At 54.2% G+C, this 142133-nt stretch overlaps 1 protein-coding gene across 1 annotated transcript; it reads left to right on the top strand.

The window, feature by feature from the left end:
* The first annotated feature begins 57293 nt into the window (after nucleotides 1-57293).
* Nucleotides 57294-104195, top strand: HS6ST1 (heparan sulfate 6-O-sulfotransferase 1). The gene is made up of 2 exons (XM_012749994.3): nucleotides 57294-58114; nucleotides 101071-104195. Exons 1-2 carry the CDS (start codon nucleotides 57588-57590, stop codon nucleotides 101777-101779), a joined length of 1236 nt encoding a protein of 411 aa, XP_012605448.1. The 5' UTR covers nucleotides 57294-57587; the 3' UTR covers nucleotides 101780-104195.
* Nucleotides 104196-142133: the final 37938 nt, after the last annotated feature.

Genomic DNA, 142133 nt, shown 5'->3' on the forward strand with positions numbered 1-142133 from the left:
CTCTGTGGAAAAGAATTTGGAAATATCTCAAAGAGCTAAAAATAGAAACCATTCGACCCAGCAGTAGCACTGTTAGGCATCTACCCAAAACAGCATAAGACATTCTATTATAAAGACATCTCCACCCGAATGTTTATGGCAGCACAATTCACTATTGCAAGGACGTGGAAACAACCCAAGTGTCCGTCAACTCATGAGTGGATTATTAAAATCTGGTATATGTTTACAATGGAATATTACTCAATTCTAAGAAATGACAGCGAGCTAGCACCGCTTATACTATCCTGGATTGAGCTTAAGCCCATTATCCAAGGTGAGGCAACACAAGATCAGAATAATGGGCTCCACATGTACTCGCCGTCACATTGGTACTGACGGATTAACACTGTGGTGCTCAGAGGGTGGTGGTGCTCACCAGGGATTCGGGGGTTGGAGGGGTAGTCCCACATCTGAGGGATGTGGTGAGCATTGTGGAGGGAAAGGGCATACGTCTAACCCTTGCTAGGGAGAGGCAAAGATATAAAACGTAACAAAAATGTTAAGAAGAAAAGAAAAACAAACATTTGTCGGGTGTGGGGCGGGGTGGGGGGAGGAGGGGATGGGTGTATACACCCATCGAATGGTTTCTATTTTTAGCTCTTTGAGACGGGTGTGATGTGCACCGTCTGGGGGATGGACACGCTTGGAGCCCTGCCTCGAGGGGCGAGGGGAGACAAGGGCAATGTATGTAACCCTCACGATTGTACCCCCATAAGATTCTGAAATAAAAATAAAAGAAAAATAAATAATCAAAAAACAAAACAAAAAAGAAAATCATGAGGAAGAGAACACATATTTGCTATTCATTACACGGCAGGGGACCATCGCTAGGGCTGCGTCCCCCGCCCTCACGCTGACAGGCTGCGAGGAGGAGGAGGGCAGGCGGCCGTGCGGTCTCGGGTGCCAGGGGCAGAGGCAGCTCTGGGTGCGAGTGGGGACGCGCAGTTCAGACCTGTGTTGTTCAAGGGCCAACTGTTTATTTTAAACCAAATGTCTTCAACAATACAAAGCACCACTGGAGAGGATTCACAGTAGACTGTTCATTAGAGCACGCAGCACGCTTCAAGATACAGTCACGGGAAGAGGACGCTTCCTCGGGGCTGCCGGCCCGCCTGGCAGTGCCCCCACATGCTCCCGCCTCGGCCGCGGGGGGCACGCGCATTAGCTCGGTAATCCCAGCAACGCTGCGTCCCTCATGAAGAAACTGAGGCACAAAAAGATCAAGTAACGTGCCCAAGAGCACACGCTGCGAGGCAGAGCCCTGTCGGAGCCCCAGCCAGCCCAGGGCCGCGCTCAGAAGGAAGGTGGCCAGCCCTGGTCACATCACGGAACTGCAAATCAGCTCCACCTATAAGCAGCTGTGCGACCTAGGGCACGTTCCTAGCCTCTCTGGACTTTTCCCGCCTCTTCCATGAGGTGGGGACGACAACGAGCGCCTGGCGCGGCAGCTGTGCGAACAAAGCAGGGCGCTGCGAGCGGAGCTCCTGGCAGGTGTGAGGCCGGCGGCATGGTGTAGTGTCGTCACCGCTCTCCCTCGGCCTGTGATCTGTGTCCAAGGGGCTTCTCAGGAGGGGCCGACACCCTCAGAGCTTCGGGGACCCTCGGGCATGGCCGTCAGCCTCCCTGGGACAGGGCAGCAGCGGAGAGCCCTGGGCGGGTCCCAAGGGGGAAGAGAAACGGCGGGGCGGGGCTGCAGAGGACCCGAGGGCAGGCGTGGGCCAGGGAGGGCAGGCCCCTGCGGCCAGGCAGCTCCAGCCGGCCTGCAGTGGGGCTGGCGCTCCTCTCCCCTGGAGACCAGGCCCGCCCGCAGGGCTCCCGAGGCTGGCTGTGCCGCGGCCCTCCCCGCTCACAGGCTTGCGGGAGCTGCATCCCGAGCCCTGTGGTGGCACTGCACACCCTCCTCGGCCAGGCCCAGACCCTGGGGAGGGTAAGTAGGTCGCCTGCACAGGACGCTCTGACGGGCCCTGGGGAGGAGATTCTGTGGCTCGGGCTCCGCACTGGCCGGCATGAGTGCTCTCCGCCCGAGCTGCGCCAGGCTGCCCTCCCGCACCCGCGGCCCACTGTGCCTGCAGCTCCTCTCCACCCAGCTGAGCTCAGTCCTGTGAGGCTCACCGCTCTGGGCTCGTCAGGGACACCCCCCAGGCCACAGTTGGGTCATGTGTTGGGGTCCAGGGTCCACCACCCCCTCAGGGCGCTGGCCTGTCTGAACTGGCCCTGGACCCAGAGCCAGGTGCTTGGTCCCTCCCCCATACTGGGGACACCCGCAGGAGGTGGCACTGTATGGGCTGCACCTTGGGGGAGGGGCACAGGGCCACTAGCTCCCGCACTCGGTGCCCACAAGGGAGACTCGTTGCCTGCAGACCCACAGCAGCAGGGGTGGTCAGAGTGAGAGGCTGGACTGGACTCGAGGGCAGGTTGCACACACCCCAAGGAGGGTGCCCCCGTGCACACTCACCCTCAAGTGTCAGCATCAGCCAGCATCCCTGACACGGGCCAGACTCTGCAGATCTCAGAACCATGTCAGGGTGCAAAGGACCCCCTGAACTGTTCCGGAGGGAAAGCAGAAGCCCCAGGTGGGCTCCAGGGAGCCGATGGCAACCTGGTGGGTTCCCCACTGACAGGCGGTGTCTCTGGCGTCTGCAATGTCACCTTACCATGCATGACATCACCACCTCCCACCAAGGCTCTGGGGCTCACAGAGCTGCTCCCACAGGTGTCCTGCAGCACAGAGACACGTTGGGCTCTCCACCGTCACAGGACAGGCTCCGTGGGCAAGACTCCAAGTGGGGACTCTCGGCTGGCCATCCTCACTAAGAGGGGCACAACCCACAGCACAACCCGTTCTGGGAGCAGGGGTGCCGGGCAGAGTGGGAACGGAAGCTGCTCGCATCCAAAGGAGGCCAGAGGGACTCCCATGGGGCAGGAGGCTGAGGGCACTGAGGGTGGCTGTCCGCAGCCATGGCGGCGTGTGCAAGGCACAGGCACGAGAGGTGCACGGCAGACACTCTCACACCCACCCAGCGGGCCTGCACCGGGCCCTGGTCTAAGGCAGTGAGACGTTTGGGTTTCGAAGCCACTGGCAGCCCCATCATGAGACTGGTGAGTGCATCACAGCGCCATAAGGTGGACAGCACACAGCCTTGACAGCGTTGTGTGAATGAGCTTTTAATGACACGGACGGATGCTTTCTACAAAGCCTGCCCCTTCCGCTAGCTGCACTCCTTTCCCCCTACCAGCTCTCTGGGGGCAAGACCTGAGCAGATAGAGGAGACCAGAGAGGGTGGGAGAGCCCCCAGGGAGTCCCTGTCACCAGCACTCCTCTTCCTAGTCTTCCCCGGCCCCTCCCTGATGGCATCTACCTTCCCCAAGAATGTGAGCCTCAAGCCACCCTCTTGCGTGCAGAGATTGCGGCTATGAAAGGGAAGGTGTGCCTCCGCGCCATCCTTCCCTCCGTGCAGCCGCTGGAGGCAAACGTTCACCCAAGACGTGCTGTGGGCTCCAGCCCAGCCGGGCCTGGCCACAGGCCAGGGGACAAGGCTTCGGCCCAGTGGGCCGGGCACAGAGAGCAAGGCCTCCCCAGCCACCCAACCCCTCAAAGGCTGGTGGGACGTGTTCTCTGCTAATTCCAACCACAAGGCAAATTAAGTTCTATCTGGCCTATTTCAAAAGTATTTTCATCTCTTGATTTAATAAAAGCTGGAGCCACGCCATTGTTCATAGACAGGCTGGGTCCAGCCAAGAGAAGGGAGAGAGCCTCCTGCTCCCGGGCGGGGCCTAGGGCACTCAGCCTCCCCACGCCAGGGCGCCGTCCTCACTGGCTGCAAAGATGTCTGTATGGACAGATGGAGAAGTGAGTAGATGCCCAGGCAGATGGGGGTGGCGGCGGAAGGAGGGGTGGATAATCGGTGGCTAAATGGGAGGGTGGGGAGAGTGTAATCGGGCTTTGTTTATAGCTTCAAGTCCAACAGGATTATCTTTTTGAACATTTCAATTGAGACCACAATGTCCTTTGGCCCTGGTGGTCGTGTTTGGCCTTTCCTCCTCCCCTGCCTTCTTGGAGTGTGGGGGGAGAAAGAGGAGCTGCCCTGTCCACCGGAGTCCGAGCTCAGCCGAGGGTCCCACGTGATGCACAGAGAACACCTCTCGACCAGCCCTCGTGTCTGGGACAACTCTCTCCAAACGCTCTCCACGCAGGCACCTGCTCCACAGCTGCCCTGGGACAAGGGACGGTGCCCCGTCTGCATCTCACTCGCCCGGCGGCAGCAGCAGACAAGGAGACCCTTCCGCCTCTGGGAAGCACACCCGGCCCAGCGTCTGGGCAGCAGCCCTCCCGCAGCCCGCGCCCGCCAGCCTGCTGGAGGTGGGCTCCAGCCCCTCCCCCGAGCTTGCACCCCCTTCCAGAGCTGGTCCGCAGGCCACTGACTGCCTGGTGGGGGTCCCGAGGCCCAGCCCCTCGCATCCACACAGCCAGCTCTGAGCGCCACAGGATAAGCCAACACCCCAGTCCAGCCACACAGCGCTGCCTGCGCCCAGCCCCGCCGCCCGCTTCCCTGCAGGGGCACTTCCTGCGTCACTCCCACCCGACCCTCCCGCTCCGAGGCTGCTTCCGGGGAGCCCACCCTAGGACAGCAGACTCTGGGCAGACCTGGGAGGCAGAGTGTATGGCGGGATTTTGGAGCTGGTTCTCTCACCATCCTGAGGGTAGTGGGGCCAGCTGCCGGTGGGAGATGGAGGACGAAGAGCCCCGAGTGCTGCCACCACGTAAAGGGTGAATCGTGCCAATGGGAAGCAAGACCGGGAAACCTGCAGAGGAGGACCCAGGGCCAGGGCAGCATCCCTGGCCCTGAGAGACGGTGTCACCGAGGACAGGGAACCAAATGGCACTGGCTGAGGTCATGGATTCACTGAAGAATGAAAAGGACAGGTTCGGAGTGATCAATGACCCATTCAAAGGCAAAATTTGGACACTAAGGGGCCTCCCTGACAGCAGTGAGAGGAGACCTAATCTGCAACCAAGAACAGAGAGGGGGTGGGCTCAGAGAGGGGGTGCTCTACGAGCTGGGAGAAGAAGGAATTGCAACCCCCGCAGGTCCCCACACCAAGTTCAGGTCCCCAGGTGCAAAGAATGCGATGTGAGGCTCGGGTGTGGGGACCTGCTAAGAGAAGAAGGCAGAGCCCACCCCACGGAGGACCCTGCTGTGACTCCAGTAAGGTGGGTGCCAGAGGACACGAGGCCACTCACCTGAGAACATGCCCCGTCTCCCTCCCGCAACGAGCATCCCTCGACACAGCCCTGTGCAGGCGCTGGCCTGCAAGAGGAAGCACAAGATGCTGCCGGTGCCCCAGGGAGAGGCAGGCCCCGGGGAGGGCTGCGGGACTGTGTGTGGGCTGGGTCCTGGTGCTAGATGCATCAAGGGACAGAGACGTTGGACAAGGAAGGAGGTGCTCACTGGGGGCTGTAGCCCCCTGCAGGGACCCGGGGAGGGAGCCCTCGCCCATGGCTCCTGGAAGCGTGTAAGAAGCAGTGGCCTCTGGGAAGCAGAGATGCCAACGTGGCCGCACGACAGCAGAGGCAGAACAGAGGCTCCCAGAAGTGAGCCTGCTCGATCAGACGGACCCTGTAGGACGGAACCCCCCAGGTGCCCACGTTCCTGAGAGGGTGTGGGGACGCCCACCCCTCGCAAGATGGAGAAGTGGACAGTGAGCAGCCCGAGTGCTGGCCGTCCACAGGGGCGGGGCCCATGGCGGGAGATGCTGCCGCAGACCGAGGCTCCGAGTAGCAGGGCAGGGAACGGAGGCCAGGGGCAGCACCTAGGCGGTGCGCCTAAGGGCGTGCGTGGCAGAGAGCTGAGGAGATGGCCAACAACATGGCGTTCCCAAGGGCAAGAGAGGCAGGCTGAGATTGGGGGTTGCTGAATACATACAATCGGAATAAATCAAAGCTGGAAAATGCTGTGGTTTGCATGTGTCCCCTTCAAAATTCAGGTGTTGCCAAAGTGATAATGTCAAGAGGTGGGGCCTCAAGAGGCGATCAGGCCATGAGGACTCCTCCCTCGGAATGGGATCGGGCCCCTGTGAAAAGCTTGAGTCCCCTCTCACCCTTCCACCTTTCACCGTGTGAGGTCACAGCGGTGCTCCCCCAAGCATGCAGCAACAGGACGCTGTATGGGAGCAGAGAGCGGGCCTCGCAGGCGGCAGCCCGCCAGCCCCTCGCCCGACCGGCCTCCAGACTGGGAGAGAGGAAGCGTCTGCTCTTTCCGTTATAAACGACCTCATCGCAGGTATTGTGTTGCAGCAGCACAAACGACTAAGACAGATCTTAAGAGTCCCTGTACTGTCCTAACAAAGGCCAGCTGTCCACATGCCACACTGCCACCCCTCTGCCCTCCTCCCCTCAAGACCGCAGCCACGGGCACCTCTCGCTTCTGAGGACAGCATTTGGGCGGGGCCCTGACTTCCCCCTCGCATTGTAAAGGACACACAGAGTGCAGCTCTAGTCTCAGACGGGCTTTCTAGTGCTGAGGTTTCTGGCAGGGCCATGAGGCAGTCAAATGCTGTTGGGCAAAGAATTGCTTCCGTGTGGGAGGGGGGAGGGGTTGGGTATATACAAGCACAACGAGTAAGATGGCGACGTTTGGGGGATGGACACACTTGAAGCTCTGACTCGAGGGGGGAGGGGGACATGGGCAATATACAGAACCTTAACACTTGTACCCCCATGATATGCTAAAATAAAAAAAAAAAGAATTGCTTCTGTATTTCTCTCAAAACATTCAAATGGACACCAAATCAATATTTATTACAAGAAAGAGAAAAAAACCTTGTCCTTAGGTCCCCAACATACCCTGAGCATGTCCCTAGCAGCACATTAAAGTAACCTGCCTGCGAACTGTTACCTTCTCTGCTTCCCGCCTTAAACTATGCACTCACGGAGGCAAGTGTAGGGCCAGGTCTCCTCTGAATCTCTGAACAGGTGCTTGGGGACTGGGTGACAGGATGGATGTGGCAGGTGGAGTCCAGCCTCCGCCCTGTCCTGCAGAAGTGCTTGGCAGGTTCCCGACAGGGCACAGGGTGGGGCTCTGGGCCCCATGTCTGCCCCCTGTCAGGCTGTGAGCTCCTCGGCAGTCACCTAGGCCAGCCTGGCTGCCACCTGGCACCACCAGTCCTGGCCCCAGAAAGAGCCTGGTGGAGTCCGGCTGGGTAAGCTCCCAACCAAGGGGTCAGGCTTCACTTGAAAATATATTTAGTAACTTCTAAACAAATCATACAGACTCTCCCAGTTTTATTTGTTTAGTTAAATTAATTCTATTTTAATATTTCCATTAGCCATTTAATTTATTCTAAAATCTGGTACTGCAAAGTAATAAAACTTCTCAAATATTGACAGACAGCAAAGTAAATGTCGCCAGCTACAACTGTCTGGTTTTCCTCCAAATTCCTCAAGATGGAGAGCATGCAGCATCAGGGATGGGCGGGCCACGGCTGTGGGGTGCTGCGGGCTCAGCGGGGTGAGAGGGGAGGGAGGGAGAGGCTGGGGTGCAGATGAGAAAATCTACACAGCAAACAGAAATGGAGTCCGATTTTTAGAAATGGATCAGCTGTCTCGAAAGTTAAAAGCTTGCAGCTTTCCTGCCTCCTGCCCTGCGCTGGCCCTGCACAGTGGCCCAGCAGCCACACCGTGTCCCTCCCCAAACCAGCCAGCCCTGCCCCCAGCGAGAGGCAGCTCCCCCTTCCTTCCACAGAGGCAGGGTCTGGCGAGGCCAGCCACTCGAGGCTCCTCTGTGGCACCCCACTCCCAAGACTCTGCTTTGGCACGGGGGTGACAATGGAGCCAGGTGCCTGTGGCCTGAGGGAAAGTGCCCAGTGGCACAGGGCTAGGGCCGGGCGCAAACTTTGCTCCCACTGCTCCTGAGCTGGGGCAGCTTCGCACCTTCCCTTTCCCTGAGCCGTGAGCGCCAGGCCTTCTGTGGGGGCCCTCTGAGGGGACCCTGCGGGGTGCGGGTGTGTCTGCCCTGTACCCGGCCCAACTGGCCCATAACCAGCCCGAGAGGCCACAGCAAGTTGACCCTGCTCTCCAGACACCGGCTCCCCAGGAGGAAAGGCTGTCGCCTGAGCCTGTGCTCCCTGGTCAGACTTCCCCGAGCGGGGGCCAGGGAAGCCGCACGGTCCCGCCGGCACTCTCTACCCATCAGTGCGCCTGAGTGCAACTGTGTTTACTCAGCACACATACTTGCCATTCCTCTGCTACCACAGGCAAAGCCGAGGCAGCCACAAACATGCCAGGCCATGCAGCGCCCGCCTCAGCCGTCTCCTCCCTGGCTGCCCTTCTCTTCCTCCGCAGCCTGCCTGCCTTCCCAGGCAGAACTAGCCACCGTGGGGGGCAGACACTGCCCGGCGCTCCGCTGGAGCCGTGCAGTGGACACAGGCCACACGCTTGTCCAGACAAGCACGGGCAGCCCCACGACTTGCTCAGGGGGCACAGAGACGCCTCAAGGAGCTCAGAGCCCCGGGGGAAGCAGACTAGCAGGCGAGATTTGCCAACACACCCTGGTGCAGCCGTGGGGTCCGTGTGGACCCAGCAGGGCACAGCCTGCTGGGGGGAGGACCAGGGTCCTGCAGGGAGGACCAGAAGCGGGTTCGAGAGAAGGCAGCACAGGGATGAGCACTGCAGATGAGACGTGTTCCAGGAAGCAAGGGCAGCGTGAGCCCAAGGCAGGGCACAGAGCAGTCGCCCCAGCTCAGAGAGCCCCACCGCGTGCCAGGCTGCAGCAGAGGTGTGCAAGGAGAGGGTGGCGGGGAAGGCCAAGACCTGCATCTGGGAAGAAAGCACAGACTTTAGCCTGAGGAGCCACAAGGGGCTTTAGCCTGGGGGAGGAACCTGTCCAACTTGAACCTGAGACACATCCATGTGGCAGCCATGGGGGATTGGAGGACCCAGCCGGGAGGAAATGCTGACAGAGCCAGAAAGGGCTGGCTCAGGAAGGGCCTGGAAGACTTTCTCCAAACAAGCCCTACCCTACACTCGGTGCAGGGTCCCAAGGAGGCGAGTGGAACAGCCAACGCCATACAGATCGGCAGAGACTGGCACAGGAAGAGCCCCAGAGCCCTCAGGGCTGTTGCTGAGGGGGATTGGGCTCAGCTATGGGCGCTGAGCAAGTGCTGGGCGCAGGCACTCTGCGAGCACATCGGGACAAAGTCAAGAGCAGAAAAACTGCCATTGCCCCCTGCCTGCTTGGGGCTCCCTCTCCAGCTGGGAGACAAGACAGGAATCAAAGAGTTTCACACACAGTGCAAGTGACAACTCTGGTGGCTCAGCCAAGGGAGACACAGCCAGGTATGAGCGGCCCAGTGGCTTCCGTCCACCAGGACCCCGGACCCCTCCCGCTGCCCGGGCCCCAGCATCCCTACCAGACCCCAGAGGCATCTGGCGCACACATGGCTCTTCCCTCCCTGGTCCTCCCAACCCCGGCACCAGAGGGCAAGAACACGTGCCAGAACAGCAACGGTGACCACTGCCATGGCCATGGTTCCCACGGTCCCACCCACGCGCTCATTTCTCCCTTTAAGCCTCAAGACAACTATAGATGTGAAACCACACGACGACCCGCACAGGTGAGAAAGGAAGTGCGGAGAGGTGAAGTTTCTGTGCAGGAACACAGGGCTGGTGGGCGGCAGGCAGGGCCAGGCAGGTGGGCCAGGTAGTGCCACACTCTGCCCAGTGGCCTGCTCCCGCCATGCGGCCCCAGTGTGTGCGGCACACAGACTCACCTCTCCCTGGGCCTGCTCCAGTCCACCTCCCCACTCAGCGTGCCCCAGATGTCCCCACTCTTATCTTCATGAAGAGAAGTCTTCAGTTATCCCAGCAGGCTCTGACATCCAGGAAGTAATGGAGCCTGGGGCAGCCCATCCACCTCACAGCTTCAGAGGAGGAAAAGAGGAGTTGTGTTCACAGCCAAAAAAGGAGTTCACACATTTTCATGAGATTACTAGATGTGTGTAATTTATGGCCAAGGCCAGACACTCCAGCCCCCAAGGAACAGAACAACAGCTGCAAGGAAGTGTCCTGAAAGAATGGCCACCAACCCCCCACCACGCTCCAGAGGAGGGCGGGGAGCTGGGCAGCGATGGGCACAGGGCCCACAGAGTGGCATCGAGAAAGAACTGGCTGCGCAGCACTTCATTCTGCTCCTGTGCTCAGCTGTCTGGTCTGCAGACAGAGCGAGCACCTGAGCAGGGGCAGGGTCGGAACACCACGAGGGCCCAGGGCCACTGAGGGAGACACCCTCAAGGGCAGCCCCTGCAGACTGGGAGCCCATGCAGACTTTCAATGCAGTCCTCCTTGCTTCTAGCAGAACTCTAAGGTTCCTTGAGACAGGGACATCACCAAGGCTGGGCTGATGACCCTGCAGGGAGCTACAAACTCTTAGGTGACAAACACCACCCAGCCACCCAGCACCAGAGTCGGAACACACCTGAGGGAGTCTACACGAAGCACACACACAGGCCAAGAGTTCATTCTTTATACAAGACACCCTCCAAAAACAGAAAATCTCTGCAGGTGTCTCAGAACATACTCGTCAAGGATGCCCTGAACCTTTCATGAACCCATTTTTCAGCTGGACACCTGAGGTCTGAGCAGCTGTGACCTTCCCAAGGTCATGTGGGCAGTCAGTGGCAGAGGACAGTTTTAGATTCGGATCTGACACCCCCATACCCACCTTCTCCACCAGCTGCTACTCCTTATGCCCGTGACAACCAGAGGCAGCAGTGCCTGGCAGGGTGCAGATTTTCGTGTTCATGTCATTGTCATGCCTTGTAACTTACACATACATGCAGTTTCTTGCCAAATGTATTTTAAAAGATGATAAATTGATGTGCCTGACATTTGAAAAGAAAAAGAGTCAACAGGGAGCAAGGATTCCTCCCCTCCCATGCACATGCACGTGGCGCCGCCGGCCCGGAGAGGGTTCTCAGCAGGGCAAGGCGGGGACGTTTCCAGATAGCTGCCCCACCAGGCAATGGCCAAGCCCCAGCCCACTGGGCTTTGGGGGAGCTTCGCTGCACCAGCACCCTCGGCCAGTGCTGACGCCATCCCGGGAGGTGGCCGAGGCCATCTCAGGAAGAAACCCACAGCCAGAGAGCAGGTGCCACTGTGCCGGGCCTCTGGTGTGAGCCTCTGCCCAGAGGCTGTCACGTCCAGACAAACACGCCTCCTGGACCGCCGCGCTGTTGGGATGAAAGCCACCTCAGAGGGGAAGAAAAGACGCGCACAGAAGCAGCTCGGAGCTGAACAGACAGCCTGCCCACCCAGCCACCAGGAGCCCTGCCCTCCTGCCGGCTGTCCAAGAGCTCTGAGGACAGTGGAGCCACACAGTTTAGGGACAGTACAGCAGGGCAGAGGGACAGGGACAGGAGGACAATGAGCCTGACCCGGGGCAGCCACGCAGTGACGTGACTGTGTGGCCTGTCACGAGAGATGGGACAGGGGACATGGGACAGCCCTCTGTTGCCGGGCATCAGGCCAGGACGCAGCAAGCCCACCACCACAGGTGGCCGCTGTGGGGGCTCTCCAGGCCACTGACAGGTGCAGACAAGGCGAGTTAAGTCATGAGGAGGCCAGAGGTGAGGCCTGGGGTCACCAGACCTGGGTTCAGGCCTGACCCCGGAACCCAGGCCAGCTGCTCCTGTCTGGGAGGCTTGTTTGCTCATCCCTCCACTGGGACCGAGAATTCCTGCCGGGCAGAACTGCTGGTGGGGTGACGTGAGAGCACGCATCCGCAAAGGAGATGGGAAAGAGTGTCGTGATTCCCGGGCACTGAAGGCTGTGGGCATAGACGCGGGGCCTTCTCGCTGGACGCAGAGCCTCCAGCAGAAGGCGGCAGGGCAGCCAGTCCCGCCCCACAGGCCAGACAGGTAACTGCCCCAGGCCCACAGGGCCAGGACCAGGACACAGCCCTTCTCCAACTCCAGCCTCGCCCGAGGGGTAAGCCTATTGATTCAATCCCACCCACCCGGCAGAGACTAGAAGGGGGTAGTTTCAATGTTCAAATATTCATTCCCTGAAATTCTGGGAGATTCTTCCAAAAGTGCAGCAGCACAGACAGAGGCCAGGAGGCCAGGAGGCCAGGAGGCCAGGAGGCCAGGACCGGGGCGGCTGCTCTGGGAAGGGGCCGTCACCCTTCCGGTCTTATAGGGAGTCCCCTGTGCCCCTACCTTCCCGACAGGGCGTCTGCAGGGCTGTGGGAAGATAAGCGTTTCGTTATTCAGAGACACTTCCCGCCGGGCAGAGCAACCAGGCTGGCCTCTGGCCACCCCTGGCCTTCCGTATCACCAGGGAAGGCGACCCAAACTCCCAGAGGTCCTCCTTCTCAGGGTCAGGAACGACACTGTTTTTGTGAGGGACAGATTCAGAGGCTCCCCTAGGCTACCGGGGAATTAAATCCCAAGTGTCCCAGGGCAGGGACAGCCGACAGGCACAGTGTCCCCATCAATCTTCCCACAGAGCGTTTCGGGCTCGGCTGAGAAGGGTTTACGGGGGGAGGGACGTGGACAACAGCCACGCTCCCAGGCCCACCAGCAGCTGCTTCCCACGGCCGGTCGGTCATCGGCGAGGGGCCCTGCCTCGTGGGTCAGAGAGGTCAGCTCACGGGAGCTCACTCCTGCCTGCCAGAGCTTGCTCCCTGAGGTCCCTGCAGGCTGGTGGGCTTACTGATGGCGTCACTTGCTTTTGTTCCTTCTATATTCTTCCAAAGTCTCTGCAAAGAGTGTGCATTGCTTTTTAAATCAAGGAAGGAGAGAAAACAATAAGATGGTTTTGTTTTGTCTTGTTTTGTTTATAAGTGCATTTTTCTCAAGTGTTAAGGACAGCAAAGGCGTCTCCCACCAGCCTGCAGGGAGTGCGGACACACACCACTGGGAGCCTGGACATGTCTGATTTCCCAGGGAACCCACATAAAAAGCTTTCTGGTTGGGTAACAACGCTGTGCAGGCACAAATCTCCCAGAGACAAACCCAGCTGGCTGCCTCCCCCTTCCCCCCTCCTCCCTCCCCTTCCCCCTCCTCCCTCCCCTCCCCTCTCCTCCCTCCCCTCCCCTCTCCTCCTTCCTTTTTCCCTTCCTCTCCCCCTCCTCTTCTCTCCCCCCTCCCTCCCTTCCCCTCCTCCCTCCCCTTCCTCTCTCCCCCCTCTTCCTTTCCTCCTCCTCCCTCCCCCTTCCCTCCCCCCTTCCAGGCCAGACAACCCAGGCCAGGCCTAGGCAGAGGCCAGAGTCAGCACCACTTTGGTCAGAAAGGTCTGGGTGCTGGGACAAGGCCCAGGTGGCCTGGGAGCAGGTGCCCACGCACACCTCTCCACCAGCCCTCCTACCTTCTGCCAGACCTTGGCAAGTTACCTTACTTGTCTGTGCCTCAGTTTCCTGATCTCTGAGGAGAATTACTGCATCTAGTGAAGTCAACAGAGAAAGTAAAGAAGAAAAGTGCTTAGGCAGGAGCCTTGGTTCCACAGGGAGGGCTCCAGCCCCATCTGTCCGTCACCGTGCTCGCGGCAGCTGTGACAATGAGCAATCGCACCTTCATCACCCCTTAGTTTCCCCTGCAATTCAGTCGCAGCAAGACAGGAGTCATCCCCACTGCCGGAACCCCGAGAAACCTGACCGGCCCCTCCATGCTGCTCCCCAGGGAGGGAGCTAGGGCCTGAAGGACAGAGAGAGGGCACCCTGCCCAGCCTCCTGCTTCAACACAAGAAAAATGGCCTTGTAAGTTGCAGCCACCTGCACCTGGCTGCTGAGCGCCTGGAGCAGGCTGTCGAGGAGTCTGAAGCTGCCTGTCAGTCCAGACTGCAAGTGCTCTGTGGTGGATTAGCGATGCCTGTCGGGGTGCAGGAAGGAAGGCTCGGAGGCCTGAGGACCAGGCGCCTGCCAGCCCTGCCCTAGGCGCTCAGACTCGGAGGGGAAGCTAAGGTGGAGACACATCAGAGCCCAGGTCTCTTGACCCCAGTGTGGCGATCACCACCAAAGTGCCTGGAAATTACTTGTCAAGTTTTCATTCTCTGTTTTGGTGAAAACATCCCCACTTGTACGCAGCTGCTGAGCAACTGGCGCTGGGTGCGTTCCTCGGGCGCACAGCTCACCAGCCCCACCGAGGACGCTGCCCTCAAACTCGAGGAGTCACTTCTCCGGGAAGCTGACGGAGCTGCAGCTCCCACCCGTGCCCTCTCACCCCTGCCCCACCTTCCTCTGCAGGGGGCGCCCTCAGCAGCCTTCACCCCCAGAGCCTGGGAGGAGGACAGACACAGAGAGGGTTCTGAAGAGGCCCCCATTTCACCTCCGCACCCTCACAGCCAGACCAAGGGTCTCCCCACCTCCCTCGTCCCGAGTCTGGTCTTTCAGAGTAAGCAGCATCCTGAAGGCGCCACCCCTGCCCACCAGTGTCCCAGGCCTCCAGGACGGTGGGCAGATCTGCGGCACCAATGTTAGGCAGGACAAGGGTGTGCAGGTGGCAGGGTGGGTGGTTAGACCCGCAGGTGGCAGGACAGGCGGTGCGGGGATGTGGTCAAGGGCCGAGGGTCGGGACCCATAAAATCAGAGAAAAGAAACCCCAACGGCAAGAACTTGACTTTCCCTGACAGGGAGCCTGCGCAGAAGCTAGGCGCTTATGGCCAGAGGGAACTTTCCCTCAGCAGCATCGCAAAACCCACACCCCTCGCCGGACAGTTCCGGAGCCAGCCTCACAGGCACAGAAAATGGGAGGGTACATGATTCCGGGAATCTCCACCTACTTCCCTGAAAAGACGTGAATACCCCACCCCCAGGTTAACATATCATTAGGGATTAGCAGAAAGGACAGACCCTAACCCTGGGGTGACACTGTTCTTTATTGGATCTGTCCGTTCTCTGCTGACCTCGAGAGTGGACTATACTTTCTATATTGTGTGTTTAAACTCAGAGTCATCTCCACTCATGGGGACAGAACTGTTCCTCTCTCTGGGACTCGCTTTTGCTTTGCAATAAAACTGCTCATGTGGAAGTGCTTCATGTCTGTCATCTCTCCATTGCACCAGCCCTGCTTGTAATTCTTCCAAACAAGGAGCCAAAGAACCACGACAGCTCCCCCCAGCCACACGTGACACCACTGAGGGGCCCAGCCCAGTGCGTGCCCTGAGGGAGTGCTGACGGAGCCGCGCACAGACCGGCATGAGCGCCTTCCCCCGCAATGGCACCGTGTGCCCGGGACACCACTGTGCACCCGCAGCAGAGGCTGCCTCTCAGAGGCTGTTTTCCTGCCTGTGAAATGGGACTGCAGGTGGTGGGCCGGCTCAGGGGCAGGGAGGATGGACAGCACACCCGGCAGCCTGTGCGGGGTGGGCATCCTTGGTGCCGGTGCTGTTATTCCTGTTATTTTGTTCAGGCACCAGGCACCATGGGACCGTTCACCCGGGAAACGAGGAAGCTGGGGCTCCAGCAGGCCAAGGCCACACCAGTGACCCCAGAACCAGTACCAGAGCCCCATGTACCAGCCTGGGGCCAGTGCTCCTGGAAGGAGCAGGGGGCAGGAGGGGCAGCCACCAAGGCCCATCCTTACTGCCCCTGCACTGTCAGCCTTATCCTGGCATGTGCCACTTGGGGGCCTGGCAAAGGAAACTGTCACGGTGGGCCGAACAGGAGTGGAGGAGGGTTGCGCGCGGTGAGGAGGGAAGACACGGCCGGCTCAGTTACAGGGCAGGGCCCCGCCGGAGCGTCTGGACACCCAGGCAGCGTCCACAGAGGGAGTGAGATGGGAGGGGAGGGGCCTGCCACTCTGCCATTCCTGTGGCAACAGTATCTCCCCTCCCACATGCTCTTCTAGAACCTTATCACACATCCAGAGAGGTAGTCAGTGTCCTCACCCCTTGTACCTGGGCAAGCCATCGTGACTTTCCAATCATATCACGTGGAAGAAGTGACGCATGGTAACCTTTAAGGCTCCCCTTGTCCCTTGGAGATGCTCGGCCTGGGAGTCCAGCCCCCTCAAAGATGCCCGAGCGGCTCACAGAGGCCCACGTGGGCAGGAGCTCCCTGCTGACGGCCTGCACCCACGAGCCCTGTGAGTGTGTTCACTCAGAAAGGACCCTCCAGCCCCAGTCTAGCACTCCAAGTGACACTATGAGGCCCCATCTCTGCCACGCCCAGCCCAAACTGAAGATTCATAAGAAAAACAAATTCTTATCCTTTTAAACTACTAATTTTGGGGATGACTTGTTACCTGACACCAATACAATGCCCACATGCCCCCCTAAATGGAGGAGTGAACCTGAGGGACCCCAGCCCACCAGCCCCGAGGCCAGACTGTCAAGAAGAGCAGGCCATGTGCTGTCCCACAGGTGCCAGCTGGGCCCCAGCAAAGTCAAGAGAGCCCTCTGGTGCAGGGGTGCAGTGTCACCGAGAGTCCAGGAGCCCTGGGGGTGTGGGTGCCAAGCAGGGCAGAGCCGCTAAGTCTGAAGCCACCTGCAGGGGACTCATAACAGCTGCCCCAGGGGTGTGCCCAGCTGGCGAGGGAAGGGCCTGTCAGGGACGCATGGATTCCAGCTGCAGAAGCCCTCCCCAGACTCACCAGCAGGTGGAGGGACGTCAGAGTGCCCATGAGCTGTTGGGGACAGCTCCACGGACAGCATCCACGTCCAAGTAGAAACTGGGCCACGTGTGACTCCAGCTCCCCTGCTGGGCCCAGAGAGAGGAGGACAAGGAGGACTCCCAGAGCGGTGATCCAGCCAGCGCCAGCCTGGCCCAGGGAACAGAGGGGCAGAGAGAGTAGAGGCTCAGAACAGAAAAGAAGCCAAACTCTGTAAAATAATTTTGAAGAGGTTTATTCTGAGCCAAATTTGAGGGCTGTGGCCCAGAGCCACTGCCAAGAGGCCTTGAGCAAGTGGACTTGCTATGGCTGGGTCACAGTTTGGTTTTATACATTTCAGGTAGACAGGGGTTACAGGTGAAGTCATAAATCAATATGTGGGAGGCAGACATTGGTTTGGCCCAAAAAGGTGGGCTGTCTCCAAGGGGGGAAGCATTACAGGTTATAGGTGGGTTTAAAGATTCGTTGACTTGGCCGGGCGCAGTGTCTCACGCCTGTAACCCTAGCACTCTGGGAGGCCAAGGTGGGCAGATTGCTTGAGGTCAGGAGTTCGAGGTCAGGAGTTCGAAACCAGCCTGAGCGAGACCCCATCTCTACTATAAATAGAAAGAAATTAATTGGCCAACTAACATATATAGAAAAAATTAGCCAGGCATGGGGGTGCATGCTGTAGTGCCAGCTACTCGGGAGGCTGAGGCAGCAGGATTGCTTGAGCCCAGGAAAGATTCCTTGACTTGTAATTGGTTAAAGACATGAAGCTTTGTCTAAAGGCTTGGAATGTTTCAACATAAGGAGCTGTTCTCAGAGGCAAGCCACCAGACATATATTTGTTGTGTAAATTGAGGGCCTGCAGGTGTGTCTTTCATACCCTTAGGTCTGTTAAGCAGTTACAAAGGAAGTCCCCAAGAATGGAGAGGGCATGATGAGGCAAGTCTGACCTCCCTCCTCCCGGCAGGCAATTTAGTTTTAGGATATTCCTTTGACCTCGAGAGGGGTCCATTCTGTCAGCTGGTGGGGAGATGAGCCTTAAGAATTTATTTTAGTTCACAAGGCTTAGAGAAACAACAGGTCCCTGGCTCCAAGCCTCTGCCACCTGACCCCGGTGGCTGGGTGGGAAAGTCAAGGTCAAGTTTCAGGAAAAGCCCCTCTCATGAAGTGACCTTGGAGGAACTCCCCTGTGCAGTTGTCAGTCCTGCCGGAAGGGACCAGGCTGTGCAGGGAGCAGCATGGGGGGCTGGCCAGCTGGAGCAGAGACCTGTGGGGGCACCAGGAGAGCTCCAGAGCCCTGACGTCTGCAGGGGAGCAAATGAGACACCACACCAGCAGAGTTTTCTTCTCCAAAGTGACCCTTTCTAAGACCATATCATATCTAAGAGCCAGATGTCCAGTGAAATATTCATGCTTTACCACTTTGTTACTAACATCTTACACACGCATGCGTCACCTTTATAAATGCACAGGTGTAATCATGACCAAAATTTAAGGATAAGGTAAAATAGAGGTTTCTTTTTAAAAACTTCACTTTTATCAGAATCCATAGGAACATGTAAAAAAAAAAAAACAAAAAAAAAAAACTTCACTTTTAGTGTTTCAGTATGATGCCCCAAATTAATCTCTTTTAAAAGATTTTTCTGTGGCATTTTGGTTTCCAAATTAAGAGCTATCATTTTCAGTGGCTTTTTCCAGCCATTTTTTCGAGCCCTGGGGCATGTCTTCCTCCCCAGCCTGTGTTCTGGAGTCGCAGGGCCGAGCAGGTTTCTCCAGGCAACACAGAGGGAAGACCGGGACCAGAGTCTGGGGTGGGCCTAGCAGGGCCTGGGGCCAGCAGCTCTGCACCCTGCAGACTTCCTCCCAGGGCTTCCCGCAAAGCATGCAGACAGGCGGCGTGGAATCCCAAAAATGTGCTCCAGTCTCAGGGCTCTGCCTGCTCCCCCACCCTTCCTGGGAGTCAGAAAACTGGGAGGGGCTCCAGGGTGGTCTGGGAAAGAAAACCCAACCCCACCTCCGCAGAGACAGGCTGCAGCTCCTGCCCTACCCCCAATCTAGCCCACAGATTTCCTCTGCCCGCCCCCTAGAGCTGCCTGTGGGCCCTCGGCCCTGGTAATGCAGCCCGAGGGACAGCGCCTCAGGACGAGGTCTTCAGGAGGCCCAGACAACCGGGGCCACAGCAGACAGAGCCCGGAGAGAGGGGACCATCACACGGAGGACAGGAAACAGGGACTATCAGACAGGGGACAGCAGACAGGACAGCAGACAGGACAGCAGACATCGGTCCCGCAGCTCTCGCCTGGGCCAGGCCCTCTGGCACTCAGTCTCCACACTCGCCAGGCCTGGGGGAGGAGGGTGGGGGCATGCGCACTGAGCCTGCCTAAGAGCTTGCCTCAGTGGTCCCACACAAGCAGTTTTGTTCTTCCTCCAGTCGCTGCCTTCAGCCACGTGTGTCAAATCTCTTTTCGGGCACATCGAAGTGCAGAAATGCAAAGGTGCCCGCGTACTGGAGTCTGGCTACATCTCCCTCCTCCCTCCTCTGTCCTCGCTGCCCTCTCAGGCAGGGCAGGGGTGAGGGCTGCGGCGGTCCGGCTGCCCAGCGTTCCCGCCCAGCGTTCCCTGCGGCCTCTGACTCTGGTGCCCCACACGGCACCCAGCAGAGCCCCGCCCTCCTGGGGGCGTCCACACCGCAGTGCCAGCCAGCCACTTTCTGGGGTGCACTCTGGGCTCCAGAGGGCTCTGGTCCCACCATGCCAGCTGAGCTAGGCGCCCAGCTCTGCCCCGCCCCTCTTTCATCCCGCCCTGCTGAGGGAGGCTGGGGACAGAGCGCCACAGTCAGCGCCCCTGCAGGTGCTGTCGGTGGGCTCCCCGTAGGCCTCCATGGGCCCCTCAGCCCCATCTGGTGGATGAGGAAATTGACCTTAAGAGAAAACAAGTGACTTGTCCAAGGTCACACAGCCAGTGCGGGGTGAAGTGGACAGTCTAACCCACATCTCAGTGGACACCAGTGATGTTCAAAGTGCGGCCTGGGGGACCCCTGGCATCTCAGGACCTTTCCAGGGGATTTGAAAGGACCAAATTATTTTAATAATAATATTGAAACATGATTTGCCTTTTTCACGCTCATCTCTCACAAATGTATCTGGGAGTGTTCAGAGGCTCACAAATGACAGGTAGTGCATCCTCACTCTGATGGCTAATGAAACATGTGCTCACATATTCCTGAGTCTTACAGATTTCTCAGTTTTATATCCTAATACAGGGAATAGAAATAGTTATAACCATGCTGGTAAATGTTAAACAACAAGTTCTCCAAACAATAAAGCCCTGATATGTAGCAATTGCCAATTTCCATGGTACAAATATTTTTACCACCGTGACCAATTTTAAGCTAACAAAACAATGTCACTGAACACAAAGAGAGGTGAGAGACATGGCTGTGGCCTGGCGCCAGATAGAACACGCATGACAGGAGCTCTTTGGGGTCCTCAGTATTTTTAAGAGTGTAAAGGGGTCCCGAGATCAGAAAGTTTGAGAACTGCTACATCACACTTGACCAAGTAATGTACAAAGGACTGTGCCAGGCACCATGAGGACACCAGGGCAGAGGGCCTGGCCCCTCCCTCTGCAAGCTCCAGCCCAAGCAGGGGGTCCCTGATGGAAGACTCAATGAAGTGGAGGGTCAGCTGTAGGGTCAGGCCCGGCAGGAGAGCTGAGAGGAGGTAGCCCCTGTGGCCTAGAGAGGGCCGGAGGCACAGGCGCTCAGTGGGGTGCAGCGGGCAGAGCCTGAGCCAGCCCAGAGGCCCTGCACTGGCACGGCTGTCCTGGACACTCAGGCCCACTGCCGCTGCATGCTGAGCAGGGCCACATGGGGTGGCAGGAAGCCGAGGGGTGCAGACTGATTGATCCCCAGCGCCTGGAGGAGACAGCGGGACTAGCCTGGCAGGCTAGAGTCGACTTTACCCACTGACGCGAAGCCGCGCTGACCTCGCTGCCCACCATGGTTTTCCTGAGTGTCTACACCAGCTGCTCTGCTCCGGGGGCTGGGAGCCCACGAGGAAGAAGGCTGCCTGCCCCCGAGCTGGTGGGGCAACGGGCAGGGAACCCAGAGGACAAGAGGGGCCACCGAGTGCTCACATTAGTGGGGCCCAAAGGCAGCATGGGCAGGTCCGTTGGTCGGTGAGGGTCTGGGCGCCTTCTGGAGGAAGCAGCAGGTGCCAGGCTGTGAAGGGACAGCACGAATGCCCTCCTGCCCGCGAGGAGGGAAAGAGAGCCTGGGGGTAGGAAGCTATGGTGGCAGAGGTATGGAGCCGCCTTGGGGCTGCAAGGCAAGACCTCTGGGTGCCAGGGCATGGCACAGCAGGAAGGCAGGAGGAGGAAGCCCGGCCAGCACACCTGAGGGCCCCTGCACAGGAGCCCCCGCTGCTGAGAGTCCAGTCCTTCGCTGCCCAGCGAGAAACACCGAGCTGCCGGGGTTGCCTGTCCCAGCAGGTCCTCGTGGGTCCGGCATGCTCTGTGGTGGCTGGTGTTCTGGGTCCGCCCAGACAGCCCTCCCAGCCCTCACTTCTGGTCGCTCTGGGTGGGCATGACGCAGCCTGCTCGGAGTCCCTCCGCACTCCCCTGGGGCTTCCTGGATGGTCCCTTCTTTCAGGATGCCAGGCTGGGAGGAGATGAGCTTCCCCCACCACAGGCAGGGGCCTCAGGAGGAAGAAGTGAGACCTCTCAGAGGGGACACAGACTCCAGAGCCACCTTCAGAACCCCTCCCTTCTTGGCTGTCACAGGTGAATGCTAATAAGGGTCTTTTGCCCAGAGGGTGAAGGCAGGTTGGTTTCAGTGACTAAAAGTTTTAGTAATTAAAAGTTATGTTTTCATCTGCAGAGCATAGTCAGCAATGGGGAAATGAGAAAGGCTGACCAGGGGCAACTGTGGCTTCCAGGGCTGAGAGTGAGCAGGAAGACAGCAGACGTCTGGCACTGTGCCACCTTGGTCTTCGTCACCATCGCCCTGTCTTTTTTTTTTGAGACAGAGTCTCACTGTGTTGCCTGGGCTAGAGTGCCATGGCGACAGCCTAGCTCACAGCAACCTCAAACTCCTGGGCTCAAGCAATTCTTCTGCCTCAACCTCCCGAGTAGCTGGGACTACAGGCATGTGTCACCATGCCCGGCTAATTTTTTCTATATATATTTTTAGTTGCCCAATTAATTTCTTTCTATTTATAGTAGAGATGGGGGTCTCGCTCTTGCTCAGGCTGGCAAAGTAAGGCACTGCCATTTGTGCTTATCGCTCTCAGATTGAACTCTGGGAACAGTGAGACAGACAACCTGGCCTGGATGGCGGTGGGGTGAGGGGTCCACTAAGGCAAAAGCACTATGCCCACCAGGGTAGGCAGGGAAAAAGCATGGCTTCTAGCTATGCCCATATGCATGGTCAACCCAGGTTCTCTGTCCCAATGCCAGAAAGTAACAGGAGGGAGTGGACATCAGGGATCACATTGCAGTGTGCCCCAACTCCAGGATGTGAAACATGTGGCGCAACATGGCACATTCCATCTGCTAGGACTCAGCAACTGGTTCAAATGTGAGCATGTGGCCTAAGTTGGTCCCATCGGAGTGAATCTCAGAACACCCTGCAAGGAATTCTAGGACACAGGAGTTTTCTCTGGCTCCAGATCATGTCAGGAAGGTAAGACCTGGAACTGCAACAGCCATGCTGTTGCCATGATAAAAGTCAGCCTGAGATGGGACTGGCCACAGCATGTAGCACAGGCAGGAGATTCACAGAGAAATGAAGCCACGCTTCTTGAATTCACTTATAGGAGGCAATGCAGCAGAGAAAACTGGTCGCCTACAAAAATGCCCATTCTTTCCTCTATCGTCCTTAGTAACAGAAACTTGATCTTCATAGCAGTATGCATGTGACAATGTGCCAATGAGAAAAACTATTATACTAAGGCAAAAGTCTTTTAAAAATATATAAAATACTTAGGAACAAATTTAACAAAAGTATAAAACTTGTTTATTGAAAACTACAAAACATAGTTGAAAAGAATTAAAGAAGACTGAAGTATATAGAAAGATATCTTGTGCTCATGAATTGGAAGACTTAATATTGCTAAAATAGCAATACTCTAAATTAATCTGCAGATTCAACTCAATTCATTTCAAAATTCCAACAGACTTTTTCACAGAAATGGGCAAGCTGATTCAGAATCAGCTTCCCAATTTCAGAAGTTACTGCAAAGAGACAATAATCGAGACTGAGTGGTACTGGCACAGGACTATGCAAATAGATCAGTATAATTGAATTGGGAGTTCAGAAACAACTCATACATCTATGGTCAACTGAGTTTCAGCAAGAGTTCCAAAACAATTCAACAAATAGTGCTAAGACAACTAATATACACATGCAAAAGAATGAATTTGGACCCCTACCTCACACCATATATAAAAATTAACTCAAAATGAATGAAAGTCTAAATGTAAAAGTTAAAACTATAAAACTCTTAGAAGAAAACATAGGTGGATTAGGCAGTGGTTTCTTAGATGTGACACCTAAATCACAAGTCACCAAATAAAAAGTGGACAAATTGGATAGTATCAATAGTTAAAACTTCTATCCATCAAAGGACATTATTACTAAAGTGAAAAGACAACCCATAGAATAGAGAAAAAAAATTTTAACTCATAAAATTGCTAAGGGTCTATATCCAGAATATAAAAAGACAAATAACCTAATTTTAAACAGGAAAAGAATTTTAATAGCCATTTCTCCAAAGAGGATAGACAAATAGCCAAAGAACACCAGTCATTAGGGAAATACAACTCAATACCACAGTGAAATATCATTTTGTACTCACTAGGATAAAGTTACATTTGACCAAGCAATTCCATTCCTATGTATATACCCAGAAAAACGAAAATGCATCTGCACAAAAAGTGGTATACAAATGTTCACAGCACCATTGTTCATAATAGCCAAGAAGTGGAAACAACCCAAATGGCCATTAGTTGATGAATGAATAAACAAAATGTAGTATATCCACGCAATGGAATATTATTTGGCAATAAAAAGGAATGAAGTACTAATACATGCTGTGCCATGGATCAACCTTGAGAACCTATAATGCTAAGTGGAAGAAGCCTGACACAGAAGGCTTTCATTTTATGTGACGTGTGCAGAGCAGGTAAATCCAAAGAAACAGAAATTAGGTTCACAGTTGCCAGGGGCTGGGGGGAGAAGGAAATGGGGAGCGACTACTAATGGATATAGAGTTTCTTTGGGGGGAAATGAAATGTTCTGGAATTAGTGGTAATGGCTACACAACTCTATGAGTATACTAAAAATTACTAACGTACACTTTCAAATGGTGAATTTTATGGTATGTGAATATGTCAATTTTTTACAATGATCTTTGTAGTTTAAGCCAAATTGAGGCAGATTTGCTGTTTCTTGAAAGCAAAAGCTTACAGGTCTGTCTTCCTCTTCTTATAAAGCTCCTATCTGATACTTGCTGGGACTTCCTTCCCTGCTGGTTGACTTCTTTCCCCACCACTTCACCACCCCCAGGTAGTCAGTCTGTTTCTCTTAGAGCATGGATGAGGATGAGCTTTGGCTGAGACTGGGCTTCTAGGGCCAAGGTCACCCCGAGAGAGCTGTGTGCAGAACCGGAGTCCCCAGCTTCTGGGGGGGACACAGCCCCAAGGTCTTGCCCAGATTCCCTGGGTCTTGCTGAAAGTGGGGGCTGCCCCCTCTCTAGCCCTGGAGGAGCAGGGTAACAAAGGGACCCATCAGATTAGTTCAGAATCCACCACCACCCTTCCATCGGTCATGGGCAGGCTGCCTGGGAGCAGGTGCCTGTGTGGTATAAGCAGTGGTCTCTGCTGGGCAGGGCAGCTCAGGCTGCTTCTATGAGCAGAGGGACATGGGAAGTGGCACCTCGGCTCACCCCACAATCTTAGCATGAAAAGGGCTGATTATCCTGTTTGAAATTAAATATGTGATGATACGTGCATGCTAAGATATTTCTTTGGCCTTGGGGCAAGTGGTAACTTCAGCTTTGGAAATGTCCAGCCTAAATCCCCAAGCCATGTCCCACAACAGCCAGCTCTCAGATCTCCTTCATCCACAGTGGGGGGCACACAGCCCTGGGTGCATGTGGCCCCATAGGCAGACACAACTGGGACAGTTCCTGTCCAAGGTGGGATGTTGTTATACATTAAGGTGAGAATCAAACTGAGCCTCCCTGGCCCTCCTGAGAGGATGTGGACTTTACCATCACACCATTTCTTCTCTCAAATTCATGGATCAGTGTCTTAGTTCATTTTCTGTTGCTTATAGGAGAATATCTGAAACATGATTATCTATAAAGAAAAGAAGTTTATTTCTTACAGTTATGGAGGCTGGAAATTCCAAGGTCTAATGAGAGCTCTCTTGCTGTTGGAGACTCTCTGCAGAATCCCAAAGCAGCACAGGGCATCACAAACAAAATGTGATGTATCCCCACAACAGAATATTATTCAGCAATAAAAAAGAGTATATATGTGGCAAGGAGGCTGAGTGGGCTTGCTCAGATCTCTCTTCCTCTTCTTGTAAAGCCATCAATTCCCCTCCCATGGTAACCTGTTAATCCATTAATCCATGAGTGGACGAATCCATTCATGAGGGCAGAGCTTATGGTCATTCACTAATTTTCATAGCTTAAAAGTATTTCATTTTGTGAATGAACTATGAATGCAATTGTGGTCCATTTTCTTCTTGGGGCTATTACAAATAATGCTGTTAAGAATGTTCTATACATGTATCCTGATGTGTACATATATACACATACTTTTTGTTGGGTATAGTCCCATAAGTGGAATTGCTGGGTCATTGGAAATGTGTGCCTTCAATTATTTAGAAAATAATAGAATTAGAAATAATACCAGATTATTTTTCAAAATGGCTGTACCAGTTTACACTCCCACCAGCAGTATGTGAGTGTTCCAGTTGCTCCACAGTCTCAGCAACACTTGGTATTATCAGTCTTTTTAATGCTAACCATTATGGTAAGTAAAGGCATTATCTTAGTTATCTATTGCTTCATAACAAATTGCCCTAAAAACATAGTGGCTTAAAACAACATAAATGTATTATCTCAAGGTTCCTGTGGGTCAGGAAGCCAGGCGTGACTTGTCTGGGTGGCTTTGTTCTCTCACAAGGCTTCAGTCAAGATGTCATCCTGGGCTTCTGTCAGCCGAAGGCTTGGCTGGGTCTGTAGGGTCTGCTGTTCATGATCCTTGAACATGACATTGGACTCCCCCAGCATGTAGTCTGGGGGCCATATTGTCCCTTATGACCTAGTGTTGCAAGTGACACACCATTACTTTTGTCATACCCTATTCATTAAAAGTGAACCACTTAAGTCAACCTATACTCAAGGGGAGGGCAATTAAGAGGAGTATTAAAGAATTTGTGAATATAGTTTTAAACTACCACAGGTATCTCACTGTGGTTTTAACTTACATTTCTCTGACTAAATGAGGCTGAATACTTTTTCATGTGATTACTGGCTGTTAAGATTAACTCTTTCACAAAGTACCTGCTCAAGTCTCTTTCACAATTTTCTATTGTATTATTTGTGTTTTCCTCATCAATTTATAAAAGCTCTTTGTATATTCTGGTTATGAGCCCCTTGTCAGTGCTGCAAATACATTCTCCCACTCTTAGTTTGCTTTTATACATTATTAATGGTCTCTTTGATGAACAGACTTTCTTAACTTTAATGTAGCCTAACTTATCTTTTTCTTTTTTTTTTTTTTTGTTTTTTGTTTTTTGTTTTTTGATACAGAGGCTCGCTTTGTTGCCCAGGCTAGAGTGAGTACCATGGTGTCAGCCTAGCTCACAGCAACCTCAAACTCCTGGGCTCAAACAATCCTGCTGCCTCAGCCTCCCAAGTAGCTGGGACTACAGGCATGTGTCACCATGCCCAGCTGATTTTTTCTATATATATTAGTTGGCCATTTAATTTCTTTCTATTTATAGTAGAGACGGTGTCTGGCTCTTTCTCAGGCTGGTTTTGAACCCCTGACCTCGAACAATCCACCCACCTCGGCCTCCCAGAGTGCTAGGATTACAGGCGTGAGCCACCGCGCCCGGCCTAACTTATCTTTTTCTTTATGGTTTGTGCTTTCTTTAATCCAGTTTAAGAAGTCTCTCCCTACTCCAAAGTCATGAAGCCATTGTCTTATTGAGATATGTCCCCATGCCTAGGCTAACCTGCAGGCCCCACAGGCCCTTTGCCGTACACTCTCAGTTAGGGCTGCAGGGCCAGGGCGGGGGACAGGGGCATTCGCTCACGAGACCTGGAGGACAGAGGGAGGCTGCGGCCTTGGAGCACACACACGCCTTCCCCAGCTGCTCGAGCTCTGGCCCTTGTGCTGCTGCAAGACAATGTGACCATGTGATTAAAGTCCCAAGTCAGTTGACTTGAGATAATAAAAAGAGAGATTATCCTGTATGGGCCTGACTCACTTCGTTGTAGGCCTTTAAAAGAGGTCTAGGCATTCCCTGAGCCACACTCCACATATCCACTGACCGCCTGCCCACAGACTTCAGACTTGCTTAGCCCAAGCCACAACTGTGTGAGCCAACTCCAAGTGACAAGTCCATATGTACACACACACACAGGCACACACACGCATGTGCACACACAATCACTAACTGGCTCTGCTTCTCTGGCTGAACCCCCACTAATACTCCTACATTATCTTCTAAAGCTATATTGTTTTGTCTTGCTCATATAAATCTAAAACCACCTGGAGTTGATTTTTGTGAATGGTATGAGGCAGGGGTCAAGGTTTGGCCTGTTTTTGTTCTATTTAGATACTCGGTAAACCCAGCACCATTTATGAAAAAGCCCTTCCTGACTACTGCTCGGCCAGGTTTGTCATAAATCAACAGTGCATATTTTCACTGGTCTGACTGTTTTTAGTTGATCTGCTTTGGCCACCAAGAAATCCGTTTGTAAGTTTGCTGCCCACATTCATAATTGTGTCAGGCGTTATGATATGATCTCTGAGTGCCAGTCTACCACTGGCCTCACCATATAACTCAGCCTGATTTTCCCTTCACTCCGAGCACAGTAGGTACTCCTTAAATCTTGGTTTCCTCCCTTTCCCCTGCTTTGGAAAACAGAGAGAGCCCTAGAGTGAGCTACAGGACGTCTGGTTTGCCCCAAGGGAGACAGGAGGCATGCAATGGTCCCCATAGGCCCTGGTGACTTCGTGGAGAGGGATGGATAGTGGGGTTAATAATCTGAATGTGGCGTGGCGGAGGACAAGTCCAGAGTGGCCATGCGGACAGCCATGATGCTCACCTGAACTCTGCACTCCACACAGACCCCAGAGTGGTGGGGCGGGGCAGGGACAGTCCCCACCCCACACGGCAGACAGGTCATGAGGGAGGGCTTACACCTGTGCCTATGTTTAAATGTAGCTATAAACGTGCTATAAAAACACACCTTGAGCGTAAGTGTGACAGTTGCTCTTAAGAGAGTGGGAGGGAAACAATCCCCCAAGCTGACCCCCGATTTGCCAGTGAGGTAAATTAGGCTCCTCCACACCATGAACTACACTCCCGAAATTAATGAATCTCTTTGCATACTGACATAGTGCAGTCTCCACCATCGCATTGCCGGGTGGAAAAAAGCAAAAGGGAGAACAGCATGTAGCATGCGCTGCCTCTTCTGAAAACATGGAGAAGGAATTTATGCACATATTTGCTTGAACGTGCAGAAAATATCTCTGGAAGGACATGCAAGAAACATGTGATATTGGCTGCCATAGGGAGGAAGGCCGGGTGACAGGGCATGGCAAAAGGGACCCTTCCCTGGGAGCCTTTGGCAGCTTTTGGCATTTGAGCCGTGTGAATAGTTTGCCTGTTCACAAAACCAAACAATTATTTTAAGAAATAAAGAAAAGAAGGAAGAAGGCGTAGACAGCCTAAAGGAGCACATCTCCCCAGCTGGGCCAGGGCCTGAGAACCCAGGCGTGTGAAGAGGGGCTGTGCCCCTGCTGGGCAGGAAGCCAGTCGTGCCCACCCGCCAGCCCCGCCCTTCCAACGGGCTCTGGCAGGAAGGAGCCAGCTTCCCTGGGATTTCTCCTCCCCCTCAGCTGCTGGCAGAGGCGTCTCTTTTTCTTGGCAAGACACCATCTGTGAAAAATGTGGTGGCCATGGGGCTGCATATGTAGACAAGGGCTTGGACATGGTTCGAATTAGGAAAAACCTCTCTGTACCTCTGCACTGGGAATCCCCACTCCCTGCGCAGCCAAGCCGGGCACTGGGGGGCAGAGAAAGGCGCAGGCTCCTGGGAAGAGCACGCTGGCTTCCTGGCAAATCCCCGTGGCCAGGGCTGTGGCCGGGCCGTGGCCAGGGTGGGGCTACACTCTGGAAAACAGAGCCTGCAAGATGCAGGGTCCAGCAGGCGCGTGCACGGGTGCACACAGGAGGATGGGTGGCGCCCAGTGCGGTGCTCGTGTGCCCGTGCATGTGCCTGTGTGGGGCAGGCCCAGTGCCCGGTGGAGCGGCCTGGCCCTGCAGCGGGCAGGCATCTGGGGCTCCACGCCTGGTGGGGGCACTCAGGGCAGGAAGGGTCCAAGGCAGGCGCGTGCCAGTCTGTGCATCCCAACCCCTGCTTGGCCACTTGCTAGCTGGGTCTCTAGAAAATTCTGTTAGTCCTTTATCTTCAGCTGCTTTACCTGTAATGAGGGGTCATGGTGAGGAATCAGTGAGAATGCCAAAGGCAGAGGCGGCAATAGCAGCCACAGCGTGGTACCAGGATGCGGGCAGCAACCGCTGGGGTCTCCGGCTTCTTTTTGCCTTTGACTCTGGGCCTGGGGAGAGGGGCCACCAGCCCAGCCGGGACCCGCGTGGACGACCGCCCGTGTGTGCCGAGGCCACAGAAGGCCTGTCCCCCGAGAGGGTGCACCCCGCACAGCAACCCGGGACCTGCCACTCACCTGGCCAGCCCTTCCCACCTGGAGGACAGCCCGCCACAGCGCATCCTTGTGGCCCTCCCTGCCCCAGCCAGTTTCCACAGAGCAGCCAGACGGATCTTTTTAAAAGGGAAAGAAACAGCACGGTAGTATGGGACAGGCAGGATAGGTGTCACTCCTCTGCTTCAGCCCTCTGGCGACTGCCCCTCAGGCTTGGATGAAACCGAGCTACTCACCGAGAGGGCCCCACAGGGTCTGAGCCCTGCCCCTTCCCTGCCTCACTCCCTCCCCTGGCTGCGCCCGCACCAACACGCCATTCCCCGCCCAGGGCCTCTGCACGGGCAGCTCCCTGTGCCCGGCTCCCGCCCACGCCGCGGCTGCAGGGCTGCCAGGAGGGGAAGGCGCTGTGGGTTTCTACTTTTTTCTATTAATATCTTTTTGAGATGGGGTCTTGCTATGTTGCCCAGGCTGAATGGCCTCAAGCAACCCTTCTGCCTTGGTCTCCCAAAGTGTTGGGATTGCAGGAGTGAGCCACAGCGCCCGGCCCAGTGAGGGTTTTGTCTAGACCCCACCGACCCTGGGCACATGCTGACCCCACACCACAGGCCCCCTCAGGGAGCACAGCCTTCAGGCAGCCCTGCGCTGCACCCGGGAGTTTAAATAGTCAGCACTGAGATTCTCTCTCTCTCTCTCTCTCTCTCTCTCTTTTTGAGACAGACTCTCCCTCTATTGCCCGGGCTAGAGTGCCGTGGCATCGGCCTAGCTCACAGCAACCTCAGACTCCTAGGCTCAAGCGATCCTCCTGCCTCAGCCTCCCAGAGTCCTAGGATTACAGGTGAGAGTCACTGCACCCGGCCCATCTCTCTCACTTGAAGAACAGATGGATGGATGCCAAGCTGGGCAGCACCCTGGTCTCCCTGACACTCTAGGGGACTGGCTTCTCAAGGAGGAGTCCACCACACACAGAGCACATCGCGCAGGCTGGCCCCTGCTTGGGCCAGGGTCTCCCAGCCTCGTCAGAGGCAGGGACAGGCCAGGAGATGGGGCTGCCGCAGCCCTGGCACCCATCCACATAGCCTATCCTCACTGCGGTCCTACCAGGGCCTTACCCCCCACCCCTGCTGCTCTGCCACAGCTCTGTGCCCTCCAGCCCTGGCCAGGCCACTCATCCTCTCCTCTCTGCTGCAGGGCCTCCTTCCAGTGGCTCCCGTGGACCCTGCCGCAGCGCCCTGCACCCTGGGGCCTCCCAGGCTGTGCCCTGGAATGTGCTTCCTTTCCCAAGATACCCCCGCTAGCAGTTGTCCAGCCTCCTGCCCAGGCGTCCTGCCCCCACCTGGGCCAGGTCAGATCCTCCAGTCACATGTCACACCCTCCTGCCCAGCCTTGCAGCTCCTGCTATGAGCTGTTTAATGCTTCCCACCCTGGCACTGTCTCCCCCACCCGCGAGCTCAGTGCAGACAGGACCCACAGCTGTTCTGCTCACCGTTAAGTGCCCAGCACCCAAAGCACAGCAGGTGTTCTGAAAAGCTTTGTTGAATGAATGAATGAATGAACAAACAAGTGAACAAACCAGCCAAGACAGAACTTCAGGTGCTGGTCCCTGTTCTGCCACTGACCTGCATCTGGTCCCACAGCAACCTGGGACAGGTCAGGCAGGAGGGACCCAGGATGCTGGGGAGGGAATGGCCCCAGGCGGGGGGATGGGAGACCGGAATCTTCCTCCAGAAGATCCAGGTTATTGTTGGAAAGACATCCCCCTCCTGAGAAGTTCAGACCAGCCTCAACGTCCCTGGGGCTCTGGTCAGCACAGCAGGCCCGCGCTGCTGGTCCTGGCTATGGGAGGCCGAGGACTTGCGTGAAGAATGTGGTGCATCGGGCTGTGCTGCTGTGGCCTTAGGCAGCTGCCTCTCTGAGCCCAGCGTCCTCGCCTGTAGCGTGGAGGCCCTACCCTGCCACCTCTCAGGGCTGCCTCGTGCACAGGGCTTGGCTCGCAGGGACGGGGCAGCGCAGCCAGGAGAGCACTGCGCTAGCGTCAAGCCTGCCTTAGGGTCCTAGCCACCTGTTTGCTCTGGCTAGAGGTGCCTCCCTGGGCCCCGTGGGCCCTGAGGCCTGGGGCCAGCCTTCCGTGAGAGGTGCTGGGCATCAGGGGCCACCCTCCCCAGAGAGCTCCACCCCTCAGCCACAGCCCTCCCCGCCAGTGGGCCCTTCACCCACCTCACAGCCCAGATGGCAGTAACAGCAAAGGCGTTTGGACAACATGGGCACTCTCTTGAAGGCCCCAAACTTTCACTGTCCCAGCCAAAGGCGACCACCAAGCCAGTGTGCAGAGACCCCCACCAGAGCACAGAAGGGCCCTGGAGCAGGGTCCAGCTGGGCAGCCTCAGGCTTCCTCCCGGGGAATGTGCCCACGCACTTCGCCAGGTAAGAGAGACCACCTTGCCAAGGGCGAGGCCCACAGAGCAGCCGCAGGACAGGGGTGGGGACCCCACAGCCCCACAGGTTCCCTTCTAGGAAGAGGTAAGTAGGGTCAAGGGCTGCCACCCTAAAACCCACCCTCCCCACCCTGTTCTGCTCATCCTGCCCCCGCCCCAGTCCCTCCTGCTCAGGTGGCCCCGCTGTGCCTTCCTGCACCTCCCAGTCAGCACAGACAGCTGCTGCGGAGGGCGGGTTGGCCTGAAAGTGAGGGCTGGAGGAGCACTTCCCGGCAGGCGCAGGGCGCCCGGCCTGCACTGGGCGTGGCGCTGCCGCCAGCCCTGGTCTGTCCTGGTGGGGAACACAGCCAGCCCGGCTCCCGGTCTGCACGCAGCCTCACTGATGAAATGCACCTTCTAAAAGTTCAGCGTGTGTAGATTTATCAGGAGCACTTTTTATAAATTTGCATATTCTAAAGTGCTTTTAGCTTTGTGAAGCACACTCAACTGCTTTTCAGCAGTTCACGCAACTGGCTGCAGGGAAGAGCATGGCCGCTGTTCTATAACTCCATAGTGTGCACAAGAACACTGAGGGCACCTTGGTCAGCTGGCAAAGAAAAGAAACTGAAATTCCCTGAGTGATCACATGCTACGCACTTATTATCTCATTCTAATTTTATCTCACAAGAACACTTAGAAGTGGGAGCAGGAATAATGGCCCATTTTACAGGCAGGAAAGTGAGGCTCTGAGGGTTAGGCATTCGCCCAGCTATCACTGCTAGAGTATGGAGCTGTGTCATGGTTTGGTTTATCATGTCACCAAGCTTTTTCGTCCCCTCTGGGCTGTGAAACGTCACTGTGCCTCCACTAGGGGAAGTTTTGGCCCCTGGATAGGAACAATGAGGACCTCCTTCTTGGAATGAATAAAAGACAGTAACAGGAATGGAGGAACAAGAGGGAGGGCCTGTCTGCTGGTGGCTTGCACACTGGGACAGTCTAGAACTCTGTAGCCTAGGACCCCCAGGACTCGCACCACACTCCACCCTATTCTCTGGCTGGGCCCCTTCAGGAAGTCCCTAACCATGCTAACCTGAAATGAGATAAGAATATCAGAGTTTACAGGGCCAATTAGAAGTCTGTGGTCATCACCGTGATACTCCCTAAGTAGCCTGGTTCTCCATACCAGGCACGTGGTAGGAGGCCATGCCCTGGCTTCTTGGAGTCAGGTGTGCTCATGTGATACTTTGGCCAGTGAGCAAAAGTGACTTATGCCACTTCCAGGAGAAAGTCTTAAGAGCCAGTTCACAACAGTCCCATGGTCTCATTTGTCATTCCATAAAGACAAGAGATGGAGCCTGGGTTGTCCGTAAGTCAGGAAGAGCAGCCTCCAGCTGACCCACAATGGCCGTGTAGCATCAGGGAGAATGTGTTGCTTCTAGTTGCAGAGATTTGGGGGATGGTTGTTATAGCAGCAAACTCTAGCCTATCCTAACTTAAACAGTAACATTTCAAAACAGTATGTAAGACAAATGCTTTATTATAACACGTATTGGCCTCACTCTTGTCATCTGTGAAAAGAGGGTAACATGTCGGAGAATTAAGTGGATGACACGTACAAATGCGTCCACATGTGTCTGACACACAGCATGCTTCATATACGCCAACTATCTTTTTTCATCGTCTCCACCATAAGCCCCAGTTCCTGAGCAGGCCCAGCCCAGAGATGTGTGGAGGAAGATGTGGGACTTTCCCAACAAGACAAACTGTGTGGAGCGTAAAGGTGCGGCCAGATCTTCCCAGGGTCGGTCAGTTCTGGAGGTGACCCAGCCCCACACAGGCTCTTTCTAATGGCAGTTGCCCTAACTGCCTTCTTTAAAACAAGAACTATTATAACAGTCATGAATATACTCTATCAAAAAAAAACACCCTAGAAAACATATAAAAGTATAAAGAAAAAACCAAAAAGTATCTACAATACCACTCCAAAGATAATCTCTCTTTTTTTTTTTTTTTTTTTGAGACAGAGTCTCGCTTTGTTGTCCAGGCTAGAGTGAGTGCCATGGTGTCAGCCTAGCTCACAGCAACCTCAAACTCCTGGGCTCGAGCGATCCTTCTGCCTCAGCCTCCCGAGTAGCTGGGACTACAGGCATGCGCCACCATGCCCGGCTAATTTTTTTATATATATATCAGTTGGCCAATTAATTTCTTTCTATTTATAGTAGAGACGGGGTCTCGCTCTTGCTCAGGCTGGTTTTGAACTCCTGACCTTGAGCAATCCGCCCGCCTCGGCCTCCCAAGAGCTAGGATTACAGGCGTGAGCCACCGCGCCCGGCCTAATCTCTTTTAATATTTTTGTATATATCCTCATATATTTTCCTTGAACCATTTTATTTTTCTGAATATGACTTGTGTGTAGCTGTCCGGCAACCAATGTTGCCTTTTTTGTTGTTGTTTTTTTTTAACTAAAAATATGTTGAGAACATTTTCTCACTTTATTAAATATTTTTCTACAACATAATTTTAACACAGCTTGGTAAGGCACATATGAATGTGCAACAATTAAGTTACCAATTCCTAATTCAAAATTCAACCACAAAATTACCGGGCATTTCCTATACACCACGCATGAGCTGGTGCTAGTGGGAACTGGTGAAATGCCAGCCAGTCCACCCCAGGAGCCAGCCACTCACCGTCTCCCAGGGACACTCAGGTTCCCGCCCTTGGGGAGGGATGGGACTGTTTTAAATAGTGATGCAGAGAACATCTTCAGAGCTACCTCTTTGTGCCCGACCTGCCTGACTTGTGATTGTGCTAGAGGTTAGACAAAATATAACAAATGTCCACTTAAATGCATAGCTGAGTTCAAAAGGAGATGAGGGTAAATGTCAGGGCCCCAAGTGGAGAGACACACGAAACCGGTGGGCTTAGTGGGTGCCAGTATCTCAGATGCCTGGTGGAGGTGGGAGGGGATGGGCTTATGCGCCCTGGGGCTTGGGTTTACAGCCGTACCTGTCCAAGAGAGGAGGTCACGGGCCACACCAGGGCCGGGAGCTGTGACTGAGGTCCCTGCAGAAGGTGGCACATTCAAGGAGCTCCATATGTGAGGGAAGAGTCGATTGATTGCACCCTAACAAAGAGAGACAACAAGCAGGCTTGTCTGTTTTAACCTGAGCTCTGAAGGAAAAGAAAAACAATTCCTGCGAATGTGTAAACTCCATAAACAATATCACATCATTTAAGGTTTAGGGTTCAAATTCACAGCACAGGTGCCACACAGACCAAGGTACTAATACAAGAAATAGTCCTGGACTGGTAGCACCCCGTGGACACTGGCAGAAGTACATGTCATCGTGCCAACGCAGGCCACAGGGAAGTCCATAGATAAAACCCCAGCACAGATGAGCTCACTCATCAAAAGGACAACACAAACAAAAAAAATGAACAAACAAACAAATAAAACTACAAAACAGTCAAGGAAGGTGGGCCACCAGGAGCAACAGTCAAAGAAACAACAAACAGAGAAGTAGGCCCCCCAATGCTTCATTTAATAGGGCTATCTGGTCAGTATATAAAGTGTGTAAAATGATTAAACATATGAATAAAGAAATGGAAAGCATCAAAAAAGAATGGCATCACGTAAGAAGAGAGGGTGGTGACCAGACAAAGCATCGATAGCTATGTGTGATGCCCTCAGGCATTGCTCATCTCCCAGGGACCCCTGTCAGTATTGCATGTGACTACAAGTCACAGAAAACCCAGGTGACCAACAGTGGCTAAAACAAGCAGAGATTATTTTTCTTAAAAAACCACAAATTCAGAGGTAGACTTCTGTTGGCATGGGTTCAACCATTCATCTGTTGCATCTAGAGCCCAGGCTCTTGTCTCTCCACATAGCCTCCTTTAGTTAACCATTTTTTAATGTCATCCTAATTGCCACATGGCTTCAAGATGGCTGCTGCAACTCCAAATATCCACACATCCACAACAACTGATACAGGAAGCTGAAGTCCAGTTCTCCTGGCCACCCATACCATCCTCCATAAACTCCCTACACACTCACTCCCTCTCTGACTCATAGTTACCCTTCTTCCCTCAAGGACATTTCTTTCTGGAAGATTCCAGTGTGACAACAGAGTTTGGCAGGAAGTTTCTTAATTAAAAGTGAATGAAGGGGCTTGCTAAAGAAAGTAAAAGTGAAACAGTGGGAGGTAATGTTTAACCAACTCAAGAAAGCACACTCTTCAATCATGTTCACAATCACCACTAAAGCACCAACCATATGTAGTATTTATTAAATTATTATACAGAGGAAATCTTAATAAATTTTATCTGAATAAAATTTCTGATCAGAAGTCTACTGTCAGCTATCAGCTTATGAAGGTGTCTTTACTTGAAAGTAATAAGATTTCATTTTTTAAAAAACTTGTCACAAGTTCCACCAGAATGAGGTCAAAGTCAAAGTTTTGATCTGGGGATGATACTGAAAACCACCGTGAAAAAGTTCCAGAAGCTGGCCCACGGATGTCCCTGATGGTAAGCACAGCTGTCCATGCTGACCTGTGTCCAGGCCACAGCCCTTGGTGTAATTTGACTACAAAATCCAAGGTTATTCAAGGTACGTGGAAGCATGAATCCTGCCCGGAATTAAGCAGTGAACCCCTGGGTCGTTAAATAGCAGTTTGTTCTTTTTAAGTACAGAACAAACTCTATCAAAGGCAACTCAGAGCAAATGAAGTTCAAGGAGAAAAACTCACTTACTGAAAATGCTGAAAGTCTGTGTTAAGAAAGACATTACAGTTTCCAGACTTGTATGTTTAAAACAACTAACAGGCCGGGCGCAGTGGCTCACGCCTGTAATCCTAGCACTCTGGGAGGCCGAGGTGGGTGGATTGCTTGAGGTCAGGAGTTCAAAACCAGCCTGAGCAAGAGCGAGACCCGTCTCTACTATAAATAGAAAGAAATTCATTGGCCAACTAAATATAGAAAAAACTTAGCCAGGCATGGTGGCACATGCCTGTAGTCCCAGCTACTCGGGAGGCTGAGGCAGTAGGATCGTTTGAGCCCAGGAGTTTGAGGTTGCTGTGAGCTAGGCTGATGCCACGGCACTCACTCTAGCCTGGGCAACAAAGTGAGACTCTGTCTCAAAAACAAACAAACAAACAAACAAAAAATAACTAACATTCCAAATCCTTACTATTTCCATTTTTTAATGTAAAACTGTGTGATATTCCTGTTGGTGACGAGTTGGATTTACTTCCAACAACTAAGCACTATTAAAGCCAGTTGCGTATGCCCAGAGCACAAGTCTGGGGCCCGGACCGCCTCCCGCAGCGGCGGGGCTGAGGGCACAACAGGGCCCCGCCCCACGGGGGAAGGAGAGATGCAGAGGCAGCCTGGGCGGACGGCTGGTGAGGGCTGGCGGCGCCAGACGGGCGGGCAGAAGGAAACTGAGGCAGACAGGACAAAGGGATCCGGCGTGGGCAGAAACGGGATGCTGGTGTTCTCTGGGGGCAGTAGGCCTTCGGGTCGCCCTCAGGTGTGCATAAAAGGCCTGGCCTGGGAAAAGCTGCCTGCCGCAGCACCCCTGGCCGCCACGGGGAACACCTCCCCGTGCCCAGCCCTCTCCTGGGCAGCCTGGCCCTCTCGCCATGGAGGAGACTCACCGCCCACGCCCTGCAGGAGCGCCTCGGACAGCTGGCGCAGGACGGGAGCCAGACAGTCCTGGCGCAGTTTGGTTGGGGTGCCTCGCAGGGAGCCGGCTTCCTGAGCCTCAGTTTCCTTATCTGTAAGATAGGCCAAGTGACAGTCCTTGCCACACAGCGTGCCTGTAGGGCACACTTACAACAGTGCCTGGCGCAGGTGAAGCACAAAAAGTGTTAGCTGGTGCTATTATTGTTATCCCCAGCTGCCAAGGAGGAAATCGAGGCAGACAGAGGGTAAGTGATTCACCCAAGGCCACACAGCTAGGAAGGCGTGGAGCCAGCAGTCAAACCAGGTGGTGCCTTCCTCATGTGCACTTAAAAAGAGCAAGTGTTCTGCTATTGTTGGCTGTAGTGTACAGAAATGTCAATTAAAGTCAACTTATTTGATAATGTCATTCAAATACTCTGTAACCTTACTGGTTTTCTCTGTTCATTTTATCAGTTACTTTAAGAGTGCTGTTAAAATCTCTAACTACAATAAAGGATTTGTCTATTTTCCCCTTTGGTTCTGTCAGCTTTTGCTTCATGTATTTTGAGGGTCTGTTATTAAGTGCATACACATTTAGGATTATTATGTCTTATTGATGAATTGCCCTTATGTATATAATATACACATACATATATATATGAAATGTCTCTTTTGGCTTTTATATCTTTATCTAGAAAGCTGCGTCTTCTGATATTGATATAGCCACACTAGCTTTCTTATGCTTAGTGTTTTGCATGGTATATCCTTTTCCACTGTTTTACTTTTAACCTGTTTGTATTTATATTTAAAGTTGTTTTTTATAAATAACATGTAGTTAGATCTTGGTTCTTTTAGTCAGTCTGGCGATCTCTGCCTTTTAATTGGAGAGTTTACTCCACTTGTACTTAATGTAGCCACTGTTATGGTTTGGTTTGAGTCTGCCATTATAGCATGTTTTCTGTTTGTCACGTTTGTTTTGTTTTGTTCCTCTGGCTCTCTTTTCTTAACATTTGGAGAAGTTAATCAAGTATTTTTTAGTGTTTTAATGTCTTCTATTGAATTTTTAGATATAACTTCACATTTTCAGTATAGTAAGTTTTCAGTATCATAGATAGTTTCTTGGAAACTGTAACTTTAGCCAAAATTATGTACAGCAGGTCCTCAAATAATGTTGTTTTGTTCAACGTTTTATTACAACAGTGATGAGAATAAATGGTTTTGTTATACATCATTTCACTTAAAGCCAGTTTCCAAGAACCTATCAACAACATCAAGTGAGGACTTGCTGTAAACGCCCTAAAGATCACAACGTGCACTTTTATGAGACAAAGTGGTGTGTTTCATTTACTCCCCCCCGTCTTTTGTGCTCGTTTTCATATATTTTACTTCTATATGTTCTATAAATTCCACAATTCCTTGTCATTATTTTTGCTTCAGTCAATATTCATAGGTATAAATAGATAGAGAAGAGAGAGAAGGAGAGATAAATAACCCTGCCCTTCCCAACGCTCTTCGTCCTCCCTGCAGGTCTGGGTTTACCTGCCGTCATTTCTCTTCAGCATGAAGACCTTCTTCTAGCATTTCTTGAAGATCTGCTTGGGAAGAATTCTCTCAGTCTTTGTCTGAAATTTTTTATTTGCCTTCAATTTTAAAGGTACTTTTTCTAGATATAAGTTTACTGGCAGAAAATATTTTTGGTTTTAGTTTTCTTATTCAAAATTTAATATTAAATTTTGTCATCTGCCCTCCATTGATTCTAATGAAAAGTCGACCCCATTCTTATCATTGTTCCTCCATATATAATGTTTCTTTTTTCCTCCAGATGCTTTTAAGATTTTATCTTTATCCTTGGGTTTCAACAGTTTCAATATGATGTGCCTCGTATGGTTTTATTTCTGTTTATCCTATTTGAGGTTCACTAAGATTCTTGGATCTGGGGTTTTCTTTCATCAATCTTGTTAAATTCTCTGCTATTGTCTCTGCTAAATATTTCTTCTGCCTCATCCTCTCTCCTCTACCTCTAGTACTCCACTTACATACATATTAGAGCATTTGATATGATCCCAGAGACCTTGCATCCTCTATCCTGTTCTGTTATATCCTTTTGTCTGTGTATTTCAATTTGGATAATTTCTCTTAACCTGTTTTGAAGTTCACTGATTGTTCCCTCTATTGTTTCCATGCTGCTGATGAGCTCAGCAAATAAATTTTGCATTTCTGATAAAGTATTTTTCATTTCTAAAATTTGCATTTGATTCTTTGTTATAGTTTCCATATCTGTGTTGCAATACTCCCATATACTTACACATGTTGTCTGCTTTTTCCGGTGGATCCTTTCTTATATGTATCACATCTATATTACAGTCTCTGTCTGATAACCCAACGTCTTGGTCATCTCTGATCCTGTCTGTATTGATCACTCCCTCTCTTGACCATGGGTCACATTTTACTAGCTTTCTGTGTGCCTCACTGCTTTTTTCTTTGTATACCAGACCACCTGTAAAATAATGATTGAGACTGAAGGTGATGATACTCACACCTAATAAAGGACTTTCCCTTTCTTCTGTTAAGTCACTGCTGTGGAGAACTGAGTGGGTTCGGGCTTTAGTGCAGCTCTAGTCGGCAGGTGGGTGCAGACTCCCTTTGTGACTGGGCTCCTCAGGACACGCACCTGTCCTGCCAGCCCGCATGTGGCCACTGAATGTTCACTGAAATGTCGGTTGTTTCCCTCTTCCCCTACAGCAGATTTCTCCTTCCCTTCCCAATCTACCAGGGATAAAAGCAGTCACGGGCTTATTCTATTTTCTGGAATTTCGTTTTAATTTCTTTATAACCTAAGTTGTTTGATAAGTTCTTTAAAACTATGATTTGTGTAACTTATCCACTTGTTCTCATTGTTATGGTGAATTAATAAATATTACTGAGAAAAATAACTCATGATTTTTTAAAAAGTTATCTCTGTCTCATATAGAGACAGAGCAAAATAAATTTTATAGCAAAATAAATTCCAAATGGATTTAGATTTTAAATACTTAAAAAGATAAGGCCGAGTGTGGTGGCTCACGCTTGTAATCCTAGCACTCTGGGAGGCTGAAGGCAGGTGGGTCATTTGAGCTCAGGAGTTTGAAACAAGCCTGAAAAAAGAGCCTGCAGACCCCATTTACTAAAAAAAATAGAAAGAAATTAGCTGGACAACTAAAAATATATATACATAAAATTAGCCAGGCATGGTGGCACATGCCTCTAGTCCAGCTACTCAGGAGGCTGAGGCAGGAGGATTGCTTGAGCCCAGGAATTTGAGGTTGCTGTGAGCTAGGCTGATACCGCTGCACTCTAGCCCAGGCAACAGAGTGAGACTCTGTCTCAAAAAATAAATAAATACTTAAAAAAATACAATAAAGGAACTAAAAGAAGATAAAGATGGACTTCAAATAGTCTTGAGAAATAGCCTAAACATGACACTAAGAAAACATAAAGCAAATTGATGGATTTAACTATACAAAAAACTAGAATTTATATATGGCAAAAAAATATACATGAATTAAAAGGTAAATGAAAATCAGTGAGGAATTATCTCTAAACTTTATGACAGACAGGGGGTTAATGCCATTAATATTTAAAGAACTATTAAAAATAAAAAGATAGGCCGGGCGCTGTGGCTCACGCCTGTAATCCTAGCTCTTGGGAGGCCGAGGCGGGCGGATTGCTCAAGGTCAGGAGTTCAAAACCAGCCTGAGCAAGAGCGAGACCCCGTCTCTACTATAAATAGAAAGAAATTAATTGGCCAACTGATATATATATAAAAAAATTAGCCGGGCATGGTGGCGCATGCCTGTAGTCCCAGCTACTCGGGAGGCTGAGGCAGAAGGATCACTCAAGCCCAGGAGTTTGAGGTTGCTGTGAGCTAGGCTGACGCCACGGCACTCACTCTAGCCTGGACAACAAAGCGAGACTCTGTCTCAAAAAAAAAAAAATAAATAAATAAATAAAAAGATAAACATCTCAGTAGAAAGATGAATTAAGAAATAAATGAGGCCGGGCGTGGTGGCTCACGCCTGTAATCCTAGCACTCTGGGAGGCCGAGGCAGGAGGATTGCTCGAGGTCAGGAGTTCAAAACCAGCCTGAGCAAGAGCGAGACCCCGTCTCTACTATAAATAGAAACAAATTAATTGGCCAACTAATATATATAGAAAAAATTAGCCAGGCATGGTGCCACATGCCTGTAGTCCCAGCTACTCGGGAGGCTGAGGCAGGAGGATCGTTTGAGCCCAGGAGTTTGAGGTTGCTGTGAGCTAGGCTGATGCCACGGCACTCACTCTAGCTAGCCCGGGCAACAAAGTGAGACTCTGTCTCAAAAAAAAAAAAAAAAGAAAAGAAAAGAAATAAATGAGCCAGTCGCAGTGGCTCACACCTGTAATCCTAGCTCTCTGGGAGGCCGAGGCGGGTGGATTGCTCAAGGTCAGGATTTCGAAACCAGCCTGAGCAAGAGAGAGACCCTGTCTCTACTATAAATAGAAAGAAATTAATTGGCCAACTAAAAATATATAGAAAACATCAGCCGGGCATGGTGGCACATGCCTGTAGTCCCAGCTACTCGGGAGGCTGGGGCAGAAGGATCGTTTAAGCCCAGGTTTTTGAGGTTGCTGTGAGCTAGGCTGACACCACGGCACTCACTCTAGCCTGAGCAACAAAGTGAGACTCTGTCAAAAAAACAAAAAGAAGGGAAGGGAAGGGAAGGGAAGGGAAGGGAAGGGAAGGGAAGGGAAGGGAAGGGAAGGGAAGGGAAGGGAAGGGAAGGGAAGGGAAGGGAAGGGAAGGGAAGGGAAGGGAAGGGAAGGGAAGGGAAGGGAAGGGGAGAGGAGAAAGAAAGAAAGAAAGAAAGAAAGAAAGAAAGAAAGAAAGAAAGAAAGAAAGAAGGAAGGAAGGAAGGAAGGAAGGAAGGAAGGAAGGAAGGAAGGAAGGAAGGAAGGAAGGAAGAAAGAAAGAAAGAAAGAAAGAAAGAAAGAAAGAAAGAAAGAAAGAAAGAAAGAAAGAAAGAAATTTGCAAAAGGAGAAAAGTGGGCAAAAATAATGAACACAATTCATTTTAGTTAGTGATTAATGTGAATTGAAGCCACAGTGAGATACCATTTTCTGCTTACTGACCTAATAAAGTTTGAGAAGAAAAATAATGTTGTGTTTATTCAGTGAATATTTGTCAAGAGCCTTCCACCTGAAGGATCCACCTGAACAGGTAGGAGCTAGAATCGAAAAGTGAAGTGATAATGTCTGCCCTGAGGCGCTCACCTTCTACCCTGTTTCCCCGGAAATAAGACAGGGCCTTATATTTATTTTTCCTCAAGAAGACACCCTAGGGCTTATTTTCAGGGGGTGTGTTATTTTCCCCTCAAAGCCTCAGCTTGCAGCACGCACAGCATGGCCGGGACCTGACAGGGGGAGCCGACCTTGTTGGTGGGGCCGCCCGCACCTTTCCGGTCACCTCTGGGACAGTAGCTGTCACGATGGGGCAGATGAGAAGGGCTGCTCGTCTTCTTTCCTGCTCCGAGACGACATGCACGGGTTGTGCAGATGCGCTGCGTAGCCACGCCCGTCACTAGGTCTTATTTTGGGGGTGGGGCTTCTATTGCGCACATGCTTAGAAACCCTGCTAGGGCTTATTTTATGGGTAGGTCTTATTTTCAGGGAAACACGGTAGTGTGAGGAGAGACAAGGTGGTAGTAAATTAGGGAGAAAGATAAGGAAAAGTAAGGGAGGGGTGGAGAAAAGGTGTTTCTCTTTATATAAGTGGAAGGGGATGGCAATTCTAATAAAATGGTCTCTGGGCAGACACCCGAAGAAAGTGAGGGTGTGGCCATTTGGATGTCTGGGAAAAATCATTCAGGCAGAGAGATCAGCAAGTGGAACTGTCCCTGCAGTGAGAAAACTCTGGACACACCTGGGAAACAGCAGGGAAGCCATCCCAGCTGACCCTGAGCAAGGTACATGCGATGCAGAACACTGCAGGCAGACGTGTGCACTGGCAACCCTTTTTGAAGGACAATATGACAATATTTATCAAAAGCCTAAACCACGCATATCCTTTGACTCCAAAATTCAAATTTACTGAATTTATTCTGATGCAATAATCAGATGAGTATACAAAGATGTACATACAAGGATGTTCTTTACAACATTATTTATAATTGGAAACACCCAAATGTTCAATAGCTGTGACTATTTAAGTTCTGGTATATTCATAAAATGGAATTCTACATAGCCATTAAGAACGACATCCTTGTACAGATATTCATGTTATAAAATTTAAAAGTGGATTATAGAATATGTGTACTATGATTCCATTTTTGCTAAAACATTTATTCACATGCATTTGTATAGATGAAAAATATGGAAATAGAAATATCAAAATATTAATGGTAGTGTCTGTTGGATTGTGAGATTGTAATAATTTTTATCTTTTTAATGAATTATTAGGCTGATGCAAAAGTAATTGCAGTTGCAGACAGTGAATTTTAAATCATTATAACTAGGCTCAAACACTTCTTTATTAATCAAAATAGGAACCATTACAATCAGCACATTTTTGCCAACAAGAAATAAAGTTGCTTATTCCTATAACATAAAAATCCATGCTTCAGGATTCTACAAACTCCTGGCAAGCATTTTCTGCATCCTCCTGGTTGTGAAAGCATTTTCCCTGCAAAAAGTTGTCGAGATACTTTAAGAAGTGGTAGTCGGTTGGGGAGAGGTCAGGTGAATGTGGCAGATGAGGCAAAACTACTTAACCCAATTCGCTCAGCTTTTGAAGCGTTGGTTGTGCGCCATGCAGATAGCCATTGTCATGGAGAAGAATCAGGCCCTTTCAGGTGACCAGTGCCAGCTGCAGGTGTTGCAGTTTTCGATGCATCTCATCCATTTGCTGAGCAAACTTCTCAGATATGATAGTTTCACTGGGATTCAGAAAGCTACAGTGGATCAAACCGGCAGCGGACCACCAAACAGTGACCATGATCTTTTGGGGTGCAAGTCTGGCTTTGGGAAGAGCTTTGGAGCTTCTTCTCCATCCAACCACTGAACCGTTCATCACTGGTTGTTGTATAAAATCCACTTTTCATCACACATCATAATCTGATCTAGAAATGGTTTATTGTTGGTGAGTACAATAAAAGAACCAACGCTTCAAAATGATAATATTTTTTTTTTGGTCAGCGCATGAGGCACCCACTTAAAGAAGTTTTTCATCTTTCCAATTTGCTTCAAATGCCAAACGACTGTAGAATGGTCAACGTTGAGTTCTTCAGCAACTTCTCATATAGTTGTAAGATGATCAGCTTCCATGGTTGCTCTCAACTGGTCGTTGTCAACTTCCGACGGCCGACCACTGCGCTCCTCACCTTCAAGGCTCTCGTCTCCTTTGCAAAACTTCTTGACCCAGCACTGCCCTGTACGTTCGTTAGCAGTTCCTGGGCCAAGTGCGTTGTTGATGTGGCGAGTTGTCTCTGCTCCTTTATGACCCATTTTGAATAAGAATTTTCAATTTCAAATTCTTATTCAATTTCAAAATTGAATAAGAAAATTGCTCAAATTTTCTTTTTGTCTAACATCATTTTCATAGTCTAAAATAAATATAAAATAAACAGCAAGTAATAAGTCATTAGCAAAAAAATAAAGCAAGAAATGTACATTGAAATGATGTATAACATAACCACATTTCTTTAAGAATGTATTCCAATATCAAACATCAACAATGCTAAAGCCTCAATTACTTTTGCACCAACCTAAAATGTGCCTAATTTTCTTGCAATCACCATGTATTACTTATATAAACTAAAAATATTATTTTTGAAGTCCATTAGTCTACTGCTAATAACAAACATCCTTAAATGATAGGGGAAAATGTTTTTAACAGATGAGTCTTTAGGAAATGCAAAAAAACAGAAAAGAAAGCAAGAAGAAAAGCATATGATATGACAGAAAGGTACTTAACAAAACTTCTTGGTGCAACCAAAGTTGTGCTGAAAGGTAAATTCATAACCTTTAGTGTTTTTATCATTTAAAAAGAAATATTGGCCGGGCACAGTGGCTCACACCTGTAATCCTAGCACTCTCGGAGGCTGAGGCGGGAGGATCACTCAAGGTTAGGAGTTCAAAACCAGCCTGAGCAAGAGCGAAACTAAAAATAGAAAGAAATTAATTGGCCAACTAAAAATATATAGAAAAAATTAGCCAGACATGGTGGCGCATGCCTGTAGTCCCAGCTACTGGGGAGGCTGAGGCAGCAGGATTGCTTGAGTCCAGGAGTTTGAGGTTGCTGTGAGCGAGGCTGACACCATGGTACTCACTCTAGCCTGGGCAACAGAGTGAGATTCTGTCTCAAAATAAATAAATAAATAAATAAATAAATAAATAAATAAATAAATAAATAAATAAATAAAAAGAAAAAGAAATATTGAGCTATAGGAATATAATCTCCTAATCTGGTCATTAGCGGACATTAGCCAGTTGATCATTTTTTTTAGTCATAAGAAAAGATTTAGAATTATAATCCACTGCTTCTTGCCATTTCCATTTTTGCAGATCCCACGATGGGGGTCAAGGGAAGAAACAGCTTATTATAAGCCTCATGCTCTAGAATTCCTTTATTCTAGCACAAACATTAATGGTTGTAAATGCCATGACTAAGATTCTGAGGAAACAAATTCTACAATAGAATTCCTAAACCTTTTTAGAAATTTTGAAATCTTTTACTCAAATTCAAAAGGATTTTGAGAAATAATAATATCCAGTGCTGTAGGAGGGGTGAGCAGCAATCTCACGTGCTGTATGTGGGAGGCCAGACCAGCACCACTGCCCTGGAAAGAACCTGGCACTACGCACAAGACATAAAACAGTTCCTCCCCTCACCCCAGCTTGGTCCAGCAATGACCCTTTAATAAACTACCCTAAGAAAATAGCCTGAAATGCAGATAATAATTTTTGCATAGAAATGTTCATCACAGCATTATTTTATTATAAATGAGAAAAATGAGCAATCAGAAAAAAAAAGAAATACCAAAAAAGTCTGAAGTTCCAACACTAAGGAAACTATAAATTATGGCATTCATTGGAAATATTAGGTAGTCAAAATTATATTTAGGAAATTTTTCTTAATAATTTGTAAAAATGTTTGGGATAAAATAATAAAAGAATTAAAACAGGATTTAGCACAATACATATGGTCTGCTCTCAACTGCTACATTAACATCTAAAAGAAAAAAAGATCAAAAAGAAATAAAAATATGATTAGTAGTTAATTCTAGTTAATTGAATGAAGGTGATTGTCACTTTTTTCTTTACAACAGTTTTCTACTTTCCTATATTTTAAACTTTTTCCAGAGTTGACAAAATAATTACCAAATTTTTAAAAATACCCATTAAAAGTCTTAGAAGTTAAATATGCTCCATTCAGCTCACTACCCCGCCCTGCCCAGCCCAGGCCCAGGCTCTGCTGCTGGAAGCAGGTGCACCCGAGGGAGGTAAGTGCAGAGCTCGCAGGGCACGAGTAAGAAGGCCACTCTCCTCCCCTGAGCCCAGCCTCCGAGAAAAGGCTCCACTGCCGCGTCCTACAGATGGCACAGAATGAGCCCCAGCCCAGGGTGCACGCAACCCCAAACTGCCACACCTGTTCCACGGGCAGGTGGGCAAGTGCTCTCAACCCTAACTGCATGTCACAATCACCCAAAAAGCATTTCAGATCTGATGCCCAGGTCCCTGAAGAGACCTTGCTGTGGTTGCTGTGGGGCTGGGGCTCTGTAGCCATTATTTTGAAGTTCTGGATATGGTTCTGTTTGCCCAGGGCCAGGACCTGCTGGGACAGAGAAATCTGGTAAGAGAGGCTTGGTCTGAGGGTGCTTGGCCTGGGCCGTGCACCTGGCTGAGCCTGAAGGTGGACAGCCCAGCAGCACCAGCAGTCCCAGCCAAGGCAGCCAGCCAGAGTGGCTGCCCCAGGCAAAGGCCTGAAGGCACAGGCCCTCACTGTGGTCACAGGGAGTCTCGGGCACACAGAGAAGCTGCCAGGACGGAACCACTCATCCACTCACTCAGGTCCCTTCCACGAGCGCTGGCCAGACAGCGGGGTGCGCAGGACCCACATAGCAGCAGGGCTGAGCGCGGGCAGGACCTCGCAGGTCTGGGAGACGGGCACCATCATGCTCACGCACTCCATATGCAGAGGTGCTTGTCTCTAAAGTTAAACTTTGTATTTTGAGATAACTGTAGATTCACATGCAACCAAGTTCCTTCACCACTTTTCCCCAGTGGCAACGTGGGTCACACCTTCCCAAAAGACAGGGCAATGTCAGAAGCAGGACGGCGACATTGAGATAACCAACAGCCTTATTCAGATTTCCTCAGTTTGGTATTTAGCACTGTACTATTTCATCACGAGTAGGTTTGTGTACCCACCACCACTGCCCAGGCACCGACAGTCCCATCAGCACACGGACCTCCCGGTGACCTTTTATAACAACAAATCCACGAATGTCTTTTCCATTCTTGTAACTTTTCCATTTTAATAATGTTATATAAATGGAATGACACAGTATATAACCTTTGGGATGGCTTTTTTCCTTTGGCATAATTTCCTTAAGATTTTTCCAAGTTGCTGTATGTCAGCAGTTCCGTTCATTGCTGAGTGAGATTCCAGTGTTACGGGCGTACAGAGTTCACTTAGCCACGGCCCTGTCAAAGGACATCTAGGCTGTTTCCAGTTTGTGGCTATTCTGCGTATGTAAGTCTACCATTTTATTATTTGGGTTTTGTTTCTCATGCCCTTGTTTCTCTCTTCTTGCTTCCCTATGGGTTAATTGAACATATTTTAGGATTCAAATTTTCCCTATTTGTAGTGTTTTTAGCACATCTCCGTGTGGTTTTTGCAGTAGTTGCTCTGGGCGTTGCAGTACACATACAGGGCTCATCGCCATCTGCCGCTGCCAACGTGTAGCCACTTCCAGGTAGGCGAGGACACCTCACCTCCATTGAGATCTCTTTATCTTCCCCACTTTTAAATATGGTCTCAGGTATCAGATGGTGCTGTCACTGTTGTTTCGATCATCAATGATTTCTCAAACTTCTGGCCCCCAGGTTTCATTGAGAAACCCATGGTCACTGCATTGCTGTCCCCACGAGTCATTTGTTGTTGCTCTCTAATTGCTATCAAGATTTTTTTCTTTGTCTTTGGTTTTCAGAAGTTTAATTGTGATGTATCTTGACATGGATTTCTTTGGGTTTATCATATTTAGGTTTTGCTCAACTTCTTGAATCTGTACTTTTATGTCTTTTACCAAACATGGGATGTTTTCAGCCATTATTTTTCCAAATACTCTTTCAGGCCCATTCTCCTTCTCCACCTGGACTCCAATGATATAAATGTTTGATGTTTTGTTATTGTCCCGCCAGATCCTGAGGCTCTGGATCAGGATCCAGAGTCCATTTATTTAGTCCATTTTCTCTTTTATTCAGATCCAGGGAGTTCTATCATTTTGTCCTCAAGTTCACCTACTCTACCCTCTGCATCTCCACTGTACTATTGGCATTTCAAATTTTTGTTATTGTATATTTTCAGGTATAGTTTTTACAACTTTTATTTTGTGGCTGAGATTTTCTATTTTTTAAATTTGTTTCAAGAGCATTTGTAATTGCTTGTGGAAGCATATTTATGATGGCTACTTTAAAATCCTGGCCAGCAAATTTCACCATGTTTCATCTCTGTGCTGGCATCAATCAACTTTCTTTTCATATTCAAGTTGCAATTTTCCTGATTCTTGGTATGACGGGTGATTTTTTTATTCTCAATGTTAGGAGACTGTGTACACTATTAAATATTTTATTTCAGCAGTCACCTGTGTAGGTTGAACATGCAGATCTTGTCCACTTTTATGGTCTGTGATTCCAATAAGGATCTAATTTTTGGAGCCTTTATGGCACAACTTTGGTCTGCTTGGTTTATCTGGTTCTGCTGGGATGCCCACCAGGACCTGAGGAGACAGGGTTCCCTAAGGCCCAGCCATGTGGTGCCTCTAGGAAGGTAGAGGAGTTCTCCAGGCCATGGGGATGAAGAGGTTTCCAGACTGGGCCTTTTACTGCGGTGGGTCCCCCTCTCTGGAGCTGCCCTGCCAGCCCCAAGGTGCATGGCAGGAGTCTCAGGTTCTGTGGGAAAGGAGAGTGCTCTCCCCAGTCAAGGTCACTTATCATCAGAGCCCCCAGTGGATCCTTCTTAGCACTGCCGGGCTCGCCTGGGTTTTCAGCAGCACTGCTGGTCCACCTGGGCAAGGAACCAGCCCTTCTCCTGTGGGGTGGGGCTGTGAGATGTCCTGCAGCTGTGCTGTTCCTTGTCCCCTGTCAGCTCCTCTTTTGATCTCTGGTGCCATTTCCAGGGTTCACAGCTGCACTTAGGGAGGAGCAGGGAGAAATGGGCCTATGCCACCTTTTTGGGACCAGAACTCCACCACTGCTTCATATTTTTCCATCTGCTCCAATCTTCTCAAGAGCCCCAGCCCACCGCCAATAATCCCTGGCTGATCCAATAATTGTTAAGGCTTTGTTTTATTAATGTTTCTTAACTTTAGTTTATGAAAAGTTTCGTTCACACAAAAGTAGAGAAGGCACAGTGAGCCGGCACAGTGAGCCAGCGGCCAGCAGCCGGGGCCCATCAGCCTTCACCCCCGCCCACAGGGCACGGAAAGCCAGTCCCAGGCAGCACACCCCTGCCTCCTGTGGGCTTCACTGTCCCCAGCTGAAAGTGACCCTCACACCCTCTCTTTCGACAGTTTGGTCTTTACTTGCCCAACTTAGGCATCTGTAGTCTTTCAGAATTCTAAATTCTTTGGGGGTCCCAGAGGACCCAAGAGCAAGACGGAGGGACACAGTCACAGGAAGCAGCTGGCCTCTGGCTGTGAGCCGGCCACCACCCCCATGGGGAGGCTGGTGGAGCCAGCCTGCATGGGGTGCTACAGACACACACCAGGCCTGTGGTTGGGAGGACTCTGGGCTTTGCTGCAGCCCCCAGCCCTGGCTGTCCTGGTGCCGGTGGCCATGGGGAGCCACACTGCGCCTGTCCAGATCTCAGTCACATTCTGCATCCCTGTTTGGGGCTAAGGAGCCTCTGGACCCCCATCTCTACCACAAAGAACCCCAGGGCTGCCTGGCAGAACAAATTCATGTCTATCCTGCGGCCTCCCCTGCAGAGCAACTATGCACAGAGGCCCGAAGGGACTGGGGGCCTCACAGACACCCCTGCATTCAGGAATAGCTACTTCCATCTTGAAAAGTTGAGAGAAAAGATTTAGAAAATCCTCGTCTCTCAATGAAGTCTGCCTTTCAAGCCCGTTGACCAGGTGTAAACCCAGGAAGCCTGATCTGGGGATTCTGAGCTGAATGTCCCAGGTGAGACCCCAGACCACCCGAGGCAAGATGCCTGCATGGAAGAGGGAGCTGGCAGGCCTGGGAGAGGCAATGAGACCGGAATCAACATGCTTCAAAGTGTTATTCCCATAAAAAGGAGATGAGTCGCAAAAAGCAAGGGCCCTGGAGGCTGGAAAGCATGCCAGAAGGGTCCAGGGTGAGGACACGGAAGTCCCCAATGCTGCCAGGCAAGGAGAGTCGGGCCCACCCGGGGCCAGCAGGGCTGGGCTCCCTGGGGGACAGAAGCCAGGGAAGGTGGAAAAGACCCTCAACCAGGTTCTCTCCAGGCAGGGGACAGGTACCCCAAGCCAAGTAACTGCCCTTTGTTCAGCCTGAGCCCCCACCTTCGAATGGGGGGATCATGGCCACAGGGCAGCTGAAAGTTTGCTCCGGTGGCCTGCAGAAGCTGTTGGCAGCTACTCAGCATGCCAGTGCTCCTCTGCGTCCTGCAGATCGCTGGTGTCTGCAGCCCCGCACGCACGCTGGCTCACTTATTCCTTACCACGACCCTAGGAAGCAGGTCCTACTATTATCCTCACTTTACAGGTGAGGAAACAGGCCCAGAGAGGTTAAGTAACTTGCCGAGGCTCACACAGCTGGTTAGACGGAGAAGGGGTGCGAGTGAAGTGCCTTGCTCCTAACAGCACTGCTGACTTCGCTTTCACACAGCTGAGGTAAGACCCTCCTCCTTGGGCCTCCAGCCCAGGTGGGCCAGCAGGGACCAGCATGTGGGCAGGAGTGCTCCAGGCCCCAGTCACCCAAAGGCCAAAGTCAGGGGCCAAACGCCCACCGGGGAGGCCCTTGCCTGGCCCTGGGCTGAATGGGGACAGTGTCACAGTGCAGACATGGTGTCTCAGTGCGGGGCCTGTGTAGACCCTTTCCCAGCCCCCACCCGAAGGCAGCCTCTCCAGGCCACGCAGGCGCAGCTGAGCTCTGGAGCAGGGCTCCCGGCTAGCTGGCCTGTGGCCTTGGAGCGACCTCACCTCCTTGGGGTTCCCCTTCCCCACATGTAAAGGGGGTTGGCAGCCTAAACTGGCCGCACCACTGTTGTCTGGATCATAGAGACGTGGCCTGACAGGGCTCAGCACCGACTGGCACGTAACAGCGGAGATGAGCCCATTAAGAGCTGAGTTGCAGGGGCAGCTGCTGCCCAGGGGCAAAGGTGCCCAGTGATCGCCACCGACAGGGGCCGGCCAGCCCAGCTACACAGAGGCATGGGGTTGTCCCACGGTTGCAACCCCAGCGGGAGTGGAGGCTGCCAGGTGGGTGCCGACCACTGCCACCCTTCTCCAGTATGGGGACCCACGTGGACGGAGGCCCCTCCCCACCCGTGCCCTGGCCCAGGTGGCTCCAGGGAGACGGAGGCAGCAAGCGCCCCCACTGCCAGGGCGCTTGTCTCCGGCCGCCCCATTTCCCTCTCACAAGAGCCCCTATCAACTCCCCAGCACCCCTGGGAAGTATCCCCACCGTGGCACCCTTCCATGCCGCCCACCATGTCCCCGGTGGCTCCCCACAGCCTGGCTGCGTTGGGCCGTCTTCTAGGCAGAGGAAAGAACGACTCCGACCTGAGGGAGCCCCGCTGGCCCGGCACATCCCTCCCACGGCCCCGTGCACAGGCTCTGGGCGCCCGCCTCCGCCCCGCATTTCCGAAGAGTCACCTCGGGGCAGCGCCGCGTCCGCCTCCCCCGACAGAGCCGGCCCAGAACACCGCGCCACCCGCAGGGCGGCGGCCGTGAGAGCGGGAGGTCACCAGGCCCCGCAGGGAGGCCGCGGCAGGGCCACGCCAGCGCCCTACAGGCCACAGCGACCCGCACACCAGCCCCGCGGCCGCGGCAGGACCCGGCCTGCGGTCGCCCTGGCTGCTCCGCTTCCATCCCTCCCGCCGTATCCCAGGGGACTGAAGGCGCGCGGTCCCGCGGGAGGCGCAGAGGCGGCGGTGGACGCGGCCCTCCCCGCGCAGGCCCTCGCAGGCTTGTCGGCGGGGCACGCAGCGGCCCGGGGCCCTGGGGGCCTCTAGCCTGAGGCGTGTGACCCACGGACCGCCCAGCGTGTCCCCAGGGGGCGGCCGGAGCCAGTCCCTCCCTCGGCCCTCAGCCCCGCAGACCCCGGCGGCCTCCGTGCTGGGCGGGCAGCGCAGGACGGAGCTCTGCGCGGGCAGGCGCAGGACGGAAGGCTCCCTGGAGGCGACGGCTGCGGAGGTCGGGGTCGCGCTCCCGGGGCCGGCAGCAGCACGGGGCACCGTGGGCCAAGGCAGGCGGCCAGGGCGGGGCGCCCCGCAGAGCTGGGCAGCCACGGGGCACGCCCGGGCCCGCGTCCCCCCTCCCCGCGCCGGCTCACGCGCCCTCGGACGGGGCGGTCTGCGCGCGCCGCCGGTTCCGCCGCGACCCAGGGTCCCCTTTAATAGTTCGTCCCCCAGCAAAGCCCTCTGTGCGCCCCGCCGCAGGCCGAGCACGGACCGCCGCCCGCCGCCCGCCGCCCGCCGCCCTCCGGAAACGACCGCGGCCGGCCGGCGGCGAGCGCGGAAACCCGACCCCGCGCCGCGCTCCGGGCCGGCGCTGCCCCGCGCGGCCGCCCGCAGCACTGCAGGCCCGGGGCGGGGCGCCGCGGCCGATCTCCTGGTTCTCGGACTCCAGGGCGCGCGGTGGGGAGCGAGCCTCCCGAAGCCCGAGGCTTGCCGGCCCGCGCGCTCCCAGGGCGGCCGGCGGCCCGGTTCCGTCGGCTGTCGCGCCCGCCGCGTTCTTCGACCGCAGGCCAGAGGTCACGCCGGAGAGACCCGGCGAAGTGGAGCGTCAGGGCACAGACACGCGGAGCAGAAGAGCTGCGACTGCTTTACCCCAACTCCGAAAACGCGCGGGCCGGCCGCTGGGCCCCCAGCCTCCGCGTGCAGTCTTGGGGCGCAGGCGGCCGGGTGGCCTTTGACCCACAGGGCGGCCCTGCGGTCCCCCCAAGATGGCGGCTGGAGCCAGTCCCTGGTCCTTCGGCCCGGGAAGACCCCTGAGGGCCTCCGTGCTGGAGCGGAACTCTGCCGCAGGCAGGCGCAGGACGGAAGGCTCCCTGGAAGAGGTGGCTGCGGACCTGAAGTCGGGCTGCAGGGTAGCAGCACAGGGCACCGTGGGGTGCTGGAAACAGCATGCAGAGAGTACCCACTGCGGGCAGGGCGCTGGCTGTGCCAGGGGCCGCGCTGGAACCCACAACAGCCCTTTAGTGTGCGTTTCTGCCGGCTTTCAAGAGATGACCTGAAAGCTCAGGCCGCGGTGCGGGCAGCTGCAGGAAAGCCATCCGGCCCACCCTGCTCCCCAGGGCCCACTGGTTGGTGGCGCGTCTCACTGTCCTCTGAGATCCTAGAAACTCACCCACCGCCTTGGAGTCCCAGGTGTAGGTGCAGGTGCAGGGCTTAAATCCAGATGCAAGATTCAGTGAAGTCCCCTAGCAACCTAGGAAGATTTTCTTCCTCCTGAGAGAATTCTAGAAAGAGATAGATTCTGGCTAACTAAGGGGTTCCCTGTCAGCCATTCTGGCAGGCGGGAACTGTGACAAACAGCTTCTCTGGTCAGGTGTTGCTCCATGGGTCAGGCTGCCCCAGCACCTCTCAGGGGTGGCCACACACTGTGACACCTTCTTCTTCCCTGCCAGGCCTGGCTCCCTGCTGGGACAGTGGGGTCTCACAGGCCACGAACAGATGGTTTCGCTGGTTTTCAGAAATGCTCCAGCTTTCTCTTGAATGCTCTGGGCCCACACTCCCTCTTGGTGGCAGTGCCTGTTGTCAGGAGCTGAGGAGTGGCCGCCAGCCTGGCCTGGGGGCCACGAGATGAGTGCAGGGGTGGGGAAGGGCAGGACTCTGGAGCCAGGCAGCTGTGGATCGGGGTCCCAGCTCTGCTGACTCTCACAGAGAGGAGCTTGGTCAGCCCTGGAGCTGGGGTCTTAACCCCTTTGAACCTCAATTTTCTGTTAAATGGGTTCCATAGCATATACTGAGGCTCACTGAAGGTTTTGGACGGGACACAGCTACATTGGGTGGCACCCAGCAGTTCTCCAGAAAGAGCAGCCTCCATTGTGACTGACAAGTTGGTAGGGTGCTACCATCCCGGCAGGGACACCTGGTGGTAGTCCCTGGGCAGGTCTGCCCCCAGGTTGGCTGCTGCCTCCAGGCCCACGCAGGAAGAATCCACAGGCCTTAGTCACAAGCCAGGTCAAGCAGGTGCAGGGAGCAGCAGGCAGAGCCAGGCACACTGTTGTGCCGGCCACACCTGGTCCAGGGGACCTCGCCCCACTCCTCACTGGAAATGAAGCATTTGAGGGGAAGCCTGCCCAAGGTGGCCCCAGGCCTCCCTGGCGGGGGACAGTGTTAAGGCAGCCTATACGCTGAGTGGGGCCTTTGGGGCCCCAGGTCTCAGGGAGAACCACCACACGCCACCTCGCAGGCTCGAGGCTACTCTGAACTGTGTCCAGGGTGCTGCCTCTGTCTGTCCACAGAGAACAGTCCTTCTGTCCCTTTTGAAAATCACATGCTCCCTTCCTAGTTGGGTTCTGCCGTGTCGGTGGGTTTGCTTCCGGAGGGACGTCTGGTGTGACCTGACACGGTCCTTCCGGAGGGACGTCGGTGTGACCTGACACGGTCCTTCCGGAGGGACGTCGGTGTGACCTGACACGGTCCTTCCGGAGGGACGTCGGTGTGACCTGACACGGTCCTTCCGGAGGGACGTCCCTGTGACCTGACACGGTCCTTCCGGAGGGACGTCAGGTGTGACCTGACACGGTCCTTCCGGAGGGACGTCCCTGTGACCTGACACGGTCCTTCCCGAGGGACGTCGGTGTGACCTGACACGGTCCTTCCCGAGGGACGTCCCTGTGACCTGACACGGTCCTTCCGGAGGGACGTCGGTGTGACCTGACACGGTCCTTCCGGAGGACGTCCGGTGTGACCTGACACGGTCCTTCCGGAGGGACGTCCCTGTGACCTGACACGGTCCTTCCGGAGGGATGTCCCTGTGACCTGACACGGTCCTTCCGGAGGGACGTCCCTGCGACCTGACACGGTCCTTCTGGAGGGACGTCGGTGTGACCTGACACGGTCCTTCCGGAGGGACGTCCGGTGTGACTTGATACGGGCTTACCAGCTTTACTGAGGCCCGGCTGACACGCTGTCGCTGCTCTCAGGCCCCCAACAGAACAGAAGTCAGGCCACCCCAGGCAGGGCAGGTGTGGACACTCACACACAGGCCTTGCAGCTACCCTTCCTCCCAGAGGCCACCCCGCTGTCCTGCCCCTGGGAGATTCCGGACAGGCCGCGCCACATCCCAGCTATCTCCTGCTCCCCTGAGGGTCTGTGGCCTCCGAGTGCAGCCGGGACCCCAACGGGGCCGGGCTGGGGGACCCAGGCTGGAAACCACCGCAGGCAGGACAGACCCTCCCGTCGACTCACGAAAGCCAGAAGCTTTTGTGAGCTTTCCGTCACAAGTTTTAAATGTTCAATTTTTTATAACTTTTCAACTGGAATATGTAATAAACATGGAGGAAAAAAAGAAGGCACCTTAGCTGAAATTCCCTTCAAACAAGGAGGGACCGCACAAAGCTGGTTCCTAGGCCTCAGCAGACATTCCAGCACGTCTTCACCGCGGGGTGCGAGTTACTGTCCCAAAGCCAAAGCGGGTGGCGGAGTGGGAGGGCTCCGACCAGGCCGCGGCTGGCGCCCAGGCCTCCCTCTCCGCCCAGGCCTCCCTCTCCGCGCCCCCCACTGCCCGCTGGTCCCTACGAGTGCATCGCAGCCCGCGGTGGGCTGCGACTCCAGAGCGCCCAGCCTGCGAGGTCCCGGCCTTTCCTCCCGCGGGGCGCCGGCGAGCGGGCCCTGGGGAGGAGGGGACCCGGGCCCAGAGGCGCCGGCCGCAGCGCGCTCCGGGCCCCAGGAGTGCCGCCCACACCTCGGCTCCACGACCCCAGTCGGCCCCGCGCCTCTGAGGGCGACCATCGCTCCCAGCCCGCGGCTGCCCGCCTCCGAGCTGCCGCGCCTCCGCCCCCGCGCCCCGCGCCGGCCAGGCCCCAGGCGCTCCGGGGGTGGGGCCAAGGCTCGGCGCGGCCGGCGACGGCAAGAGGCGCCGCGGGGGCGGGCCGGGGGCGGGGCGGCCGGGGCGGGGCGCGGCGGACTGCGGAGACGCGGCGGCGCGCGGGGCGGCGCAGAGCGTTCTCGGCGCCGAGCGGAGCGGGCCGGTGCGGGGGGCGCGGGCGCGCGGTGCTGGCTGGGGCCCGAGCGGGCCGAGCGGGAGCCGAGCGGGAGCCGAGCCCGGGCAGCTGGGGCCGGGCGGGAGCAGCCATGGCGTCGCGGAGGGCCGCGGCCCGCGCCGCTGTGGGCGGCCTGGGCGCCGAGTAGCCGGGCCGGGCCGGAGCGCGGGCGGCGGCGGAGGCAGCTGCGCCCGCGCCCCCCGCCCTCCCAGGCCCCGTGCCCCGCGCCCGGGCCCCGGCGATGGTGACACATGCGGCGGCGGCGCGCCGGCGGCAGGACCATGGTTGAGCACGCCAGCAAGTTCGTGCTGGTGGTGGCGGGCTCGGTGTGCTTCATGCTCATCCTGTACCAGTACGCGGGCCCGGGGCTGAGCCTGGGCGCGCCCGGCGGCCGCGCGCCGCCCGACGACCTGGACCTGTTCCCCACGCCTGACCCGCACTACGAGAAAAAGTACTACTTCCCGGTGCGCGAGCTGGAGCGCTCGCTTCGCTTCGACATGAAGGGCGACGACGTGATCGTCTTCCTGCACATCCAGAAGACGGGCGGCACCACCTTCGGCCGCCACCTCGTGCAGAACGTGCGCCTCGAGGTGCCCTGCGACTGCCGGCCGGGCCAGAAGAAGTGCACCTGCTACCGGCCCAACCGCCGCGAGACATGGCTCTTCTCCCGCTTCTCCACGGGCTGGAGCTGCGGGCTGCACGCCGACTGGACCGAGCTCACCAACTGCGTGCCTGGCGTGCTGGACCGCCGCGACCCCGCCGCGCTGCGCACCCCGAGGTGAGCGCCCGCCGCGGGGGAGCGCCGTTGGGCCAGGGTGGTGGGGTCCTCGCGAGCTACTGGGCCCCCGAGCCACGTCCCCTCTGCTTCCCCCACCCCCACCCGCCCTCCTCTCCTGTCCTTTTGGGACCCCCTCTCACTACAGCCCCTACAGACTTGCCGTGTGCCAGAGGCTCCTGGGTCGTCTCTTCTGGCCGGCTGACACCTTTGCTCTCTGACCTCGCTTGCACCTCTTGCTTCTCTTGACCCACCACCGGCCTGGCTGCGCACTGCCCGGGTTTCCTCCTGGGTCACTGCCCACTGGGTGCCTCATCTGCTGTATCCCGTGAGATCTGGCCCACAGGCCTCAGGGGGCTGCCATCAGGGAAGCGAATCCCTGCGTGTGTGTAGCCCACCGGGAGTGTGTGCTTCCCCGAGGTGTTCCAATACTGAAAGTGGAAGTGAGAGTAGTGACATGTCTCTCTCCCTGCACCTGTGGTGCCCCAGCTCTGGGGTCCCAGCCTGCTAGCCTGCCTTGGGGGCAGGAGGAGCTGCTAGGGAAGGGGTTTGGCTCTGCCTGCCTGTGTGTGTGTGCAGGTAGAACAAAGGCCGAGTGACCTGGGGCTGGGGGCAGGGAGGAGGCAGTGCTGCCTGTCCTCCCCTGTGGGCCTAGCAGCGAACCCTTCCAGGTACAAGCTTGCCTTGAAAAAAGAACAAAAGCCAGACAATTGGGGCTGGCTTCTCCTGGAACCCACCAGCCAGGTGGGGGGAGCTGAGCTGGTAGAGGGGCACCTGTGCAGCCAAACACCTACCTGGGCGTTCCCCATGTCCCCCAAGTCTGTGGGGGTTGAGCAGCGCAGAGCTAACCTGCGTGTGGACGCTGGCATGGAGGAGGTGCCAGGGCAGGTCTCCTAGGAAGTAGTTTGTAGCAGAGCCTGGGGCGTTGCTGGGTTTCCAGCAGTTAAAGTTGAGATTATTCTCATCCTGTTCCTGTTGGTGTTCTCCAGTCCTGCAGCGGCCCCTTGCAGGGCCTTCTCCCTGGAAGGCTGGGTAGAGAGAGCAGGAGCAGGTCTTCTTGACTGCCTTTTGTTTTTCTTCCACGTTTGCCTGAGGACTGAATTTGCAGACAGGCTGGGGGTGGGCGAGTCTGGGCCACTGTGGGGGTGTTGGCCTGCACTCAGGTCAGCAGGCGCAGGCTCTGAGGTGTGTTGGGGTAGCCTCAGTGGCCCAGCCAGCCTGGAGCTGACCCGAGCCATGGCACGGCTCCTGCACAGCCGCAGATTCTTGTCCATGGTCTTTCTCAGGCTGTCAGGAAATCAGGGTCCTGGAGTTGGGGGGATCTTCCCACTTTCCTTTGCTGTGCCCTCCTGCCCCCCACACACACAGCAGCTCCCGGCCTGGGAAGTGATGTTCTCGGTCCCTTTTAGGCCACGCTCCACAGCTCCACACTTGGCAGTCACAGAGCTGCCTGTCTAGGGCCCTTGAAGCATTGCTTCCGGCCCAGCACTCGGTCTGCTCTGTACAGATGAGCCTTCCCGCTACAGAACACAGCCCCACCCGCCCCACCCGCCCCCACGGTCCAGCGGCCTGTGCTAGACTGACTTGGGCCTAGGGACCAAAGCCACACCCCCACCCACCCTTCTGCCAACCAGGGCTGTAGGCTCCCAGAGCTGGGCACTGACTGACCCCAAGAAACCCAAGAGGGTACCTCCCTGCCCACAGGAAGTGGGGGTGTCTGCCTGAGGGGATTAGTGTGGAAGCCCCAGAGGGGGAACATGCCAAAGAGGCCAGAGCCTTTGAAGCGGGCTTGCATGGTGGAGGCAACCTCAGTCCTGGACTATAGTTAAGATGCTCTTCGTGCAGCTGGGCCTCCCTGTGGGTCCCCAGTGTGAAAGGTCCCTGGCCTCCTTTCTCCAGAGTTTTGTCAACCAGAGCAAGAGCCCCAGCCACCCTCATAGCCAGGAATGGAAGGACCTGGCAAGGCAGACAGACTACAGGGGCTACACAAGGGAGGCCCTGGCACCCTCTGCCCAGGGAGCATGTGTGGGGCAAGAGTGGAAGACACAGATGCCTCATGCTGCAATGGGCCACCCCCCACTCAGCCTGGAAACTGCTGCCTCAGCAGCAAGCGGGCTGCCTGAGGGAGGGGCTTCCAGGACGCTCAGGAGGCCCCCTCTGTCACCAACCAGGCAGGTGACAGTACCCTGCCCTCCGCTCCCTTCATTTCTGTTCTAGGCACTAGATAGATTGCTTTTTTAATGAGCTTCCTTGGAGGCCAGGGTAATCTTGGCTTTGTGTGTTTAAAGCGGGGCTGCACCTTGCTCCACCTACTGAGGACTCCCCCACCCCCTGCCCACACCCAGGCTGGAGCTGGGCCCCAGTGGGATGCCTGGTGTCAAGTGGCTCCTGGTGTCAGGAGGTTCAGATGTCACCCTGTCTGCCTCTGTCCTGCCCTCCCCAGGGCTGTGTGGGTGTTGGAGTGACCACCTGGCTGCTGAGCTGAGGAGGGGGTGGGCCTGGCTCTGCAGGGGGCCCTGAAGCCCTCTGGGGACCAGAACCCTCTCCTCCTCCTCTTTCTGTCCTGCCTGCCTGTCCCTAGGCAGGCTAAACTCTCCACCAAGCCGCTTCTAGCCCCTGGCGGCAGTGTCTGCGGTTTTTGAGGGCCTAGGAAGGTGGGGGGCCTGTGCAGCGGGGAAGTGCTCGCCACTGCATGGCGCCAGCCGGGGCTGCTTCCAGCTGGACATACGTTCTGGTGACAAACAGAGATGGCTTTCAGCGTCTTCCCGGAACATGGTTTGGAACTTCTGGTGGCTGTTAATGCTTCCTGACTTGGTAGAGAGGAACAGGTGTATGAGCAAAGTATTGGCAGGTCCCCATTTGGTCCTGTGTCCGCTGAGGGACCTGCCTCATCTTCAGACATCAGCCGGGTTACTTGTAAGCCCGCCCAGGAAGGATGGCTCACTGGCGGGCCTTGGAGAGGTGTGACTGCCTGCAGGCAGCAGCCAGGTGGCCCACTGTTACCAAGGGTCGCTCTGATTGGAATGTCTCAGCACCACACAATCCAGTGTCATCTCCAAAGGTCCGGATGGTGCTCCTGGAGCCAGAACGTCCCTCCTTCCTCTCCCTGCCAGCAACACAAGAGGAGACACGGTGAAGATCCTGCCTGGGGGCCCTGAAATCATGGAGGCTTCATTTGGGGCCACAGAGGCCATTTAGGGCCCAAGTGTGGCTTCTAGGCCACCTTGCCTGAGGTCCTGGGCTCAGCCCTTGTCCTCCCCACAGCAGGGCCCCTCTGGTGGACTCCCGGCCTCTGGGATGTTGCCCTGCAAAGACTGTCTTTCCTGAACAAGGGAGGGAACCCAGGAGCTCTGGCGTGGCGGTGTGCCCTCTCTGTGCCTGCAGCATCGTCTTTGTGTGCCCTCCCCTCCCTCTGTGATCCTGAAGTCTTCTGAGGCTTCAAAACCTGCCTGGGGCTGAGCACAAGCTGCAGGCCTCCCCGTCCCCCACGGTCCTGCCGCCCTTCTTCTCACTTCAGTCTCCACTCAGAACCCCTCCTCCAGGAAGCCTTCCCTGGCCTGTGTTCCGGGGCTCCCCTGCTGCCTTAGGTGCCCTTAACTGTCCTCCCGTCTGCCACCCCGGCACCTGCAGGGAGCCTTGGCACTGGCCGCAGCCCAGTGCTGAGTGGGTGCTGCACTGTCATATTTTCCTCCTGGTCCCATGGCTTGTCCAGGATCTGGGCTCTGTGTGTCAGGTTCACGGCCTCGGCCTCCAGTGCCGACTGTTCCCCGAGAGCCTCAGCTCCTCCGCGGGCCGTGCCAGCGGTGGCAGGCTTGGAGCAGAGCATTTCTGAGACAGCGGTTTCTGTGGCACACGATTTCCAACTTTCCTTCATAATTACTTTCTTCTTTGAGATCAAGGGACAAAACCCATGTCCTTGAGGTAGGGACAGATGTGACCCAGAGCATGTGACTAGGCCGGCGAACAGGACTGGGGGACCTGGCAGGGGTGTACCACAGCCTGCATTGCCTGGAGAGGCCTTTGGTGGAGACAAGAAGGGAATCTGAGGTCAAAATGTTCCAAATTAGGTTTCCACCAAAACCAAAACCAAAAAGAAACTCTTCTTTTTAAGCAGATACACGAGAAGGCAAACTCATGAATGGTTTACTGACAGAGTCATTTTAGGTGGTTGTCTTGCCTGTGAGGTCACCTCTGCCATGTCACTTAAGTTGTCTCTAAGCACCAGAGGACCCGCCAGGCCACGGCCTCCTATCCTAGGCACTTTGCATGTAAAACCTGGTCGTGCGGAGCCGTGGTGTGGCAGGTGGCTCTGCCCTGGGGCCTTGTCGTCTTCTGGGTCAGAGAGCCCTTTCCCAGGGGCACAGTGTCCCCTGGCCCTGCAGCCGGTGAAGCCCTGCCATCCCTGGAGCCAGTCCTGGTGTCTTCCCCAGAGGGAGGCTCGGCTGCCATGCAGGGGGGGCGGGGGGGGGGGCCTGGCTGTGGTCAGCGGCCACATTGCAGCTGGAGTCCTCCAATGTCCAGTAGCAATGGGAAGAGAAGGGGCCTGGCTTTATCGTGGACACAGGGCAGCGTCTTTTCCTTTCACACCCCCCTCTTTTGTTGTTGTTTTAATAACTGTTGGGCAGATGAGTAGGAGGAAGGTATGAGACCCAGGGAAAAAAGAAAATTCCTTTCATTTCCCATGCATAGTTTTTCCATTATAATGAAAGCCGTAGTACAGATACACCATAAATGTTGCTTCATGTCATTAAAATCTTAATGTTTTAGTGGCTGCAGACGCTGCCCGCCCTGGGTGCACCCTAGCTGGCCCTGGTGGTGGGGCGTGCAGGCTTCGGTTTGTCTTCCGTAAGGAATGCTGCGGTGTACGTCCTTCTATGTAAATATTTTGCACGGCTCTCATTTCCTAGGAAATTCCTAGGAGTGGAATCTCTGAGTTGAATAGTCTGAACATTTTAATGCTCTCAATATAGATGTTAAATTACTTTTCAGAACGCCTACACCTTACATGTTCACACCGGTGGTGTTTGTGTGCCCATCTCAGCGGCACCCTCGCTGGTTTCGAATCTTATTGTGGGTTTAAAAGAAGTTGACCTTCTTAAATCAGAAAAAAGTGCCAATCTAGTGGCTTTCATTGCAAAGTCTTGCCTGACCAGTGTGCCCTTGGGAAGACCCATCATTTAGTGGGGTTGGGAGTGGCCATGTCCCTGTCACCCAGGTGCTTCCCACCTGCTCGCAGATGGCTCATGTCACTGCTGCTGAGTGCAGGGTGCACCTCCCAGGGGCCTGGGGTCCCAGCAAGAGAGGGGAGGGGCACTCAGTGGATCCCTGGCATGGGTTATCTCCATTGGCCCTCAGCACCCCACGGGGCAGGTGTGTGACGATTGGCCACATTTTCCACACAAGGAATTTGGAGACCTTGTCAGAGTCCCTCAGCCTGGGCAGCCAACAGCTGGCATTTGGACGTCCGTCTGTCCTGAGGGCTGCGTGCCTCCTGCCCCTGCCCAGTTGGGAAGACTGTCCATGGGCAAGAAGGATCGCCACCAGTCACACCAGCAGATTCAGAACACGCCGGCTTCCGACATCTGGGTAGACGCAGGCAGTTTCGCCCGTGGACCTGTGACACTGAGTTTGCTGGAAACATCTGGCAGCCTTGCCCAAGAGCAGCAGGACAGGAATCCGCATGCGTGCTCGTGGCTGTGGAAAGGTAGTGCGGCCAAGGTCTGCTGAGAGATACTCCTAGCACAGTGTGGCCAGCACCTTCTGCTCCCCCCACCCCTCCGCCGGGATTGGGTTGTCCTCGGTGGTCCTCAGGGCCTGGAGCCACCGATGTCAGCGCCGCCCGGGAGACGGTGTGTGAGTGTGTGCGGGCAAAGGCGGGTCCAGCCTCCGCCTCTCTGTTCTTGTATCCATTCTCTGCCTCAGGGAGTGATGGGGGCTGAGAGGTGGGGAGCCGGGGTGCCCCGCCCCCCTCTCCCTCTCTGAGTGCCCTCACTGTCCCATTGAACCCCGCCCTCTGTGAAAGAGTGCAGGGTGTTTCCAGACTTCAGCCACCACAAAGGCAGCTCTGAGGGCCGGGGCTTGGCTGCCCTCACCTGGTGCTGGCATGCAGCGGGTCAGTTGGGTTTAAAGAGGGAGAAGCCGTGCCTTGAGGGGCAGTTGTGGTTTGGGGGGCCAGTTACGGCAGAAACCGGGCAGGCAATGCAGGCCACCACCTGCCGAGGTGGTTTCAGGGCAAGCTGCTTTCCCTTGCCTTGAGGGCCACACGGCAGGTAGTAGGTGAGGTGGTGTGACCTGTGTCTGCAAAACAGTTTTTGTCTGTTAAGACTCTTGTTCTTGCCTTTTGGGGAACTTAGTTGGCTCTTTCTCTTCTTGTTATTATTCTGTTGTCTGCATTGGGGGTTTTTTTTTGGAGGGGGGGATGTTATGCTCAAGAAAAAGTCTGGAGCCCCAGGGACTGAGGTGCTACCCCAGCCATGGTGACAGGACCATGCAAGCATGGTGACAGCAAGAGGTGTGGCCTGCAACACCTGAGAGGGTGGAGAAGCCTCCTACACACATGGGTTTGCAGGATGAATAGGAGTATAAATAGGAAATAGTACTCTGGAACCACAGTTAGGTTTCAGACATGTCATCTGAGACCCACAGCCAGTCACAGGGACAAATGGCAGCAAGCGAGGGCAGTGGGGACAGACAGCGTGAGAGCAGAGGGGCAGACAGAGGCCGGGGTATTAATGTCCCAGCTGCCCCTGAATGTAGGCCTGTCACATTCTGGCTATGGGACTTGTGGTCTGAGCTCTGTTCCTCCCTAGGTAAAGTGTCCCCTTCCTGGTATGGCATTGTCCCAAGTCCCCAGCTTACAGGGGCTGTGATTTCGGGAAAACATGGCATGCCATGCACATACCCACATCCAGAATCCTGGACTGCCCGACCCGAGTGGACACTGTTGGAGGACATTCAGGGCCAGCTGCATGGGCCAAGGGAGGAGCAGCCACTGGAGACCACACGCATCCTCCTCAAGACTTGCTCTGGCTGGGGCGTATTTTCCTTGATGAGGGACAGCTCCTATCCCCCTGCTGCCCCTGTGGAGGACCCTCCAGGTCAGCTCTGGCGCTGCTGGGACCTTTGCTGAGGATGCACCCCCAGAGCCTATTCCCGCAGCACTGCCAGCTTGTACCTCTACCCGAGGCTCCCTCCAGGTGGCTGGACTGTTTGGAGGCCCCCCAGCCCTGGCTGTGAGTCCATTCCTCCATTCCCTTGGCCAGCACCCTGGGTCTGGGCCCCTGCTCTCCGAGGGATGCCTGCTGGAGCAACACACCCCAAGTTCCACAGGGCTCACTCAGGAGCTCTGGGGTCCTCTGTAGACAGGCCCCGAGGCTCCAGTGGAGGGTGTAGAACACACAGGGACTCACCTGCCTGCTCAGGCCTCAGGCGTGTCCTGGGATGGGTTTCTTCTGGAAAGCACAGCTGGGAATCCAAGGAGGAGAGAGGAATCCCCTAAGCAGCCTCTCCTACCTTGTGTCCCATGGGTCCAGGTGAACATCTGCCCGAGCCTCAGTTTCCCCATCTCTAAAATGGAGGTGTCAGTATGCCATTTGGTTCTGTACAGGAACTGGTGACCTATTACCCAGGACCTTTTCTGACCACCACCCCCCCACCGTGGTCCCTCTGGCCCCAGGTTGTGTCCATGTGTGTGGGAGCCATGGCCACTCGTCACCTGGTATAATCTCACAGTCCAGTGGGGCCCACTTCCTCACGTGCACACGGGCTGTCTGCGGCTGTCACCAGTGGCATGAGGCTGCTTCAGCGAGAGGTGGCTCCGATGGCCTGCACCTGGCCCGACTTTGTGGCATGCATGTGATCATCACAGATGCTTCCGATTGTTTACATGGGGCTCATTAAAAGGCCCGACGGGGCACATCAGAGCAAGTCAGTAATTGATGGGAAAGACAGTAACTGCAGAGATTAAAACTCTGGAGTTGATTGTTTACAGAGCTGTAGAGTCCACAGAGGTCGGTGGCCGTGGTGACCCGCCCTGTAGGTCATGGGCAGCAGCTAGGGCTGGTATCTCCCTGTAACGGGCCTCCTGGTGAGGGCCAGGCCTGGACCTTGTCCTTGAGCACCCAGGCTGGGCCTAGGAGGGCTCTGCGCAATCAGCCCAGGCAAACGTCTGAATGTCAGAGCCTTGGAGTCAGCCCAGCCTGGGTGCCACTCGGGCCCTGCTCCCGCCTGGAGAGGCTGGGAACACTTTGCGCCTCGCTGTCTTACCTGCTCGTGCACCAGTGGGAGGCCAGGGCCCAGTGGAGTCAGCTTGGTAAGGCCCACTCTGCACTCTGCAGCAGGTGGGGACAGAAGTCTCCATGGGCACCTGGCAGGGAGGAGGCGGCCAGGGGGAAAGTGGCCCAAGGCAGATGGGAGAGCAGGGCTGGGGCTGGGCGGTGGGGTGGGACATAGCCAGGGCCTGTCCTGGAGCAAGGGAAGGGGCCCAGGCCTGGAGCCGGAGCAGTTGGGTAGAATCCCTGCCAGGCCTCTCACAAGCTCTGCGACTTCTGTGCCTCACACTCCCCATCTGTAAAAAGGACTGACAGTGCTGCCCCAGAGTGGCACTTGGAGTTGTACCTGCAGTTGTACTTCGGGCTCTTTCCACAAGAGGCTGCAGTATATCCCTCTGCTCTCATTCCTACTATGAACTGGCCTGCCCAGTAGGACCCTCCCCCAAAGCAGCAGGAGTCTGGGCAGCCCAGGCCCTTATCTGGGGCCCCCACGGCACCTTGTGAGGTGATAGGGCACCTTGTGAGGTGATAGCCTGGGACGTGCTATGCTTTGGCTGCGGGGGTCACCTCCTCACGTGGGCTGTAGCCTTGGAGCCTCCCACTGCTTCCTGTCTGTGCCCACTTGATAGAAGGGTGTTGCCCCCAGGATCTCCACACAGCCCCTTTCTGGCCAGCAGCCGGATGGGGAGACAGTGCATGTCAGTGCTGGCCCGTCTGAGAGCCTCTGCGCCCAACCGAGAGGAGCTCCAGGTCGAGGGAGGAGGCATGAGTGCCACGTGACACTGGCCCTGCAGAGAGGCCCCACCTGGCCGTGCCCCAGGCTTTGTCCCTCCCTGACCCTGTCAGGGTGAGCCAGGCTAGTCAGCCCCACAGGGTGTCTTCAGGGGGCTGACCTGGCAGCCTCGTAGGGCTTTCACCTCCGTTCCCACTGTAGGCTCAGAGCGTGGTGCTGGGCGCAGGTGAAGCCCACATCCCTGCCACCCCCGTCGCCATGGGCCTACATTTCACGTGTTTCTATACTTTCTTTTATACTCGCTGCAGGCATGTGTATTCCTTAAAACATACCATTGCCTTTTTGATGTTACAAACTTTCTAGAACCTGTATCAAACTGTACTTAGCCTTCTGTGACTTGCTGTCTTCACTCAGCCTTGTTTTTGAGATTTATCCCTGTTGGTCCCTGACGTGCATATTTAATCTGTTGACTGCCGGACTTTGCATCAAAGTTGTCTAGACGTGTCTCTTCCTCCCCCGGCTTTGTTCTGCAGCTATGAGGGGTGTTTCGCTGTGGCTGTCCCAGTCTGGAGGTGACGATGCTGTTTGCACACAGTCCTTGTGTGTCCCTGGGAGAGGGTCAGAGGGTGGTCCAGCCTCCGTCCAGAGTGGCTGCCCACCCATGCCATGCCTGCGGTTCTCCATTGTTTAGCCTTGCCACTTTGTCACTTTTGCCAGGCGAGTAGGCAGGAAATGGGACCCCAGTGGTCCTAGTGCTCGTTTCTCTGACAGCGAGATGGCATCTTACTCTGTGTTTATTGGACACTGAAGTCTCCTCCGCCGGTTACCTTTTCATGTCTTCAGCCTGTGTTTTCCCCTACAGGGTTGTCTGTCCTTTTCATATGGTTTATGAGGCTTCTTTATGGGTCCTGGTGCCAAGTCCCGTGGGCGATGTGCTCTGCAGGTCTCTCGCACCGCAGGGCTTGCAGAGGCAAGACCCAGCTGCCAGGGGGACGTGTTTGGGGCAGCATCTCCCTCTGAGATGCAGCTGTAAAGGCTCACACGTAAATATTTACGTCTCTGGACGTTGGCATCTATGGGAAATCGGGACCTGCAAGCATCGAGGTTTTGAGTTTGCGTCACCATGGCAAGAGGAGGTGGGGGGGTCCTCCTGGAGCCGTGCGCTGGGGTGTGGGGCCTGGGCCTGCGCTTTCTCTGGAATCCTGGCTCTCGTTCCTCAGCTGGGAAGGCTTTGCAGCAGCGCGACCAAGTCCCCCAGCCAGACCACAGCCCGCAGGAAGACGCAGCAGCGTGGGGTGTCGCTGTCGCATAGGGGTGCTGCTGGGGTACAGAGGCAGCAGTCTGGGAGCAGAGGGGCTGTGACTGACTGCCATCCTCACTTCATGCCAGGTGCCCTCATTCAAACCTCACCAGCAGGGGCCTTGTTTTGCAGATGAGTAAACTGAGGCTCAGAGAGCCTAAATAACTTGCCACCTGAGGTCACCAGTGACAGAACTGGGATTCACATGCAGGCCTGTGGCTCCAGGGTTTCCTCTAACCCCTCCCCAGTGACAAGGGGCAGGCAGGTCTCTGCCTAGAAGGGGAGCCAGGAGCCAGCCAGGGCGTGGGACTCGTGTCCGCGGCACTGCCTGTGGCGGTGGAATGCAGTATGGCTGCTCTGTGGGGGACTTGCCAGGGAGCTCAGGACAGTGTGGGGGTCCTGGGGGAGGTCCCTAGTGACCACTGGCCCACACTCCTCAGAGCTCAGCCAAATGAATGGACGCACGGCCAGAACAGCCAAGTCTCTGAGTCTGACCCATCAGCTCCCCTGAGAGAGTAGGGGCTGGTGGTCAGGGGAGCCAGAACAGATCGTCTCCGGGGGGGTTGGAGGTGTCTGAGGTCACTTGTAAGGAGAGGCCTTGCCCAGGCACGAGCCAGGGAGAGGGTGGGCCGTAGAATGAGAGCAGTTTGGACCCTGCTTGGAGAACAAAGGCCTCAGCCAATTGGGCCCAAGCCCTTGCCACAGCCCTCTTCCCTTCCTTCCCACCCAGCCTGCGGCAGCCCCCAGGTTCCAGTTGGAGGGGCTCAGCCCCCGCTCCTGCCTCTGTCCCCTCCTGGCCCGCAGGAAGGCGTGCAAGCCTGTCTGGGCAGTTGGCTTTGCTCACACAAGTCCAAACAGGGCTGCTCCTGGGCTGCCTCCCGAGTCACGCTTCAGGCACCCGGCGCGGGCCTGTTGGGAGGCCAGTCCTGCAAGGAGAGGTTTTCCTTTGCTTTCCTGGAAGCAGGGCTGGCACCATGCCTAGTGGAGAAGATCGTTTGTGTAAAATAGAGGGTGTTCAGGTTTCAGCCAAGTGGGTAAAAGGCAGGTAGAGGGATCGGGGCGGGGGCTGTGCCAGGACAGGAGCAAACCCCATTTTTCAAGCAGTTGGGTTGAGGGGGACCCGGCAGGCAGCACACCAGCTCAGTCAGGCCGGCAGAGGATGGAGCGCCCCAGAACAGGAGAGCCAGCTGGGCCCCGCGACCTGTGGCGCCTTTCTTCAGGCTGGTCCTGCAGCACGGGGCCCTCCCAGTGGAGCCCTCATTTTCCCTGTGCACCGCGTGGAGTTGTGAGGGAGAGGCTGCGTAGCCTGCTCCGTGGGCTCCCCCACACCCGGCACCCGTCTGGGGGCCCGCGCTTCCCACGTGGCCCTATGCAAGTGGCCATGGGTCTCCCCTGGCAGTGGCGCCCACAACAGGGCACCCTGCACAGCTGGGAAGATGGGCCGGCACTAAACTGGCTGTCCAAATGGCCCCCACCAAGCCCAGCCATCACTGGTCACCGCCTCCCCCCACCAGGCCAGAAGTGGCCTGAGGAGAAGCTGGGCGTGAAGGGGCTCCGCACGGCCCTCGCGGCATGCACCTGGCCTCACGCACACCCCGGCACTGTCCCAGGTCATCAGGCGGCCCTGGAGCCTGGGTCCGTGGGTTGCCTCAGAGCCGGGGGCAATGATCTGTAGGTGCTTGGTCACCTGCCTACCCCAGCTCACCCCAACTCTGCGCCCACTGGAGCCACTTGGTCCTCTGGCACAGGGGCCTGAAGCCATCCCAGCTGCAGGAGACCGAGCAGGTGACCATTTCTGGGTGTCAGGAGATGCCAGGGTGCTACAGGGTGGTTCCTCTAACTGACCCAGTCCCACTCCAACTGTGGAGTGGCTGCCACTGCCACACGACGCTGGTGTGAGTGCCCTGTCAGGACGCAGCGTCCCTGTGGCGGTCTTCTGGCATGTAGGTGCCCCCGTGTCTTCCAGAGTGGGGTCCAGGCTGGCTGGCCCTGAGTCTAGCAGCAGCATGCATCACTGCTGCCCTTGTGGGGGCTGGCTGGGCGGGGTCACCAGCCATGTGGCAGGGCCGGGGTTTGCAATGGCCAGCCCAGGGGTCTTTCCAGAGCCCCTGCCGACGTCCATTGGCAAGGCAGCCCCCAGGCTTTGCAGACTGGTGGCACTTGTCTCCCCCTCCTGCCCTTAGCCAAGGTGCACACCTCAGCCCCATTCAGTGCTCAGCACACACTTGGAGCAGCAGTGGTCCCTGTCCAGAGGGCTCACGGCCCTCCTTCTCTGTCCCCAAAGGCAAGGACACACCTTTGAGAGGGTGATCGTGCCCAGCATTATTCCCCGGGGTGACTGCATTGGGGCAGTCCAGACAGATGAGAGGGGATTTATTAGAGGAATTGGCTCATGCGATTATGGATGCTAAGACTTCCACGACCTGCCATCTGAGAGGTGGAGGACCAGGGGAGCCTGTGACATAGCTCAGTCCAAGGCCAAAGGGAACTGCTGGTGTAAGTCCTGGAGTCCAAAGCTCAGGAATCTGGAGTTCTGATGTCCGGGCCAGGAGAAGGGTGTCCCAGCACCAGAAGAGAGCAGATTCGCCTTCCCTCTGCCTCTCCGCCTGTCCCTCCACCGACTGGACAGTGCCTGCTACATTGGTGAGGGTGGATCTCCGTCTCAGTCCGATTCGAACGCCAGTCTCTTCCAGAAACACCTCACAGCCACACCCAGAAATAGCGCACATGCGGAAGCACCCGGCGCCGTGGGAGCACGTACAGGGCGACTTGGTGGCCAGGGGAGTCTGTGTGGGTCACCAGGGTCTTCCTGCTTGCCCTGGGTAGCAAGGTGGCTAGAGTCGCACAGGGGCCAGCCACCCACTGGACCCGTCCGTGTCCCCCATAATCTCTTCCTCCCTGCCTCCCGCCTCATCTAGACTGGGCCCTGCCTCTGGGGGCTGGGACTGGGGAGTGTCTCGTTTAAGCTTCCAGAAGGCCGCCAAGGTCAGCCCCGCTCTTCACCCGCTTCACAGATGGGGGCGGTTCCCAGAGGAGCAGCCTTCGCAGCGAGATGGCCCACGTGAGCCCGCACAGCCTGGCCGCCCACCCTGCCTCACTTCTTGCATAGCCATGACAGGGCTCGGTGTCTGCTGTGCGCGGAGAAGCCCTCTCTGTGACATCCGATTGCTGCTGTAGGTGGGCGACGGCTCCCACCCACGGGTGGGGCACTGGCAGGTAGCTGTCCAGGCCACACAGAGGGGTGGAGATTAGCATGGTGTCCGCCCAGCTCCTTGGGCCCCATGGCAGGTGCTCACTGGGACCTTTCACCTGGGACCCCGACCCGATTGACAGGGCAGAGGGGCTCCCCCGGATTCCTGGATTCTGAGGGCCGGCTTTCCAGCCAGCTCTCCAGTGTCACGGAGGGCCCCTGCTCTGTCCCTCCAGCCACTCCCCCCAGCGGTCTCTGGTGGGCCCCGCAGATCGAGAGCAGGACTGAGCAATTTGAAAGCAAGCTGTGGGTGAGGTTGGGGTGCCGAGGAGGCCGAGGCGTGGTGGGTACAGAGGCCCTAGGAGGGAGGCTGTGGGTCGGCACCCCCAAGAGCCCCCAGAGCCATGTGTGCGGCCCTTGCCCTTGGCAAGCAGCCTCAGCCCACCTTTTCGCCCTGCAGGTAAGGCGGAGCTCAGGGCTGTGCACAGTTCAGTGCTAGACCTGGAAGCTGTTTGTCTCCTTCCATTCGCTTCTTACGGTGATAGTACTATGTGCTGATTTTAGAATTTGGTCTCAAGCACAGAAGCACCCCGCCTGCCTCCCCACCACCCCTACCCTCAGGGCAGCATGGCGGCATTTTGTGATTTTTTTTTCTTCTGCTGTTTTGGGGTCAGGGCGACCTCCCAGCTTGTCCTTGTGGCCCTGTGGCTCTGGCCACTTATTCAGGCCCCTTCCTGGGCCTGCCCAAAGAGGCCTTTGCTGTTCTCAGTAACATTTTGCAGCACCTTGGGCTGCGTTTGGCCCGAGTGTGGGGGCATCCCTTTGGAGAGCATCAGGAGTGTGGAGGTGTCCTGGCCACGCTGCCCGGGCTCCCTGTGGCTGTGTCCCGCCGTTGAGCATTGGGCAGGAGGCAGGCCCAGGCCCTGCGAGAGCCTGGCGGCTCCTCTCAGGGAGGTGGCAGGTTGGACGTGTGTGGGACAGGCTCCCAGGCTGCAGCACATTGGGAACCAGAGAACCGCGTGCTCAGTGCCAGCCATGAGTCCTCGGGCCTGGGACTGAGCATCCTCCCGTTGCTCCGTCTCTCTGAGGCCCCCCGGGGCAGCGCCAGCTCGGAGCGCAGGCCTGGCTGGCAGCCCTGCACACGGGCTCCACTCTATGGCTGTGTCCACGCCGCGCTTGGCGCCATCCCACCTCGGTGGTGTTCCTGAGGGGCAGACCTGGCTTCGTGGCTCAGGCAGGAGTGTCTTCTGCTTGGGAATTAACTTCATCCTGAGGGAGGACCAGGGGACACCGTGGAGGGCACGGCCCTCTGCCTCCCTCCCTCAGGCCGCACTGGGGCCTCTAGGAGCATGCAGGCCAGTGTGGCGTGTCTGCTCTGCTGCCGCATGGGCTGCTGGAAGAGCAGACCAAGGGAGCCCCAAGGACGCACGCAGACATGGTTTCCATGAGTGCCCCAGGGACCCCACGGGGGCAGGCCCTGGCAGGCAGGGTCAGCCACAGACCTCAAACCTACACACCCGTGCCCCTGAGGGTGGGAGGCTCTGGGCTGCCCAGGGGCTGCGCAGGGCACCGCCACGCTCACACACGCACTCACGGGCCCCTAGCAGCAGTGACTCAGAAACATTCTGGAACAAGAATTCCTTTTTTCCTTACAAGTGGTTGGCACTTTGGGACATTTCCTCCTGTTTGAAACTCCTTTGCACTAGTCCCCTTTAAGAGCTGAGCAATTTTCCATTCAATGGCTGGCCACTCCTCCACCCAAGCTCTCAGAAGCCCTCAGAATGGGCCCGGGATATGAGGAAATGTGTTTCCACAGAGGATCTGCTGTCATGCAGAAAAAGGAGGGCAGCCTAGAGCCACAGGGCCCCTGGGCACCCCGGCCCCACATACAGGCCAAGCAGGCTAGGACCTGTGGGTCATTCAGGAGGCTGTCACTGGGGTTGTTCAAGCACCCAGACTCCTCAGACAGCATGGTCACAGGGCTCCCGTTCCTCCCTCTGCCCTCCGGAGAGAAGGGGGCCCTGGGCAATGACAGCAACTTCCCATCCCCCTTCCTACTAAATGCAGTGTCATAGAGCTTTTCTCCTATGTCTTAAGAGTTTTACAGTTCTAGCTCTTAAAATTAGATCATTGATCCATTTCGAGTTAACTTTTGTATGTAATGTTAGTTAAGGGTCCAATTTCATTCTTTTACACTTGGACATCCATTTCCCCCGCACATTTGTTGAAAAGACTGTCCTTTGCCCATCTCGTGGTCTTGGCACCATTGACCGTACACGTGTGGGTTTATTTCTGGGCTCTCTGTTCCATTCCATTGGTCTGTATGTCTGTCTTTATGGCAGTACCACACTGTTTTGATTACTGTAGCTTTGTAGTAAGTTTTAAAATCAGAAAATGTGAGTCCTCCAACTTTGTTTTTCTTTATCAAGTATTTTGGCTATTTGAGATCCCTTGAAAATCCATATGAATTTTAGGATAAATGTTTCTATTTATGCAGAAAACGTTTTTGGGGTTGTGATAGAGATTATGTTGGATCTGTAGATTGCGTTGGGTAGTATTTACGTCTTAACAATGTTAGGTATTCTAGTCCATGAACATGGGATGATTTTCCATTTATTGGTGGTATCTTTACTTTCTTTCATCACCTCATTGTAGTTTTCAGTATACAAGTCTGTTACTTGGTTAAGTCTTCTCCTAAGTAGTTTATACTTTTTGATGCTATTGTAAATGGAATTGTTTTGTTGATTTCGTTTTTGGCTTGCTTATTGCTAATATACAGAAATACAACTGATTTTTTGTTTGTTTGAATTTTGTGTCCTACAACATTTTTAAGTTTATTAGTTCTAACAGTTTTGTAATAGATTCTTTAGTGTTTTCTATATATATATTCCTTTCCAATTTGGATACCTTTTCTTTCTTTCTCTTGCCTGATTGCTCAGAACTTCCTATACTGTGTTGAATAGCAGTAGCAAAAGTGGGCATCTGTGCCTTGTTGTTTATGTGATGAGGGAAAGCTTTCAGCGTTCACCATTGAGTATGATGTGAACTACGGGTTTTTCATACAGGGCTCTCTTAGCTCAGCTGCTGTGACATCTGGCATGGATTGGTGGATTAAACAACAAACACTCGTTTCTCACAGATCTCCAGACCAGGAAGTCCATTATAAAGGGCCAGCAGGTTGGTGTCTGGGGAATGTCGCTGTTTGCTGGCGGGTACCCTGCACACGGCCCCTGTGGCTGAGAGAGACCACGTCCCAGTGTGTGTCCCGAGGGCATTGGCGCCCTGCGTGGTGGTGCTCCCTCCTGACCCCGCTGCTTCCCAAGGCCCCACCTCCAGATTCTGCCGCCCTGGGGCCTAGCGCCTCGGCATGCCGGGCTCGGGACACACACATTCAGTCCACAGCAATGCCCTTTAGAGTTTTGTTTCGAATTTTGTCAAATGATTTTTCCGCATCAGTTGAGATGATCATACGGTTTTTCCCTTCGTTCTGTTAAAGTGGTTTATGACGTTGATTGATTTTCATAGGGTGAGCCGTCCTTGCGTCCCAGGGATGGATCCCACTTGGTCATGATTCATAGTTCTTCAACATGCTGTTAATCCCCTTTTAAAGTGCAGCGTTGAGCGTATGTGCATCAGTATTCATTGGGATGTTGGAGGGCAGGATAGTGTGGTGTCTGCGTCTGCTTTGGTAGCAGGTTAATGCTGGCCTCATAGAATGAGTTAGGGAGTGTTCTCTCTGCATCAGTGTCTGGAAGAGTTTGGGAAGGATTAGTGTTCGTTCTGGGAGAGCTTCTCTTGAGTCCCGGTCACATGCTGGGAGCTTGGCCGCAGGGCTTCACAATCAAGGCTATGGACACCCACGCAGCTACCGGGCTCTGTGGCCCTGGGAAGGCCTCCACCTGCACCTGCTCTACTGTAAATGGAAAGCAATGGTACCCTCTACCCTGGGGTGGGGGATACCAAAGAAGCCAGTAGGTATGAGTATGGTCAGCATAGGGGGACACCGGTTGCTGGCTGTGCTATCAGCTGGTGTCATCACGAGGTATTCTCAGCAGCCCCATCTGACCTCTCCCGCAGAGGAGGGCCCGGGGCTCAGAGGGCACTGGATTGGCCCATGGGGATTCAGGTCTCGTGCCTTGCTGGGCACACCCAGGCCCCTCTGACTTCAGACCCCTGCGTTCCTGCCTCACCACAGAGGAAGACCAAGATGGGGTCAGTGGGCTGGGTGGGTCACAGTCTACCGAGCTTTGGAGCCAGGTATCATGGCAACTGCCCTCTGTAATTTCCTTGTTCTTCCTGGAGCCCACTGGGGAAGCCAGGGCTACGTCTGTGGAGAACCAGTGCACGTGTCCCTGAAGAAAGAGGGCAGGGCCCTGCCCACAAGGAGGCAAGGAGCTCAAGCCCCTTGGCTTTGGGGCCCAGGGCTGGCACTGTCATAGTGTGCCTGATTCCCTATGATGGTCTCAGCATGGACCCCACCAGTGGCCAGGCAACAACCCTGGGAGGTCTAGCAGGGCTGGTTCAGCTTCTGCCCAGCTCAACACGGCCAGTCTGTGGGTGGAGGCTGACCATGGGACTGACAGGACCCCGTGTGGTCCTCCCCTCAGCATCCTGCCTACCAGGCTGGTGGTAACCCGCCCTTCCTCGGCCTGCAGGCGGCCCAGAAACCGGCGATCGGGTGTAAGCATGACTCGCCTTCCCTTCGCATCAGTCAGGCAGGGGCTGGAACATGTGCTGAGGGCACACACCGCCTCCAGCACACCTGCTCCCACACACCTCCCGCACGTTGGCGCACACCTCCTCCCACACACCTGCTCCCGCACGTTGGCGCACACCTCCTCCCACACACCTGCTCCCGCACGCTGGCACACACCGCCTCCCACACACCTCCTCCCACACACCTGCTCCCGCACGCTGGCACACACCGCCTCCCACACACCTCCTCCCACACACCTGCTCCCGCACGCTGGCACACACTGCCTCCCACACACCTCCTCCCACACACCTGCTCCCGCACGCTGGCGCACACCTCTTCCCACACACCTGCTCCCGCACACCTGCTCCCACACACCTGCTCCCGCACGCTGGCACACACCGCCTTCCACACACCTGCTCCCACACGCTGGCACACACCGCCTCCCACACACCTGCTCCCACACACCTGCTCCCGCACGCTGGCACACACCGCCTCCCACACACCTGCTCCCACACACCGCCTCCCACACACCTGCTCCCGCACGCTGGCACACACTGCCTCCCACACACCTGCTCCCACACACCACCTCCCACACACCTGCTCCCGCACGCTGGCACACACTGCCTCCCACACACCTCCTCCCACACACCTGCTCCCGCACGCTGGCACACACTGCCTCCCACACACCTCCTCCCACACACCTGCTCCCGCACGCTGGCGCACACCTCTTCCCACACACCTGCTCCCGCACACCTGCTCCCGCACACCTGCTCCCACACACCTGCTCCCGCACGCTGGCACACACCGCCTTCCACACACCTGCTCCCACACGCTGGCACACACCGCCTCCCACACACCTGCTCCCACACACCTGCTCCCGCACGCTGGCACACACCGCCTCCCACACACCTGCTCCCACACACCTGCTCCCACACACCTGCTCCCGCACGCTGGCACACACCGCCTCCCACACACCTGCTCCCACACACCTGCTCCCGCACGCTGGCACACACCGCCTCCCACACACCTGCTCCCACACACCTGCTCCCACACACCTGCTCCCGCACGCTGGCACACACCGCCTCCCACACACCTGCTCCCACACACCGCCTCCCACACACCTGCTCCCGCACACCTGCTCCCGCACGCTGGCACACACCGCCTTCCACACACCTGCTCCCACACGCTGGCACACACCGCCTCCCACACACCTGCTCCCACACACCTGCTCCCGCACGCTGGCACACACCGCCTCCCACACACCTGCTCCCACACACCTGCTCCCACACACCTGCTCCCGCACGCTGGCACACACCGCCTCCCACACACCTGCTCCCACACACCGCCTCCCACACACCTGCTCCCGCACGCTGGCACACACTGCCTCCCACACACCTGCTCCCGCACGCTGGCACACACCGCCTCCCACACACCTGCTCCCACACACCTGCTCCCACACACCTGCTCCCGCACGCTGGCACACACCGCCTCCCACACACCTGCTCCCGCATGCTAGCACACACCGCCTCCCACACACCTGCTCCCGCACGCTAGCACACACCGCCTCACACACACCTGCTCCTGCACGCTGGCACACACCGCCTCCCATACACCTACTCCCACACACCTGCTCCCGCACGCTAGCACACACCGCCTCCCACACACCTGCTCCCACATGCTAGCACACACCGCCTCCCACACACCTGCTCCCGCACGCTAGCACACACCGCCTCTGGCACACCTGCTCCCACCCACCTGCTCCCACACACCTGCTCCTGCACGCTGGCACACACCGCCTCCAGCACACCTGCTCCCACACACCTGCTCCCGCATGCCTGTCTCTGAGCAGGGAGGGTGGGCCGTTCCCTGTTCTCACATGTGCTGTTGTTTTCCCACAGGAGAGTAGGGCGGCACCCCGGTGGGCATGTCCCCATAACAGAGGAGGAGTGCGGGTGACCAGGGGCTCTGTGTGGACAGACAGAGGCTGGACGCAGTCCCCACCCTCCCTCGAGTCTCCTGATTCTGGCGTTGTCCTGTGTGAGTCAAGCGCCCTTCCCAGCAGGAGCTTGTCAGCTGATAGTACCCCACCGGCCCTTCCTCGCCCTTGCTCTTCTGCCCTCCCCTGCAGCCCAGTGAGTCACTGTCCCCCGCCCCGTGCCGCGTGCCCTGGCACTTGGGTCCCCTCCCCCCTTCGCCCGGTGGTCCCAGTGGCACTGATGGGCCTGGAGGAGAGCAGGGCCAGGAACCGCACGGGCACCCTGAGCGCTGGCACCCTCTCCCAGCCCCAGCCCCAGCCCCAGCACAGCCGCCCTGCTGGCTCCACCAGCCCTGGGAAAGCCTGGGCTCTTCTGCACGCATCCAGGGGCCTTCTCCTAGGCCAGACCCCCATGTAGCCACGCTGTGACGAAGGAGCTTGGTGGGGTTCAGAGGGGTGCACGTTCTGAGGGTGCTGTCTCCCTAAGCAAAAGGGAACTGGACAGAAGGAAAGGAGGGCGAGAGCCACTTATGGGGAAGCACCTGCGTGCGGGCGCCGGCAGGCTGCAGGCAGGGCCCCAGGCGGAACTGCTGACAGGTGTCTTCACTCGGTTGCCTCCCCGAGGTCTGTGCAGGGCCTCCCCACAGACGTAGGGGCCAGATGATGGAAGGCAGCAGAACTGGTGCCAGCAACAAGGAGCCGGAGGCCGGGGAGGCCCTGCCACACACACCCGCTTTGGGCATGCCCTTGGAATGCCCTGCCTGCTCCGGGCAGGTTGTCTGCCCCTGGAGCCCCCAGGGCGTGCAGCCAGGGGCTCTCCCTCAGGCCACTGAGCTCACTGGAAGCCCGTGCTCTGGCTGATGCACCTGCTGAGCTCACCAGTGCCCGGGGCCCTCCCTGCTAGGCCCTGGCCCCAGGAGGCACCCGCAGGATAGAGCCGAGGAGACAGCTGCTCCCTCCTGCTGCCCCAAACCTCCTACCTCTCTGGGAGCAAACCCACAGCCTTCATGCCCGCGTACTCTGGGACCCAGGTGAGGGCAGTGGCCAGGAGAAGTAGCTCTCCCCCCCCCCCCCGCCATGCACTGGCCATTGGCCAAGAGGTCATGCACAGCCCTCAGCCTAGTAATGCCTGCGCAGAGGTGCTCCATAAAGGTGAGGAGGACGGGCGGAGGGACTGTGCTGGACAGCGATGCCCCTGGTTCCTCCTTGTTCCCCCTCATCAGCTGAGGGCCCCAGCACGTGGAGTCACCGCAGAGGAGTGGGCACCCTTGTTCTGTTCCTGACCTTAGAGGAAAGGTGTCCCACTCCTTCCCACAAGGACCGTGCTGATCCCAGGTGTTCAGAATACTTTGTCAAATTAAGAAAGTTCTCTCTATTTGTACTTTCCTGAGAGCTTTTATTACAAATGGGTGTTTAATTTCAGCATTTGTACATCTATTGAGAGCTATAATCTGTTGATGAGATGAATCGTATGTGTGAGTTTTCATCTTAAACCATCCTTGCATGCCTGATGTAACCTGACTTGCTAATAGTGTAATTGATATCTTTTGTATGCTCTGTTGGATGTGATTTGCTAAGATTTTTGTTTGGGCCCTTTTCAGCCTATATTGTGAACTGGCTGCAAGCGGCAGGGGCAGTGGCCAGGCTGTGAGCGTCTCTCTTCTGCGTCTGTCTAATTCGGGGATAGGATGATCTGGGGAGGATTTGCTCTTTTACTGTGGTCTAGAAGGGTTTGCATAAAATTGGATAATCTGTTCTTTTAAAATTTGGTAGAAATAGCCTGGCATTTTCTTTATAGGAAATTTTCCCCTAACTTTTTATTTTGAAAAATGTCAAACTTAAAAAGTAGTTGAAATAGTAGTGACATGAACTTTACACCTTTAACCTGTATCTGCTGCTTGTGAACATTTTGCCACGTCTGTGCACATGCTCATGCCTGTGTGCTCTCACTTGCTCTTTCCACACGTGAATGCTTGTAGATACACACGTACTTGTGTGTACACATATATGTACTTACATACGTGTTTTTGCTTTTTAGCAAAAACATTTGAAAGTAAGCTGCAGGCATTCCTCAGTACTTATAGGAAGATTTTTAATTACCACTACAATTTTTTATTTTTGAGGTTATAGGGCTACTTGTAATTATTTTATTTTATTTTTTACATTTTATATAAATTATTTGACTGACTGCTTTTTTCTCTGTCTCTTGCATGTTCTCTTGGTGCCCCTGACCTTCGGTTGGTGAGAGCAGGTAAGTCTGTTCCAGCAGTTTCTCTCTTTCCCTTCTGGCCGGGCCGGGCCAGGCTGGGCTGGGCCCCTCCCCGTCTCGGGGCTGTGCTATGGACTCCAGGTGGCGTAGTGTCCATCTTGTGTGAGGAGGAAACACATGCCAGAGGCTTTCCTGGGGGAACTTGCCATGGCCGCACAGCTGCGTGGTGGCAGAGCCCTTGGCAACTTGGAGACCTGTTTCTTGGCACACTCAGTCCCTGTGGGTGCCCCGCCCTGGCTCTGGGGGCCCTGCACCTGCAGGCTCAGCCAGCACACACCCCCAGGCATGTGGCCCATGGAGTCAGACACCTCTGGTGTCTAGGAGGCTGTGGCTGCGGGTGACCGCCTGAGCCTCGGTTTGCCCATCTGCAGGGAGAATCTAACAGTGGTGACCATACGAGGGGTTGTAGGAATAAATCAAGCAAATGCCTGGCAGGCCCCAGCCCCCTTTGGAAGTTCCAGCCACACAAGCACTTGATGGGGGACCCTGGTTCTAGAAGAGTCGGCATTCCACAGTCCCCGGGACCAAAGGTCACTATTCAGGTGACACTCTCCTGCATCAGCGGAGACAGTCGCCCCCCCTGTGAGCAGAGCCAGGTCTGCAGGGCCACAGGGACGTAGGAAGTGGGGCGTTGCTCGAGTGTGCATTTATCTGTAGGCTCTGAGTTTCCCTGGGGAACCACTGTGTGTTCAAGAGCATGCAGGGCCGCCTCTCCTGTGCCTACATGGGCAGATGCGTGTGCTCGGCGGGCCAGGTGTCAGGGGGGAGGGCTCCACGGGCCACGCAGCGGACAACCGGGAGGATTTTGCCTGGGATCCTGGGAGAGCGGGTTACTGAGAGGCACAGAGCCACTACCAGCTGTAGGGTCTGCAGGTTGGGCCTGGAGGGGGTCCCAGGAGCACCGTGGGTGGCTCTCAGATCAGCCTTGGCCCTCCTGACCCCAAGGCAAGCTGATAACTGGTAGCTTTGTGGCTTCAGAGACATCTTAAAAGGCCACTGGGGAGGCCCTGAGCTCCCAAGCCTGCCTGGCTCTCACCCCTCCTGTGAGAAAATCAGATTAGATCATGTGCATTATCATTTTGTTTGTTTCTTTGTTTGTAATATATGCTTGGTTATATAAAAAATACAGAAGAAGTGAAAGAAAAAGAGTTGCCTCGGGCACTAGGCCCGGGGACAAGCTGTCTTCACACTTTATGCATTTCTGCTCCGTCTCTCCTGGTTCATGTTTTCCAGAATTGGCGTCAGGTTATATCCATGAGCTTTGATGTGGCAGTTTTGTTCATTGTGCACACGGGACAGGGCTCCCATGTCGTTGCCGAGGCCCCAGAAGGGCTGTGCTTCCCTATTGCCATGGAGTGTCCAGGCACAGGTAGCAGGCCGTGCACCTCAACCCCGTTAGACCCTGAGCACTTCCTCAGCTGACAGGCACCAGTTCTTGGCCAGGCGTGTGTACTGCACACCTGGCAGGGCCCAGCACTGCCTCGACCTCCCCACAGGCCTCCACGTCTCCCTCCATGGAGCTGTGCAGCCACCGAGGGGCTGCAGCTATAGGCTGTGGGGATACAGGGCGAGTGCAGTGCGAGGCCTTGGCAACAGCCTCAGCAAAGACCTGGGGCAGAAAGAGTGAGGCCAGAGCTCCTGGCCGGAGCAAGAGTGGACCGAGGCTCTGCAGGCAGGCCTCAGGCCGAGTCAGCCAGAACCGGCCCAGCCGCCCTGCACCCAGCCCCACACCCAGCACAGGAGCAGGGCACCGCCACCTTCCCTTGACCCCAAGGTGTGAGTGTGTGCATTCGGGTAGAAGTGGCATCTTGCCTGCCAGTGTCAGAAGCCAGAAAGTGCCAGGCAGGCAGGCATGAAATGTGAATGGGCAGCCCCGTGGGGCCCTCCGGGCCTGGCTGGAACACTGCCCGGGAGCAGCCGGCAGGAGCTCGGGAGGGTTGGGGCAGCCGGGGAGGCGAGCGTGCTCACCCCTGCTCTCGGAGCCCAGCACAGCTCCGCTTCTGCCGTCCAGCAGTGGAGTGCGAGCTCGGGGTGCCCACAGCCATGCTGGGTTTGGGGACAGCAGGCACACTGCCAGAAAGCCATCAGTGCATCCTCTCCTCGTTGAGGAGGGTTGGCGGGAGCTCCCCGAGCCCAGCCTCGGTGGCTGGCCCTGCTCAGCAGGCGTTGCCATACCTCCTGCTGTGGCCCCACCCTGGATGGGCTCGAGTCTCCAGCAGCCTCGGCCTTGACACGCACCTGCCAGGCGGGTGCAGCTGTGGGCCTGGCGTGCCAGCGCCGTGCCCAGTCCCTGCGCACAGCCCCATCAGGGCGTCAGAGGACAGCCCAGCGTGGGGCGGCCCGCTGTGGTCGCGCTCACCCTCGGCCACGTGCGGGCCATCGTCGTGGGGGCACCCAGGTCCTGGCGTGTTGCAGGTGTGCCCTCGCAGGGGGACCGCTGGTCAGGAGCGGAGGGTTGCCGGCACACAAGCTGGGGCCAGGAGGGCACCGCAGCCCAGGGTTGGGAGCGTTCCTCCTGAGCCTCAGTTTCCTCCACTGTGCCAGTGCAGGCATGTGGCGGGCGTGGCCTGCACAGTGCCCACGGTGCGTGTCCACCTGATGGTTGTCACCCCTTGCCCATGGCCCCCCGGGGCCTTGTGAGGGTCTGATCAGGTCATGCAGGTGGGGGGCTTCCCCCAAGTGTGGGGTGCCTTCTTCCTGGTCACTTGCCCCACCCCGTCCCTGGGGTGGGGGGCAGTGTGGAGTTTCAGGCTCCCAGGATGCATTTGGAGGGGCCGTCTGCCTTGGGGACCCCTGTGCCATCCTCAGGCTACTGGGCCACCATGCCCATTCAGGCAGTGCCTCAGTTTCTCCATCTGGGTTGGCACGGCTTTGCCAGGGGCATCTCGTGGGCGGTAGTCTGCTCTGTTCTCCTGAAACTTCGCTGACCTGCTGTAATCAGGCAGGGATTGCCACCGCCCGCAGAACCACGTGTCCTCAGGGAGGGAGGGCCGGTGGCCGTGTTTCCCAAGCTACACCGATGAGAGTTTTTATTTCTTGTATGTTTTTTAAAAAATCAGTATTTTGAAGCAGGTCAGATAGTTTCATTGTTCCCACCATCCAACAACAACGTCCTGTCCTTGAATCCATGAACTCACTTCCTCCTCTGACCCACGCGTGGGGGTCTGTCGTCTGACCGTGGCGTGTGAGGCTCTGGCCAGGCGCTGGCCTTCTCCTCGGCCCGCCCAGGCATTTGTCGGCTGTGGGCCACACCCTGACTGAGCCCCGAGGCCGAGGTGTGGTGCCCTCGAAGAGCAAGCTCCCGCCTCCGGGAGGCTCTGGCCATGGTGCCCTCAGCGTGCCGTCGCCAGAGCCTTTCAGCCGGGGTGCAGTGTGTTCTGCCAGCCTGTTCATGGAAGCAGCAGCTTCAGTTCAGAGGGACCGGGCGACTGTCCCCAGGCCTTACAGGAAACAAGTGGCAGAGGGGCAGTGCCACCCATCCGGCCGGCCAGCCGTCTGTCTCGCTGCAGCGAACCCTTTACGTCCTCAGCCTCCACGCCCAGACAGGGCTGCTTCGGGGCAGACAGCGCCCGCCTCAGCACTGGCCGGGGTGGGGGTAGAAGCTCTCGACTCCCAGCCCACTCTGTGGGAAAGGCTCAAGCCCGCTGGGCCGCATTTGCCTGAGCCGGCACCAGGCAGGCCCTGGCGGGCAGGCAGGGCAGGGGTGCCATGGGACAGGCCTTCTGCTGTCAGGAGCCTTGCTGGCCGGGCATCCGGTCAGACAGCCCACGCCCTAGCCTCGGCTGCCATCGCAGGGCCTGCTGGCGTGTTCTCTTGTCCTGAAAAGCCCTTCCCCACAAGGGTCCAGCCTCTGGCCATCAGAGAGACCACTCCTGGGGTGGGGCATGGGCATGCTGCGTTCTGAGGCCACACCGCCCCTTCCCTGCAAATTCTGCCCATCCCCCAAGACCTCCCCTCGTCCCAGAAGCCTTCCCCACATGGCTGTGGCACACAGGGATGTGGCACTGGGCCCTGGGCAGCAGCTGTCCAGGTGAGCAGCTTGGCCATGAGGTGGGCCAAGGCCTTGGGAGGGCTCTGGGCTAGGAGGGCCCCGGGTGCAGAGTGAGGCAGGCCCAGCACCCACTCCTCCACACCAGCCAAGCATTCTTGGGCCTCAGTGGGGTCTATGGACCCAGCGTCCAGGGTGGGCCAGAGAGGGCCATGTGTGGGTTGGGGGCTGGGAGGTGGCCTCCATACTGTGTTCAAGGACCTGGGACAGAGAGACAGACTTCCACCAAATACCCTGGCTGTCCAGGGGCTGCAGGGAGGAAGACAGAGCCCAGGGAGTTTGGGACACACATTGCCCTGGCTCTGAGAAACAAGACCATCCTTATCCCAGAATCTGGCCGAGTTCACAGCAGGCTCTCCACCAGGCTGGCTTCCCGCTAGCCCGGGAGAGAATGATGCGCTCGGGAAAGCGAGCGGTCCCAGACAGAAGGAGCCGCTGCACTCGGGCCCCGGCCCCACCTCCGCCCGCCTGTGCACCCCAGCTGTGGCCATTAAGGCCACCGCACCATGCCCTTCTGCAGCGCCCCCACGCCTGCCGCCGCATGCACATTGGTGGCTGTGGACCTGAGTTCATATCCCAGCTCCCCCGGGACAGCAGCCCCAGGCCCCAACGCAAGCGGGTAGATTAACTGGAGCACACAGTCGGCGTCCAGTCGATGCACATTTGGTCCGCTGCTCGTCGTGCTCCTAGAGACCAGCAGGGAGGAACCGGTTGGCCAGGGCACCGCTGAGGTCTAGGAAGGCTGTGATCACTTCAGGTGTAGACCAGGGGGCACGTCCGTTCTGGCCATGCAGCCCTGGGAAGGCGCAGCCTCAGAGGTGCGCCCAGCTCCGCTGTGCAGGCAGAGACAGTCACACCTCCTCCGTGTGGTAGGTGTGGCATGTTCACGGCACCCCGGGGCCTGGATGCATGGGGCATGGGCTGGCGTGTACCCGTGGGCGTGTACAAGACAGGGCAGTTGGCAAAGACCTGGGACAGATGGCAACAGATGAGAGGGCAGTGAGAGAAGGCCCTGGGGCTGGGAGGACCAGGGCCTGGGCTGGTGGCTCTAGGCACGGGCCAAGGGAGGGTCACTGGGAGATGCCCAGGCTCCCCACCACCACCCTCTCTGACCACCCAGCCACCAAAGCCTGAGAGCAGGGTCCAGCCAGGAACCTCCTCCCAGCAGGAAGCCCTGCTGAGGCCCAGGCCGGCTGACAGCGCACTGAGGTGGGGGAGGGGTGGAGCTGCTGCTTGTGCTGAGTCCCGGCCCATTTCCAGCTCAATCCAGGCCAGTGTCCCTCAGCAGGTGGGACCCAGAATGTGGGATTTATGCCTGTGGAGTCCATTTTTGCCATTTTGATAACCACATCTCCCATGGTCCCAGGAGTTGGTTGCATTTGAACTCGCACTCGGGCTGGCGGTGGGAGAGAGGTTTCTGCAGAAGCCGAAGATGCTCCTGAACCCGGAGCAGCTGAGAAATCCCTAGGCCTTCATCAAGAGGGGCTTGGGATCTTCCCGCCGACAGGCCGCACGCTTACGGGTCAGAGCGGCACTCCCGCAGCCCGGCCAGAACCCTCCGTGCTGCCCGCCGGCAGACAGGCGGAGGCTCGGGAGGGCTGCCGGCCAGGACACAGGGCCCAGTACCCTCAAGCTCTCACACAGTTCCAGCTGCTAGTGGGGCCACCGCCTCGCCCTGGAGACCTGGCCCAAGGGTCACCTTCTCCAGCAAGGACACGTAGAGCAGGGCCTTGCATGACATAGCAGCACAGGAACTCCGGGACTGCAGGCCCCTTGCCAGAGGGTCCCTGGGATTGCCTCCCTCATCAGCGGTGCCTGCTCCCCAGCCGGGGGGAGGCAGAGATGTGAGTGCTGCCGAACGCCGGGGGCCAAGGCCACCAGGGCCTCTCCTGCCCAGGCCTAGAGCTGTCAGAGGAAGTGGTGCCTGAGCACAGTCATGGAGAGGCACTCGCATTCTCCCCACCCCACTGCTGTGCAGGAGGGGGCTGGACAGCCCTGTCCCTCCCCATTTCACCGCAGGAAAGTGGGCTCAGAGGGGTGGCCTGTGCAGGACACACAGCTGCAGGACAGAGCCAGGAGCTCTTGGTCTGAGGACGGCTATTTTGATTTGCTGGGAAGGTGACTTTGGAGGTATTGCTGACTGAGTCACAGTGGACAGGGTACCTGGTCCTAGTGTAGGAACATGCATGTAGTATGATCAGCAGGCCCTGTGTCGAGGGCTGGGGCCCAGTGGGCTAGGCTGGGCTGGGCTGGGCATGCTCGGGCTTCCAGGCCAGCCCCTCCACTCCCCCGCAAGACTCGACCCCCCTCCAGGTGGGAGCTTCTGGGAAGCATGGGTATCTCTCCTGGATTCTGGCCCCCGGCCTGGAGGCTGGACTATGTGGGTGGGAGGCGCTGGGGCAGAGTTGCTGAGGCACCAAGGTGGGAGTCCAGGCAGCCCCGGCCTCCCCCTCCCTCCCTGCCTTTGCAGGGACACAGCCCCCATACACCCTCCTGCTTCGGGGTCTCCACCCATCTGGCTTCCCGTCAGGGGACAGGAGTTCTGTTAGGACTCTGGCCAAGCTGTCATCTCGGCTGCAGCTCGGAGGAGCCAGCCCAGCTCTGTGGCAGCATCATCGGCCATCTGCCATGGCTGGTGGGGGTGGGGCGGGGCAGCGTGGGACCCGAGGAGCCTGTCCAGGCCAGAGGGAGGCCACCCAGCATGCCATGGCGAGGTGCTGCCTGGATCAGACCAAAGTCCAGGACTCTGTCCCCGTGACACCCCTAGACAGCTGCAGTTTCTGTTTAAAGGAGTTCAGCCCACACTAATGGGTCTTCACTGCAGGTCTGCCTGTGACTTTTTCTTTATGCAGCCCACCTGAACTCTACGTAATTCACTGTGCTTTAAAGGAAATGGGTTCTGATTTTTATTCATAGTTAAGTTAGAAAACACCACAACCACTGACCATGGCATGGACCTGCCTGGCCGGCATTGCCACACCTGCACATTCACTGGCCCCTGGGCTGTCAGAGACAAGCAGTTCTCGTCAGTCACAGGCCGGGCCCGGTGGCCTGGCTCCAGCCGCAGCCTTGACGGGTTCTGTGGCCTGGGCTGGCTGTGGAATCTCTCTGGGCTTCAGTTTCCTCATCTACAAAATGGGGATGATTCATGCCTACGGGTGTCTGTGAGTGTCCGGGGTGACCAGGTAAAGCACCAAGGGCTCAGTAAATTAAGTAACTTGGTTATGTCTGAGCCCTTGATGCTGCCAGTCACCCCAGCTCCACCCCAGGAGCCCACCCTCTCATCATGCCCTTACTGTATTGCCCTAAATAGAGGGATTAGGTTCGGAGACCAAAACGGGGTGGCAGTTTATTTTCCTACCTTTAAAAAGGAGCCCAGCACAGGCAGGGCAGGCTGCTGGTGCAGCCACAAAAAACAGGGGAACTCAGGCTCTTTCTCTGTGCTCTTTTCTGAAAGTGGAGTTTGTTCCTCATGGTCCGCATCCAAATTCCAGCCAGCAGGAGGAAAACGGGAAAGAAGGGTGTCTCTAAGGACATCCTGATGGCCAGACTTAGTCACAGCCACACCTGGCTGTACATCATCTGGGCTGCTTCCTCTTGGGGGACATCCATGTGGTTTCCTAAGCCTGTCTTTTGGGGGCTCACATGAGCACAGCTTCTTGTACCACTTGGACTCTCTTCCTGCCCATCTGTAAGAACTCAGCTCACCTGGGTGATCCAGGGAGGCCCTCCCCACTTTGCTGGAGGTGGGTGGAGAAGCTGGGCACCTGCTGGCCAGTCCTGCCCAGAATCCAGGCACCTCCCAGCTGCTGCGGGCGGGGGGTGCTGTGGTTCCTTCCTGCTGGAGGGGTTGGTGTGCAGGGGGCTGGGCCTCAGCTGACCCGGCTCCAAGCCCAGGCCACCCTTCAGGGACCAGGTGGCCTTGGGCCACTCACCTCTCTGGGCGTTGGCTTCCCCATACTTACAGCTGTGGCGATCACCCAGGTCACCACGGCGAGGGGCTGCCCCGGGGCATCCGTTCTGGGCTTCTCCTGCGGCGTCTGTCCCTGTGGCAGGCACCCTGAGGTAGCCGGCGCTCTGGAGCAGAGGCGGGCAGGACAGCCTTCCGGGGCCACACCTGACCACTGATGTTGTGGGGCCTTTCTTCAGACCCAGGGATTATGTTTTTGGAAGCAGATTCAGTTCTTAAAAAAAATTACCACTATTGTTCTGTGGACATTACCAAGAAGGGACAGCCTTAGACCGGCATTTTCTACGCTGCGTTTGGAGAGGGGGCTCCCCAGCCTGCTGCTGCTGGCTCAGAACTCGAGGATCTGGGTTTTCTGCAGGCACCGGGCAGGGGCTGAGCTGAGCCGGCCTGCTCCCGCGGCATAGGGCCAGGTGCAGGGAGGCGAGCGGTGGTGTTGGGCCAGGGCCAGCGGGACGCTGGGCACTTGCTCAGGCGGTGGTTCGCTGTCTTGTGCCGCCTGAGATGCGGTTGTCTCTCCCCAGCCCCAGCCTGTAGCTTAGAATGGAGGTGGCCCCCAGCTGACAGCCAGCTGGCCGAGGCCCTGGAGAGCTGTGCCTACAGCCCCTTCCTGCCACAGAAAGGAGGCGGCAGCCAGCCCCATGGGGTGTTGAGCACTTCTGCCTCTCAGGGGCTGGGAGCCCAAGTCAGACTTCGTTTTTCTCAGGAGCTAAGCAAGAAGAGGGCGTTGGGTTCTGCTGGGGTGCGGTCATGGGGTACCAGGCTGTGTGAAGCAGCCAGCTGTGGGTCCTGGCTTGGGTGGACTCCTGGAGGTTGCGCTTTCTTCCTGTGATGAGGACCCAGGCCCTGGGGAGGCCCGGTCACTTCCCGCAGGGAACCATTCCCAAGCCCCTGGCAGGGGCAGAAACAGGACAGACGCCATCGAGCATTCCTTGGTGAGTGTGCCCAGGTCACCCCTCTGAATTTCTGATAGCCCTTGGAATACAGTTTTAAAACTAGTCATCTGGATGTAACCTTTATGGTGTGGCCTTTGTCCTCATGAAGGGTCCCTTGGGCCCTGCAAGGCCAAAATACACAATTGGAGTGGGAGGTTCTCACGAAGCCCCGCACAGGCCTCCCCACCACCACCACCGCGATCTCCGCAGGCCTGTCCTGGCCCTAGGGACAGACTGGCAGCGCAGCAGCGTGCTGCATTGAGGCCGGCTCCCCAAGGACTCCTTGTGAACCACAGAAGCCACTGGTTTTCTCCCAGCACCTGAGTTGAAGCAATGCAACAACAGTGTTTCTTAAAAATACCAAAAGGCTCTGTGGTTCTGACTCTAAATGGCACACACTCAGGGAGCTGCAACTCTGGTGGCACTGGCAGAAAAATCTGCCTTTGTTTCAGCTCTGGGGAGGGCAGCGCAGGAGCGGCCGGGGCACAGCGGCCCCGGGGAGGACAGACGGAGCAGGGGTGGCACCACACCCCATCCCAGGCAGCAAGGAGGCTTTCGTAATCTGCCTTGTGTGTTTCAGTTGGTTATATAACATGCGATTAAGGACAGTATAGAAATATATAAAGAAAATGTTATAGTCACCCATTTGGGCTTATGGGTTTTCACTGAACTTTCAACTGTTCTTTAAGCCTGACCATTTTTTTTTTTTTTTTTTTTTGAGACAGAGTCTCGCTTTGTTGCCCAGGCTAGAGTGAGTGCCGTGGCATCAGCCTAGCTCACAGCAACCTCAAACTCCTGGGCTCAAGCAGTCCTTCTGCCTCAGCCTCTCGAGTAGCTGTGACTACAGCATGCGCCACCATGCCCGGCTAATTTTATATATATATATTAGTTGGCCAATTAATTTGTTTCTATTTATAGTAGAGACGGGGTCTCGCTCTTGCTCAGGCTGGTTTCGAACTCCTGACCTCGAGCAATCCGCCCGCCTCGGCCTCCCAGAGTGCTAGGATTACAGGCGTGAGCCACCGCGCCCGGCCCCCTGACCATTTTTATAATAAAATGTTGGGGGAAACCCCATAATCTCCTTATGCCAAGACAGCCATTGAAAAATAGTCCATTTCCATCCTGGGCGATGTTCCTTGTAGGCATATGCACTGTTCGCAGCGTTGTGGCCGCAGCCTGCAGTGTTCCTGCACGGGCTGCCGCGGGCACTTCTCCCCGCCTGCAGTGGGCTGCCGGCTGTGTGCGTGCTGTCGCCTCTGCTTGTACGTCCCTGTGTGCTTGGTAGCTGACGCTGCAGCTTCATCCCCTGAGAGAATACACCTTCCCAGAGGTGGATTCCTGCACCGGCCCCTCAGCAAGCCCGGCATCCTGCGCCCCTGCTGCTCTGGTCTTCCCACGTGCTCTGAGCCAGGCTAAGCCTTCTAGTTGGAGTCTTGGGCTTCCAGAAGGAAGAGTCAGGAGTGGGCAGGTGTGGGCATGAGTTTGAGTCAGGACAAGACTCTCCGGCAGAAGAGGCAAAACGAAGCCACCTGCAGCCACAGGAGGGCCATGGGCAGCAGTGTCGGTTAAACAGTGCCGGTGCCGGCTGTGGTCTCGCAGCTGCCTGGCCTCTCCCAGCCCAGTTTCCCGATCGTTTATAAAGTGTAAGTGTACCCAAGCCTCCCAGGTCAGGACTACGGGCTGCAGCTTGCCTGACCCCCACAGGTAGGTGGCGCCTGAGGACAGAGTGAGGAGCCCTGGCCCCAGCCCCACCTGGCCCCAGCCCCACCTGGCCCCAGCCGCCCCACCCTTCTTGCCAGAAGGAGCTCTGAGCTCTTCCGCTTCACCTGCAGAATTTCCCCAGAGGCTCTCTGTGTTTGTCTCCAATGGAGTGGCCCTCCCAGGCCAGTTCTGAATTGGTCCCTTAAGAATCTAGACCCTTAAAACTTTGAAGCCAGCCACTCCCGACAGCACGCTTGGACCCAAGAAGGAAGCACCTTCTTTGCCTGCTAGGATCTATGTGATTGTGGGCCCCACTAAGCCAGTGCCCACAAAAGTGTCACAACAGCTTAGGGTCACAGAAGGCACTAAACCAGGCGTAATTAAATGCCAGAGTCCACGATCCAGGCGAAATCCTGTGGGCTGTCGAGAGCTGCAGTTCGTGCAGACTTACAGCACAGAAGTTTCATGCTTTATCTTTGGAACCTGCGCCTCGGGCCTCAACTGGCTGTGTCACCACCATTCTCTGAGGGGCCTCCCTGCCCCATTACCCCCACCCCCACTGGGATTGATCCCACTGCTTGTCATTTGGTTCCCTGTTCTTTTGGTCCCACCCCACCCAGTCCAGACGCCACCTCTAAAACGGGAGAAAAGGCTGAGCCTGGCTGGAGGAAGCCCACGTAACCATGGCCACGCGGCACTCGTGTCCTTTGCTGAGCATTGCTGAAGCAGTTTGGAGCCTCTCGGCACTTCCCCGTGCCCTCCTGCCTGAGTTCCGTCGTTCGCACGGTAGATCCGGCCGCAGACCCCACTGACCCCGCCCAGCTCCTGGGGACAACAGTGAGCTGCCTGGGTGTCCAAGTTTGTAGCCAGCTTTGGGGTTGGAGGCAGAGGGACTGAGAGCACAGTTCCCACCACCCACTGCTCCCGGCCACCCCCGGAGGGCGGCACAGGCCTCTCCTGCTCCGAGGCTGCAGTTAGCCACCCTCTGGCTGCACGTGGGTGCTGGGCGCTTCCCAGCGGCCCCGGGACGGCAGCTAGGGAAACAGAGGCACTGCCTCGGCAGTCTCTTCTGGCCCTGTGAGTCCCTGGGTGACGAGGGTCGTCCCAGCATCACCGAGGGACTGCACTGGCTGGAGCACGTAGACGGGGGAGGAATGCGGGCCAGGGACAGGCGTGGTGGCTGCACAGACACAGGTGCCCACAGCTGCCGAGGTGGAGCCTTGGGGAAGGCCACACATCACACCTGCTGCTGCCCACAGGTGACCCGGGCGCTGAGTGGGGATGGTGGTGGTGACAGCCAGTGGTTCAGCCACGGCCTCCCCATCACCCTCAGCGACCAGCGTGTGCCCCATTCAGGGGTGAGTGCTGTGAGCCCTGGGCCTGTCCCAGTGCACGGCATGTGGCAGATGCCCGCAGAGGCCTGCCCTGGAGTTCCGAGGGCTTCAGGCACCACTCGGGCCAGGGCCACAGCGTGAGGCCATGCTCGCAGAAGGTGCCAGAGGCTTGCCACCCTGAAAGAGCATAATTTGCCAGCCAAGTCACTGAGCAGAGTCCCTGGCCTTCGTCTGGACAGCAGCAGTGAAGGGGAGCCCCGGAGGTGGAGCCGGCCCTGTTTGCGGCACCCCCTAAGCCCTCCTGGATGGCAGAGCTAACCGCCAGCCGATGCTCGGCCCAGCAGGACCCGTGTTCCTTCCTGGAGGGACCACAGAGCAGTGGGACTCATTAGTGCAGTTAGTTAACAAGCCACAGGACAGCCCTGACTCACCTGGAAACTGGTCACCCTCAGTGTCTCCAAAAGTGTGTAGTCCCCCTGCCCCAAAGCCCATGGGGGGCATCCTCACCTTCCTTGAAGCCCACAGGAGACCTCCCTTCCTTCTCTGAAGCCTACAGGGGTCCTCACCCGCTTCCCTGATGGCCACTAGAGTCCTCTTCCCTTCCCTGAAACCGTGGGGGTCTCCCCACTCTTTCCGGGATCGGCTGGGGTCCTCCCCTCCTTGCTCACTGCAGAATCCTTAGCTCGTAGTGGGGGAGGGGAGAGGCCTGGGGTTGGCTGGGCCCCGGAGGGGGAGGGGAGTTGCAGCAGGGCGGGGGCAGTGGGAGCAAAGGCGCGGGGGCTGGGGGCTCTGGGGCTCCTGGATGGCCGAGAAGGCTGGCTCACCTGGGAGCCCAGCGGGCCTCTTGGGCTGCCGTCAAGGGTCTCCGCTTGCCTTTCTTCTTTCCCTTTAAACTATTTTCTTCACCACGGAGCATTTGGGACATACAGAAGAACTTGCATAATGTGCATAGGAAATAAATCGTGACCGTGAATGTGGTGCCCGACTGCCTGCTTGAGGGTGAGGACACGGTTGGGGGCTCGTAGGCCCCTGTGAGCACCCCGGTGCCACCCCAGCTGTGTGTCATCTCATCACTCTCTATCATTTCTACGCACTGCATATCACTGAAAGGTGTTTTCTCGGGCTTTGTTTCTTGTTGAGGACGACGTCATACACGTTGTCATCGTACTCGGTCAGGTCTTCCTGATTTGCTTTTTCCCAGCCACGTCTGAACTTGCCACATTGACCCGTGTTGTGAGGAGCTGTCACTTGTCCATTTTTATCGCCAAGTAAAACGCACCCCCGGCAGCGCTGCCTGCCGCCCTCGTCCGCTGCTGGCGCGGGGCGGGCGCGGGGCGGGCGCGGGGCGCGCCTGGCAGAGGAGCCTGCACTCGGGCCGCGGCCCCCAGCCTCACGGCGAAGACACCGCGCTGGCTGTCCCCACGCTCGTCCGCAGCAGGTGGCAGCAGTCGCCCTGCACCCGCGCCCACGCCTGCCGTGGCCCGGCCTGGCCTTCTGCCGCTCCGGGGTGCGGCGTCTGCCCAGATGCTTTCGGCCAGTTTCCTCCTTGTTTTCTTTTCCTTTAGTTTCTTGGTGGCTTTATATGCCTACTTTAAGACAGATAATTCCAGTCAGCTTGCGATGGAAGCAACAGACCTGCTTTTCTTCCAGCCTCCCCACGGGCCGTTGGAACCCTTTCAGTGCTCTGCAGGCCGTTGCCTCTGTCTCTAGGTAACGCACAGCACAATTTCCTGAGCTAGTGTGATCCCAGCGCTTTGGGAGGCCAGGGCGGGAGGATCACTTGAGGCCAGGCTCGGGCATCCCCAGTGCTGGGACAGCTGCAGAGCCCAGAGACCTAGACTACAACGCTCCGTTCCCTTCGAGTATCCCATGAGGACGGCCTCCTCAAGGACAGATTAAAACAAGCCCAGACTGTGAAGACTAAAACAAACACCTGACTTCTCACTGCCCAGACGTCAGCCCACGTCCTCAAGCATCACGGACACCCAGGAAGACGCGGCCTCACTGCCCAGACGTCAGCCAACGTCCACAAGCATCACGGACACCCAGGAAGACGTGGCCTCACTGCCCAGACGTCAGCCAACGTCCACAAGCATCACGGACACCCAGGAAGACGTGGCCTCACTGCCCAGACGTCAGCCAACGCCCACAAGCATCACGGACACCCAGGAAGACGTGGCCTCACTGCCCAGACGTCAGCCAACGTCCACAAGCATCACGGACACCCAGGAAGACGTGGCCTCACTGCCCAGACGTCAGCCAACGCCCACAAGCATCAGGAACACCCAGGAAGACGTGGCCTCACTGCCCAGACGTCAGCCCACGTCCACAAGCATCACGGACACCCAGGAAGACGTGGCCTCACTGCCCAGACGTCAGCCAACGCCCACAAGCATCAGGAACACCCAGGAAGACGTGGCCTCACTGCCCAGACGTCAGCCAACGCCCACAAGCATCACGGACACCCAGGAAGACGTGGCCTCACCAAAGGAACTAAATGAGGTGCCAGCGACCAGTCTTGGAGGGATGGAGATAAGTGACCTCAGACAAAGAGTTCAAAATAGCCAACTTGAAGATGCTCATTAAATCTAAGACAACACAGAGAAGGAATTCGGAAGCCTTGCAGGCCGGGCGCAGTGGCTCACACCTGTAATCCCAGCACTCTGGGAGGCCGAGCCGGGAGGACTGCTCGAGGTCAGGAGTTCGAAACCAGCCTAAGCAAGAGCAAGACCCCATCTCTGCTAGAAATAGAAAGAAATTAATTGGCCAACTAAAATATATATAGGAAAAATTAGCCGGGCATGGTGTTACATGTCTGTAGTCCCAGCTACTCGGGAGGCTGAGGCAGCAGGATTGCTTGAGCCCAGGAGTTTGAGGTTGCTGTGAGCCCGGCTGACGCCACGGCACTCACTCTAGCCTGGGCAACAAAGCGAGACTCTGTCTCAAAAAAAAGAAAGAAGCCTTGCAGAGAAATTTAACAAAGAGATTGAAATTAAAAAAAAAAAAAAAAAGAAGAAGAAATTCCAAAGCTTAAGAATTCAGTTGGCAAACTAAGAAATGTACCAGAGTCTCTCAACAGCAGAATTAACCAAACAGAAGAATGAATTGGTGGGCTTGAAGACAGGCTATTTGAAAATATACAATCAGAAGAGGCTGGAAGTTCCAGACCAGCCTGGGCAACATAGCAAGAACCCATCTCTACAAAAAAAAATTTTTTTTTAATTAGCCAGGTATGGTGGTGCACACCTGGAGTCGCAGCTACTCAGGATGCTAAGTCAGGAGGATCGCTTGAGCCCAGGTGCTAGATACTGTGATAGCACCACTGTACTCCAGCCTGGGTGACAGAGCAAGACCCTGTCTCTAGCAATAAATAAATAAATAAACATTCTCTGTTTACTTTGTTTTGGTAGATGAAGACTAAGCATTCCTATGCCCTCACATACTCCTCCTCACCCCAGCTATCCCCCAAGTACAGTTAAAGCTCGAGTTTTTATTATATCAGTAGTCACTCGTCACATCATGATGCTTCCAAACCATTGTTTACATCTGAGGTTAATAGTGTACTTCATTTTCTTTTTTTTACATAACTGTTTGTTTTCCTTGGAATTAACGATTGCCTTGTCTTTTTACTTGCTTTGTTTTCTATCTTCATAGACTAATTTTTTTTCTAAATGATTCTCAAATCTGCCACACACCTGCCATTCATTTTTTTCCCACCAAATGCTCAGTCTATCCATGCCCCACTTTTCCTAGAGCCCCTGTCCCTCTGCTCCTGACAGGCCCAGCCCAACGTACTGTTGACATCCTGGATCTGCCTGGGTTAGAGCTCCTGCTTCCCAAATGTCTTTTTTTCTTTTCTTTATTTAGTAAATGAGATACATAGTCCAGTGTCTTCCTAAAACAGGATTCACAGAAGAAAAATTTCCTAAGCCTTTGTATGTCTGAAGACATTGCTCCTCTCCCCAACACTTGGTTGATAGTTTGGTTGAGTCTGAGAGCAAGTTGATCATTGTCCCTCTGTCTTGTGAAGACATTGCTCTGTTGATGTTTAACGTCTAGCATTGCAATGTAAAAGTGTCTTTTTATTTGTGGTTCTCTCTGTCCAGATGCTTTTTAATCCTGGGTCCCACCCCCACACTCACTAGCTGGGTACTTGGTGAGCCACTTCAGTCTCAGTGACTTACGAACTCCAATTCTGGTCATTTCTGTCTCTTTTCTCTATTTCCTCTCTCCCCACTTCCTGGAAGCCTTGTTGGCTGGCGCGTGGGGCACTGGGCTGGAAGACCCTGCTGGACAGTGGTGGTCAGAAAGCCCCCTGCTTTGGGGGATCCCCAGACGTCAGGTACAGGGAGGACTTTGCTCTGGGGCGGAGACCCTCCAGCTTCCAGTGGGGGATGCGGGGACAGGGATTAGTTAACCCAGTGGCAAGTGTCTGGGCACTTTCGGGCAGGGGCTGGGGACCACCATGGTGTGTGCAGACTGTTCCTCGTACCCCTGAGCCATGAGCTTCCCATCACAGCACCTCCAGAGAACACATCAGAGAGGTGGCTGGCCCCTGTAATCCTAGCACTCTGGGAGGCCGAGGCAGGTGGATCGCTCGAGGTCTGGAGTTCGAAACCAGCCTGAACAAGACCCCTTCTTTACTAAGAAAATCGAAAGAAACTAATTGACCAACTAAAAATATATATACAAAAAATTAGCCGGGCATGGTGGTACGTGCCTGTAGTCCCAGCTACTTGGGAAGCTGAGGCAGGAGGATCACTTGAGCCCAGGAGACTGAGGTTGCTGTGAGCTAGGCTGACAGCACGGCACTCACCCTAGCCTGGGCAACAAAGTGGACTCTGTCTCAAAAAAAAAAGAGAGCTGCCTGGATGTGAGGGGTGGGTCACCTGGCCGTCTCCGTGCTACACCACAACCCCTTCTGCCCTCTTCTGTTTGATGCCCCGTCCCACCTTTCGGCAGACGATAAACCGGAGGGCAAACAGCTGCTGTGTCTGGCGATCTGTGTGACGGACAAGAGGACAAAGCAAGGGCCACGGCACATGGGGAGACAGAGCTGGGGCGTCTGGGCAGAGGCTGGCCGGAGGTGCCTGCCGTGTTTGGCAGAATGGGGTGGGGGACTAGGCAGTGGAGGTGGGGTTGGAGGAGGTCTCTAAGCAGCAGGAGTGTGGGCAGGTGCCCTGGCTCCTGAGCCCGCCAGCAGTGGTGTGTGCGTCAGGCAGGGTCTCCAGCGCCAGCTAGGCAGGAGCAGGTGGAACTGGGCGGTGTCCTGGGGCAGGTCGCCCTGTCTGTGGCTCAGCTGTCACACCTGCAGGAAGAGGTAAGGGTACGAACATTTGGCTGCTGGCCCCACAGGCAGGTTCCAGCGTCTGCCTGGCCCTTCCTGTCCACCACAGGCCTTGTCTGGGCACAGGATTGGGGCCCGAGGGCACGGCAGTGTTTTGAGCAGAGAAGGTGCAGCGCGCCCACCGCAGCACCCTCGTGGGCACTACGCAGCCCTGGCAAGGACTGCTCCCTCTGGCCTGGGCCAGCAGCCAGGGACATAGCCGGGAGCGAGGCCACCCTGCTGGGCACCAGGTGGTGTGCAGGGAGCTGTGGGGCCGGAGGGGCTCCGGGGCTTTGGTCAGCTCCTTGGGTGCCCTCAGAGAAGACCCTGTGCTGAGTCTGCGTGTCTGTGTGTGACAGACTCGTTTCATGTTACCATTTTGTTATATAGCACACTGGGACCAACACTGCTGACCAGAAAGCACCGTCTGCACACGACTGCCGTCCTGGGTACCCGGCAGCCATCCCTGAGCGGGAGGCCCTGTGTGGGCCGGGGCCGGGGAAGCTCAAGTGCAGACAGGGCAGGCGAGTCTGCAGGGCCATGCCGAGGCACTCGCGTGGGCGGCCTGGCTCCGACCCCGTGGGCAGAAGCTGCCCCGTGGGGACAGGCATCCCGCGCCTCACAGGTGGTGCCCGCTGGGTGTCCCGTGCAGAGAAGGCCTCTGCAGGGGGCAGCCAGGGCCTGGGGACGTGGAGGAGGGAACAACCTCCGATGCTCTGAGGGGCCGGGCTTAGGCAGGTCGTCTCCAGCAGCTCCCTGCACCCCCATTTTCTCACAAACCTGAGAGTAGGTCACTCATGGATTCTTAGAGTGATTCATGCCCATGAAGGAAAAAGTCAAGTCGTTCCAGCGTCTGTTCCCTGAAAATGGAGCCGTCTCCCCAAGATGCCGCCTCTGCAGACATGGGCAGAGGGGCCTTCGCTCCCCTCTACTGTCTGTGCTTGCCGGGACATGTGATCACTGAGCCAGCCTCCACCCGCTGCCACAGCCTGGAGCTCATGTGCCCTCTGTGGCCACCAGAGCCAGCCCCTGTGCACGTGCCCTCGGGCACTCCCACGTGTGCTCAGGCTGGCCCTGCCCTCCTGCGGGAGCCGGGCCTTGCAGGCGGGGAGGCCTGGCGGTGGGGGTCACCGTGCCGCATTCAGCCGAGGGCGCGCTCCGCCCGCAGGCCATGGTGGTGCTGTGAGAGGGCAGGGTGGGAAAGGGCCGGGCCAGGCCAAGTTCTGGAGGCAGCAGGTGCACCAGGGGCTCCACAGGGGTGAGGGGTGAGAGGCTGGTTCAGAAAGGTGAAGGGACTCTGGAAGGGAGCCTGTGGCTGCAGCCTGTGCTGCCCCCCGGCCAGGGTTAGGGACCCTCAGCCCCAGGGATCTGCCTCAACTGCCCTCGAGACAGTTGAGGACTGTCAGGGACAGTCAGGACCCCTTCGGTCCTGGGTGTAGGGTTGGTGTGAAGCATGTCCCAGCTCTTCACCCGTGGGTGCAGGTGCCAGGGCCCCTTCGGAGCATCTTCCTGGGAGAGGCAGGTGGGGTCCCCTCAGCCCCCGCCTCAGTCCTGCCTGCTGACCCCCAACCCGGCCCTGGACACTTGGTGCCGCTTTGGCGGCCGAGACCCGATGGAAGAAGAAAGCTGCTTGGGAGCCCTCTGGGCCCTCGTCCGGCCCCTGGCAGGGCCCAGGCCTGCCGCAGGTGGTGTCACAGCCTCTTCACTGTGACAGGAGGGGGGCGGCAGCGTCCGTCCTGCCGCTGAGCTGGTGGCTGTGACAACAGGGGTCTCTTCTCCTGAGCGGTCAGGCTTGGTGAGCCCTGATGGTGGGGTGGAGGCCCCGCCCTGGCCTCGCTCCCTGGTCCCATTCGTCTGCTGCTGGTCCTGCGGTGTGCGCCGCGCCCTGCCGCGTGCAGGCCTGGGGTAGTCCCGCCCTCCAGCCCTCGGAGCCCTGCGTGCCCAGGAGCTGCGTCCGCCAGCGTGGACAGGCAGTACCAGGCAGGTGGCGGGTGCGGTGTGCAGGGAGGGCTGGTGTGCCCTGGCGGGAGCCTGTGAACACTCCTCCCCACGACCCACAGCTTGTCTGCACAGTTAGCTGGGAGCCCTCACGGCCAGGGCCTGGGCCTGCCAGCACATGGGGCCACAGGGGATGTCGGGCGTATGGCTGTTACCTGTCTTCCTGGGCAGCCTCTGCTCACAGTAGGGCTGGCCTTGCTGCCTGCCCTGGAGCCCTCAGCCAGCCACCCCTCCTGCTTCAGAGCGCCAGCCTCTGTGGTGGCCTGCAGTGGGACCACACCACCTCGCCCAGTGCTGTGCCCAGCCCCAGGCCCTCCCTGCCTCTGGGAGATGTGCAGTCAGATCAGGGCAGCTGCCAGTGGACACCGCGGGGTGCCATGTGCTCCCTGCAGCCCTGCCCCGTGCCACGTTTGGGGAGCAGATGGGTCGGGTGCTCTCTTGGGCCTTAATGAGGAGGGGAACAGTGTGGGTGTGCATCCATGTTGCTGTCTGGGGAGGCTGAGAGAGGACCTGGGGGCTCCTGCCCCACTGTGCAGCAGCCAAGAGGAGGGGCACCCCAAAAATAACACTACAGACCCCTCTGGGCTGACCACACATGCGCTGGGCCATCCCAGGTGCATCTGGCAGTGGCCGCCATATTTTACCCACCTGTCCAAGGTGTCTTGTCGCTCCCAGGCATCATTATAGCAAGGCTGGCAGGGACACAGGTCATCCTGGGCCTCTTGCCAACCAAGTGTGGTTGGAGTCGATATTAGGTGATGAGTCGCAGCTTCAAGGACCCCGGGCAGGGAAGGCCAGTGGCCTAGGACTGGGAGTAACCCTCACTGGCCCGTGCCCAACCCCTGCACCTGCTGAGCAGCTCTGTGGGCAGCACTGTGCCTGTGCCATAGACAGCCAGTGAAAACTGCTGATCCTGGGTAGCCGTGGCTCCGGGACTGCCCTGAGTACAAGGTGCTTGGTGGCTCCACTCCCAAAGCAGTGAAAGTCAGATCGTCCCTCCCGAGGAGCCAGCAGACAGGAGGGAGCTGGGCCAAGCACTGCAGGGCATCGTGGTGGTCACACTTGGTGTCTGTGTGCCATTGGCAGAGTCCTTGGCATCTCTGATCCCAGGTTGCCAAATGGCCTTTGAGCTAAACATAGGAGTCGCTTGCTATCAGGTGAAGCTGAGGCCCATGCAGTCAGGAGCTCATCTCATCTCCTCTCCCATCTCCTTGCAGGAAGTTCTACTATATCACCCTGCTGCGAGACCCTGTGTCCCGCTACCTGAGCGAGTGGCGGCACGTGCAGCGGGGCGCCACCTGGAAGACCTCGCTGCACATGTGTGACGGGCGCACGCCCACACCGGAAGAGCTGCCGCCCTGCTACGAGGGCACGGACTGGTCAGGCTGCACGCTGCAGGAGTTCATGGACTGTCCCTACAACCTGGCCAACAACCGCCAGGTGCGCATGCTGGCTGACCTGAGCCTGGTGGGCTGCTACAACCTGTCCTTCATCCCTGAGGGCAAGCGGGCCCAGCTGCTGCTGGAGAGCGCCAAGAAGAACCTCCGCGGCATGGCCTTCTTCGGCCTGACCGAGTTCCAGCGCAAGACGCAGTACCTGTTCGAGCGGACGTTCAACCTCAAGTTCATCCGACCCTTCATGCAGTACAACAGCACCCGGGCGGGCGGCGTGGAGGTGGACGAGGACACCATCCGGCGCATCGAGGAGCTCAACGACCTGGACATGCAGCTGTATGACTACGCCAAGGACCTCTTCCAGCAGCGCTACCAGTACAAGCGGCAGCTGGAGCGCAGGGAGCAGCGCCTGCGGAGCCGCGAGGAGCGCCTGCGGAGCCGCGCCAAGGAGGCGCTGCCGCGGGAGGACGCTGAGGAGCCCGGCCGCGTGCCCACCGAGGACTACATGAGCCACATCATCGAGAAGTGGTAGTGGCGGTCACTGCCGCGAGGAGGCCCCTGGGGGTGGAGCAGGGAAGCAGGACAGACGGATCCACACGCAGACGGGGCTCCCCCAAGACTGGCCGGGAGGGCGTCCCAGACCTGCTCCGCAGGAAGCAGACGCATCCTAACAGTGGGGCGGGGCTGGGGCCGGGAGTCCTGCTGTTTCTCCCAGGCCAGGGGTCTGGGTCAGAGCAAAGCGAGCTTGAGGGAGGCCCTGGGCAGGGTGGGCCTGTGGGCCAGAGGCGTCCCTGTTCTGGTCCCCACGTCCCTAGCACGACAGCTGAAGGTCTGAAGAGACAGACAGTGGGGAGTGGCCTGCCCCCAGGAGCACGTCCCTCACCAGCTATGCACACGGCACACGCTCAGCCCCTCTGCCCTGCCGGGAGGGTGAGAGACCAGCCCGGCGACTGGCCTGGGCCCTGGGAGCTCCCAGCTCAGCCACCTGCTTCAAGGTCAGGGAGTCCAGCCCCCAGAAAGCCCACTCCCCTCTCTGGCCCATGGTCAGAACCTGCATTCCAATTTCATGCTCCAGGTCAAGGGCCAAAGCAGACCTCCGGGCCCCGCAATCCTCAGACTGGGGGTGGCTATGAGGGGCAGGCCCCATGCTGCCTACCCCCATCCATGGCCAGAGTGGTGGGCCAGGCACAAGAGGCTGTAGCCAGGGATGCTGCCACCTGTGCCCGAGCATGAGTATCCGGCTGGCCTTTAGGGGTGACCACCCAGGCAGGCCAGGCTCAGACGGTGGGGGGGGAGACGCAGGGGGAGGAACAGAGAGCTCCAGCTGCCCCCTTCTCCTTTCCAACCTCTGGAACTTGTCAGCAGGCTCCTCCAGCCCCCAACCCCATTACTGGGACATTTGTCCAAGGGCTTAGATCCCACTGCTCCTGTGGCCCCGTGTATGAAAGTACAATCCAGCTTCCGTTGTCCGGACCCTGGGACCACAGCTGCTGCCCATGAGCCATGCCCGGGGCCATGGTGGTCAGGGAAGGGGGCACAGGCTTTCAGATTCTCAGCTAGGGTTGGAAGAAGTGGCCTCCCTGGTACCCGGGCACTCAGCCCTCCGCACCTACCTGTCCTTGCATTCCTACCCAGCCCCTAAGGCTGGCAGCTCTGTCCCCAGCAGCACCGCAGGCCGGCAGTGGCCCTACCAGAAGCCATGTCACATATCCATTGTAAGCTCTTGCACAGTTCCCCGTCCCCCGTGCACCCTAGGAGGGCAGGCTGGTGTCTTCTCTGGTGGGCCCACACCCAGGCAACAAGTGCCCCAGGCTCTCCAGAGAACAGGTGCATGTGCCCAGGGGCTGCAGGCCATCTGACCGGGGGGTGAGTGTTGCAGCTTCGGCGGATCAGATGGACCCGCGAAGGAAGATGAGATCAGATGTGATCAGATGAGGCTGCTACTCAGGAGGAAGCGGCTTTCATCGTGGCTTGTCTGGCATAAGGGCCCTCCCCTGGGCTTCCTACACTGGCCATTTCGCCTTGGGGTAGGGCAGTCAACAGGCCAGGTGGGCACTGTGCCAGCCCATCCCAGAGCCACCTCCAGGCGGGTGTGTCACACTAAGTAGGCGAGTGCCAAGGTGATTTAGTAGTGTAGTTCTTTAAAGGGAGGGCAGAGTCAGTGTTGGGGGACCTGCCCTGGCACTTGTCATTTGGGGTAAGTGCACTCCTGGGAGGAGGGTGGGGCATGTTCAGGGGAGCCTGGTGTCTTGCATAAGCTACATTGGATGCCGTGGCTTCCCGTTAGGAGGTAGGCACCCAGCTGGTGGCCTGGCTCAAGAGGGCCCTCCTCACCATGGGCTTCCCACGCGTGCTGGCCCGGGCACAGGGTCTGTTCTGCACGTATTGGAATATGTTCTAACTTGTGCCCTGCTGTCCCCGCATGCACGGAGGCACCGGGCTCTTCTCGGTCTCTCTGCTGCGTTCGGAAAGCAGTCTCTTCTCAGGCCAAGGTGCCAGATGTGGCAGTGGCTGGCAGTGCCCTCAGCCTGCCACGTGTCCAGCCCAGCACCTCCCACTCAGGCCACCTGCTTTGGGGCAGAGGCTCCTTGTGCCTGCAGCATCTAGACTCCGAGGACTGTGCCGACGCAGGCATGCAGCGCTGACGGCCCAGTCACCAGGACCCACAGACCTGCAGGCGTCCCCTCCTGGAGGGGAAGCCAGGGACAGCAGAATCGTCCAAGCAACAACTCTGTGAACTTTTCGGGAACTGGAATTGTTTAACTTGAACCCAGGAGCGTTTAAAGCTTTATTTATTTATAGCTTCTTAAAAAAAATGTGTTGAGAAGAAAATTTTTTGGTTATTCATACAAAACAAGTTGATGATGGAAAAGCAAGTCATAATCATCTAATTGTTTTTGTCTAGGTTGAGAATGAATGTTAGCGGATGAAATAAACCCTGAACAGGAGCTGCTGGCTCGGTGCTCTGTGGGGCGTGGCCTGGGAGAGAGTGGCGATGAGTGGGCGTAGTGAAAGCAAAACGTGGGGCTTTGTCATCACCACAAACAGTAACCATGTATTGATCATTAATTGCAATATTTGGGAAGATGACACCAGTTGAAAGGAAGGCTGGTGCCATTTGGTCACAGCCTCAGTGAAATGTTTTCCCCTCAACTCCTGAAATTTTGAAGAATTTCGAATGACAACGGGTAGAATAGTTCATGGACACCCACAAGCTCTTAGCCTACATTTACCTGGGGATAAAGTTTTGTCGTCTTTTATCCTGCGCTCACACTTCCTCTACATACACGCACACACCTGCTCACACTCACAAGTGCTCACGCTTTTATGGAACAGCCACAGCCCAGCTTGGAAGTGGGCCGTGGCCGTCAGACTCTGCACCCTTCGGGCAGCCCGCTCGGTCTCCTAGAATGACCCTACACAGACGCAGCGTCCCCAAAGCCTGAGCAGCGTGCCGCCGCAGCCACCCCTTCCAGCCGCCCCAGTGACGTCTTCAGGACGTCTGTGTGACCCGGGACCACCAGCGCTTCCTTGGGCATCTCCTGCCACCTTTAACCAAGGAGCGACCCACCCTCCTTTTTCCCTCTCAGCATTGAAATGTTTGGCTAATACCGGCCCGCTGTCTCTTGCAGGGTCTGCTCGAGTCCATTTCCTAGTGATCAGATTCGGTTAAACTTCTCAGACACAAATGGCCGGGGCGAGGTGGTTCTCTTCGGGCAACCCTGTCCCCTAGGGGGAGAGCCCTGAGTCCCCCGGCCACCTGGGGAGCAGGAGCCTGCCCACCAGCAGAAGCCAGCGCAGGGGTGGGGCAGTCACCTGCCCTCGACTATCTCAGGGCAAAGGTGAACGTTTCCTGCAATGGGCCTTTCTGGAAGGGTCCAGGCAGAGTGGGGGGATGGGTAGCAGCCCCTAAAACTCCCTCCTTAGACTGCACCTGAGAATCCGAGAGGACCATGTGAGTCTGGGCAAGGGAGTGCAGAGCTCAGAGTCCCGGAGGAGCCGCGCTGTGGAGACCCGCGCAGCTGCCGTGGCCTTGGCCTCCCCCAGCCTTCATTCGGGGGCAAGCCTGGCTCTCCCCCGGGAAGCCACGAAACCCGCATGCCCCACTTTCTGCCAGCTCCGTTCTGCTCTGCAGGGCCTGTGTGACCAGACAAAGGAGGATCAGTACTGAAAATGCCTTCCCCAAAAATGGAGGTCTTCATCTTCCTCCTTTCATTTACAGTTGAAGGCAGCTTTGAGGTCACCTGAGCCAAAGACCCAGGGGCTCTTGTCTGCCCCAGCCAGCCCTTGCCCAGCCCTCCCGGTGAGGGAGGCCCCATCCTCTGTGGTCCCCTGTCCCTCCTGTCCCCTGGGGATCCCACACCTGGCTTTGCACCCCCTTCACCACTACCACCCCACCGCATGGCCAGCAGCTGCCAGCCTTGTCCCTCCCACCTCTGCCACCCTGCGATGCTCCAGCTGTGACCAGCACTGCGCAGTCCTTGGGCGGGCCTGCTGGGCCTGCTCCCCACTGCTCCCCTTAGTCCTCACCCCGAAGCCATCAGGCCAGCGCTGGTGCTCACACCTGCCTGCTGGGGTGCCTCTGCCCACGTGCTGCCACGCCACCTCTGCAGGGAAGCTGGCCCCCACTCCCCTCGCCGGGTGCGGTCTCACGTGGCTGGTGCGGGCCCTGGTCCCTCACGGCGGCACAGGGAGGAGCCATCCTCTCAAGAATGGGCGCCAAGTTCCCTCCCGGGAGTGTGCACCTGCTCTTGGGGACCTCCAAGGTTAGGAGGCCTCCTGTGGGCACACTGAGGCCCAGGCCCCCAAAGGGCCATGACAGTTTTCCTTCCATCCCCACCCAGCCAGTGCCATCCCGTTCCCCGGCGCGTGTTGGGAGGGTCGCCTGTCTGCCTTCTCTCACCTGGTCCAGTTGCCGCTGCCTCCTGCTCACAGCCCTGGCCTCAGGCTTCAGGGGTCTCCTGGGGAGACCGAGAGGAGGGCCTGAGTTTACACAGCGCTGCCCAGACTTGCCCAGACTAGAAACGCCCACACGCTGACCTTAAGCTCCCCTCCCCTCTCAAGTGTGATTTACATGTTTTTAAAGTCACCCATTCGAATCAACTGTTCCTCCTGGTTTGAACCAGTCTGTAGGCCCTATCCTCCTCTGCCTCCCCTCCTCTCTGGGTGCCATCAGGGCGCTCACACGTGGCCACCTGCCGCCTCTTCCAGAAGGCAGTCGGCCTCAGCCGGGACCACCAGCCTCTGTCCTCACTAGCCCCACAGCAGAGGTCCAGGCCAGCTGGGACTTGCGGCCTGCCTCCTGGCTCAGGTGAGGCACAGAGGCCCCTCCTAGGGCCCCATTCTGTCCTCTGAGGCTCTGCTCCAAGCCTCACCTCAGCACCAGGTTCCTGACCCCAACCCCAGTCAGCAGGTCCCCTTGCACTCTCTGAACCGGCCACACTGCTGTCTCCTCCACTGCAGCCCCTGCGCCCGGCTCCGTGCAGAAACCACCCGGCTCTCCCAGTGCTGGGCCCTGGCACAGGCCGGGGCACACAGCGCGGAGACCTGGCGCCTTCCTCTTCCCTGCGCCCTCGGAGTTCCCCGCACCCCTGGCCCTTTGCACCTTCTCCCGTTCGTCCCCGACTCCTCACTGCCCCCATCCTCCGCCCTGCCCTGTGGCTCCTGTGGACCCTGTGACTTCTATATGAGGGAGCCTGGGGACTTGGGAAAACACCTCTTTCTCAGACAAAAAGCCAAGCATTCGCGACAAGGCTCTGCCAGACTCCGGCAGGGCAGCGGGCTGGGAGCTGCGGCTCTGCTCGCAATGCTTCCTTGTTCCCGAGCGTCCCCGCCCTGCCCCAAAGCCGAGGGCCCGAGTCCAACTGGGGGACTCCAGGCCCTGTTGTTTGTGAGGAGCTCAGCGCTTTCACAGCATCCTCTCCAGGGAGTGGCCTGGGGTGACAAACCTCGTGCCCAGGAAGAGCCGGAAGGGCCCTTGGTTCTGGCAAGAAGGGCATTGAGCTTCCAGCAACAAAGGCCTGCCTGCATAGCTGGCACGCGGCTCTGCGGGAGCGGTTTAAAGCACGCCGACCCGTGTTTCTGGAGTGTGTCGAGGGGGCTGGCGGGACGTGGCCTGCAGTCTTCCCGGTTTCCCAGGCACTCCACGCAGGAAGTGGTTTTCCACTTCAGAGGAGTTGACACGGGGCACCATAGCAGAGCCTGCTAGTTGTCCCTTGACAGGTGTTCTCCTCTCCTCCTCAGTAGTAGAGTCTCCATGTATCAGTGGGGACACAGCCAGCCAGGACCAAAACTGCACTTCCCTCCTGGCCCTCTTACAATGAGACAGGCTTCACCACCACCCTCTGGCCAACAGGGTACAAGAGGAAATGTCACTTGTAGCTTTGGGAAATGATCCTGAAAGAGAAGCAACAGGCCCTTCCTCCCTTTCTCCTACCTAATGTCTAGAATGAGGATGTGATGGTTGGAGTTCAAGCAGCCATTTTGGACCATGAAATAGAACCATGTGTTGAGGATAGTAGAGTAACAAGATAGGTCCCTGATAGTTGTGGAACCACCCTACCAGCTTTGGGTCTTAAGATTTTAGCCAAGTAAGAGACAAGTATGTACCTTGTTTAAGCCACTATTGCTTGGGGCTTCCATCACTGTCAACTAAACCTAATGCTAACAACGGTGGACCTGAGGATCTGGCCACTAAAGATCAGGTTGCTGAGAAGAAAACACAGCTGGAGGCTGGAGTCCAAGCAACGACACTTCCATTCCACCCGCTGCTGGAGATGTGCTGCTCAAAGACTGCCTGCACCTGCTGCCCCGGCCTCCTTAATGTGGCAGCATTCAAATGCAGCATAGGAGGGACCTCTTTCCTTTTAAACCTTTTGAATTTTTAAATATGTGTTCAAAACATAAATAGCTGGAACTAAAAACAAAAGCAAAATGGAAGATAAAAACTAAATTCATGACAGTGATTTTCCAAAATCACAAAACAGGAATAGGGTGAGACTCAGGCTGGAGGAATAAGGGAACATCAACTTCATCTGTAACATTTTACATGTTTTAACTAGAAAATAAGACAAATAAGAGAACAGCTGTCATGCCTGGGTGATAGGTAATAGGTATGTTCGTATATTTATATATAAATATAAATGTATAAATATATTATTAAGTATTTAAAAGTTATATACAAACATTTTATATAAATATTATATAACACAGTAAAAATATATAAACAATATATATATTATTATATATATACATATATATAACAATATATAAACATAATAAATCATACATAAATTAAAAAGTACACATTATTCTTTAAACTTTTCTGTATGGATTTGTTGTTGTTTTAGACAGTCTCACTCTGTTGCCTGGGCTAGAGTGCCATGGCGCCCTCATAGCTCACAGCAACCTCAAACTCCTGGGCTCAAGTGATCCTTCCACCTCAGCCCAAGAGTGCTAGGATTGCAGGTGTGAGCCACCATGCCCTACCTTTTCTACATGGTCTTATGTGTCTCAAAATAAAATGATAATTTGCAAAAGCCTGCCTATGAGGCAAGTGCAGAAGCTAAGGCTAAAACTCAAGCTTCAGGCCCCTGGAATGCAAGGGCTCCCACACCGACAGCCCCGTCCAAGCACTCCCAGGACATGGACAGAGGACCCAGGCCATGAGCCATGAGGGCAGGGCTAGCTAAGGAACAAAGGGCTTCGAGCACCTGTTTCAAGCCATTTTGGTAGAGTAATCGTACGGCAATAGTGACACCAGTTCTTGCTCCCCAGGGTGGGCCCAGCCTTCCCCACACATCTGTCTGTCCCCTTCACCAGAGCCTGCTGCAAGGCTTCTCCTCGGGTGGCAAGACTGGTGCCACAGCCCTACTGCGCACAGACTGCCTGGGTGAAGGGTTTCCACTGGGCCACTACACGCTGACGTGGGTCCAGACAGGCTACTGTGTGTCTGCCCAGCACCTTGGTGGGAAAGTTCCTGCCTCCAGGCCACAGGGATTGGCCATGTGGTGGTCACATGACCCAAGCAGACCCAATCAGATCCCTGCCCCAGGATTTCCTTACAGAAACAGAGCAAGGAGCTCTTCCTCCTCTGTCACAAGCTCCAAGGCAGTGCCTGAGAGCCCTTTAGAGCCACATCACCTGGCTCTCAGAGAGGGGGTCAGGAGAATAAAGGTGCCCCCCTCATTATGCTGGGGGCCCTGATGCAGGCGTCCCTGAGGCCTGTGCCTCCCCACCTTGCTTCTGTCTGGCCACCTGTGGCTGCTTGGCTCTGGAGTTCTGCCTCTGGCAGTGTGTCTGCTGCGGGGCTTCCAGACAAGTGAAGAGGCCCCAGGTCTCCACCTGCCTCCTGGGGCTGGAGAGACATCACAGGATTGGTCATTCTGCCCTTGTCAAGGACCCTTCCCCAAGAGCAAAGAACTCAGAAGCCAAAAGACTGGAATCCCTTCCAAGCCCCTTTGCACAAAGTCCTTTCACGAAGCTGGATTCCGGGGTCAGTATCTGCGTGCCCCCTCTCCGCAGTCAGCCCTCCCGGCTTCCTCAGAGCCATGCCAGCAAGTCACAGGAAACCAGCCTGGTGCTGTGGGGCTCCTGCTTTCAGTTGTACTGATTCCTGCTCTCACCTACACCATTTCCTTCCTTCTGTTTGCTTTGGGTTTATTTTATTCTGTTTTTTCTAGATTATTGAGGTGGGAGCTCAGATTATTGATTAGAAACATATGCTTTTTCTCTAGTGTAAGTATTTCATGCTCTCCATTCCCATTCAACACTTCTTTAGCTGTGTTCCTTTAACTGTGCGCAGTTTAATGCTGCATTTTTATTTTCATTCAATTCACTTTATTTTTTCATTTCATTTGAGACTTCCTCTTGACTCATGGATTACCTAGAACATTATTTAGTTCCCAAATGTTTGGAGATTTTCCTATTATCTTTCTGTTACTTGTTTCTAGTTTTATTTCATTGTGGTCAGAGAATACATTCTGTATGATTTCAATTTCTTTTAAATTTGCTGAGATTTATTTTATTGCCCAGCATATGGTCTATCTTGATATCTGTTCCATGAGCACTTGAAAATGTGTATACTGCTGTCGTTGGGTGAAATGTTCTATAAATGCCAGTTAAGTCTGCTGGTTGTTGAATTCTTCTATAGCTTGCCAATTTCTGTCTAGTTATGTTGATTCTTGAGAGAGGGGCATTGAAGTCTCCAACTATAATTGTGGATTTGTCTATTTCTCTTTTCTCAGTTTTGTTTCACATATTTTAAAACTATCTTGTCTGGTGCATATACACTGAAGACTGCAATGCCTTTCTGGTGGATTTTGACCCTTTCAATATTATACTCTGTCCCTCACTGTCTCCGGTAATTATCTTTGTTCTGAAATCTACTTTCTGATAGCCACTCCTGCTTTCTTTCAATGTTTGCATAATATATCTTCTTCAACCTTTTGTTTTCAACTTGCCCATATTGTTTTATTTGAAGTGAGTTACCTATAGATAGCACAGAATTGGGGCATGTTTTCAATCTGCAAATCTTTGTTTTTTAATTTATTATACTATTTACATTTAATACAATTATTGATATGTTAGGTAGAGCTAAGTCTGATATTTTATTTTTTATTTTCTCTTTGTTCCTTTTTCATTTTTCTGTTTTCTTTTTCTTGCCTTGCTGTGGATTGGTTGAACATTTTCTTTAGAATTCCATTTTTATTTACCTGTAGTATTTGGGGGTATATCTCTATGTATATAGCTTTTTTAATGGTTGCTCTAATTTGTCAAATAATTCTAACATCTCTGTCATCTTGGTGTTGGCATCCAGTGATTATCTTTTTCCATTCAGCTTGATATTTTTGGGGTTCTTATTTTTTAATTTTTCAAAAAAGTTTTTTATTTCAGTTTATTATGGGGGTACAAATGTTTAGGTTACAAATATTGCCCTTGCCCCACCCAAGCCAGAGCTCCAAGCATGTCCATCCCCCAGATGGTACACACTGCACCCATTAAGTATGTATACACCCATCCCCTCCTCCCACCTCCCATCTGCCCAACACCTGATGAATATTACTACTATATGTGCACTTAGGTGCTGATCAGTTCATACCAATTTGATGGTGAGTACATGTGGTGCTTGTTTTTCCATTCTTGGGATACTTCACTTAGTAGAATGAGTTCCAGGTCCATCCAGGATAATACAAGAGGCGCTAGACCACCATTGTTTCTTATAGCTGAAATAGTACTCCATGGTATACATATACCACATTTTATTAATCCACTCATGTATTGATGAGCACTTGGGTTGTTTCCACATCTTTGCAATTGTGAATTGTGCTGCTATAAACATTCTAGTGCAAATGTCTTTTTCATATAGTGTCTGTTGTTCTTTTGGGCAGATGCCCAGTAATGGGATTACTGGATCCAATGGTAGTTCTACTTGTAGCTCTTTGAGGTATCTCCATATTAGTTTCCACAGAGGTTGTACTAGTTTGCAGTCCTACCATCAGTGTAAGAGTGTTCCTATCTCTCTGCATCCATGCCAACATTTGTTGTTTGGGGACTTTTTGATAAAGGCCATTCTTACTGGAGATAAATAATATCTCATTGTAGTTTTGATTTGCATTTCCCTGATGATTAGAGGTGTTGAGCATTTTTCCATATGTTTGTTGGCCATTAGTGTATCTTCTTTTGAAAAGTTTCTGTTCATGTCCTTTGCCCACTTTTTGATAGGGTTGTTTGATTTTTTCTTGCTGATTTTCCTGCGTTCTATATAGAGTCTAGTTAGCATCCCTTTATCAGATGTGTAACACGCGAATATTTTCTCCTATTTTGTAGGTTGTCTGTTTGCTCTCGTGACAGTTTCTTTGGCTGTGCAGAAGCTTTTTAATTTGATCAGGTCCCATTTATTTATTTTTGTTGTTGCTTTGATTGCCTTTGGGGTCTTCTTCATAAATTCTTTGCCTAGGCCGATGTCTAGAAGAGTTTTTCTGACATTTTCTTCTAGAATTCTTACAGTTTCACATCCAAGGTTTAAGTCTGTTATCACCATGAGCTGATTTTTGTGAGAGGTGAGATTGCAGATCTTGTTTCAGTCTTCTACATGTGGCTATCCAGTTTTCCCAGCACCATTTATTGAATAAGGATTCTTTTCTCCACTAATTTTTTTCTATTTTTGGTAGGGACAGGCTGGTCTCACTCTTGCCTAGGCTGGTCTCAAACTCCTGGCCTCAAGTGATCCTCCTGCCTTGGCCTCCCAGAGTGCTAGGATTACAGGCATGAGCCACCGCCCCTGGCCTGAGATGTTCAGGGTTCTTGATATGATAGGACTTTCTACTGAAATCTGGTCATCTCACATTATGCTGCACGGCTGGGGACCTTACTCAATCCTTTGCTTGAGCTTGAATTCCCTGACACTGTCCCGGCAGAGAAGTAGGAGAGGTGCCACCTCATTACCTCCAGGTAGAGGGAGAAATGCAGATTCCCCACTTGGCCTTTCTTGGCCCCTGAGGTGGGGGGCTCCTTGTTACTGAAACCTGGGAGGGGCGTAGAGTCAGCCAGTGGGGATAAAGTCTCCCCCGCTGTTGGGCCCTCCCTGACCCCACGTAGCAGGGGTGTTGAGGTCCCTGTTACAGTCTGGGAGCCCCTGGGCTTTGCTGGTGGTGGCAGGGCCACAGACTTGTCTGTGGTGTTTGGCTGCAGTGCAGTGGGTGTTTCCCAGGAGTTTTCTGTCCTGGGTATGCCTTTCCTGGCCCCTTGGCTAAGGGAGCAGGTTTTCCTGTCTGCGCCTCTGCCTATGCCCACAGGCACGTACGGGTTGCTTGTTCCTTCTGTTCCAAGTCCGGGACACAGGAGGCAAAAGAGAAAACACAGGAACTCACCGCTGCGCCATTCGGGTCCCAGGGACCCTAGCTGCTCTGTCTTCTCTCCGCCTTTCAGAGTGTATGTGAAGTCCAGAGAGAAGTGTGTCTACTCCATATTCCCAGAAGCAGAAGTTCCCTGTCTAGAAGGTTTTTATTTTAACCATGCTGCCTTGGGGACATGGCTATTACTAATCCAGGACAGGTGTCCACATTTCCTTTGGTCAACTTAGGGAGGCTCCATTCAGAAGGGCTTTGAGACACGGTGGCTGAGACCGTGGATGTGAGGACATCAGCACTGACCGTGCTGAGTCCTTGTTGTCCCACCTTCAGCCACAAGCCCCACCCGGGACAGCGCCCGCAGCAGGTGCTGCCCGAGCAGCACACACCCCGGCTTGGGCAGACTGTGCTGGTGATTTCTGATTTCCTCCGGAAAGGAGGCTAACTGCACCATCCATCTGAGGGCCCAGGCGAGAGGCCAGACCACCACCTTCCCTGCACAGTTACCTTCTTGCTTTTTCCTCGGGTCACTTAGGGGACCCATGCCTCTGGAAAGCCAGAGCTGTAAGCGCTGGCCTCTCCTCAGGGCCTACCCACTGCACGGCCTTTTCACATGGGGTCAGTCTGGGGTGGGAGCCAGTTGCAGGAGGGGAGCTGAGCCGGAGGGGGGCACCACGGTCTCCTGCCGCAGCCCTCCCTGGCCACCTTCTAACCGATCGGGAAGGAAGGGGCTCCCGCGGGTACCCCCCTTGCCCCAGTCCAGCCCGCACCTGCTACCCTCCACGCTCGTCCTTGGCCATCACTCCGGCCCTGAACTTGCCAGCCCAGGAACTGGTGTGGAAATTCCTCCCCCAGTTCACCCACTGCCAGCCTTGCAGGTCAGACACTGTCCCTGAGCACGCATTTCCACCGTAGAGCTCGGGGTCACAGTCGAGCCGAGATGGCAGGGCAAGGCTGCCCCGTCTCTGTGAGGCCGCGTCTGTGGCTGGAGACAGAGTGGCTCCAGCATGGGGAGGATCTGTCTCCCGGTCCCCAGGGGGCCCCAGGGGGGATGGCCCCCAGCCAGCCTGCTTGATAAGATACCTACTTTGTCCCCTTCACACCCACATTCGCACGCCCGGGGGTGGCCTGAATGAGCTACTTGCCATCGAGTCCTCGCTCAGAGCCTGCTTCTGGAGTCATGAGCCCAGACACCTCATTTCAGGGCGGCCACCGGAAGCCCTCTGTCCAGGCTGCTTCCCCCTGGCGGGCGCGCGGCTACAGGCACGTGGCGAGGCCAGAGCCTCCCTCACACCCGCAGCCAGGCCCGCCCAAGGCTGCCAGCGGTCGTGCGTGCGCTGGCTCCCAGCCATTCAGGAAGAGCCTCCTGGGCTGTTCTCCAAGCACGGCCGCATCACAAAAGGCCCCTCCTCACCCCAGCGCACTCACTTGGCCGGAACCAAGTAAAGGGCAAACGGTGCAGGGTGGGGAGAAACAGACCTAGCTGTGCCTGCCAGGAAGAGCGAGTCCCGCATTAGGGCATCCCGGCCAGGGGAGAAGACACGCCTCGTGGAAGGGCAAGCCACACGTGAAGGTTTCACGCTATGCAGTGTGTGCTGTGCGTGTACACGTTCTATACTGTTACATGCTATACATAGTATATGCTAGGTATGGGTTACTTACTATACATATTATACACTTGTGTATTCCATGCTCTGCATGCATATATCTGTTACTTGTCATGCATTTTGCTGTAAGTGTTGTGTAGTATACATGTTATGTGCTATGCATGCTGCATGCTATACATGTACACATGCTAGGTCTGTTACATGTTATGCAGGTTGTGCATTACATGCACTACATGTTATGTACATGTGCTATATATTATACACTATTTTATGTGCTATATATGTTATTTGTGTTACATGCTATACATATTCTACATTATGTGTGTTACATGCTAGACATGTACATGCTTTATGTGTTATATGCGATATATATTACATGCTATATATGTTGTACGTCATGCATGTTATGCACTACGTGTGTTACATGACTCCTCGCAGATGCTGGCCAGCTGAGTCCAGTCTCCCTAGAAGCACTGCCTCTGTCTGCAGCAGGTTGCAATGTCTTCAACTCTGAGCTCCCTCTGGACCCAGCTCTGCCTGCCAAGATGCCGGTACAAGACCCCAGGCCAGGCCCAGACCCCTGTTAGGGAGGGGCCACCCATACTACCTTCTAGGCCTGGCCAGGGCATGGGCAGCAGCAAGGGACCTTCCATCTTTTTAAAATCTGTGTCTTTTGAATGTACCATAATTTGTTTATCCATTCTCCTGGACATTAGGTTGTTTTGAATTATTACCTATTTATAAATGAAATTGCTATTAAATTCTTTAGGTAGACACATATTTTCATTCGTCTTGGATAAGTAAGAAAGAATGGAATTTCTGGGCAATATAAAATTGCATTTTAACTTTATAACAAACTTCCAATTTTCCAAAGTGTTTGAACTAATTTCTGCTTTTAGGCAGGAGACAGGATATACTGAAGGACATCTGTGTTACTTTCAAGTTTTGGCAATTATGGATAAAACTAGTAGAAACAGCATTTTATCAAATGTTTTTCTGCATCTATTTATATGATCACATGATTTTTTTTCTTTTTATTCTATTTCAGAATATTATGGGGGTACAAACATTTTGGTTACAAAGACATTATAGCCTCTGCCTCGCCCAAGCCAGGGCTACCAGCGTACCTTCCCCCATAGAGTGTGCTCCGCACCCATTAGTTGTGAGTTTACCCACCCCCACCATCTCCCTCCCACATGACCGGCACCCAATGAATGTTACTTCTGTGTGAGCACCTTAGTGTTGGTCAGTTAGAACCAATTTGATGGCGAGTACATGTGGTGTTTGTTTTTCCATCCTTGTGATACCTCACTTCAAAGGATGGGCTCAAGCTCTATCCAGGAAAATATAAGAAGTGCTAGTTCACAATTGCTTTTTTGTAGTTGAGTAGTATTCCATGGTATAAATATACCACATTTTATTAATCTACTCACATATTGATGGTCACTTGGGTTGTTTCCACATCTTTGCGATTGTGAATTGTGCTGCCATAAACATTTGAGTGCAGATGCCTTTATTATAGAATGTCTTTTTTTCCTTTGGGTAGATGCCTAGTAGTGGGATTGCTGGATCAAATGGATCTATTTTTAGCTCTTTGAGATTTCTACAAATTACTTTCCACAGAGGTTGTACTAATTTGCAATTCAACCAGCAGTGTAGCAGTATTCCTATCTCTCCATATCCACGCCAGCATTTATTGTTTTGGGACTTTTTGATAAAGGTCATTCTCACTGGATAACTGATATCTCATTGTGGTTTTGATTTGCATTTCCCTGATGATTAGAGATGTTGAGCATTTTTTCATGTTTCCTGGCTGTTATTCTATCTTCTTTTGAAAAGTTTCGGTTCATGTCCTTTGCCCATTTTTTGATGGGGTTGATTTTTTTTTTTTTTTGAAGACAGAGTCTCGTTCTTGTTGCCCAGGCTAGAGTGTCGTAGTGTCAGCCTAGCTCACAGCAACCTCAAACTCCTGGGCTCAAGTGATCCTCCTTGCCTCAGCCTCCCGAATAGCTGGGACTACAGGCATGCGCCACCATGCCCAGCTAATTTTTTCTATATATTTTTAGTTGGCCAATTAATTTCTTTGTATTTTTCGTAGAGACGGGTTCTTGCTCTTGCTCAGACTGGTCTCAAACTCCTGAGCTCAAATCATCCACCCACCTCAGCCTCCCAGAGTGCTAGGATTACAGGCGTGAGCCACAGTGCCTGACCTGATGTGGTTGATTTTTCCTTGTTAATTTTATTAAGTTTTATGTAGATTCTAGTTATCAGCCCTTTATTGGATGTGTAGCATGAAAATATTTTCTCCCATTCTGCAGGTTGTCTATTCGCTCTAATGATAGTTTCCTTGCTGTGTAGAAGCTTTTTAATTTGATCAAGTCCCATTTGTTTATTTTTGTTGCTGCTGTGATTGCTTAGGGGGTCTTCTTCATGAATTCTTTGCTTAGGCCAATGTCTATAAGAGTTCTCCCAACATTTTCTTCTAGAATTCTTAAGTTTTCACGCCTTAGGTTTAAGTCTGTTATCCATCATAAGTTGATTTTTTTGTGAGAGATGAGAGATGGGGATCCAATTTCAATCTTCTGCATGTGGTTATGCAGTTTTCCCAGCATCATTATTGAATAAGAATTATTTTCCCCAATGTATATTTAATCTGCTTTGTCAAAAATTAGATGACAATATGAAGATGGTTTTATATCTGAGTTCTGAGTCCTGTTCCAAAGGTCTGTATCTCTGTTCTTGTGCCAGTACCATGCTGATGTGGTTACTATAGCCTTATATCAAAGCTTAAGTCTGGTAGACCAATGCCTCCCAATTTGTTCTTTTTGCTAAAGATTGCTTTGGCTATCTGAGGTCTTCTCTGATTCCATATAAAGCACAGAATTATATTTTTATATATCTGTAAAGAATGATGATGGTATTTTGATAGGGATTACATTAATGCTGTAGATCACGTTAGGCAGTATGCACATTTTAACAATATTAATTCTGCCAATCCATGAGCATGGTAGGGTTTTCCATCTATTTATATGTTCTACAATTTCTTTTCTCAGTGTTTTTATAGTTATCCCTATATAGGTCTCTCACCTCCTTCATTAAATATATTCTTAAATATTTAATTTGTTTGATGCTATTATGAAAGGCATTGAGACTTTGATTTGATTTTTGACTTGACTGTTATTGGCATATATGAATGCCACTGATTTTTGTGCATGAATTTTGTATCCTGAGACTTTACTGAATTCATTTATCAATTCTGGGGGTCTCTTGGTTGAATCCTTGGAATTTTCTGGATATAATATCATATCATCGGCAAAGAGTGAGAGTTTGACCTCTTCTGCCCTTATCCAGACACCCTTAATCCCCACCACCACCATTGTCTGATTGCTCTGGCAAGGACTTCTGGCACTATATTGAATCAAAGAGGAGATAGTGGGCAGTCTTGTTTTGTGCCAGTTCTGAGTGTGAATGCTTTCAAATTTTCCCCATTCAGTATGATATTGGTTGTGGGTTTACCATATGTGAATTTAATAATTTTAAGGTATTTCCCATCTATGCCTATGTTGTTAAGAGCTTTTATCATAAAAGTGTGCTGGATTTTGCCAAATGCTTTTTCTGCATCTATTTTTAATTGCCCCTTCAATATCTGTGCTTGATGTTGGTCTATTCAGAAATTCTATTTCTTTCTGATTGAGCCTAGGGAGTCTGTGTGTTTCTAAGAATTTGTCCGTTTCCTCTATGTTTTGTAGTTTTTGGTCATATAGATTTTTATAGTATTCAAAGATAATGTTTTGTATTTCCTTGATGTCTGTAATGATCTCTCCTTTTTCATTTTTTATTGAACTCATTAGAGTCCCTTCCTGGGCCAGGTGCGGTGGCTCACACCTGTAATCCTAGCATTCTGGGGAGCCAACGCGGGAGGATTGCTTGAGGTCAGGAGTTCAAGGCCAGCCTGAGCTAGCAAGAGCAAGACCCTGTCTCTACTAAAAATAGAAAGAAATTAGCTGGATAACTAAAAATATACAGAAAAAATTAGAATGGTTGCACATGCCTGTATTCCCAGCTACTTGGGGGCTGAAGCAGGAGAATTGCTTGAGCCCAGGAGTTTGAGGTTGCTGTGAGCTAGCTGACACCACGGTACTCTAACCCAGGCAAGAGTGAGACTCTGTCTCAAAAAAAAAAAAAAAAAGAGTCCCTTTCTTTCTAGTTCTTGTCAATCTAGAAAGATGGCTGTCAATTTTGGTTATCTTTTTTAAAAAAAACAACTTTCGAGCACATATTATTTACATAAGGGAGACACCGATCCGATCGCCTCCAGGATACTTGGTCCGGGTCCCGAACCTATGCGTCCATTCAGAGCTGCAAATGCAGAGAGGAAGGGCAAACAGTGGTTTCCACGATGTGGCCCGCAAACCAGCAGCGTCAGCATCACCTGGAAACGCGAGAGAAATGCGAATTCTTGGGCACCAGCCAGACCCACAGGATCAAAAGTAGTGGGCCAAGAAATCTGCGTTTTGACCAGCCCTCCAGGAATGGAGATCCACTCTGAATCAACAGGAAAATGTCAGTTGCTTGAAAAACCTTCTGCTGATCTTGTGACTTCAAAGAGAAAAAGACAATTTAATCAAGGAAGCCTCTCGTGAGCAGAGGAATCACACCATCCCATCCTTATACATTTTCATATTCCTTATGCAAGAATTGTGTTTGCCTATAATCTGGAAACTTGCCTAAATGGATCACTAAGCCCTGTGTTGAGAAGGGTCCCAGATCAGTGCTTTTGAAATCAGCTCTAGGAAAATGATAGGACCTCCCACTCACTCCCGCCACCCCCCACCCCATCCCCGCAACACAGACACAGTTGAAGGTGGCTCAGCTAAAGGGCCAGAGACTGTCTTCTAAGCACATGGTGATGTATGTGAAGTTTGTTAGGTGGGGGTCCCTCACCCCTCCGAAATTTGGGAATAGAGAATGTTCTCATGACCAGGATGCTTTTCATCCATCTTTGCTTCAGAATCCTAACCCTCACTTCCATCAAACCACCTCCCTGCGGAGCTAGATTGATGAGAAAGGAAGGCAGGCAGGGGAATAAAATCAAGTATTTTCTTTCAGCTAAAAAAAAAAAAAAAAAAAACTTTCTGTTTAATATTCTATATAGGGTTTTTTTTCCCAATTTCATTTAGTTCTGCTCTGATGTTAGTTATTTCTTTTCTTCTGCTAGGTTTAGGATTGACTTACTCTTCCTTTTCCAGTTCCTTGAGATGGTTTATTAGTTTGTTGATTTGTGAACTTTCTGTCTTTGGATGTGAGCATTTAATGCTATTAGTTTTCCTCTCAGGAGTGTTTTGCTGTATCCCACACATTTTGATAACTTGTGTCCCTGTTATCATTTAGTTCAAAGAATCTTTTGATTTATATCTGGATCTCCTCCTTGACTCAATAGTCATTCAGCAATAGATTGTTTAATTTCCATGACTTTGTGAAGTGGTGAGTATTTCTGTTAGACTTGATGTCTAATTTTATATCACTGTGGTCTGAGAAGATACATGGTATAATTTCTATTGTTTTTAATTTGTTGAGATCTGATTTGTGGCCTAGGATGTGATCCATTTTAGAGAAAGTTCCATGAACTGATAAGAAGAATGTATATTCAGCTTTATTTGGGTGGAATATTGTGTAGATGTCTGTTAGACTCATTTGTTCTACAGCTCTGTTTAAGTGTATTGTTTCTCCACTTATTTTCTGTTTAGAGGATCTGTCCAATTCAGTCAGTGGGGCATTGTAATCCTCAGCTATTGTGGCATTACTACTTATCATGCTACTTAGATCAAACAGGGCTTGTTTATGTATCTGGGTACTCCTGTGTTGGGTGCATAAATATTAAGAATTGTTACGTTTTCTTGTTGGATTTTTCCCTCCACCATTATATAGTGACCATCTTTGTCTTTCTTTACTTTTGCTGTTTTAAAGTTTATCTTCTCTGATATAAGAATAGCTACCTCAGCTTTCTTTTTGGCTTCCATTTACCTGGAAGTTTGTTTTCCAACCCTTCACCTTGAGTCTGAAAGCATATTTGTGGGTAAGATGTATTTCCTGGAGACAGCAGATACTTGGCTTATGAATTTTTATCCACTCAGTCAGTCTATTTCTCTTCAGTGGATAATTCAGCCCATTCAAATTTATTGAGAGAATTGATATTTGGGATAGATTTCTGTTCATACTGTTCAATAAATTCTTATTGTTTTGTTTTACCTCTCAAGCCATTGTGGAATCAGCATTCTGGACTTTAACTCTGGAGTGATTTTACTTTGGTGGGTGTCTATTGCACTGTTTTAGTATATAATGTAGATCTGAGTACTTCCTGCATCGCAGGCCTGGTCTTTGCAAATTCCATCAGTGATTGCTTGTGTGGGAAAGTCTTTATTTCTCCCTCATAAATGAAGCTTAGTTTTGTTGGGTAAAGAATTCTAGGTTGGCCATTATTCTGTTTTAGAAGATTGAGGATGAGTCCCCAGTTCTTTCTGGTTTGTAAGGTTTCAGTTGAGAAGTCTGCAGTTAGTCTGATAATTTTTCCTTTGTAGATTATCTGCTGTTTTCACCTTACTGCTCAAAGGATTACCTCTTTTGTGTTTACTTTGGCCAGCCTAATAACCATGTCACGTGGTGATCGCCTTTTCACATTGAGTCTCCCAGGAGTTCTGTGTGCTTCTTGTGCCTGGATATCTAGGTTTCTGGCCAGGCCAGTAAAGTTTTCCTCCATTATTCCATGAAATAGATTTTCCAGCCCTTGTGTATTTTCTTCTACTCTCTCCAGGATGCCTATAATTCTTATATTTGGTTTCTTTACATAATCCCACATTTCTTGTATGTTTTGTTCTTGTATCTTGATTCTGTGTTCTTTTTCTTCATCTGGTTTGTTTAGCACATAGGCATTATCCTCAGCTCTGAGATTCTTTCCTCTGCATGATCTACCCTGTTCTTAAATCTTTCCACTGTGTTTTGTAGTCACTTGAATGCCTCTTTCATTTCCAATATTTCTGTTTGTTTCTTTCATAATACTTCAATTTCTTTAGAGAATTTTTGTTTCATTTCCTGTATTGTTCTTGTGAGTTTTAGGTTTCTATTTTCTCTTCAATTCCACTGAATTTTCTTACAATTCATATTTGGAATTCTTCCTCTGTCATTTTAATCATTTTGTTTAAGTTGGTATCCATTGTTGAGTATCTATTTATTTGGGGGGGTTCTCTCTGATCTCTCTTGTTTCCTTCATTCTTTCACTGATTCTTTCTCATCAGGCTACTTGGTCTAGAACTGGGGGTGCTAAGTCTGGTTTATGGCCCTGTATCCAAGTCCCCAAAGGTTGTTCCTTGACAGTGATGGGGAGAGGTACGCTGGTCTTGTATTGCCTTAGGGGTATTTTAGCAAGTTGGGTTACCGCTGACCTGTTGTCTTCACCTCTTTCCAATGGAGACTACTGACTGTGGTCCCCGAGCTTAAGCTCCTAGCTGGTGGATCACAATTCTGGGTATGACTCCACTGCCCTCTAATAGGTTGAGATGTAAGGCACTGTGTGGGTGCCTATGGGGTTACCTGTCCTTGATTATAGCTTGTGTGGAGGACCCCATTATCAAAATCATCTAATGTTTCTGTGGTAGGCTCTGGTCCCTTGGATGACATATACAAATGCCCTGATCTTTGGGAAGGGTCTTGCCACTCCCAAGGTTTACTTGGACACTGTTCCCTCTTAAGTTGGAGTAAGGGCAAGATAGTGCCTGCCAGCCTGGATGTGTGAGGTTCTATGGTTTCTTGATCTGCCTCTGGGGGAGCCACTAATATGTTATTCAGGGCTCTTTGACCACACTTGGAGGGCTGCTCCCAATGGGTGGGGTTGATTGGTGCAATTGCTGAAGACTCTGGCCAGGTTTTTCCTTCCCTGTCCACCCCAATATTGGTGGCCACCCGGTCCTGGAGGGCAAGCCCTGGAGTAATGTTCTTATTAGATGACCTAAGCAGGTCCAGCGGGCAGAGTCAACAGGCTGCCAATTATTTTTCAGCACCAAAGTCCTGCAGAATCATGCCAGTCACACAGAGAAAGCAGCTTTTCTCACTTCTCCCCACCTCCAAGGGCAAAGTCCCTAGTGCCTAGCATGAAAGTCCCCAGGCTAAAGGAGGGTTGTTGCCCAAAACAACGGCCTGCCACAGCATCTCCAGGCTGGGGACACCCATAATGGTGAACACCCATCCCTGGAGAGTTAGTGTTGGAGGTGACCACTTAGGAGTTGGCAGATGCTGACCAGCGAACAGGCTGCCATCTGTCACCTCTGCATCACAGTCCTGCAGTCTCAAGCCTGCTTAGCAGAGGGCCCTGCTCTTTTTGTCCCACCCTGAGTTGGCAGAATCACCGGCAGTGTCCAGGGGCAGAGTCCCCTTTTCAGCATTCACCTCCTGTTCCCTGGTCCCACTGCCCACCAGAGGTGAGGTGTCTGTCTCCACACTCCCTCACATGGTCATGGTCACAGGGAGGGACCACTCAGACCAGTCCCTCCCACACCCAGTGCAGTCCCAGCACAGAGCACCAGAGAGTTCAAACTGTTTCCCTGCTATTGTCCCCTCTCCACAGAGCCTGTTGTCTGGTGCCACGACTTTGCACTGATGTCAGGTGTGTCCTGTCTGAGGGGTGTGGAGGTCTGTGGGGAGCCGGGAGTCCTCCTGGGGGTCAGATCACACTGCCCGGCTGGCCAGGCGGGCGGGGCCCTCCCGTGCTCTATTTCTGATTGTGTATCTCGCACTCTCTGGTCTTGGCTAGACTATCTCCCTTTCACCTTTTCCCTGCGCTGCGTGTCTTACACTGTTTCTCTGCAGATTCACAACGCTGTTCTCGAGAGGTGTGGGGGGAATGATCCATTCATGTGCACCCCTCTGAGTTCTTCACCTCCTTCTCTGGGAACAGTGAACCAAGAGGCCACCACTAATCTGCCATTTTTTCTTCTCCCATTTTTTCCTTCTTAGTTTTTGATGTGATGGATCACATTAATTGATTTTCAAATGTTGAACCAGCCTTGCATACCTAAGATAAATTCCACTTGGTCTTGGTGCACAGTTTCTTTATACAGTGTTAGATTCAATTGGTTAATATTTTGTTGAGGATTTATGCCTCCTTGCTAATGAGGGATATTGATCTTTAGTTTTCTTTTCTTATAATGTCTTTGACTGGTTTTGGTATTAGGGTATTGGTGACCTCATAGAATGAGTTAGGAAGTATTCCCTCTCCTTCTATTCTCTTAAATAGATTGTAGAGAATTAGTATGATTTCTTTCTTAAATGTCTGAATCATTTAATTTACAGTGAGCCCATGGTGCTTTATTTTTGGAAGTTTAGTAATTATTGATTCAATTACTTTAACAATTATAGGCCTGTTTGGATTGTCTATTCTTGTGTGGGTTTTGGCAGATTGTGTCTTTCAAGGAATTAGTCCATTTCATGTAGGTTATCAAGTTTCTGGGCATAGAGTTGTTCATGGTATTCATTTATTATCCTTTTAATGTTCATAAGGTCTTCAATTTCTGGTATTAGTAATCCGCATTCTCTTTCTTCTTTTCATAGTTAGGCTGGCAATTTTATTAATCTTTTCAAAGAACTGGCTTTCTGTTTCATTGATTTTCTCTATCAATTTCCTGTTTTCAATTTCACTGCTTTCTGTTCTAATTCTTATTATTTCTTTTCTTCTGATTACTTTGGATTTATTTTTTAAATTTTTTTCCTCTTTAAATTTTTTTTTTTTTTTTTTTTTTTTTTTTGAGACAGAGTCTCGCTTTGTTGCCCAGGCTAGAGTGAGTGCCGTGGCGTCAGCCTAGCTCACAGCAACCTCAAACTCCTGGGCTCGAGCGATCCTTCTGTCTCAGCCTCCCGAGTAGCTGGGACTACAGGCATGCGCCACCATGCCCGGCTAATTTTTTATATATATATCAGTTGGCCAATTAGTTTCTTTCTATTTATAGTAGAGACGGGGTCTCCCTCTTGCTCAGGCTGGTTTTGAACTCCTGACCTTGAGCAATCCGCCCGCCTCAGCCTCCCAGAGAGCTAGGATTACAGGCGTGAGCCACCGCGCCCGGCTCTCTTTAAATTTTTTTAATTATTTTTTCTTTCTTTTTTTCTTTTTTACTTTTTTATTTCTTTTTTTGCTTAATTCTTCTCTTCTTTTCACTTGTGACTTCTCCACTAAACTTGATGATTACTTTGGATTTAATTTGCTCTTCTTTCTCTAGTTTCCTACAATGGAAATTTATATCACTGATCTTAGCTCTTTCTTCTTTTCTAATATATCCATTCAATGCTATAAATTTCTCTCTAAGTGCTGCTTTTACTGCATCCCACAATCTTTTTTTTTTTTTTTTTTTTTTTGAGACAGAGTCTCACTTTGTTGCCCAGGCTAGAGTGAGTGCCGTGGCATCAGCCTGGCTCACAGCAACCTCAATCTCCTGGGCTCAGCGATCCTACTGCCTCAGCCTCCCGAGTAGCTGGGACTACAGGCATGCGCCACCATGCCCGGCTAATTTTTTGTATATATATTTTTAGTTGGTCAATTAATTTCTTTCTATTTTTGGTAGAGACGGGGTCTCGCTCAGGCTGGTTTCGAACTCCTGACCTTGAGCGATCCGCCCGCCTCGGCCTCCCAAAGTGCTAGGATTACAGGCGTGAGCCACCGCGCCCGGCCAACATCCCACAATCTTTGATAAGTTATACTATGGTTTGAATGTGTCCCTCAAAGTTCCTGTTTTGGAAACTTAATCTCTGATGCAACAGTATTGGTAGTTGGTGCCTAATGAGGGATGATTAGGTCATGAGGTCTCTGCCCTCATTAATGGATGAATGTTGTTACTGTGGGAGTGGTTAGTTATCAAGAGAATGGGTTTGCTATAAAAGCAAGTTTGGCTGCCTCTTGTTCTCTCACTCTCTTGCTCTCGCTCTCTCTTGCCTTTTGGCCTTCTGCCATGGGATGACACAACACAAAAGTCCTCCTCACCACACACTGGTGCCATACTCTTGGACTTCCCAGCCTCTAGAACCATGAGCCAAATAAATTTCTATTCATTATAAATGCCCCAGTCTGTGGTATTCTGTTATAGAAGCCTAAAACAGATTAAGTAAGACAAGTTGTATGTTCATTTTCATTTAGTTCAAAATGTTTTTTTAATTTCTCTTGGGATTTCCTCCTTAATTCATATGTTACTTAGAAGGATGTTGTTTAATCTCTACATATTTGAGGATTTTCCAGTTATCATCCTGTTATTGATTTATAGTTTAGTTCTATTGTGGTCTGAGAGCAGACATTGTATGATTCGTATTCTTTTAAATTTGTTAAGGAGTGTTTTATGGCCCAGAATGTGGGCTATCCTGGTGAATGTTCCATGTAAGTTTCAGAAGAATGTGTATTTTGCTCTTGTTGGATGAAGTAGTAGTGTATAAATGTTAATTATATCAATGATTAATGGTGGTGTTGAGTTCAACTGTATCTTTACTGATTTTCTGCCTGCTGTATCTGGACATTTCTGATAAAACATTAAATCTCCAACTATGTTAGTGGATTCATCAATTTTCTTTGCAGTTCTATTAGTTTTTGCCTCATGTTGTTGCTCTCTTGTTAGGCGCACACATGTTAAGGTTTGGAGAATGGGCCCCTCTATCATTATGTAATGCCCATCTTAAAGCCTGATAACTTTCCTTGCTTTGAAGTCTGCTCTGTCTGAAATTAATAGAGCTACTCCCAATCTTTTGATTAGTGTTAGTATGATATATTTCTCTACATCCATTTAGTTTTTTGGTTTGTTTTTTAGAGACAGGGTCTCTCACTCTGTCACCCAGGTTGGAGTACAATGGCATGAGCATAGCTCACTGCAGCCTCAAACTCCTGGGCTCAAGCGATGCTCCCACCTCAGCCTCCCGAGTAGCTGAGGTTACAGGTGCACACCACCACACCCAGCTAATTAAATTTTAAAGATGGGGTCTTGCTATGTTCCCAGGCTGATCTTAAACCCTGGCTTTACACATTCCTCCCACCTCAGCCTCTTCATTGCTGGGATTACAGGAGTGAGCCACCACCCCTGGCCTATATCCATTTACTTTTAATATACATGTGTCTTTATATTTTAAGTGGGTTTCTTTTAGACAACATATAGCTGGATCTTGTTTTTTTATCCACTCTGACAATCTCTATCTTTTAATTGATGTATTTGGACCATGACATTCAAAATGGATATCGGTATAGCTGGACTAATATTCACTGTATTTGTTATCATTTTCTATTAGTTCCTCTTGTTCTTTGTTCCTATTTTTGTCTTTCACTCTTTTTCTGTACTTTGTAGTTTTAATTGAGATTTTACTAATATGTGATTCTATTTTCTCTCCTTTGTTAACATATCAATTATATCCTTTTAAAAATTTATCCTTTTAAAAATTTTTAGCGGTTGTCCTAGAGTTTGCAATATACAATTACACCTAATCCAAGTCCACCTTCAAATAACACTGCACCACTTCATGGGCAATGTGAGTACCTAATAACAAAATATTAAATTTAATGACATTACTTCCTTTCTCTTGATTCTTGTATCATTGCTGTCATTCATTTCACTTATGTATGTAATTATAATGTAGCTGTTATCTATGAGATCAATTAAGAATAAAAAAAATAAAAGATTTTGTTTTACCTTCCCTCTTCTTTTTTGATACACTTTCTTTCTTTATGTAGATGTGAGTTTCTAACCTATATTATTTTCCTTCTCTCTGAAGATGTCTTTTAACATTTCTGACAGGCAAGTCTACAAGCATCGTATTCCCTCAATTTCTGTTTGTCTGAGAAAGTCTTTGTTTCTCCTTCATTTTGGAAGGATAATTTCACAGGATACAGAATCCAAGGCTGGTGATTTTTCTTCCAGCACTGTTTCCCTCCACTCGCTCCTTGCTTGTGTGGTGCTAAGGAGAGCCAGGCGTGGCTGTTATCTCTGTTCCATGCAGGGCACTTTGACCTCAGGCTTCTTCCAGGATTTTCTCTTTGATTTTCTGTAGTTTGAAAGATATGCCTAGGTGTAAAGATGGGGCTTTGGGACATTTATCCCACTTGGTGTTCTCTGAGCTTCCTGGATTTGTGGTTTGATGTCTGACATTAATTTGGGGGAAATTCTGTCATTATTGTTTCTCATATTTCTTCTTTCATCCCTGTCTGATATTCCCATTACACATATTTACACCTTCTACGGCTATCACACAGTCCTTGGATATTCTGTTCTGTGTTTTGTTTTCTAGACTTTGTTCTCTCTGCTTTTCGGTTTTGGAGGTTTCTACTGACATATCCTTAAGCTCAGAGGTTCCTCAGCAGTGTCCTGTCTGCTAAGGAGCTTATCAAGATGTTCTTCATTTCTGTTGCACTGTTTCTGATCTCTAGCATTTCTTTTTGGTTCTTTTTAGGATTTTCACCCCTCTGTGTATATTATTCCTCTGTTTTTGCATGCCGTCTGCTTTATCCGTTAGAGCCCTTAGCATATTCATCATAGCTGTTTCAAATTCCTGGTCTGATCATTCCAACATTCCTGCCACCTCTGCTTCTGACACTTACTCTGTCTCTTTGAACTGTGGTTTTTGCCTTTTGGTATACCTTGTATGCTTTGTCCCATACCTGAACATGACACCCCTCAGATGGGACGGGATGGGTAAAGGGGCTGGAGGTCAATTAGGTGCTAATAATACCCTGCAGGGTAGGCTCTGGTTAACTAGCTCCTTCTGAGGTCAGGTCTTGCTAAGAACAGAGTTCTATGGCTTATTTCAAAATGGTCACTTTTCCACTCCCCATGCCAGAAGCACAAGGGGATTTTTCTCTGATATTTACTATGGGAACCTGCTCGAGCTCCTAGAGGTAAATCTCACAGTACTGTGCACCACCCCCTTGACTGGGTCCCCTGGAGTTTTTAACTCTCAGACTCCAAATGGACCAGCCTGGGTAACATAGCAAGACCCTGTCTCCACAAAAAAATTATTTTTTTAATTAGCTAGATATTGGTGCATTTGCCTATAGTCCCAGCTACTTAGGAAACTGAGGCAGAAGGATTGCTTGAGCCCAGGCATTTGAGGTTACACTGAGCTACAATCCCACCACTGCTCTACAGCCTGGGCAACAGAGACATTGTCTCTTAAATTAAAAAAAAAAAAAAAAGTCAAGAATTGGTGCTTCAAATCAGTGCTTTGTCCTTGTATGAAAGTGGGAGCACCCGGCCAGGGGTGGTGGCTCACGCCTGTAATCCTAGCACTCTGGGAGGCCGAGGTGGGCAGATTGCTCAAGGTCAGGAGTTCGAAAGTGGGAGCACAATGTCTAGGACCTGGGTGGCTGGTCTTGGACCTGGTGAGAAATGGACCAATATAGAGAGACTTATGAAATATAAATATTAATAGAACTGAATTCATGGGTCCTGCCCCATACTTTGAAATACAGGCAAAACTTGCCAGCCTGCCAAATCAACAAGAAAGCAAATTAGCTTATTTAGAGTGCACAGGCAGTGTCAGGCAGTGAGCACTTAGACTCAGGAGCCAAAAGATCTTGGCCCCTGGCAGAATGACCCCGGGCAGTTATAACCTCTGTGAGCCTATCCCCTATCCCCACCTTTGAAATACAGGTCTGTTAGAAGTAACACCTGCTGTCTGACCCCTGGACTGCTGCGAGGGTCAAATGAAATGGGGCTCAAAGGGCCTTGTGTAGAAGGTCAGGCAAGCTCCGACACCTCTGCACACAGGCGCGTCAGAGCCTCGTCCCGGCCACGCAATGTTCTGAGGGGCCTGGGCACTGGTGGCCAGGGTGCACTGCTTCACTCCCTCCAGGGCTTCACATGGAGTCACCAGGACAAGACCCAGGCTCCCAGCCACCTAGCAACAGTTCTTTTCGACCTTTCCTTGGAGAATCAAGTGAAAGTTACTGATCTTCTCCCTGTAAAATGCAAAAGGCACAGACACACTTATTCACAAAATATGCCACAACCTTGGGTTCACTATTGCCTGCACGCGCACCATGACCCTAAAGTGAGGACACCTGTTCTACAGTATGTCCCCTCCACAAGGACAGTGAGAGCAGCCACTCCAGGCAGTGGGACAACTTGCTAACTAGAGGGTGGCAGGGAATAAACCAATGAGTGGCAGGTCGTCAGCACTCGGATCACTTATGGACACTCTGGGGTAGACATCTTGACCATCTGTTATTTACCCCCAAAATTTATACAGTGAAGCACTATCCCCCAATATTTTAGGATGTAACTGTATTTGGAGACAGGGCCTTTAAAGAGGTAATTAAGGTTAAATGAGGTCATAAGTGTAGGGCCCTAATTCAAGAGGACTGATGCCCTTATAAGGGGAAAGACAGGAGCATGGGCGTGCACAGAGGAGAGGCCGCGTGAGGGCATGTGAGAAGGCGGCATCTGTAAGCCAAGGAGAAAATAAACCTGCAGGCACCTTGATCTTGGATTTCTGCCTCCAGAACCTTGAGGAATAGGTTCCTGTTGCTGAGGGTGCCAGTCTGTAGTATTGGCTATGGCCACCAAGCAGACTGCGACAGGGCCTATGCAGCCTGAGGGTCACTGCAGACTCTGGGCTGGGCTGCAGTGCAGGTGTGTGGCGTTCGCAGCGCCCAGCCCCACCACCACAGCTCTCAGCTCACACTCCTCTCAGCCACGCTGTCCCCCTGCCCCTAGCTGGGCAGGGTGGGGTCCCTCTAGCACCCCTATCAAGCTCCTTCCCACCCCGCCCTGCCCACAACATTCGCTCATCTCCAGGGCTCTGGATCCACTTCAAGGACCACCATTTTTTCCCTGGTTTTAAAAGGCAGACTTAGTAAGTTTCACCCAGAAGGAAATTACAATCCCATTGCAGAAATAAATGAAGCCCAACCACATGAGAAATGCAAAGGCAGTTTCTCCAGAGCTTTCTACACTGCAGGGGAGTCAGCCATCATCATCTGCATGTGGCAGCGACTCAAAGGCAGGCAGAGGAGAGGGAAGGCTTTATAATATGGAAAAGGGGACAGTTTCAGGTGTGCCCTGAGACAGGCTGCTGGCCTGGGAGGCTGGCAGAGGCTGCTAGAAGACAGCATCTTCTGGGATAGGTTAGAGGAACATATTCGGCTTTCTCTGGTGGGTCCTAAGTTAGAAGCGGGTGTAAGAAGTGTGGGAGCCGCAGTCACACCAGGTCCTGGCCGTTTGGGACTGTGACCGGGCTCCTGTCCAGCTTCCTGGACTCCTGCTGGGGAGGGTGCCCTGGCTCCGCGTGAGTGTGGCGCAGACGGCAGCCTGGCTCTGGGGCCGGCTGCTGCAGACTGCTGGTCACATTCTATGTGTATCTATGCCCTGGCCATTGCTCCTTGTATGTCATTTAATCTTTAATCTTTCACCACAAAGGTTTAAATCAAGGCCTCAGAATTTTATATAAATACCACAATCAAAATCCTAAAGTAACTATATTGCGTCTTATTTTCACCAATCGTTGTTTACTAGATGCCTGAAGGGAAGCTGGCACTTGTCGGGCAGCGGTCTCACTCACCTCCTCATCACGTCTGGGGTTGTGTTAAACATATAGACGAATCATATATGGCAAAAGTTAAGTGTCAGATCCAGGTAATGGGTATGTGAGTGTTAGTTGAACTATTTGTTCAACTTTTATACACGTCAGAAAATTTCAGAATAAAAAGTCGGGGGAAATGGTGGACCTGCAGTTTCATACAAACACAGCGCTGACCAGCAGCTGCAGAACACGACTCACCAGCTTGAATTGCAAAACCCACAACTTCATTTTCATTTATGTATTTACATACTTCTTTTCACAGAGCAATGCCGTAGAGTCAAGGACCAACCATCTATGGCTGGACAGCCCTGCCACTGTGCTCCCGTGGGGCCACAGATGGCCAGCCTCTGCCGTAGTGGCTTTCTCAGTCCTCAGACCCCTACATAGATACACACACACCTGGCAAGCCAACTCCCCCTTCCTGCTCATGGGCTGTCTGGCCCTGGGCCCTCCCCCCATGCATACCTGGCCTCCCTCTTGGGCAGAGTTGCTCCATCTTGCTCCATCTCCACTCCACCTCCAGCCACAGCTGCCCCATCACACTCAAGGGTGGCTAACCCATCACTCACTCCCCAAGCTTCTTGACCATCAGCCCTCAGCTCAGGACGGCCCATGGGGCCATGTGCTAATGGGGCATCTCCATTTGTGTTTCTTTCTAAGTCAATTAATCAGCCAACCAATCCGTATCTCGCTTCAAGGCGCTTCCAGGAGCCAGACCCTTCTCAACCCCACCCTCACTGCCCTGGTGCCCAGGACCATGGCAAGAACCGCCCCTGCCTTCCGGCTTCCTCCAGCCCCTCTGTGCGTCTTTCCAACAGCAGCCGGCGTGGCCCTGTTAGAACTGAGCCATGCAGGTTACTATGCTCAAGCCCTCCAGTGGCCCTCCATGGCTCTCAGAGGAAAAGCCAAAGCCTTAGCCATGGCCTCCAAGGCCATGTGTCAGGGGATGGCAAACTGCAGCCCACAGCTTGTTTGTAGAAATATGTTTTGTTGGAATGCAGCCACCCACATTTGTTTACTGTCATCCATGGCCGCTTGCATGCTATACCAGTGCATCTGGGACCACCCCAGATGTTGCCACGAAATATCAAGTAGCCCCACGGAGAGGCCAAGAGGTGGCACTTTGCTACTAGCCATGTGCGTGCCTGGGACAGGGGTCCCCCAGCCCAGGCCAGCTGGCAGATGGCATCTGACACTAAGCAGAAAATGCGCAGCCGAGCCTTTCCCACTGCCCGAGTCACAGACTCCACAGCATAGTACGTATACTGTTGTCTGATGCACCACGTTTTGCAACAGAACTGCATGTGATCTCATTCTGCCACAAAGCCATCTGGATACATATATAAGTGTGTGTGTAAATATATGCATGTAACACCTTACAGAAATGCATAAGCGTAGACTTAGTTTTAATTTACTTTCTCTTTTCCTTCTTTGTTTGGCTACACACTTCCCCTTCTTCTCCCATTGAGGTCTTCCTCACACATATCCTATATCACAACCTAATTTGTATTCCATCCATTCTCCATATTTTTCCTTCCTGCTCCTATGTAATAATAAGCATGCACACACACTGATACACACATCTACCGATGTGCACAGACAGAGGTTTCGGTTAGTTAGCGTCACAAAGTGGGATCTCGTTTCACAACTTTTCTGCACCTTGATTTTCTCACTTAGGGATGCCCTGCCGAAGTCCCTGTGAAATCTGCTGCTCAAGCTCTGGCCAGCTCTCTTCTGTGGCCGCATGGTGCTCCACAGTGTGGATGGCCGTAACTTATCCAGCCCCCAGTGACCGGTGGCCCCTGTGCTGTTTTGGGTCCATGGTAACGTCCCTGCACACACAGCCTGACCTACATGTGCCATGTCCTGTGCCCAGAGGGGGCTGCTGGGCCGAGGACAGAGGCACGTTAAAGGGTGACAGATGCTGCCCAGCTGCCTTCCAGATGGCCTGATGTCGAGCCCTGGGAAGACCTGGGCTGTTCTCGTTGTGGACGCAGGGCCTCCGGGATGTGCAGGGCTACCACCAGCTGCATGGGGTCCGGCCTGCTCTAGGTCCCCACAGGTCCAACACAACTCAGTGCAAAGCCTAGAACAAACCCATGTCCTGTCGTTTCTCCGACTTTTCTCAGGCCCAAAGAAACTTTAACAGGTGATCAACACTGCTCAGGTGTAGAGAAAAATCACCCTGAACACCCCCTTTGAATTTTCTTTCAGAGAAGAAGCGCTGCCTATCAGTGCTCTAGCAGGATGCTGGGCAGCCTGGGGGTCTGCTGCCCGTCCCTGCCCAGCACCACCCCTCTGGTGTCCTGCTGGTCCAAACGGAACTGCCAAATCAACACACACCGGTGGCCCCTCTCCTGAGGAAGATTTTTTTCATTTGGGCACCAGAGGTTCCCAACACTGTTTATGGAGGCCTTGGCGTGTTGGAATGTTTCCAGAGCACCCTAGGTGGAAGGAAACACCTAGCAGATCCATTTTATTAAGTGGTTATGTCCAAACCACCTACCAAGTCTGTGTGTGCTAATAACTTAGTAGCTGTTTGAGAAAGTGATACACAAAAGCTGAAAGATAACTATCCTAAAACTATCTTAGTAGTGGGGAGAGAAAAAGAAAGGAAAACTAGTTTTATTTTGATTTCATTGGCGCTAGGAAAGTCACAGCAGCCTCAAACTCCTGGGCTCAAGTGATCCTCCAGCCTCAGCCTCCCGAGTAGCTGGGACTACAGGCACCTGCCGCCATGCTTAGTTAATTTTATTTTTCATAGGGATGGGGTCTCGCTATGTTGTCCAGGCTGGTCTTCAACTCCTGGCCTCAAACTCCTCTTGCTGCCTGGGTGCCCCAAAGGGCTGAGATGACAGGTGTGAGCCACCACCCGGCCTTACTTCATTCTTAAACACCTGCAGTTAGTTACTGACAGGATTGAAGGCTTGCGGGGCACTGCGGGGCACTGCGTTGCTTTTCAAGCCTGCCCGCCTCATTTGCCTATGGGCACAACAGGGGACAAGGGAAGGGCTGCGGAGTCCCCAGCGTGGACCTGCAGGCAGCCCGCAGTCCGCACGCCCAGCACGGCCCGCGCTGCCCCGCTGCCCCGCTCCCCGCTGCCCCGCTGCCCCGCTCCCCGCTGCCCCGCTGCCCCGCTGCCCGCTGCCCCGCTGCCCCGCTGCCCCGCTGCCCCGCTGCCCCGCTGCCCCGCTGCCCCGCTGTCCCCCTGCCCCGCTGGCCCCGCTGGCCCGCTGCCCCGCTGCCCCGCTGCCCCGCTGCCCGCTGCCCCGCTGCCCCGCTGCCCCGCTCCCCCGCTCTCCCGCTGCCCCGCTGCCCGCTGCCCCGCTGCCCCGCTGCCCGCTGCCCCGCTCTCCCGCTGCCCGCTGCCCCGCTCCCCCGCTCCCCCGCTCCCCCGCTGCCCCGCTGCCCCGCTGCCCCGCTGCCCCGCGCCCCGCTGCCCCGCTGCCCCGCTCCCCGCTGCCCCGCTGCCCCGCTGCCCCGCTGCCCCGCTGCCCCGCTGCCCCGCTGTCCCGCTGCCCCGCTCCCCGCTGCCCCGCTGCCCCGCTGCCCCGCTGCCCCGCTCCCCGCTGCCCCGCTGCCCCGCTCCCCGCTGCCCCGCTGCCCCGCTGCCCCGCTCCCCGCTGCCCCGCTCCCCGCTGCCCCGCTCCCCGCTGCCCCGCTCCCCGCTGCCCCGCTGCCCCGCTGCCCCGCTGCCCCGCTGTCCCGCTCTCCCGCTGCCCCGCTCCCCGCTGCCCCGCTGCCCCGCTGCCCCGCTGCCCCGCTCCCCGCTGCCCCGCTGCCCCGCTCCCCGCTGCCCCGCTCCCCGCTGCCCCGCTGCCCGCTGCCCCGCTCCCCGCTGCCCCGCTGCCCCGCTCCCCGCTGACGCTGCCCCGCTGCCCCGCTGCCCCGCTGCCCCGCTGCCCCGCTCTCCCGCTGCCCCGCTCCCCGCTGCGGAGGAGAGCCCTGCAGGCCCTCCTGGACCAGAGGAAGCGGCCTCTCTCCCTGCCGCCGCCGCGACCCGGGCCCTGGCACCCGAACCCTCCAGGCCCAGGGACTGGGGCCGGGCGGGACTGGAGGCGGGAAGCAGAGCCGGGCCGCGCCTGGCTGCGGGCGCTCGGGACCTCACCTTCGGCGGCCCCAGGCCAGGACGCCCCGCACGCCGCGGGGGACCCAGGAGAGGCTCTTGAAAGAAACGGCTAGGCCAAAAGAAGACACGAAAAATACAAATTCTCACACTTTTTCTGAAGTGGAAATATAGGCTTCTTCTGCCTCTTTTAGATTTTCTAGACTATGTGGGTATCCCCAGAGAAAATTCCTGAAGTGGAGGCCGCTCGCAGAGGCCACGCTCCCCCCGGGCTGAGGCGCGGGCAGCGGGTGCCAGGCCCACCTACAGGCCCGCACTCCTCACCTGCAGGGCCCCACCCACCTGCGGGGCCCACTCTCCACCCGCGGGTCCCACCCTCCACCTGTGGAGTCCCACTCCTCACCTGCAGGGCCCCACCCACCCGCGGGACCCACCCCCCACCTGTGGAGTCCCACTCCTCACCTGCAGGGCCCCACCCACCCGCGGGACCCACCCCCCACCTGTGGAGTCCCACTCCTCACCTGCAGGGCCCCACCCACCCGCGGGTCCCACCCTCCACCTGTGGAGTCCCACTCCTCACCTGCAGGGCCCCACCCACCCGCGGGTCCCACCCTCCACCTGTGGAGTCCCACTCCTCACCTGCAGGGCCCACCCACCCGCGGGTCCCACCCTCCACCTGTGGAGTCCCACTCCTCACCCGCGGGGCCCACCCCCCCACCTGCGGAGTCCCACTCCTCACCTGCAGGGCCCCACCCACCCGCGGGACCCACCCCCCACCTGCGGAGTCCCACTCCTCACCTGCAGGGCCCCACCCACCCGCGGGGCCCACCCCCCCACCTGCGGAGTCCCACTCCTCACCTGCAGGGCCCCACCCACCCGCGGGGCCCACTCCCAACTCGCGGGGCCCGCACTCCCCACCCGCGGGGCCCACTCCCAACTCGCGGGGCCCGCACTCCTCACCCGCGGGTCCCACCCCCCACCTGTGGAGTCCCACTCCTCACCTGCAGGGCCCCACCCACCTGCGGGAAACCACTCCCCACCTGTGGAGTCCCACTCCTCACCTACGGGGCCCCACCCACCTGCGGGAAACCACTCCCCACCTGTGGAGTCCCACTCCTCACCTGCAGGGCCCCACCCACCTGCGGGAAACCACTCCCCACCTGTGGAGTCCCACTCCTCACCTGCAGGGCCCCACCCACCTGCGGGAAACCACTCCCCACCTGTGGAGTCCCACTCCTCACCTGCAGGGCCCCACCCACCTGCGGGAAACCACTCCCCACCTGTGGAGTCCCACTCCTCACCTGCAGGGCCCCACCCACCTGCGGGGCCCACTCCCCACCTGCGGAGTCCCACTCCTCATCTACGGGGCCCCACCCACCTGCGGGCAGGCAGGCCACGCTCCCTCGGCGCTGTCCCACGCCCCCAGCCTAGCGTCACAGCGCAGCAGCCGGCTGGCCCACTCCAGCTGCGCCGCAGCACCGTGCGGGTTCGCGGGCGTCCACGGAAGACTAGGCGGGCTCTGCGACCGGCCGCGCGGGGAAAGGTGCCCGAGCAAGGCGGAAGGCTCATGGACAAAACGGCAAAAGCTGATGTTTGAAATCGTCTGCATCGAAATTCGGTTCTCTTCTTTAAAAGACACCATTAAGGCCGGGCGCGGTGGCTCATGCCTGTAATCCCAGCACTCTGAGAGGCCGAGGCGGGCGGATTGCTGGAGGTCAGGAGTTCAAAACCAGCCTGAGCAAGAGCGAGACCCTGTCTCTACTATAAATAGAAAGAAATTAATTGGCCAACTAAAAATATATAGGAAAAATTAGCCGGGCATGGTGGCGCATGCCTGTAGTCCCAGCTACTCGGGAGGCTGAGGCAGGAGGATTGTTTGAGCCCAGGAGTTGGAGGCTGCTGTGAGCTAGGCTGACGCCACGGCACTCACTCTAGCCTGGGCAACAGAGTGAGACTCTGTCTCTAAATAAATAAATAAATAAAATAAAAGACACCATTAAGAGAATGAAAAGAGCAACAAACTGGAAAAACGTTATTTGGAACACATACACCTGACGAAGGGTTCATACGCAGAATATGTGTGCTTTCTCAAGTCTGTTAACTAGGAAGGAAAAGACACAACGGATTCAACTGTAGAATAGGTCTTCCTGGAGAGGAGCCAGGAGGCCGGTAAACGAGTGACAAGGTGTCAACTTCATCTGTTATCATTTCCTAACTCGAAGTGTTAGGAAAGATTTAGCCGGCAAGGAGCCCCCCGCCTGCCCTCCCCCCAGCGCCCCACGGCCTGCCCTCCGCCCCGCCCCGGGCGCCCACGGCCTGCCCCCCCCGCCCCGCCCCCCCGGGCGCCCACGGCCTGCTCCCCCCCGCCCCGCCCCGGGCGCCCACGGCCTGCCCTCCCCCCCCCCCCGCCCCGGGCGCCCACGGCCTGCCCTCCCCCCCCCCGCCCCGGGCGCCCACGGCCTGCCCTCCCCCCCCCCCGCCCCGGGCGCCCAAGGCCTGCCCTCCCCCCCGCCCCGCCCCCCCCCGCGCCCCACGGCCTGCCCTCCCCCCCGCCCCGCCCCCCCCCCGCGCCCCACGGCCTGCCCTCCCCCCCCGCCCCGCCCCCCCCCCCCGCGCCCACGGCCTGCCCTCCCCCCGCCCCCCAGCGCCCACGGCCTGCCCCCCCCCTCGCCCCCCCCCCCCCCCCCCCGCGCCCACGGCCTGCCCTCCCCCCCGCCCCGCCCCGGGCGCCCACCGCCTGCCCTCCCCGCCCCGCCCACGGCCTGCCCCCCCCCAGCGCCCACGGCCTGCCCCCCGCCCCGCCCCGCCCCGCCCTGGGCGCCCGCGGCCTGCCCTCCCCCTGCCCGGCCCTGGGGGGAAAACTGGTGTGCAGGCAGCAAGGGAAAGGAACGCACTGCCCCCGCACGCGTGAGCCCCAAACATTCAACAAACAGGTAAAACTAAGTGATAGCAGGTTAAACCAATGTTTCCCAGCCTTTTTTCATTACAAAGGAGCCTATTTAGTTGTTTTCCTAGTAGCCAACTTCCCATGAATGTTAATGCCACAGATGTATCAACACTCCACATATCTGCTCATTCATTGCGACTCTTTGGAGCACAACAAGCCTCTGTAATATCTAGTCCCCCCCACACACAACCATAAGCCGATTTTCACTCCCCCGGAGACAATACTGCCCCAGTGGAAAATGCGTGGGTTAAACCACCTGAAATTGTCTATATTCCATTTTATGTGATTCAACCTAATACACTGCTTAAAAACACATATGTGGGAGGGAAAACTATAAAGAAAAGTAAGCGAATGAATGATACAAAAAAAGGGAGAGGGAAGGCTGTGGCAGAGAGGAGCACCCATGATTGGGGAGTTGTTCTCGCTCATGTAGGTAGGATATATTGTTTTATTAAGAATCTTTAAACTGGACAGATGTGTTTTAGACACTTTTCTTTGTATAAGATATATTTCAAACTCTGAGAAGAATGTAGTATAACACACAACACAGATATGTACTGTGACACATTTTCTACGTGGTCGGTCTGTTTTTATTCATATGCAGCCCCAACAAACATTTGCTGAACACCTACCACCTACCAGTGGTGAAACCATGAGCCAGCTCCTTAATCTCTGTGCCTTGGTTTCCCCATCGGTCAAAATTGGGGACTAAAAATAGCACCAATCTCAGAGGGTTCTCGGGAAGACTAAACAAATTAACCCCTGTGCAGTGTCTACCACAGAGCCTGCCATATGGAGCTGGTCTAGGGCCCTCCGAAGATGAGTGCCCTGGATATTCCTCAGACCCACACCTAGGAAGTCAAGCCAGGAAGCCTATGATAGCATCCAAGCTCAGCCGCTGGGGCACGTGAGCCCTCCTAATGGCAATCACCATGTAGATGGATCAGAACCCACTTGGAGGCTCCTGATCATCAGTAACAAAGTTGTGAACTTTGGCCCCAGAACTATAGTCATCTGTTGATTCCTTCATCCTTTCAGCCACCTGGCACTTCCTGCATGACCATTGCTGTGCCTGGGCAGGACCAGAAAAAGGGAGAATCTTCATGGCCCAAATCTCCATCCCAAGGGTCATGCCTGGCTCACTGGCCCTGCCCTTCCATGTCTCCAGTCCCCACTGTGTAACAAAAGATGTGCAAGACCCATACACTGAAGCAACAAAATATTGCCAAGATAAATAAAAGAAGACCTAAGCAAATAGAGAAACTGTGTTCATCGATTGAAAGACTGGGTATCAAGAAGTCACTTCTCCCCAGATTGACCCAAAGATTGAGGCAATGTTAATCAAAGTCCCAGTACTCTTTTTTGTAGAGATTGACAAGTTGATTTTAAAATTTATATGGATTCAGCATTTTCTGGTTTGGCAAAAAAAAAATAAATAAATAAAATAAAATAAAATAAAATTTATATGGAATGCAAAGAACCTAAAATAGCCAAAATAACTCTGAGAAAGGACTCACACCACCAGATTTCAGAAATTGAGAGATTGTGATGTGGATATAAAGATAGGCATATAGGTAAGTGGAACAAAATAGCACAGAAAAAGACCCAAACATATATGGTCAACTGTTAACAATTATCAACAAAGATGTCAAGGCAAGTCAATAGAGAAAGGACTTTTCAACAAATAGCCAGATGCAACAAAACGAACCTTGGCCTTTACCTTACTCCATACACAAAAATTAACTTTACATGAATCATAGATGTAAGTGTAAAATTATAAAACTTCTGGAAGAAAATATAGGAGGAAAACTTAGTGACTATGGTGGTTTTAAAGAAATCTTCACAAATTCTTCGATGCTCCTCCCTTCAAGAGGTGGAGCTTAATTTCACTCGCCTTGATCGTGGGACGGACGGGGACTGGATCCTAGCCCGAGAATACAGCAGAAATGGTGGGGTGTCACTTCCAGGATTAGTCTAAGAAAAGATTGCAGCTTCCATCTCAAGTATCCCCCGCCATTCACCTTGGGGGCAGCCAGCTGCCACAGGCGAGGGGGGCTCTTGTGGTGAGGACCAGAAGCCTGCCATCAATCACACGCGTGAACTTGGAGCGGGCACTCGTCCCCCCAGTCTGAAGACGGCTGCGGCTCCGGCCAGCCACTGCCAGCTGCCTGCAGCCTCCTGGGGGACTCTGAGCCGGAACTACCTAGTTAAGCTGCCCCCAAATTCCTGATGGAAACTGTGAAAAAAGTTTGTTGTTTTAAGCTGCGAAATGGGGGGGAGGGGTAATTTATCACACAGCAGTAGATAGCTAATTCAGTGACCTTGAACTTTGAAAAAAGACTTACATATGACACAAACAGCATAAACTATAAAAGAAAAAAATCTACAAATCAAATCTCATCAAAATCAAAACCTTTCACTTTTTGATAGAAGCTGCAACAGAGTTCCAGACAAGATGGATGACACAGATATCATTTCTCCCTGCCCCTGCCAGAAAGTACAATTAAAACCCTGGACATAACCGACAATCATAGGAGGCCCTGAAGGATGGAAAGGGGAAGGAAGACTGACCATTCCGTGACAGCAGATAGCCCGCGGCAACACAGAGACAGCACTTTCCTGCCCTGGCCACAGGCTAGCAATGGAGAATGAGCAGGAAGACCTCCCCCACCCAGTAGAAGCAAGTTGCCCAGGGGGATGTTCCTCTCCCACAGGCATGGTGTCTGCAGAGTCCAAGTGGGGACTCAAAACTTCAGCCCCTGACTGGTGGCAGCAGTTGGCCTGTGGCAGACGGCGACAGCAGGTGATGCCGGCTGTGTTAGCCACGTGGGCATGTGCACCTCTGCCATCCAGCAGCGGCAGAGCACCACGTGGTGCTGTCCTCCCCCTGGGAGCATCAGTGGGAAGACTGGCCTTCTACTTCCCACCCAGCGACAGCAGGCAGTGCTCCTCACGCTCCAGGCTAGGGAACGGCAGGATTTTTGGAGAAAAGGGAATTTGAGAAAGGAATTCTCTAAACCTGCTTAGGATTTTCTGGGCAGGCAGCTGACCAACCCACACAAGAAACTGATCACAATGAATACACCAAAAGGTCTGAGACCCAGGTTTCCAGAGCAGCCTTTAGATGGCACACAAAGCAGACCAAAGCAGCACAAGCACTCAGCAACCAAACTGTCATTAGAGTCACAGCCCACAAAAGTAGGCCAGGACCAGCATACCAACCTAAACAGGATGACTGCGTGCTAAAATAGAATATTTAGATAGGATCTAGAGTCTCATACATAATATCCACAGTGTCCAGGATACCAAGAAAATCACACCGGAAGGAGAAAAGACAACAAATGCCCGCAGTGAAATGTCTCATATGTTGTAATCATGTGACAAGGATTTTGAAGCAGTCATTACAAAAATGCTTCAATGAGCAATTATCAACACTCCTGAAACAAATGAAGAGAAAATAGAGTCTTAGTAAAAAATTGGAAGATATTAAAAAATCAATGAAAATTATAAATTTTAAATATTAAATAAAAAAACTTATTGGATGGGCTCAACAATAGGCTGTAGAGGAGATATGAAAAAATATTGAAGACAGATCAATAGAATTTACCTCATCTAACCAACGAAAAGAAAATACATGGGAAAGAAATGAATAGAGCCTCAGAAACCTTTGAGACAATAACAAAAGATGTCATTGGAGTCCCAAAAGGAGAGGATAAAGTGTAGGACAGAAAAACATATTTGAAGAAATAGTGGCTGAAAATTTCCAAAATTTGGTGAAAGTCATATTCATTCAAGAAGTTAAGTGAGGCCAGCCACGGTAGCTCTCGCCT

Source organism: Microcebus murinus, chromosome 8, assembly GCF_040939455.1.
Source record: "Microcebus murinus isolate Inina chromosome 8, M.murinus_Inina_mat1.0, whole genome shotgun sequence".
NCBI classification, from domain to species: Eukaryota; Metazoa; Chordata; class Mammalia; order Primates; family Cheirogaleidae; genus Microcebus; species Microcebus murinus.

What these genes read in the sequence shown, in the direction of transcription:
- HS6ST1 (XM_012749994.3), top strand. Translation starts at nt 57,588, where the DNA reads ATGCGGCGGCGGCGCGCCGGCGGCAGGACCATGGTTGAGCACGCCAGC. An exon ending in GCCGCGCTGCGCACCCCGAG is followed by an intron (nt 58,115 to 101,070) that starts GTGAGCGCCCGC and finishes ATCTCCTTGCAG; the next exon opens with GAAGTTCTACTATATCACCC.